We start from the raw sequence: 144,179 nt of genomic DNA, 5'->3' as shown, positions 1-144,179 counted from the left end.
TAGGAACTGTAATAAACGCTTGTTGAATATGTCTAACATTAACTGAGGCGCCGATGGACGTCATGATAATTACTTATCTATGCGTCTATGGTACTATTCCTGAAAGTGTTACGTTCAATCAATACAGTAATAAAAAAAAAATAATAAAAAGAGAGCCGAGATGGCCCAGTGGTTAGAACGCGTGCATCTTAACCGATGATTTCGGGGTCAAACCCAGGCAGGCACCACTGAATTTTCATGTGCTTAATTTGTGTTTATAATTCATCTCGTGCTCGGCTGTGAAGGAAAACATCGTGAGGAAACCTACATGTGTCTAATTTCAACGAAATTCTGCCACATGTGTATTCCACCAACCCGCATTGGAGCAGCGTGGTGGAATATGCTCCATACCTTCTCCTCAACGGGAGAGGAGGCCTTAGCCCAGCAGTGGGAAATTTACATGCTGATTATATTATGTTATGTAATACAGTAATAAAACAAAAATGATGACGATGTTCTCCTGACGATTCGGTCAAGATTATCTCTTCGGTCTGTAGTTCGATACTCCTAAACTCCCGAGCATTCTTGTCGAGATTTTTTTAATAACAGCCACCAGTCTAATAATTGTCCGTTTGACATGCCTCGGAATCACGATATAAGGTTGGTCCCGAGTCTTAAGCCTTCCTCGATTTGTCTTATCGTATGCCTGTTACCTTAAGATATTTTATAGTAAAATAAACAGACAATTAATTATTGAACGAATGAGAAACGTCACTTTAACCGTAAACGAATAACGTATACATGTATACCTATTTATTTCAGATATTACAAAAAAAAAATCGCGCCTTTAAGGGTTAAGGCTCTTGGTCACGTTAGATATGATCCTGAAAGAGTCGGTTACTCTTCTTTTTTTTTCACGCGTTTGTAGTATAATATGTCTTGCACGAGTGGTTTATTTCCTTGTGACCGAAATCCTGAGGTCCGATGTCCTATTGATCGGACATCGATTAAACAGCTTGTTTGCTCCAGCAGATTTAATGAGGTATTTTTTTTATTAGCTTGACACCAGTCCTGTGTTTTTAAAGCAATATATGGGCCCAAGATAAATTAATTGTTTTTTTTTATTTTCCTCTAAGATCAAGTCATTTTATTTTAAAGTAACGATCATGACACAAATAATCGTTTTTTACGAGACTTTTAAAATATATTTTCGTTTAGCCGATATGATATCACTATACTATACACACATATCAATATATATATATCACTATAATATAAAAATACTTCTTTAGCAATTGAACCAATATCTAGTTACACTCAACATAGGGAAAACATAGCGCAACATAGGGTTTTTTTTTCGGAATGTAAGTGTAGAAGCGAATGCTATACATAACTATATATTTCTATCGACTGTGAATATTTAGACAATTATAAAAAAAAATATCCTAAAACCTAAAATGTACTGCTGCCTGGTCATAAAAACATGCTGGTACACTAAAATAAAAAAAAAAAACAAATTAAAAGATAAGATACACCGATGGCACGAGAAACATGTTTGTGGAGCTAAAAATATAACATAAAAATGTCTTGCAGATACTATATTACTGGGTAGTCAGGATTAGGTTACTATTCGTTAACTAAAAAGCAATGACATATTTTCCAGAAATTAACTGTGAGTCAGCGTACTTACGGATACGCGTACATAACTCTGGTCCAACGGCTTTCGACATTCTCTAGTCCACAATATACCGCATCGCACCTGCTAGTGCGGATGTCAATAGGTGGTGGTACTCACTTCCTATCAGGTGATTCATATGCCGTATCAGCTATTTAATAAAAAAATCCCTCATTTATATTCCTATAATATTACATGGGATTTGGTAATCATTAGCAAGAAACTTTTTGTCTTCTCACTTTGACACTGGTATGGAATTGACATTTAAGAAGAACATCGTCATTTTAAAAGAATAAGCAAGAGCATTGTCACTTTAGGATATACTATGTTTAATGTAATTGTGAGTGTACATGTTACATAATTAGCAAGTACTAGCCGATCAACTATTAAAGAGTTATTCTTATTTTGGAATTTACAGTTGTATAGGGTGGGCAAGAAAAGCCGAATAAATTAATTTAATAAGTAAAGGTGATGGGCAGGTGGCCTCCCGTAAGACAGACAAATGCTTTTCGATCAAGACCAGAGCAAACGAATTATGATGATTGTAAAATTTTGAAATTGCCACAATATAATCTTATGTTTGTCACAATAAAATAAAATAAAACTATTGTTCGTACAAGATACCCACCTTTTGTATAGAATCTCAATAATAATTATGTTTGTATTGTTATATCGAAGATAGAAAAGAGTTGACTTAGGATTTATTGTTTTCTAGGCAGGTTATATATATAAAAAAATATATATTTTACTGATATACTCTGTACTTAAGATGGTGGAAGATAGTAACTACTGAATTTCTAGCCGGTTCTTCTTGGTACAATCTATTTACATGACTATTCAAAAGTGCTTTTATGAATTGAACAAAGAATATTTTGTTTTTAATTTGTTTTAATATGAGAACTATTGCCTAACGATACTATGACGATACAATTCAGTAGGCATACTTGATATCTCAGTAAAAATACAAATTCGTATGTAATATCAGATATTTAAATTGATATTCACGGCGCGTGACGCGATATGGTCGCGCCGACGCCGGACAGGTGGCGCCATTGTCAGTTTGATATCTATAAAAACATAATAACTTTAATTTCAATATGTCAAGGCTGAGACTATAAATAGCCTATCTAAAGAGCGTTCATATAATTCTATTAAGGTATATTGTAATGGTTCTTTTCCATTGAAATAATGGCAGTTATTGTTTTTGAAAATCTTCACAAATTCACCGAAGTTTTTTACCCAAGTTTAAATACTTTTTGAAGTTTATTGGAATAAACTTCAATTGTGTTGGCATAAAATGCCAGTTATGCTTTTGTAAAGGAGCTTTATAGTAAAGTAAAACCTTTACCGATTAAAAAAAAAAATTATATAGGATTTTCTTCATTGGATACGATTTCGTTTAGCATAAACATACTATTTAAAATGTTTTGTATATAATATGTTTTTATATAGACCGGCATACTGAAAGACAACAAAACTACGTATTTGGCGGTAGAATTTATAATGATTAGGTGATACTTACCCGTCGGTAAGTATGTCGTAAAGACATATTTATTCGGTACTAGCTGAAACTGCCGCGTTATACGTACGAAATTTTAATAAAATTTTATAAAACACAAAATGCCAACCCCCCCATTTTCCCCTTGAGGAGTGGAGTTAAATCTGTGGAGTAAAATCTGTTCATAGCAGATGTCTACACCCTATAAGGAACCTACCTGCCAATATATATATATATATATATATATAGATTTAATTGATAAAATCATTCATCATTGTGTTTTATTATATATTATTATTATATTTGTTTACCATTCGTGGACTGGTTCTTTGATACACAGTTGATATAAAAAAAATGTTTAGTTAGAAAAAAATAAAGTTTATGCCTAGGTAAGTGGTAAAAAAATAGTGTATTTTTTATACAAATAATTGTTGAATTGATAACTAAAACCTGAATTACGTTTTAATTAGTTTAAGATATGCAAAACGAAATAATCGTTTACAAACTTACGTACATTCACAATATACTCTGCGCACTATAATAGGATGGAACTTTGTCAAAGGAAATCTCAAGTGAAGGAGGTTTAATGCAAAAAGTTTCGAACAATCATTTATGCTACTAGCAACCTTTCCGAGAACAACTAAAGTCGAACATTTGTGTTCTCAAAACGTGAAAATATGTCATAATTTAAATTTCGAATAGTGACGTATAATTTTTAAATGGTTTTACTAAAACAATTAAAGGTAAGTGTATCACGATTTTTTATAGTCTGCGATGATAGAGCACAAGCACGCCGCTTCATGTTCGAGATGCGCAATATTAAACGTTTCATGGTTTTTTCTTATCAATAGGAATAGTGATGTTTTAATTAAGTATCTTGAAAAGATTCTGATTTTTATTTTCATTATAAATACTTTCGTTTGCTTTTATACAGGTCAAAGATTATGCTAACGTGTATTAAAAATTCCAATTCTCGTAAAGTAGCACAATTCACAAGTTTATTTCCTCGATGCGTTACAAATATCGTATTTTAAAAGACTACGAAGGAATTATTATTAAAAATAAAAGAATAAAATAAAATAATAAATTATATTTCTTTAAAAATAGTTTAAAACGTTAAAGCTCCAAATATTGGAAATGCGGCAGGTTTGCTTAGTCTATACCTAAACCTATTCAAGAGCCCGCTGGCCACCAGCACGGCGCCCGCGGCGCCCCCCCCGCCGCCCGCGCCGCCCGCGCGGCCCGCGCTGCGCCTCCCGCTCGACACGTCGATCGCTCGGCAGTTCTTTATTCGTATGTGTATCGTGTTTATTCTTCCATTAAATTTCGTGGGCTCGAACGGGGCCTCCCTGTGTATAGTTCCGCTTTTACGCTGCGGGATCAGTCGGACCCTGGGCCGTCTGATGGCTGGCCGTAGAGGTAAATAGGAAAATTCCTCATCCGATGATCTCTCGGTGGTGACTTTTTCTTTCGAGTCCGTTTCTGAAATGACAACTGTATTGAGGTTCGTACACACTTCCGTGGATTAACGAAGGGTATCTGTTGTTTTAATATGTTTCAAGCTAAGACAAAGTTGCACAACTTGCACAATACATTTTTTTAATGAATTACTATTGTTATGTAAATGATTTTAATTTTATTTATTTTCTGTCATTTGAATTTTTAATTTGATTATAAATAGCCTGACTGTATTCATATTATTGTTGTACATATTTAAGAATTATATATATAATCTAGCACATAAAACAAATGTGTACGTTCCGACAGTTTTTGTGTACTTATAAATAAATAAATTGGATAACTTCGCAGGGAAATTATGTTGTTATAATTAATATAATTAAAATTGTTATTCTGTAGTTTCTTAATTTTGACTAGTCAAGCATTGTAGTTAGTTATAAGTGGAGTTAGGAGTAGCTAGAAGAAAATAAGGATGGGCCTAATCATTTTTCATCTTAGAACTGAACTGTCATCTGTCAACCATCTTGTTTTATATTGAGAAGCTTTTAAGGTGCAAAGTTAGAATTTTCGTTAGATTTTTTGCCATTAAAATACTAGCTTACAAATCAATACTTATTAAAGACGAATATTTTTTTTAAAATGATTCATAATAAATGTGTGTCTTTTTAATATGTTGATAAAAAAACACAAGTATCTATAGAAACATACCTTTGACAGGAAATAAAGTTCTTCTCGGTAAAATTGAATCTCCTAACATTTCATATAAAGTGTAGTCAGTCATTACATAATCCTCTAAAAAATTTGTCGGTTCAGATCTAAGGAGACATGTTGAGACGTCCTGAAATAAAAATATAATTTATATTATTTAAATCCAGTTTCGAAAAAAGGCTTCATAACGTCACAGCTAAAGTATTTCTTACTTGTAGTTGGTATCTTAGTTTAGTATCATTTTTATTATTACATCTATAAAATATTAATTAAACAGTTTTAATGGTAATAATTATTATTGGGTCACTCATAAAATAATTAAGAGTTAATATTGGTAATATGAAAAAAAAATGATGACTGAATGCCACAATTGATTAAAAAATAGTCGTAGAGCTCAATCTTTGTATGGGCTGTATCGCTCAACGGCAATGATTCTACCCATCCATTCGTCAATTTTTGTAACTGTCTTCTAGAAGCTTGCACAAAAAAAACTCTATAGATTGTATATTTCATCCTATTAGAAATTTAGGCAATGGTTTTATAAGCTGCGGGGTACAGCTAGATTCTGGAGTACTCAGCGCTCGCTTCACTCGGGGCAAATACGTAAAAGCTTTTTCAAACGAAAACAAAAGAAAAGATCAAAAGACTTGCAGATAGCAAGAGCTGCAAGCATTATTAGGTGTACTAGGTCCAAAAAAAAGGGGAAACCCTGAAAGTTACAATATATCTATGACCAAAGTCTATTTCAATTGCAGGAGGATTAATTCAAATGACGTTGATAATCGAAATTTAAATAATCTTCGGTATTCGTGAGAAAAACCGGTGAAAAAAAAAGTAAAGCGGATATAACTCTTTAAGAGATATAAAGTTGTATTATTAATAAATACATATCAATTAAAAACTGTTGGTAGTGTGTAATATAGCAGATCTATAAGGAAATTTAATTGAATATGTAATTTACTTGGTGGTAGGGCTTTGTGCAAGCCCGTCTGGGTAGGTACCACCCACTCATCAGATATTCTACCGCCAAATAACAGTACTCTGTATTGTTGTGTTCCGGTTAGAAGGGTGAGTGAGCCAGTGTAATCACAGGCACAAGGGACATAACATCTTATTTCCCAAGGTTGGTGGCGCATAGGTGATGTAAGGAATGGTTAATATTTCTTACAGCGCCTTTGTCTATGGGCCGTGGTGACCACTTACCATCAGGTGGCCCATATGCTCGTCCGCCAATCAATGCCATAAAAAAAAAATATATTTAAGGTTGGCCTATCTTCACTCTTCCCGCCATTGGAATACACATCGCCGTATAAAACTCACGAGTATGGTCTCCCGGAGGTCTCTCTGCGTGTGCTTGTGTCGCTGTGCGTGCACGCGGTCGTCTATGTGTTCGAGGTGTTCGCCCAAACACTCCACCAGGGCCTGCCTCCCCAATGCCATCAAACATCGTATCATCGGTGCCGTCAGACGCTCCTTCGTGCCTTGCGATAAGTAATCGAATAATATGCCCTTTCCTAAAATCATAAATATATAATCATAACTATACGGTAGGGCTTTCATCACATATTCTACCGCCAAGCAGCAGTAATAAGTATTGTTGTGTTCCAGTTTGAAGGGTGAGTGAGCCAGTGTAACTACCACAAGGAACATAGCATCTTAGTTCCCAAGGTGGCAATATAAGAAATGGTTACAGTTTTTTACAGCGTCATCATCTATGGTGGTGACTACTCACCATCAGGTGGCTAAAAAAAAGTGTTATACAGATCGGACAATTAACGGTCCTATTTATAAGTGTTGAGTAGCCGGTGTTTGGTTAAACTCAGATTTATTTCTGGCGCTATATATTTTAAATTCGATAAATGAGGACAACATTGATTAAGATCACCTCCTAACAAACATTTTCAGGTAGAGCTATATAAATAAATAGAGTGGGTTTATGTTAGATCACTACACACACAAGATGGGTCACGTTGGAAACTAGGAACAATTTTGGAAGACGCTTGGATTTTTGCCATCGTTAATAGAAGATTAAGTTACACTCAACATCAAACGCGCCGCCACCGATTTAACACGTGGTAAAGGAAATTAAAGTGTCTACACAATATTTAAAGTCCATATTTGCACGGAACGCTCGCATGTGGTGCAATACGATTGCAGACTGTGTTGCCATATATATACAAGCTTGGTATATTATTTAATAATTTGTACATTACGTACCTATTGCAATAAACGAAGGCCACGTTCGCGTTATTTTAGTAAGTATTGCGACCATCTTCTCTGCTAGCGTTCCATTACCTAAAATATTTGAAACCATAACCGGAAACAGTCTTTGGAACTGAAAATAATAAATATTAAAGCAATATTAATAAATAAAGATATTATTTAGTTAATTTATAAAATATTTTTAATGATTTTATTGCAATATAATTTAAATAAACGAAGTGAAATAAAATTTGTCATGCTACAATATGATCAAAATCAAAATATACTTTATTCGAGTAGGCTTTTATAAACACTTGAATCGTCCTTGTAGATCATGTTCTATCGAGAAGAACCGGCAATAAACTTAGTAGTTACTCATTTTCAACATTTGAAATACAAAGCTATCAAAAGATCAATAAGTTTAATTAAGAACATTATTTTATACAGATCTCAAGGTCTTGGCCCTTGAATACTTGGTGGTAGGGCTTTCGGCAAGCCTGCTTAAGTACCATCATTAGATTGTCTACCGCCTAACAGCCAAACTTACTATGGTTGTGTTCCGGTGTGAAGGTAATAAGAGACATAACATCTTAACTTCCAAAGATAGTGGCACATTGGTGATATAAGTATTTCTAACATATCTATAAGTGGAGGTGATCACACCCATCAAGTAGGCCATTTGCAATCCACCAATATTAAAAAAAGAGTAGGGCTAATAAATATGTTTTTTTTTAATCTCTCATGGCTAAGGCCACAGGTGTCACAGATTACATACATATATTATCAATATTAACAGAAGCAGCACAGCAAGCAAATGTTTATTCTTAACCTATATACTAATTATATGTTATTTGAACATACCTGTTGCTGTATATTTGTATCCAAGCTGCAAGGATTCGAACAGAGTGCATCGACCATGTCCAGTACATTCGACTGTAAAGGTTTCTTCGCCGGTACATTCAGAGCATTCAAATTATCATCGTTTAGAACTAGCACGGCGAGATTAAAGAGATTTGGAAATATAGGACCGATACGGGTGTTCGTTGTGAGATCTTCTACTGCTAGCTGTTTCGGTTTCTTCCTTAGATTTAATATTGCTAAAATATCATTAATATAGTTAAGTAATTTATTACCCCTCCTTTTTGATGACGATTAGAACTTATTTAATCACACTTCCCCAACATGAGCACACACATGATAATTTTATTCCACAGCTGCCGGTTACCAGAAGCCATTTTATTTGACCGTCAAGCACAATATGAATAATAAATATAAATTAAGCAGACGGACTTAGTAGTGTTTGCCCCGGTTTGAAATGGTAATCTTTGATTAAGAATCACTCACAATTTTGGAATCATTATGGCTAAATTTAGAGTACAGTACTCACTGTACTCCTTGTCCACTTGGGCAAGGACTTATTTACAGTAATCTCTTCCTTCTTAATTATAACAATTAAAAATAAGACAATGACAATGAAAAAATATAATATATAATACCTTTTTAATAATTATCATTAAACTATTAAAAACTATGAGATTTTATAGCTTTACTTACCTCTTGCAATTTTTGTATAATAATTTTGTAGATTAATACTAATATTATTGCTATTATTTAAACTTTTATCATCTGTTATCCATTCCACGGATACAGTTGGTAAAGTAGAGAACACATATGTTTGTGTGGTCATTGAGTATTCTGGTATATTTATAAGAGTTTCCTAAAAATAAACAATAATCAATGTACATGATACAGTTAAGAAAATTTAATTTTAGAAATGAATGTCATTATACTTTAGAATTAATGTCACAGATAATATTTTTTTTAAATTGATCACAGCCTCTAATTTTTAGAAAGCAATATATTACTAATAAATAAAAGTATTAATATTCAATTTATGAAACATGTAACATTTTATATCGACACAGTTTTTTATTTATTTTACTACCATTCATAGACGGTATGTTTCAATTTTGAACATGGAACTGTAATTATGTTTTTATAAATATAAAAAAAAAACTATTCATCTTTTCAGTTATATAAAAACTCTTTTAAATCTGTGATTTTTTAAATTTATTTATACTATGGATGTACACATTACTATTGATTTAGTATTACAATTTTTTTTAAATATGGAACTGTAGTAAGCTCACCACTTCACAACACAGTTTTTCTTCTCCCACTGAAACATACTGTGGCACACTCGCACCTACAACAGGACTCGTATCGGAGAGAGTGAGTACTGTATTAATATCCCAGCTATCAATACATTTCTTCTTCATCATCTCACTGTGTAGTGCAATTGTCTGTAACGCAAAGCAATGGCTAAGTAGTATGCACTATTGAAATTAGTGTAGTGTGTGCAAGATTTTTTAAATAAATCTCTAATTATTTTATATAATACATATGGATTAAGGCATATAATGATTTTTTTTAAATGCATAAACAAAATTTTCTTCTTGATATGATCAAATCAAATTATATTTGAAAAGATTTCTTTATAAATACTTAAATTGTTTTTTTTTGTTATTATGAAAGTAAGAGTAAAATTTATTAACCATTTACAATTAAATGGTCATGATATAAGATTAATGTATAATTACTCACACTAATCGTCTGTCGGAGTTTGTAACTAACGTCTTCAGCGAGATTTGTTGCTGCTTCAGCATTAATTTCTGCACCAATTTGTTCCGCCATACATTGGATTGAGTCAGCGCCGACTCCGGCAAACTTGCCTTGCGATGTACCTCCATCCTTAAATAAATTTAAATTCAGTATTAAATTACTAGCAATCATTTAATAAGTAGAATTGGGTTTAACTTCCTTTTTAAATTACAAATAAATAAATAAATATATATTGGACAACAACACATACATTACTTTGATGTATGTAGCTAAAGCACTTGTGTTATGGAAAATCAGAAGTAACGACCGTACCACATACACCCAGACCCAAGACAACATAGAAAACCAATTAACTTTTTCTATATCAACTCAGCCGGGAATCGCACCCGGGGCCTCGGAGTGGCGTATCCATGAAAACCGGTGTACACACTACTCGACCATGGAGGTCATCAAATTACAGAAATACTTATATGTTATAAGATTATTTTATTTGACAGTTATCTCATAATATAAAGTATATAGTAATATATAGTTCCTGTAAATTTATGCCAATTTATTTTGCATACAAACAGCCCTTATATGGTAAGTATTTTTTGTCAATGTAATGGCACCTCAAGATATTTATATATGATAAATAATCTTAGATTACAGTTAATGTTAGGATTTGTATCCATTGTGAAAGAAATTAGAAAAATATAATGCCTACCTTTTCTATTAGTGGTGGAGTATCACACTGGCTGGAACCACCAGACTCGGAGGCAACGGATTTGTTTCTGTCACGATCACGACTGCTATTTTGCTTTTTGGTGTGATTTTTTGTATTTAAAGTTGATAAGTTGGACATTATACCGAAATGTTAAAACACAATGCTTAAATAGTAAGACAAAACAACTTTATCAAAGCACATAATTATTGTATATTTACGTAATTATAAAAAAAATAACATATAACTCTCTAATTAAATTTTTGTGTAAAAAATATAACGATATATTCAAGGAAATTATTTAAAACGCCAAAATTCTACAATCAAAAACACGACATGAATTGAAGATGAAAACAAATGTGAGAAGACATACAGACGATGACAATGACAGTTACGTCAAGCCCTGGACACAAACTGTTTAAGCTCTAACAGATAATGTTATACAATTTGTAAAAGAGAAAAATATATATTAATTGTTATGTGAAATAAAATATTTATTTCAATATAATGCACAACATATACCCTTAAAATATATCATAGGTAAGACAATAATTATATTAATTACTTTATGAAATTAGACTAATATAATTTTATATGTATAAACAGATTGTAATATATTGTATTTTCACTTTATAAATCATTTCGTCGATTAATTAACACTTTGATCCTTTATTTGAAACTACTTAAATTGATTTATTGTTGATTTAATTAAATTTTAGTAGTTTAAGGTGTGTTAGTTATTTTGTTGGTTTGAAGAGTCTAAGTTAATACTTCTACAGTACCAATGTGTACGGACAGTGGTGACCAATTACCATCAGGTGGCCCATTTGTCAGTCCGATGTGAAAAAAAATTGTCGTATTAAATGTTACCATACAAAAATATTTTTAAACAGTTTTTTTCAATATAAATATTTCAATAAAAATAAATAATTTAATTTCAGTCTAAGGTAAAATTAATAACTGTTGTTGTTAATGCATAAATTCACGACAGTTTTATTTGTTTTATGATTACCATATAAGCTAACCTCCCAGGCTACTCCTCAATCAGGCAATAAAACTCCTATCGATCCCAACCTCCTGTCACACTCACAAAATGAAGACTTATGGAATACAGGAACAAGCAAATGTTCTAGTCGAGCAGGCCTGTTCTTCAATAATAGAAGTAATCGTTTGCCATGTCCGTCCAGAACGTGCCAATCGAACTAGTAAAACGAGACCTGGTACATCTTATGACGCCGACCTCCAGTAATAATTTTCTAAAAGAGGACGAGCACAGTCTACTCTGCAAATCCGTTAAGCACAGAAGTTCTTTGTCGCGTCATTTGTTCGCCCTGGCCTGTAAGCACTTCGAAGTGTTCCATGCCCCATGAGCACCACAAAAAAGAACTTACTTACATCTTAGCTATAATAAATCCTTTCGAAAGGCTAAGACCAAGTAGGCATAATTACTTTTAATCGTGATACAAAAATGCTAGTTTTGACTAATATATAAGTAAAAAGTTGGTTGTTTGGTTAAATAGTGGTGATTTATTAAATTAAAAACGTTGAATTAGAGTTTAGGCTTCAATTTTTGAGTAAAAGATAGTCGATATGACGTATTTAAAATCCAAATTCTCTTAAAATTGTGGAATGAAGTTTGGCATTTCTAATATCGAAAACGAATGTCGAAACTTTTTACAAATTAAGATGTCTTTTTCGCAAGTCTTTCTTAATTTATAGTTTATATTTTATTTGTCTTTTTTATACTATAGTCCAGTCACTACAGTCTATTGACTGGACTCTGCTATATAATTACGTTTAAATATCCACAAAATAGCTACGAGCATGGATATGAAATACTTCCAAACTTGGAGTTGCTTTACCGAGGCTCTTGAAGTCTACTGTAAAGTAGACTACAAGCTAGCTATTTGATCATCGAGATTATCAATTTAATTCCATTCCCAAATTACAATCATTAAAAAATTAAAATTAATCGCTTAGTTAGCCCACGAGTAAACAATGAAATGTTCAGGTATTTAATCTATCAGAGTTTATTCTGTAAACACCATTAAGGTGATATTGCGTATTAAACCAACAACGGTGACCATTACGCTCCCGCTGAGTACATAAGGGTGATAAGGACAGTCACTTTGTGGCGGTTAAACATTAAGCACTTCTTGCCTCTTAGTTTTTAAAGTCCATAAAATATCGATAAAATGTTCAATTTAAAAAATATAACAAATGAATATGATATTGAAAATTGGACATTATTTTTAGAAAAAGTTATCGGTAACAACACTGGTTGGATACAAATCTTAACGGCTTCCGTGCTTATTATAATTTTCATCGTAGGCTTCATTGGCAACCTTCTTACCTGCACAGTAATTTATTGTGATAAGAATATGCATACAATTACAAATCACTACATCTTCAATATGGCCGCAACAGATTTACTGGTCTCGTTTGGCATATCCCTCGAAGTTTACTTGTGTCTCACTGATTCATATTTATTTGGAAGTATTGCGTGCAAGATCCACTGTTTCTTCGTAGTACTCCTCTGGAATAATAGCATTCTTGTGATGACGACACTTGCAATAGAAAGATACTTTGCCATTTGGTATCCTTTGTCGTCGAAGCTCGTTCCATCAATGAAAAGGGCGAGGAAAATTATTACCGTCATATGGATTATATCAATATGTGAGACGATACCTGAATTGTGGACCGTGGAATTAGTTAAAACAGAGAAAATATCTTATTGTTTCACAGTACCAAGTCCGTTGGCTAGAGTGATTAGTGGCGTTTTAGCTTTACTCACTTTTGTTATACCTCTTACAATAATGTTATTCGTATACATTATGATTGCACTTAAAGTGAATAATAGTGAGAAGTTGAATTCGAGAAGAACGATATTTAATCATAAAAATAACAGAAGGAAAGTTAACAAGCTCGTGGGTAATAATATTAAATAATTATTGTGTTTATTTGGCATAAATTGTAATTGTATCGTGATGTATTATATATTTTAATCGTTATTTATTGAGTTCGTTATCATATTCAATATTAGCAATTTACTTCCGAATAGATTTTTCTTTTGATCAAATTAGACTATTCGTCTTACTTATAAATATCACACTTAAATATTATAATTTCATCGACGCCTTAGAAAACAAGATAATGAAATTGATATCAAAGTTTCAATGGAAATGCGTATACTTAACATTATTTTTTAACTTTGAGTTAATTGTTCAGAACTATTAATATGTTATGATTTTTTTTTTTATCAAAAGCTTTTTTATTTGAAAAAGTATGATCTTTAGGCTTATTACATTGATTGGTGTGTAAATTATAATCGACAGGAATAAATTATTATATTAATATGTATTTTTTTTCAGTAGCTATAACGATTTCGTTCCTGATCTGTTGGCTGCCATTTTTTTGCAACCGTTTGCTTTTTTTCTTCTGTGACATGCAACAACTTATGCAATTAGGTCGAGTAAGTTTAAACATGAAATATTTCAATAACATGAGAAATATTCTGTGGGAATAAACTCGAACGTCACTAATGAACACGATCGTGAAATGTCATAATGTGATATGAGATTGATTGTAATAATTATAAATTTTACGAAAGAGATAAGAAGTGAATTCTTACAGAATAACACTGCAGATAATTTTGATATAGTTCAGCAATCTGCCACTTAAACAATAATTACAAAATTGTTATTTACAATTTCATATTAAGTACAAGTTGCACGCTATGTAGAAACATATCACACATAGACATATGAGAATATTTTGATTTTAAATAATATTTTTTATGCATTCTTATTTTCAGATCTGGGATATCAATTACAGGACTTTACTAATAAACAGTTGGTTCAGTATTATCTTGAACCCAATCATCTTCAGTCTAATGTCATCTAAATTCAGAAATGCTTTATTGGTATGTACTTATTATTACAAATTTATATTTTATTTATTAAGTTTTTGTTTGCTTCAGCCTCAGTCATTCAATATTTAAAAAAAACGCGTAGTTACTAGCTGTAGTTAGACGTTATATTAAACTAATATACTATTTACGCTGTACTGAACCTGTTTACAAAATTTTCGATTCATTATTTCTTCGTGCATATGAAGTGTTACCATTTATTTTTCAGAAATTATGGAGAACGAAATTCAAAAGACAACCTGAAACTATTTATTTATGAAGATTATGTTAAGTATAAATTTACCTCATAATAAGTGTAGATTATTATTATCAAAAAAAGTTAAGATAATTAATTCAGTCTGCATACTGAAAGAATGAAATATAATCATTTGACATATACTTGTAACACAGTGTTGACTTAAAAAATATTTTCTTATTTATTTAAAATTTAATTTGACATTTAATGTCAGTTATATAAAAATATATTTCATTTACATAACAATTATTAACATCAAGGTCTTTACTGTATACAGATTAGAATTGAAATGCAATTTCAGTAATATTGATGTATACTTTAATGACATTATTCGTTAGCAGGGCAAATAACCGATAATAATATTTTTATCGTAAATTCTTGGGCACTTCAAAGTTACATCAGCTATTTAACTAAACATACGTAGTTTTCTTGTTGTTATAGTTCTTGTTTATAAACTTAAATTACATTGTATACGTATTTTTGTAGCTAAACCACCTAGAAGAAAGACCTTTTTTGGAATTCTTTTAAATTTGTTGGGTCATGTTGCTGGGAATAATTTAGTATTTCAAAAGGCATAAGATCCATTAAATGCAGTTGTAAATTTATTTCAAAATTAAATATATTAAAAAAAAATCTTTACATCCAATTCTAGTGCCTTAACATGCATTAATATAATTTAATTACTAATTAATACATTATTTCCTTTGCTCCTCATTAGCGAGATTATTGACTTTTTAAAATAACAAAGACAATTTTATTTACAAAATTAAAGGTTTCGATTCGAAAAGGGAATTGGAGTTTCCAAATAATTTATGATGTACGTCTTCTATTATTTGTCGCTAATTCATTGATTGTTTCTGATTTAGATATCCACTATCTTTTTTTAGAAAATATTTAACAATTTATAATGAACTATAATTATAAAAAAACATCAAAACATACGTTAAATTTAATTAATTGATAAAGTAAACAATGTTTTTATCTGAATTAAGTTTAATCAATTAGATAATAACGTAAACAAGTGCCCATTACATTTAATTTAATTAAACTTAAGACAAACATTGATCGTTTAGATAACACGGAAGAGGTTCACGAGTAATGGCTGCCAACTTTATGTATAACCTATTAGTGTAATTGAAGTTAAAAAAAAAAGGTCAGAGTAGGAACAGGTTCGTAGGTTAGCTTAATTACGGGTGTTTAGTATAATTTAATATTAAATGGAAATTATTCTAGTAGATTGAAAGTTTTATTTGTAATATTTTTATATCTATCTAATTAAGGTCCTTATGTACATTATAAAAAGTATTACATTTTACATTACATTAACAGCCTGTAAATTTCCCACTGCTGGGCTAAGGCCTCCTCTCCCTTTGAGGAAAAGGTTTGGAGCATATTCCCCCACGCTGCGTGTTGGTGGAATACACATGTGACAGAATTTCGTTGAAATTAGACACATGCAGGTTTCCTCACGATGTTATCCTTCACCGCCAAGAAATTCGAAATTCTGCCACATGTGTATTCCACCAAGCCGCATTGGAGCAGCGTGGTGGAATATGCTCCAAAACTTCTCCTCAAAGGGAGAAGAGGCTTTAGCCCAGCAATGGGAAATTTACATGCTGCTAATGTAATGTAATGTAAATACGATATTTCTGTGTGTGAGGATATGTTGAATGTTAACGTAAATAATGCTTCTTATAGCGAAATAACTGCACGGTTCCTGTCGTGTATTTGTGCATTTACATCTTCAAATATATACTGCATTCTAACATAAAATACTAAGCAATGTTACTGGCACTGAAGAATACAGGAATAAGGAAATATTTTTATTTCTCTAATGTTATGTCAATTTTTTTTTTATACAATAATTCATAATTAAATTCAGATTTTTTATTAAATTATTTATTTTGATTATTTATTCGATATTAGATTTTTATTAATAAAATCGGCGTTAAAACTAAGTCAATACGTTAAAAGTTCTGGACATAATGTATCAATTAACATCGGTTAAAAAAATTAACATAGATCGATTCATTATTGGTTCGTAATAGAATGTCAGTTCTAAATTTAAGATCGCTGGGCTTAGTCACCGCCTCCAGACGATATTTCCGGAGCAAAGATGATACCAAAGTCTTCATCTCCAGCATAACGAATTTTTGACCTGAAAGTTAATTTCTATTTTTGTTAATAATATTTCATAAAAAAATATAAACATACTTTATTTAAGTAAGTAGGTTATTTTTTTTAAATTAAATTAATTCAGTGGCCTGGTGCTAAAAGGGCCGGCGTACAATTTGAGTAAAATTTATTAAATATTTAAAAAAATATTTTTGCCAAAACAACATAAGTTTACTTTAGCGTTACTAATCAACATATATTAAGTAAAAATGTATATTATGTTATATAAATAGCTAAGATGTGCTCATTGTTACTATTCGGATTACCAAAAGTAAGGGCTATGGGTATTGCACTAGGCCACAGAATTTGAAATTAGAATAAGACCTACTTCGATAGTATTAACATTCCGAGCTACCGTCAGTTCGGGATATGGATCCGACCGAGAACCGGCAAAGAACTCAGGAGTACTCTTTTTCGTCAGTCATATACATGTTAACTAACTTACCAATACAGTTTCTAGGTCCAGCGCTGAAAGGTATATACGCATACGGGTGTCGCTTAGCGCATGCTTCAGGGAGAAATCTTTCTGGAATAAAGCGCTCCGGCTCTGGGTACAGATCCGCACGACGATGCAAGTCGTATATAGAAATATGAATATGGGTATTTCGAGGTATAATGTAACCTCCTACAAAAAAAAAGTGTTTTAAAAATAGAACATAACAATTCAATGGATTCCGGTGCTCTTGGGATTTTCTTCCTCAGTGTTTTTTTTATAATTTTTTTTTTGTATAGTTAATAAAAGTATATTTCTGGATCTATAAGTGCGTGAGAAATAACAGCGAAAAGCGGTTGCTAATCATATCTGGGCATTGCATTTTTAAATACCTACATAATCAGCCTGTAAATTTCCCACTGCTGGGCTAAGGCCTCCTCTCCCGTTGAGGAGAAGGTATGGAGCATATTCCACCACGCTGCTCCAATGCGGGTTGGTGGAATACACATGTGCCAGAATTTCGTTGAAATTAGACACATGCAGGTTTCCTCACGATGTTTTCCTTCACCGCCGAGCACGAGATGAATTATAAACACAAATTAAGCACATGAAAATTCAGTGGTGCCTGCCTGGGTTTGAACCCGAAATCATCGGTTAAGATGCACGCGTTCTAACCACTGGGCCATCTCGGCTCTTAAATACCTAATATTATTTCATTCATATAAGTCCTCCTTGCAAAGAAAATAATTTAAACATTTTTTTTTAAAGAATAATTTTAAAAAATACGGCATTTGGTAAGCGGTACTTATAGGGTCGGTCTGTACAAACCTATAGTAATTTCTTCAGTTAAATATCTAAGTATAATGGGCACACTGGGATATAATCTTAAAGATTCCTTTATACAGCATTCTAGATACTTCATCTCGTTTAATTCATCTGTTGTTGGCGTATTTTGGTTGCCCTTAAATATATTTCGCAGTTCTTCATAAATCTTCTCCTAAAATCATATTTATGATAAATTTATATATCAATTTATCACTAAGCACTTAAAATTAATATCTGATGTGGGTACCATTCAAATTGATACGTCTTTAAAGGTGTGAACAACATTGACCTTCAAAAATATAAACCAAACTAACCTACATCAAATATAAAAACTATTTTTATAACTAAATTATATAATAATTATTTTAATCAACAACAAATTATTATCGAGATCTTTTGTATTTCTGTGGATGTATTATGTACGTAACTGGGTGTTATGTATCTAATAAGTAACTAATTCTATTTCCTCTCATCTCATGATTTACTTAGTGGTCTTACTACAAGTAGGACTGGATGCACTCGTAGCATATACTTAGTTTTGTTTTGTTCCGGTTTTACTAGTGTAATTACAGACACAAGAAATACAGCATCTTAGTTTTCAAAGTTGGTGGCGCACTGGTCATGCTAGCGATGGTTAAATTTTCTAACAATACAAATGTCTATGGTTGGTATTGACCAATACTCATCAGGTGGCCCATTTGCCAGTCTGCCTAGCTATATTAAAGAAAAAGTTGAATTTTAGCTCAAGGAACTTAAACTATATACAGAGTGATATGTTTTCAAATAAATTGATCTTACTTGTACTCTCGGTTCGTTGGCGATGGTCATTATTAAGAAAGTTAACGCCTGCGCTGTTGTATCATGACCCTAGAGAAAAAAAAGGACGAAATATTTATTAATCTTTATTTTTTTTTTGACAAAAATTGAGACTGAAGCCGTCGGTTGCAGCAGATGAGACGTGTGAAAAAGTACGAGCGTAACAAACTAACTCACTTTCGAATTTATATAATTAGTAAGGATATCTTATATATTAATAGCGTAAGTCGATTTTTGTCCCAGTGATTATGGGATGATGGCTGCATATAAAAAATCGGCTATAGTCTCATTTTGAAGAGCTAAGAAAATCGAAGAGTATTCTTGATTGTATAATGAAATTGTTACAATTTAACAAAGAATTATTTTTAGACAGCGGAAAAAAATACTGGCCGGTTAGAGAGCGGTGCTATGGCTGTTTAAAAAAAAGGAATTACGTTAACAAATACAAGTAAATTGTTTTCGACATAGTTCAATTCCAACAAAACTAATTTACTTATACCATCTGATATTAAAAAAAAATATTTAAAGGAGGTTTCATGATTTTGGCGCCAAATGTACATGAGTGACTTGCAGTTTACAATGAAACTCCTAAAAAAAATTTTGAATGTCCGCGAAATTTTGCGGGAAAAACGCTAATACGAGTAAATTTCATGGAATCAAGGCCATTTTTTGCCGATTTAGATTTGATATCGCTTAAGTAATAGTAACAATGAATACCTCAAACATAAATGTATCGACTTCTTCTCTGATACCGTCGACGTCAATATCTCCCACTTTTTCTTTCTCTAGAAGCAAATCCAACATGGCCAATCTTCCTTTTTTTCCGTTGCTTTCTTCGTCTTCGAATGTCTCTATACCATTCTCTTGTAAATATGTTCGTCTCTCATTGATGATACTCGTAGTAAACGTGTGCAAATCTTTAAGCGCAGCCTCTTGCGCTTTAAAAATATTCGACCATTTATAAATGTAATCTACATGTAGCCAAATTCTACACATCCTCTCAATAATGGCCTTTCCGACTTCTTCAATTGCTCTCGAGTATTTACTCGCCACAGATTCAATACTTTCATGCATTGAAGTACCCATTGCTGTCGCTAAAATATGAGCAAATGATATTAAAAAAAAAGCTTTCATCAAGGGTTGCATGGATGGATGCTTATTGAAATAATTAAAAAAAAAACCAAGGAAACTTATAAATAAATATCGAGTGAAATTAATTATTATTAATTATTTTTTCTTCTTATCATAATAATTTATAGCAATGTTATATATAGTAGAGATGAAATGAATATTGCGTTACTAACCGATATTTAACCAGATACCAAAATAAGGCCGGATAGGCCGGATACCTGATGGTTGCTGGATATCCGTCTCATCTGTCGTATATAGTATATACCATGTACATAGGTTAGTAGAGAGCAGTAGTGTAAAAGGGCAAGAAACATAAGAGAGCGTCATGTCCTTTCCCGTCACGGTATACGACGTGACGGGAAACGACGGTCAGTCGTACCCTTGAGGGTAGGCTTTTAAATGTTTTAAATCATTTTTTTTTATTCTTTGTATGACATAAATGTATGGGCCGAGACGGCCCAGTGGTTAGAACGCGTGCATCTTAACCGATGATTTCGGGTTCAAACCCAGGCAGGCACCACTGAATTTACATGTGCTTAATTTGTTTATAATTCATCTCGTGCTCGGCGGTGAAGGAAAACATCGTGAGGAAACCTGCATGTGTCTAATTTCAACGAAATTCTGCCACATGTGTATTCCACCAACCCGCATTGGAGCAGCGTGGTGGAATATGCTTCATACCTTCTCCTCAACGGGAGAGGAGGCCTTAGCCCAGCAGTGGGAAATTTACAGGCTGATTATGTTTATGATTATGTTATGACATAAATTTAATTATGATTGTTTTTTTTTTCATGGTATAGGCGGACGAGCAAATAGGCCACCTGTTCTTAAGTGGTTACCACCGCCCATAGACAATGGCGCTATAAGAAATGTTAACCATTTCTTACATTGACAATGCGCCACCAACATTGGGAACTAAGATGTTATGTCCCTCGTGCCTGTAGTCACTCTGGTTCACTCACCCTTTAAACCGGAACATAACAATACTGGGTACTGCTGTTTAGCGGTAGAATGTCTGATGAGTGTGTCACCTACCCAGACGGGCTAGCACGAAGCCCTACCACCAAATTTTAATAATATTGTATATAAAAATAAGATTGTATTGATAGTCAACTAAAATGTGTAAAGTTTCCGAAATGGTAATCGAGATATATAGAGTTAAATAAATGCGTATAGATAAATAACTAAAATTATAATTTAGTTTATAATACATTATAACTTGAAGTTAACAACAGAACGGCAATTAATCTCTCGTAAATAGTTATATTTACTGACCACACATGATACGAAGTGTCGTTGAAGTTATCAAAGGCACTATGTCAAGTTTTTTTTCATTGACCCTTTCTTGAACGTCGTACAATAACTTATCTGTCTGCTCAGCGAAAGTTATCGAATATTTCTTCAATATATTAAAATGAAACGCTTGAGTCAACAACTTTCGTCTTTGATGCCATTTTCGACCTGAGATTAAAGTTTAATTATAATTATGTATATAGTAGGAAATTATTGTTTAATGTGATGACTATAGTTTGTTTATTTTTTTTACAATTTGCATACCTTGGCTTGTGAGAAGTCCCTCGCCAAGCCACGGTCTCATAAAATTGTACGGTATATTTTTATCACTGAAACGAAGTGAGGATAAGATTGTCTGAAAAAAAAACAAAGTACCGATCTATAAGAGATTCAATTAATGGTTAATTTGTTTGAGCAAAATGAATTGGTAATTGAGAAATGTGTATATATATTTTGTTTTTATTTGTGACTTTTATTTATGCCGAGAGGGCACAGATTATTTCGCCATGTCAAGTTCGAAAAATGAACTTAACTCTCATAAAGAGGAAAATATATGTAATTCGACAAGATTAGACGGTATGTTGTGGCAAATCATGGGTTATCCTTATTTTGGGTCGATGGAAAAATTTACGAATTTTAAAATTATATTTAATTGTAAAATGGGCCATGTCATGTTAAATGGTGACAACTGCCAACTGTCATGGACAGTGTAAGAAATATTAAATATTCCTTACGAAGCCAATACGCCACAAACCCTGGGAAATAAGGAGTTATCTCTCTTGTGCTGGTAAATAAGCTGGTTCAGTTATACTTTAAACCGGAACACAACGATACTAAGTAATACTGTTTAACAATAGAAGTAATTCCACCAAGTGAACATTTGACGATAATCTTGGACGTATAACACATTGGCCAAGATGTTTTTTTTCTCTTTAAATCAGTTATTAAAATTAGTTTTGAATATATATAAGAAACATTTTACAACCTCAATGTTATCTGGATCAAGAAATCCTATAGTTCTCTCATTTATCGCGTGTATCTGTATGATATCTCCAAATTCACGGGGCAATTTTCGAAGATATAAAAATAATTTGTCTGAAACAAAGTCAACAATCTATATCAGAGCCATGTATTACTGACTGACTCATCACGAAAACCAAACGTCTGATTGACTTGAAATTTAACTACTACTAGTAAACCCATATAGTTTCTTTCCGTTATCAATAAAATAGTTACATTGTATTTATTATGATTACTGTGAATATACCGCATGATATATTTTATTATGTTTTTACTGAAATTGTAATATAGTCCGATATGACCTCATTACGTTCTAGAAGATTTTGTCTATGAATAGGCGGCTATTTGCTGCGTGTGGTGTTTAATTGGTAATTACTTCGTAATTGTTCACAAATGTATGAAGGCAATTATAATATTTTAATAAAACCTACAAGAAGCATTTTTGGTATGTAATATAAGAAATGTCTCTTGGTTATGTCTGTTACAAGGTTGAGAATTATGGAGTTTATATACCTACACGAATATATTTTCATATATATTTAAAAAAGTACTATTTGTTATTTCTAAAATTAGGTTACACTTTGCTGCTTACATATTTGAACTCTAATTCCCTAGTAAATATATTACCATGAATATTTACTAAAGACATCCAAATTTTTGGGCATAAAGTAAAACGATAATGTGTGAGATTCTTTTTTTTATGATATCGGTAGGCGGTCCAGCGAATGGGCCATCTGATGGTAAGAGGTCACCACCGCCCATAGACAATGGCGCTGTAAGAAATATTAAACATTCCTTACATTACCAATGCGCCACCAACCTTGGGAACTAAGACGTTACGTCCCTTGTGCCTGTAGTTACACTGGCTCACTCACCCTTCAAACCGGAACACAACAATACTGAGTACTGCTGTTAGCCTTACCAACAAGTATTGTATAGTAAGATGTATTTTTAAGGACATAAAGCTTATAGTTTTTATTCTCGGTTTGAGGAACTACAAATATATGCATTATCAGTTCATTTAATCTTCAGATTCGGCATTATTCAATTTGGGTCCCTTTTTTTGAATCGTACCGTTAATATGATACATTGCTGCTGCTAAAGTCATAAATGTAAGTTTTATTATACCCTGTACAAGATTGCTTGATCTTTTTGACAGATTTTTTCTGATCGACATCACTTTGCAATGACGAACGTATTTTCTTAATTTAATGATTTTAAAAATTGTAAAAATATTTAAAAAAAAATACATATAATACAAAAGTTCCTAAAGATTCAAGCGTTATCCGAAAATTTTAAGACTTTTTCTATTATATAGTATTGCTTCAAAGTAAAATTTAAATAGAAACATTGAAAATAATAAACGCTTGTACAATGTTACATCGGTCGGGCGGTAGGAAAGCGAATAATAGGCAGTAACTGCTACAAATATCTATTACAAAAATCTTTATTAAAGATCATTGTTAAGTTATTGTTATGAACGAACCTTTTGGTTGGGGTCTCTTTGGTTAGTAGTTGCGGTCTCTTTACCTGGTATAACTCTTTTTAGAAAAATAAGTTAAAAAAAAATTGAATTACGCATTCCATCGTTCCATCGACTGTTATATATGTTATATTTTCTGTTTCTCATCACTAGCCCGTCTATCAAAAAGATCAAGCTAACTTGAACATATTGGTACAATATTGGAACAAATGTTGGTTAAAATATGTCAAGAAAAAATAAAACAAAAATATTGAAAAGGCACCGTTGATCTTTTAATAGCTGTTTAATATACCGCATCAATTTATACTAATAGAGAATTTTGAAATTGTAATGTTAAACATTTTCAAATCCCACCAATATTTTTGAAATTTCTGAAATTTTATGTTTACATAGAAGTTTTTCATGTAACAAGCTATTTTAACATATAAATTTTAAACATTTATTTTAGTGTAATAAAAGAAAAATTATTGAAAATAATAAAAATACCAAATTATTATCCAATAAAAAAAGGGAGAGCACTTCGTTTTTAAAAAAAAGACAGATAACAGTGACTTGAACATCCTCGACTGCCTTGTCGAATTAAACAATTCATTCTTTAATATACATAAAAGTAGACTGATTTACAATTCGGAAATTCAAACACAATAAAGATTAATAAAAACAGATAAATGAAATAAAGATGGACTCACACTAATAATGATAGAAAGCTTAAAAAAAACGAAAATAAAAAAGTTTTATTTTTATTCTCTTGTATTAACGGATAAGACTAGATCATTGCAATAATTTTATTGACGAGTTATTAAAAAATGAATTACAAATAAAAAAAAAAAAATTATTAAATAAAAAGTTCATAAAGAAATTACTAATCATTAAAATTAAACTTACCAAGTGGTAACAGGAAATTTATCGTATTTCCAACGATGGGCCATCTCTTTGGACCTGGTATTTGGCGTATCAGCCTCCCCTCGCGATTATATTGATCATAAAGTAGAATTAGAACAAATCCAACGAATAGACAGACAGTAACGAGGGAAACGAACATGTTGTTAACAGGGAGACACGTGTCCGTGCAATGTACTGATAGATAAAATGCTATACACTAATATAACCGGACAAATCAATGTTATCGAGAATGCAAAGTTAATTATAAATTAACGACGAATATGTCTCTCTCTAATGGTTCTGTAGTACTAATTTTTTTTATTGTTTTCTGCTCAGGTCAAGTTAAATTAACAGCACATCCGGAATGAAGGTGGAAACGAAATGTCATTATTAATGTAGTAATTATTCGTAGGGGAAAAAAATAACATTTTAGTCTAGTCTTAGTATTTTAATTTTGATAATTGGTACTAAAAAATCTCGCATTTATCATTTTTTAGTGTTTCCGGTATGGTACATAAATATTACGAGCTTCATAAAATAAATATTTTGAATTGAATAAATTTAATTCAAAAAACAACAAGTACATTCAGATTAGGAAATTTGTAAGAAATAGGAATATTTGATCTAAGAAAGATAGTGTTACTTTTGTTTTTTATATTTCACACCCTCTTATTTCTAAAACATGGCTACATCCTGATACTGTCGCCTCGGTCTCCTGCAGGAATAGTTTCACTCATTTCAGTACATATAACATCTATATTAGTATTATAAATGCGAAAGTAACTCCGTCAGTTATCTTGTAACGTTTTTGTGGTAAAGGTAAAATTTTACAAATTTCGTACCGGCAAAACCGAAGGTTCAGCTAGTCGTGTGTATTTTCGTTTAAATCTGTAAGACATTTTACGTTTAACGGTTTTTGTTTTAATAGTTAGCGGATGCGCAAAAAAGGCTTCCTGATATTAAGTGGTCACCACTTTCCGTAGTCAGTGGGGCTGTAAAAATATTGTAACCTTTCAACTATTTTAGGAAGTGCGATGTTATATGCCCTCTGTCCGTTCATTGTCACTCTTCCTAATGACTATATATATCATTTAACCTTTTTTTAATTGAAATTATATTATAATAAGAATAAAAATCAATAATGATTTATTAAGCCAGTAAAGAATTTGAACTGCTATTAATTTATGTCTATGTATCAACATATGAATAGGGTTAATTCATGCATGATAATTACTTATTTTATATAATTCATATTTTATCGCTTGTGCTAGCCCGTCTGGGTAGGTACCACCCACTAACCAGAAATTCTATTGCTAAACAGCAGTACCCAGCATTGTTGTGTTCCGGTTTGAAGGGTGAGTGAGCCAGTATAACTACAGGCACAAGGGACATAACATCTTAGTTCCCAACGTTGGTGGCGCATTGGCAATGTAAGGAATGGGTAATATTTCTTATAGCGCCCCTGTCTATGGGCGATGGTGACTATTAACATCAGGTGGCCTATTTGCTCGCCCGTCTACCTATATCGTAAAAAAAACTGTATACTCATTTCAAAAAATGTTTGCTCTTCATAAGTGAATTTATGGCAAGAATCACTTTCTGTTCTAGTGGCTTGGCTTGGCGTTGATCTAGGGCCGATGAAAAGTAATTGTGGTAAAAATTTTCAGTAACAGTGAGGGAATAGAGAGTGAATCTGTGTTTGTACACACACTTGTGCACTATAAAATGTCTTGTGTAGTGGGCTAGTCTCAGGTTAGCTGCCGTGACCGATACCGGTCAGGACGACATTATTACTTAAAAAAATAGACATTAAATCAGGTTACCTACTACGTTTTAAGATTTATTACGAATTCCAATCATTGAAACAGTGAGTTATTATTAGAAAGGTTATTGACTGAAGCACAATATCTCTATCGTCTTTATTATAAAATTATCTTCCAATTATATTTCAAAGTGCATTGTCAGGCTGTCAGCACATTGCCTTTTATCAACATCTGAGTAAATGAATCATCAGATCAAAGTCCCTCATCTGACTCCTTACTGTTTAATAATAAATTATTAACACTAAATTGCTTATTACTTTAATTGCCTAGAAAGCATCATGTTCTTACCTTCAACTGTCGGGTCGAATAACAAAAAGTTATTAGATTTTTCTGTCGAGTAATGTGTGTGGTAGCTTAGCTGGTCTCCAAATCGGTCATGATTGTTACCTAAAATATAATGCAAGTCGTATTCTTATATAAAGAAGATAAATGGACCTAGAATTGATCCCCGTGTACCTAGTGTACATTCGATGAATTCAATTGCTTCGGAAAAATCAGAAGACAATGCGAGGATTCTCTACTAGCAAAGTAACGTAAGCTACGTTACTGACCAATGTTTCGTGTTGCACGCAATTATAGGCATAGTTAATATAATTATTTATTCAATAATTAAACCGAAAACAATGATTTTGTTAATTAGTGTTATGTGAAAAACTGTAGGTTAATACATATTATACAGACTATAATTAAAACGTAATATCATAATTTAAACTAATGAGATTCGTCTATTCATATTCATATACCCATTATCCGCTTATTTATTTTGAGCCTTTCGAATTTTTCACGGGGAATGTTCCGAGAAATTGTTTAGATTATCCCGGCTAATGAATTTCACCTCCGGATATCTCGTCAGTATATGTATAGAATAAATATTTGTCGATGGTGGCATATACAAATTATGTATATGCCACCATCGACGTTCCTACTCTTACTGAGCCTCGTGAAATTAGTCGTGATGATGGTAAGTGACCTGATGGACTGACATTGGTTCCCTGTTAAATTATTAGTTATTATTAGTGGAAGAGTACTTTTAACCTTTACGGCTCGTGCCAGAAGATATATATATATATATATATTGATTTGACAATAATTAATGTACATACATCAATAAATTAAAGGTCATTAAAATACGCGACAGAAGAAACGCAGTCGAATGGGTTACAAATAAGTTATAAGTAGTGTCATTTCTTCGGCTTTGATCGTTTATAAGGGAGATGTTTATGAGGAAAATCACAATAGTTCCTAAGTATTAAAATACATTAGTCTAGGTCTAGAATTGTTTTCCTAGTCGAAATAAACATTTTTTTTAACTAAAATAACGCCCTGTGGAATGCAGGTCAGCCTCCTTCTCGATATATGGGCTGAACATGATCGATAGGTACTCCTCAGATTGCTTGCTGTCCATGGTAAGCGACTGACGCAATAGTGGTGCTACACACTTGATTAGCAGAGTGAACGTGCAAGTACACCTCGTGGCACAGCCTTCCTTTGGTAGTAGAAAGTAAGTAAGCAGAGATAGGCTTCTACAGGTGGGGTTATTATTCTGGAAGAAGATGGAATTTTGGGGACTGCCGAGTTCTGGAGTCTCCTGTTTCCTCATCGTTGGAGTTGGTCCTCGATCTGATGTACATTAACGTTCGCTGCGTACGACAAAAAATACCAGGGCCATGGAAAGGTCAAACACGGCCCTGGAATCAAACCCTTGCGAATGTATGTCCAGTTCGGGTCGCCTAGATGGTTAAGGCCGGCCTAGTCTTTAATCACGTAACATTTTCAAAGACATAAACTGCTCATCGTCTTTACATTGTTTGAATTTAATTTTAAGACAATTTAATTTTGTGTTACAAAAATGTGTTTCCATTTCAAGTGTAGGCATAAAATCGTTATTAGTAATACTACGGAATATTTTGAATTAAGCATCATTACACTTCGTAATTTAGAACTATGGAAATGACTTGAAAAACAATCATAATGGTCTATTCGCCTGCAATAAATTAAACACATTATACTAACAAACGCAAACATGCAGTAGGCTGCAGGCCCCACTTGTTTACTTCTCATAACATCGTCATTAAAGCGTGTTATTAACAACACTGACCTGACTCAACGTCCATCCTATATACTCGTATTATTGTGTAATTTATAATAAAAAATAGTAAATTTCATTGAAATTTGAAAAAATTATCACAGACTTCCCAAATCTTAATTAGTTTTAACTTCACAAATAAATATTTTTGATGGTTATTAAACATAAATGTGTCTCAATCTATCAAATGAACGAAAGTCAAATCAACGATGTCAGAAGGAGATAAATATAAAGCGTGTCTATGTACAGAGTGGTCGTACTCTAGTGGATTGATGCTTCGCTTCCGATCCGAAAAAGATTTTATATTTTTAAAAAAAATAACAACCAATGCCTTTTATTTAAAAAATTATGTACAATTCAAATTAATATATTAACCTAATTATCGCTAAAACAGTGATATCTTACACACAACGAAATACGTTATAGAAACATTAATTTAGGTGTACACGCCAATTACGATGATATATTATAATAAAGCCTAAAATTAATTAAATAATTAAAATACTAATTAATATTAAAAATAAATTAGTGAATTAATGTTAAGCACTACATATATTTCCTCAAATACGCCTCATGTCATTTTTTTTTTAAATTTAAAATTGTCGGCTATACAGGCCAATTTGCCACTTCGTGTTAACTGATCATAATCTCCCAAAAACATTGGTACAGTAAAAAATATTAATAATGCTTTACATACTCAATGCTTGAGCCGCCAAGTATTCTTTTTGGCTGTAGTATGTGAGGTGAGTGGGTGTTACCTACCCAGACAGGTTCGCATAAAGCTCTGTCATCGTATTTGTGAATATCACAATAAATCTATTAACTTAACATTACAGGATTAAAGATTCCTTTTCCTGAATCTAGCGTAACCATTTATGCTATTTTTATTTTTGTTGTTCGAAGGATCAAGTTTGCAGAGAACACAAGCTCCTCAGGTTTAGCCACAGGCTCAATATAGTACCTTCTGATTATACCCGATATCAATGTTTTCATTTCAAGCATTGCAAATTTCTGACCTGAAAATATACACTAAATTAAATAACTTAATGTTTGTATAAAACAGAAAATCTATACATATAATCAAATTGGAGTATCTGTTTGTAATATTAAAATTTCTAATATAAAAACTGCTTTATATTAAATGCATATGTAATTAGGTATGTATACGGTACATATACAAAAATAACATCTTTTTCAATTTTTGTCTGTCTGTCTGTTTGTTCCGGCTAATCTCTGGAACGGCTGTGTCGATTTTGACGGGACTTTAACTAGCAGATAGCTGATGTAATAAGCTACAACAATAACATTAAATGGAAGATAGGCGTAAGGATGTCTTTTCAATTGATTAATTGGTAGAAATCTCTCTTGAATAAACTTTTTTGGTTCCGGATATTTGTCTTCTCTGTGATGTTAATCATATATCATTATATTGACTGGCGTGTTTGCTGGGATCCTATAGCCACCTGTGAGTTTAATGAGATCATTAATAAATATTAAATTTTGTTGTTGACTACACAATTGATTGACACGTTATGATGGAATAATAGAAATATAACAGATAATTAATAAACGCATCTTAAACGACAGGTTAACTGTAGACGAATACGTCGAAAAATATTGTGGCCAACTCTTGGCAACTAAATACACGCACACTAGTGAAGAAGTATGAAATATAGCGAGTGTCAAGCGTAGCTGTCACACATAAACATAATACATCACTCGCTGTATGAATGTGGCCTAGACGAAGGTTCCGCAACCCATGTCCTGTTCCTTTGTCCTAAACTTCTTCATCCCATTTACGACATTATCCCTTCTAAAGTCCCTCGTCCTATAAATGTTGAATGTTTGTTGTTTGTTTCTGTTTAGTCCGTTTTGTTCGTTTTTATGTAAATATATTAAATGTAATAAAATTAAGGCGTGAATAATCCAATTGAGTGTTATATTTTAGTATATATAGTTTAGAGTACTAACAATTATTTTTAATTTAACTTATTATTAACCCTTAATGTTTGTGTCGTTCTAAGTTAAGGATTAACAAGGAAATTGCTAAAACAATGCTTATCTTCAAAATTTAATTGAGTTTGTTTCCTCAACCGAACCAATCAATCTCTTTCGTGTCTTCTCCATCCTACGTGACATTGGCGAAATAATCTGTGCCCTGTCGGCACAACTAAAAGCCATTAAACTAAGCATTGAATTGAAACATACATTAGCAGCCTGTAAATTTCCTACTGCTGGGTTAAAGCCTCCTCTCCCTTTGAGGAGAAGGTTTGGAGCATATTCCACTACGCTGCTCGAATGCGGGTTGGTGGAATACACATGTGGTAGAATTTCGTTAAACTTTAAGAGACATGCAGGTTTCCTCACGATGTTTTCCTTCACCGCCGAGCACGAGATGAATTATAAACACAAATTAAGCACATGAAAATTCAGTAGTGTCTGCCTGGGTTGAACCCGAAATCATCGGTTAAAATGCAAGCGTTCTAATCACTGGGCCATCTCGGCTCAATTGAAACATAATACGAAGTTATAGTTGTCTTGTTTGTTTTAGTTCTTTCATAGTGCGACACTATCTATACAAATAAAAATCTAAGACCGAGACAGTTCTATTTCACGCAGTACATCTATTTCACGTTTAAAAAGTTGAGATTTTAAGAGTTGAATGTTGAATTAATATGTTAAATTATTATTAACTAATTAAGTACGACGGCAGCGTAGGACACGTGGGAATTAATCAAATTTACACACGATGTGTATAACACAAATTAATATTTTAAAAAATCCTTAGTGATTTACATAATATACTATAAATAGAAATCCAAAAATATATACATAGAAATCTTTACTTATAAGTATGTATGTATATGTACCAGAAGAAATAGCTTGTTTCATAGAAGATTTTATAAAACACCAAGCCACAAACCAAAAAAAAAAAAATATCTTAAGCCGAGTTTTGTCCCAATGATTATGGGACGATAAAAAATCGGTTATAGTCTAATTTTGAAGAGCTCCAGCCGTAGATGTACAGAAAAATAAAGAGGATTCTTGATTGCAATTTATTAAATTGTTATAATTTAACAAAGAATTAATTTAAGAGAGCGGAAAAATGTTACTGGCCACGTTGAGAGCGGCGGCAGTATAAAAAAAACAAAAGTAAATCGTGCGAACATACGTCGTCAGTTTACAATTAAATTAAATAAAAAAAACCCTGTCATAGGTTTCGAAATTTGTAAAAATCTGTTAAATAAACGAGAAGTTTCATGTGCGACCCACTAGTATATAATTACATTTGCCAATTACAGCGCTAGGCAATTTTAGCTTAATTTAAATATAGACTATTAACATGACATTGAATTTAATATTCGTGTCACCAATAAAACAAAAAATCTTGAAGTTTTTCCTGTTTTATACAGAATATATTATAATTTTGATTTGTCCGGTTGATATACATAAGTTATTACATTACGTATTAAATCAATCGTAAACGAAACAAAAATAGGTTTATACAATTATTTCAAACTAGTCGTCGAAATTTTTCTGATATATTTTTTTTAATGATAACTCTTAGTTTTTTTTTTTTGTTTATACTGGAGAGGCGAAAGTACTAAACTGTTTTGTTTTTGCCCATTTAAATATTGATATTTATTAAAGACAGTATAGATATGAGTAATAATGAAATAAACTTGAAGAAAATTGGGTATGTTTCGATTCAATAAAGACAAATATCAAGAACAAGATAGACAATAACTATCAATTTATATTTAATTAAAAAAGTTAATAATTTTAAATATTTACCTGGACCGTCGGTTCATTTGCAATCCTCATGATGAAAAACATTAAAGCAGTTGATATTATATCAAAGCCCTGAATTTCCTTTTTGTGATACAATCGTGAATGTTGAATAAAAATTTTAAAATTCGAACACTTCGTTTACTTCTGTTTTCTAGTTAGTGCGCATGGCTTCACCTTTACTGACTAGGGTATACCTAATTACTCATAGACTTGGTGTGTGCAAAATTTCATGATGATCGGCACAGTATATACGACATAAAAGCGACAAATATATAAACTAACTTTATTGTCTATATTACATATTATTAAAATGAAATTCAAAATATATTACCGCAAATAGAAAAGAGTCCACTTCTTCTCTAATTCTGCTTTCATCAATGTTATTATTTCTTTCATTTTCAAAAAGCAAGTCGATCATTGCAAGATGACGTTTATTTTCATCGATCCCAATACCGACATCGATTTTGTTTGTTGTATTTCGCGCCAGAAATTACCACCGAACACAACATTCAGTCAGACAAATTCAGTGGTGCTTACACCTGGGCTTGAACCTTAAATTTCCGATTAAGATGCTCTAGCCACTGGGCTAACTTTGTACTTATATAGTCATATAGTAAATTGTAATTACCAATACTACTGATAACAATTTAATAATTGCTAATTCTAATTTAACTAATAGGTTAATGCGGCATAACAAAAACCGCATTGTTATTAGTCAATATTATCTTTAAAACTCAGTAGATGTAATCTGAAACGAACTAACTCGAAACTTGTCGCAGAACAAGATCGTTAATGTCAGAGAGTGATATGCAACATTGAATACTAAAATTATTTTAGTAAGTAATTAATTATTTTGTAGTAGTCCTCGAGTCACATTTGTTAATTAATTGTTTGATAAATTTTCATCTTTATCAATTGATTAAGTTTATAAGGAAGTACTTAATTTACATGCTTATCAAAATTTTTTAAATATTTTTTCCGATACTGTTAAAATATTTTTATTACTTCAAGATTTTCAATTAGGTATATTTTTATTTGCCAAGTTAATATACTATTAACTAAGAAAATGAAAGGGTGTATGCATCTATATACATACAAAAAGGTTAAAATATAAGCAGCCTTTATGAGCAACCTTAAAAAGATTTACAATAACGGAAAATGAAACAAATGGACTAGCAGCACCACTTAAATAAAAAACCAGACCTCCCAAATCTAACTATAATAGAATACTTTGGACGATTACATCGAAGAATGTGTTATATATACCGTCGCAATGTCCTAATAAAGAACACGCAATGTGAACAAAACGAAATGTTATCTAACATAATTAATAAAATAATTCACAGGTGCAGATAAATTAAATGAAATCATAACTAATGTTATTAAATGAAATTATTGCACAACTAGCAGTTACTGTATCTGAAAGGAACGACATTATTTATATATTATTATTATTAATTCAACGCATTCACAAAGTCTAAGTTCAGATATCAAGATAACAATTGAAGGAAATACTGGATCATGTCGGATAAAGATTATTAATTGTAATTAATACGTCAACTCATTTTAGAGTGATTAATTATATTAAATTTGGATGTTATTTCAAATATTACACGTACTCGATTTTACGAACGAAATATCAATTTTATAACATTCAAACCAATTGTGGTTTCATTGGAATATACCTCGATTAAACGAATACAAAATCTTGTTCGTTTTCAGTCCTCTCAAAAATCTCCATGCGCTTGCGTGTCATCCGCATGACATAGAAAGCCTACTATAATCATCATAATGATTGTAAAATGATGATAAATACAATCTCAGAATCAACGTATCTCTTCAATATAATTTTAACACACCATAAGTATTTTATAAATTAAAATCAAAATATACTTTATTCAAGTAGTATTTAAAATACAAAGTTATGTTGGTTAGTTAAAATTATGTACATAGATAATATATTCTGCCTGGAAGTCAAAAAGTATTAGCTCCACGCTTTTTTAATATATCTAAACTTGTATTGAATACTATTAATTTTTGTTTATGTATTTTTTACAAATGATTTGAATTTATCTTGAGTCAAGCACCGATCTTTCTGCCTTAAATCAGCTTTTCCTACTTGCTTGCTTTAAATTTGTTACTAGGTTACGCACTTGGTGATGTTTTGTCATTATGGCACTCATGATGCACCAGGCAGACCTTACGGGATTCCGGATATTGATGAAAAAATAATATGTGAGTTTTATTTTTAGGTATTGGTTATAGAATTAAACGTTTTTTGTGCTGACGACGTACCGATAGAATTTTAGACAAGTCATCTGAAATAGCTAATACTAATGCGAATTGTGATAAGAATTGAACATTAGGAATCTGCAATTGTGTTAGCAATTGATACATGAAAGTAGGCTTGAGTTAAGACCAGTTTTGTCATGCATTCTAGACCTAAAATAGTGGTAACCCAGAAACAGAATAGAAGTAATAATTTAGTCTTTACGAATCTGTTCAGTTGTTTCAAATTAAAGATTGGTCTGAAAGAGTCGTCGTTAGTCGTCGTCGTACTTTTGGCAACAAAAAGGAGGTAGAAATTTTATATTATTTTACATTTTATATATTGACTGAAGTTTAAGTTCTATATCTTTCCATGAAATTGTAATTATGAATGATTATTGACTGTTTTAGAGTGAATGACACAACGGCTGAGACAACAATTATTACAGAACATCACTTCACTTCAGTCAGGCCTTAGGCCACTATATATTCTCCTAAGTTATAAACAGAAATTATATTTTATTTAGTTACAATTTAATTTGAGAACTGACCATTAAACTTGACACCCATTTAGATCCCACTTCTTTTGTTGTTGAAGTCAACAGCCAAGGCCAATCATAACATTGAACTTGGCTCTTATTTCACATTTATGTTTTGATGGAATTTGCTTTACTATAAGTGGATTCTTTCAAATAAAACTTGTATTCTGTCTATCAATGTTTTAGCAGTTAATGTAGCTTAGAAATCATTTGCCCAGTAGTATCTACTACTTATAGCTTGTAAAGCATCTTTAAATTCATCATTCATTCACCGCAAAACGACATTCTAACAAATAGGAATAATCGGCACCTTAAGTTCAACAAAACTGCTAAAAATTTATGAAGCGTACCAATCATCTCAATTGAATTGTATTATTATTTTTTAGGCAGATACCTATTTATGATAAGTTTTCGCATATATAGTATATTTGACAGTAGTATTCAGATCAGATACAATTAGTTGGTTACCTTTTTATGTCGCTTTCTTTTGGTTAGCGTTAACTTAGATCATTTCATCGCACTTATGGGTTAATTTTTCGTTAGTATATTTTATATTACTAATGCTATTCATGATAAGGTTTAGCAAATAAGGGACCTGTTGGGATAAAAATCCGAAATGTGCATCGCGCACGGTTACTGAATCCTTTCTCGATCTACGTCTTTTTTACGGGATGACATCACTGACAATAGATGTATCATTCTTATCGCTGTCTGAATTCGTTGTGGACCACAACCATTTTTTTGGTTTGTATAATCTTTGATGCTGACTATTAGTTCCAAATTTTCATTTTTCATTTTAACGGAGAGGTTCTTCATAGCCTAAATACTTAATTTAATGTAATAAAGTATACTATATATAAATTTTAAAGAGCTGACTTATGACGGCGTGAAAAAACGACACTATAAATGAGAAAACGTCACCCAGTGCGTAACCTAGTAACAAGTTTAAAGTAAGCAAGGGCTAGCCATTAAAGGAGAGGAAGGAGGAAGTAGGAAAAGCTGATTTAAGGCAGAAAGATCGGTGCTTGACTCAAGATGGATTCCGGATATTGATACAAAATAAATAATTGTATATTCCTACCAGACGAAAGTAGAAACTGAAAGGCGTTACCCAATATAGATAAACCTTTTGGACCAGGTATCTTCGCGAACAGTCTTCCATCCCTCGAGAACCTTAACGGAAGACACCATATTATAAAAATACCAATTAACCAAATGATCACAACGAACATTTTATTTAGAATGAATACTTAAATACGACGAATTATATTTATATAAAATGCTATTGCTGATATCTATAACAAATTAAATTAATTGATATATTTACCCTAATTATTTTGTAAAACAGAGTTCTGCAGTTGGATTAAAGATAAATAATTATTTTCTGGTTATGTTTTCCATACCCGTTGGTGAAGGGGTGCGTTTTGCTAGGATGCAGATAGTGAGTTCTTGATTTCAAGTTCCAGGTAGGATCTATTAAAAGCTGACTGAGGTAGTTTAGAGAGCCAGCGTAACTACCGGCACAAGGGCATAACACAGTAATTATCACGATTGGTGGCGCAATGACCTTACAAGGGACTGTTTATTATTTCTGACTTAAAAAAAACGAATCGAGCTGTATCAGTCAGGTAACAAATAAACTAACTTTCCTTACCGCGTATGCTGCTGATAGGAGTCTATTGATAAGAAAATATAGATTCTTCTGAATATTTGAATGTTAATTCCTAAATAGACTGTGGAATCATTTAATGAGGTATTTTGTGTCTAGTAATCGTTAAAAATTATTACACAATAGCTGTGCCCGCGACTTCGTGCGCGTTTGAATTTAATAAAATAGCGCGACTTTATTATTATTTTACATATAATTCTAAAATAAAAGTAGCCTAAGCTACTCCTCATTACATCAGCTATCTGCCAGTGAAAGACTCGTCAAAATCGGTCCAGCCGTTCCAGAGAGTAGCCTTAACAAGCAGACAGAGACAAAATTTGAAAAAAATGTTATTTTGGTGAATGTAACTTTTATTAGAAAACGGGTTTTTTTTTTTCACGGGTTCATATTTGAGAATACTCAGTGCAGAATCTCAGGTATAGATGACTGTGCGGCAGGTATAACGCATTATCACTGTAACTTTTCTACATCGACTCGGCCGGGAAACGAACCCGGGACCTCGGAGTGACTACTCGACCACGGAGGTCGTCAAATGATGGACACATGAATAAACAAACTGATGACAACAAATTAAGCTTATGAAAACTGATGCTTGCCCGAAATAGATTTGGGCTATATACATATTCTATCCAACGGGATCTCAAATTTAATTTTGTATAAAAATTAAAATTATACTAAAAATAAAACTACAAAAAAATCGTTTATACCTCGTTTATAATAAATAATAGAAAATATTTACTGATATGATGACTTTTTCAAAAACATTTAACATCTGTTGTCGTAACGTATTTCCGGTAATTCAGTTTTTGAAGCAATTTCCAAAATAAGTGGTGCGATGTAATTTTCTCCCCATTGACTAAATGAAATGTGATACGAGAAAAACTGAAAAAAAAAATTAAATTGTCGCCGTACAAAACATTTACTAGTTAAATATGAAAGTGTCTTTATTAAGAAATAATATAATATTTATATTTTTGTTATGAAGAAAATTTATTATTATTGATTAACTGTTGGGAAAAACTCTCCGAACGTTAAAAAATATAATATAATTTTTTTAGACAACTTGAGCGTGTGCTTAACAGTGCGTTAGTATGTAACACAAAGTTTGTAATGTAACGTGTTCTTGGGACCCAACTTGGAAGCTGAATGGTACACCTATTTAGGACACGTTAACTATCATTGTTTTTTTTTTTTTTGTGGATTAAGTAATCTTCTTTATTTATTTATTTTTTGTACTTTTTTATAAATGTGCCGTGTCCTAAATAAACATTTCTTTCTTTCTACAATGTAATAATTTTCTTTGTAATTTTTTATTTTTCAATAATATTTATTTTAAAATCAAAAGAAATACGATAAGATTTGATAGTTTGGTCCGTCCAGTATACTTCTATATACTTCTGTATAGGTACAACCCACTTACAACACATTCTACCGCAAAGCACCAATATGTATTATTATTGTGTTATAGTTAAAAAGTGGAGTGAGCCAGTGTAACAGGCACAAGGGACATGACAAAGTGCCCAAGTTTGGTAGCCCATTGACGAGATAAGGTATGAATAGTAGTTTTTATAGGGACAATGTCGATGGGCAGTGGAGTCCGCTTACCATCAGGTGGCCCATTTGCTAGTCTATCTTAAATAACTTTGTTAAAAATATATCTTACATATCTCGATAACAATTCTGATATGCTGTTTTGGGGCATGTACGTCATCTGTCGGACAGCAGGATTCGATGAAACGGCTGTCGTCGTAACACTTATTTCATTAGTTTGTAAGTTTTTAACGATCTGAAATTGAATCGGACTTTTATATGATAGCTTATATATGAAACAGTAGTTTGCTTTTTGATAAAAACGACGGAAGGTGTTTAGACACTCAATAGTTGTTAATCTTATTCATCAATCATATATATGTTATAATAGTCACACTACAATCCATCATACTAAATACCTATGCTTGGAAATGATAAAAAAGGACGCAACTTAAATTTAGGTTTCAATTAATTAAATAAATATTTAGAAGTTCCTCATTTTTTGTATCATCACGTATTCAGCAGAAATATAATTCTTAAAAATTCTATGTATTTCATTTTTGGTTGGTGACTTTGTCTGCATATACACCACCCTCCCACCATATAAGCTACCGTTAAGCAGTACCACTTGTTCCGGTTTGACGAGTCGGTGAGCAATTGTAACTATAGCAACAAGGAACTTAAAATCTTATTTCCAAAGGTTGGAGGCGCATGAAATTATATATTTTTTTTTATAACCATGTAAAAAATGGTTTAAAATTCATACAGCCCCAATGTCTATGATACTGCCTAGTGACAAAAAAAAGTGAAAATAAATTGTAAAAAATTTGTTAGTTGAGTGATCTCGTTACACAGTTTTAATTATGAAATAATTTTAAAATTATTAATAAATTATCACGAGTAGAAAAGCATAGGATATCCAGTACATATCCGTATCCCAGCTTACACGTTGCAGGGACGTAAGTGGCAAAATTTAAAATCTATATTATGCTATTTCTGTGTAGATCTATATTAATAATTGACTTAGTCTGTGTAAGCGAATATGCGTGGAGTTTAAAATAATAATAATATATTTTTTTAATAAAGATTATTCTTTATCTGTTGTCGTATCAAAAATAAAAAGTAAGTACGTATTAAATCAGAACCATGCTTGAATGAACCAAAAATTCAAACTTTGTATTTTACAACTCATAACTGACGCCACGATAGCTAAGAAAGAGAAAGAGCACAATATAAATCTTGAGACAGTAACATCTTATTTGTATTTGAACCCAAGACTTCGCGATCAACACCAGACCAGCGAGATAGTTTTAAAATTAATAACAACAAAACAATCTTATTTATTAATAGCGTAAGCCGATTTTTATCGGTTTGATTGCTATCGTCCCAGTGATTATGGGACGACAGCTGCACATAAAAAAAACAGTTATGGTCTCATTTTAAAGAGTTCCAGCCGTAGATGTGCAGAAAAATAAAGATTTCATGATTGCAATTTACTAACAAATAATTAATTTTAGGAAGCCGAAAAAAGTTACTGGCCTGTTAGAGAGCGGTACTACGTAATAAGAAAAAAATGAAAAAAACAAAGAAAATTAAAGTGACTTGTTTTCGACAAACTCCAATTCTAACTGAACTAATGTATATTATTTGATATAAATTTTTTTATTTAAAAGAGGTATCATTTTGGCGCCAAATGTAAATGGGCGACTTGCAGTTTACAATGAAATTATATCAAAACAAAACATGCCATAGGTTTCGAAATTTCTAAAAAATATTTTGAATAAACGCGTTTCGCGGGAGACACGCGGGACTAGTTATTGTTAGCTCATCTCTCAGTACTCATCCAACAGTAAAGCTTCTACTAGTAGAAAATTTTCAGAATTTATACCAACCGTGCACCGTAATGCAATAAAATTATACGAGAATACTCCCGTGAAGTATTGGGTATCAAAGCCCTCTATGTTGGCGACAACATCGTACCCAACGTAGACGTTCCTAAAATTAAGTAATCCGTTCACGGACACCAAGTTCTCCACAGAACCATTGACTGTTCTAGTGGAAAACATGCTCTGTATATTTGATACGTCAATACTTCGAAAATGTAGGAGGAATCCATTAGTATAGTTCCCTGTTCCTTGGGCATGCCACTTGAATAGACGTTCGCTGAAAAAAAAAAACACGTTACGTATATAATTTTTAAGCAATTTTGTGCACATTGATAGTGTATTTTTTGCAGAAACCTTACAAGAGATATATAACAGCTTTTAATATACTAAATTATAACAATCGCCACTGAGTTATAATTAAATATTTCGCTTTTTACCATTGTCCAAAGATACTGGGCAGTTGTCAGGGGCGTCTGCTTTTATATGTTAAATTAAAAAAAAAAAAATTCTTACTTAATTTCTTGGTTTACATCATTTAATTTAAGATTACACCATTTGATATTTTTTTCTAGTCTGCTGATGACATTTTGAATGATATTCAAAATGTAACCGTCGCGATTAACCAGGCAAGCCCTTGAACCTAAAATTAACAATTATCAGACAATATAAATGAATACTCATAAGGGTACATGTTATTTATTTATAATTGCCTCATAAACTTTTGTTGATTAATTAATTTGCATAAATTATACTATTAATCACAAATTTATACGAATATGTTGATCGATAATGTATGAGAATCGATAGTCCTTTTTGCTAGACTTCTTTATTTTGTTGTATAACACAACAACAATACAATTATACATCTACAAATAAAAAAGCATTAAACTACTTCGTTGGAACTTGCTTGATAAGAGATTACCGATATATATGCCACGGGGATACCTCACACTACCTCTGCCGTGTATTCTTCATTATGTATTCATTATGTATTCCGAGAAAAGTGTACCAGATTCATTCAGCGCAACGTCTCGTCTCTCTCAGACGGATTGTATCGCGATTTGCGTGTAACGAATACGTAAATAAATTGTAAAAACAAAATTAAAACATATTCTGCAAAATTAGGCCGAAGGTTCTCTTAGTATTGTAGTAGTTAAATAATTTTCCGATGTAAATAAAAAATATACTGAAAGATAGCTTGGGAAAAAAGCCAATAATAGCAAATTCAGAAAGTACTTTGCGCATTTATTTTTACTTCTATATAAATGTTTTTAGGGAGTGAGAGAGAAATTGTCTATATGATGTAGGTAGGAACGTATATATTTTTCAAGATGTACCAGTAACAATTACTGAGAAAAAAGAAATTAATGTAACTCAAATCAAGCCATTTTATGGATATTAACACCTTCAATCTTGAGTTTAAATACTAATACTATGAAGTAATTTTGTAGAGTTCAGTTTCTGCAAATGGGAGCATTTAACTCCCTCTATACTTCACCCTTGGTTTTGCTTGATAGGTTTCATAAAAAACATTAAAACCCAATAAGTGTTTATTGACCCTACCCCAGGTTTGTATCAAGCATTTTGGGATCTTTGTTTGGGATTTTTATAAGAATTCTATTTCAACTTTAATAAATATTGATTAATTAATCCGATAAGTATTTATTTGCGTATAAAAAAAGGCAAATGTATAAACGTCTTCAGAATGCCGAGTCAAATAACCTTCTTTATTTTTAAATGATAGATTTAAATAAAATTGTGTGTGTTTATGACACAGTTTTAATTGTTATCAAAATGAGAATGAATGCATTGCTCGCGAATATTTTTAATTCAGTCAAGTAGTTTCTGGTGCATTTAAAGAAACGTTCTTAAAACTTTTAAATAAATGTAACATACTACATAATTGACGCATGTCAATTATATAAAGGCAGTCCATATAAATGATGTTCATAAATGTACGCGTATTTTATTGAATTGACTGGAAAATGGACCACCTTATATATAAGTGTCACTTGTTGGCACTGTATAACTCATTTCTTACGTCGCCAAATAGTATAGCAATGATTTTATCGGATGCCCGAATATGTCCCACTATAGTACAATTATTTTTAAATTTTATATCTTTAATTTGGAATAAGAACTTTAACTTCGCATTTAAGAACAGTACCAATCTAAAATCATTTATCAGTACATATACAAAAAATCCTGTACGAGCTTAAGTTTATATAAAAGGACATTACACGTACTCACCCCAATTTTGACAATTGCCAGTTACTATACATAATAACAAAATCGGCAAATATTTCAGCATTTCTAACTAACAAGTAATTCGATACAAAATCGTTTTATATCATCGGCACTTAGAAATAAGTTGCAAATAAAATACAATCACAATAAAATGAGGTATGCATTGAAATTGTTTCGATAAAAACAATTAAGACTCATGACTTCACAGAAGCAATCACCAGGGCATTACACATATAAGTATATCAGGGGTAATTGATATGATATCAAATTGCGATCTGATATTCAAATTATTTAACACTTAAATCCTGTTCATTATAAATGTGAAAGTTTTATGTTTGATTATTTGTTACTCTTTTCGCCTTAACTACTCAACAAATCATAAAGAACTTTTAAGAAGAATCAGGTGTACAGATAAGGAAACACTGTATGTAATACCAGGTGAGCAAAGCTTAGAGCAAAAGCGAAATATTGGTCAAAATTGATTTTTAAGACATTTTCTGCCTCGCACAACCACTCTGTGGAACCAGTTTTCGCCGGCGGTTTTTCCGAACCGATACGACTTGGGAACCTTCAAGGAAAGAGCGTACTCATTCCTTAAAGGCCGGCAACGCACCTGCAAGCCCACCGTTGTTGCAGATGTCCTTGGGCGGTGGTAATCACTTTCCATCAGGTGAGCCTCCTGCTTATTTGCCCCCTATAACACAAATATATATATATACTTTATTCAAGGAAAAAATCATCGAATCGTTTTGTAGAGGATTATATTTAATGTATGTCTACCATAGGTCAGGAATGAAGATTCCACTAAAATGGACCAGCAAGAAACTTAGACTAATGAGGTCTTGCCTGTTTTCACGCCGCTCCTTTCTGATTTCAATTACAAAGTTATGTCAATCAAATACAATTAAATTGAAACTATATCCTGCCTGAGGGTCAACAATTTCTAGCCCACACATTTTCATCATCTAAATAATCTCATGTTGATAAATATGCATCATTTTTTTTTTTATATATATTTTTTACGCACAGAAATAGTGTTTATCTTTGTGTAGAATAACATGCTAGTATATCTTTCTGAGATTGATAATTTGTAATACCGTTTGACCGATTAAGTACCATAAAAGTGAGATTATTTTATTTAGCTATTATTTTATTTTGATTAGCATTTATTTTAATACAATTAATTTTGTGTCGAAATAGCGCTACATCAATTCAAAATCAAAATATACTTTATTCAAGTAGGCTTTTACAAGCACTTTTGAATCGTCATTTAACAAACTATTTTAAGTAAAGCTTTAATTGCTATATAAATACAGACAGGGCGACGTTGGGTGGGTATTGCTAGTGTAACATATAAAAATGTTTGTATGTATTAAAAAATATTTATTAAGCATTGCAATTGTAGCAAATTCTAGGAAATTCAATTTCATTTATTGCGAGGCCGAGAGTGATTGGGGCGAATATGTCAGTAGCCCAGCTTAAGACGCTGTCAGCTGTGCAGTTCCAGTCAAACTAAAAAATAATCATTTAAAAAAGTTAATCGAAACGAATAAAGATATTTAGGGTTTTGTTTTTTATAAAACAAATAAATATGTTATTTTATTTGAACTATAACATTATGTTCCATTTAACGAAAATTATACGGAATTATTAACCAGTTTTACATTACAAACATCGTCACGATAATGACGATTCCAAAAAATTATTTATTTATACTTAAATAAATAGATACATAAATATACTAAACTTTCAACGAAAGAAATTATCTAATACTTTCAATTGAATATACTTACTAAAACTGTTGCGATTTTGTTTATCTCGTCTTCTGGCGTAAACTGCATAAGATTTGATGTTCTCACCAAATTACTACGCACGCCTACTGTTATGTCATCCGTAAATAAGTTTTTAACTATCTGAAAAACGTGCGACTATATTTATGGATTTTTTTATTAGTAGTAAGTTGAGATGATCTATTAGATCTCCAGTTAAGGCAATGGAAACAATCAGCACACTATTATCAAACGAATGAATGTTGAATAATATTGAGATGTCTGCGAATCCATTAAACTGGAGCTGCGTAGTGGAATAACCTCTAAATCATCTCTCTTAAAAGACAGAACGCATTTTTCGACCAGTAAATAAACTGTTACTAATTACTCACTTAACCTTACAATTAAAATTAATTATTGTTCAACACATATAAATAAAATATACACGTTAGACGGATCAATAAGTACAGATAATTATATAGATTATAAAATATTTTACCACAAATGGAAACTGGATTTCTGGGTACCGAATCGTTCCTGTCGATCGGTAAATTCCGTTTTGCATTTTGACAGCAACGTCAAATCCAATAATAGCGTCAAGCATTCTCATCGTAGCACGCACTTCGACAGTTGTAGTGTTCGCTCTCAGTGGCAACCATACTTGTTGCACAGTGCTCCTCACTATATCTATGCTTCGAAGTGATACCAAGAAACCGTTGGTAAATTCAACGTCAGCTGACGTTGGCACGCCTAGTATATTTTCGCTGTAACATTCATAAGTATAACTTATTATTTGTAATTAAACACATCTTAGCTCAACTTTTACAGACTAACTGGTTCTCTTTTTGATCATATAAAGCACACTGTGACACTACAGTAATGACAAGTAGACGTGCTAAGCAGATACCATCAATGGTAAACGACAAAAATAATAAATATTATAGACAATTTTAGATTTTAAAATACAAAAACTTCGTATATAACGAGCCTCCATTTTAAAGCTAATTGATCTATTTTCTTTCAATAAATGTAGCACTTGATGGATATCATCCCCGACGGAAAGTAACGATGAGGTCTAGCTTAAGGCGTACTTAGTCAAAAATATATTTAGCTAATATAATTTGCGTTAACGTTCTCTATTTAACAGTTGTATTGTTAAACACCGATTTGTCTCTTTCTGACATAAGTGATTTGACATTTGCAAGAAGAAGATATGGCATAGTTTTAATAATCTAACCTTATATTAATAATCACATCTTCTACTTTTAGACTACACCAGTAACTTTTTTCAACTCTTCGCATCGTTTCTTGTATAATGGATATGGCATAGCTAGTGTGGTCGACTAAACGGACATTAGATACTAAAACATACATAGGAATATTTTATAATGAAGTTTTTTAAAACTCTCTCGTTTTTTAAAAAAGAGTTTCAACTCTCACATTATTTATTATGAAAGTATGAATAAAGAACTGATAATCTGAAGCCAAAGTAAGTTATATAGTAAATAAAAATGTAAATGTAAATTAAAAATATATAAATATATTTAAATGTTCGATCTCTTACCAGATGAAGCATTTGCAACAAATATTTGAATTAGAAATAAGACCAGTAAACACAATTCCTTCCTCATATTTATATGAAAATATTAAAAAGATTACTAATGGACTAAAAATATTAACAGATGTTTGATTGTTAAAATAACAATGTCAATATGTTTCACCTTTAAAATTTATAATTATCTTTATCAGTGCCTTTCATACATCACTATAATGCAGATATGACCAGTCGTCATCAATTAATTATCGCTGATATCTGAACAATTAAAAAACTTTCGTGAAAATGCCTTCAACGTGTAGGTATTAAAATAGATTTTCGTAGACATTTGACTTGACGTATATAATAATGTGTGTAATCATTACATGGTATAAAACAAAGTCGCTTACCGCCGTCTGTCCCTATGTATGCTTAGATCTTTATAAATTACACAACGGATTTTGATGCGATTTTTTTTAAATATATATATTGATCCAAGAGGAAGGTTTATATTTATAATACATGCACAATATAGTAGAGAAATACTAATAATTTTAGAGGTTTCTGAAGTGACAAACGCTGGCTGAACCCCACGAGATAGATCAAAATAATGTACTACAGTATTGTACACCTTAAAGAGCTCTTCAAAAAAGTCCCTGATAGTATATGTCTGTCTCTTAGGGATAATCCACAATAACTATTTTTTATCCTTTACTTTTTACGACAAACAATGGTTTACTTTCGAAGCGATTTTAAGCAATACAGCATTAATCCTTATCCAATTAAGTACCCTAAATACATTGTGCATTTAATAAAGATCAATATGTCTTTTTACAGCATGTAATTTTAATGAATATTGTCGAAGATATTACAGATTCAAAATGCAGGGACATAGCGGTTTGTATTGTCTAATGACCGAAAAACTGTGAACGTTGTAAGACATTCTGTAGTAAATTTAGTATAAGCATTGCACCCGTGCGAAGTCGGAGCGGGTCGCTAGTTTTCTATTTAATATTTGAATACATATTTGTTGTCTTTGTGAAAAAATAAATTGAATTTTATTTTAAATCATATTTTAGAAGATAATGTCTGTATCCGTGATATTCTTTATCGCTTTTACATTGTAACGACTTTAAAAAGTATTCATATATCAAAATATTATCATCTTAAAATATTACTCATACTGTTTATTTAAAAAAGCCAATCTTTAATATATTATGTCAAAAACAGACGAGGACCAAAAGTAGTTCCTCGTGGAACGCCAGTTCTAACTATTTTATGTGTAAAAACTTATTAAGCTATTTTACTTAGGTATGAATTAGAATAATGAGCATTCTTCTTAAAACCATTTTATTTACATAAGAATTATTTGCATTAAATCCTTAATAATAAATTAATATAAATTGAAAATGCAAACTGTACAAACCACGACCGTTTCGAATAGTAATAAGAATGCTAGCAGCATATTCCTGTTAAATCGCAATTCCGATCCCCTGGGATTAACCTATGAACCAGCCCTCCTCCACTAGTGAAGGCTATATACACTTACCTATATATTGTTTTATAAGGGCATGACATACTTATGCCAATAATTTATGATAATTTGACGACCTCCGTGGTCGAGTAGTATGTACACCACTCCGAGGTCCCGGGTTCGATTCCCGGCCTAGTCGATGCAGAAAATTTCATTGGTTTTCTTCGTGGTCTTGGGTCTGGGTGTATGTGGTGCCGTCGTTACTTCTGATTTTCCATATAACAGGTGCTTTAGCTACTTACATTGGGATCAGAATAATGTATGTGATGTTGTCCAATATTTATTTATTTATTACAATAACATTTTATCTTGGTGGCAGGGTCTGTGTGCCAGCTCGTCAGGTCAGATACCACATAATATAGGAATATCGCATCAAACTAAGTATTAGTGTAATGAGTATTGAGGTGTTCCGGTATAAGCGCTAGTAAGTAAAATTTCAATTTCAGGCGACAATTTATTACGCACACATTTGGTTCTAATAACAATAAAATCTGAAATACTAAATTTGATTTCTCCTTTGAAGAAACAATTTTTATACATAAAATTAACTTAACAACTTAAAAATATCTGTAGCGTATGTAGGTTTATGCGTACATTGAAACGGCAATATTTGTCTATGGAATGATTTGACGTATGACGTACTTCCTTTCTCTCTTCCCTTCTCGTGTGAGCCGCGGTAACGTGTGTTATGTGAGTGCGCCGCGCTTTTGAAATTAGCTTGTGTAACGGACTTATCCTTCTCCTGTAATATCACCCATCCCTTTGGCTGTATTCTTCGAGTGTATGAAGACCAAGGGAGCTCTCCCAAGAAGAACGTGTCTTCATAAGTCAGAGCCCAGTTTTGAGGTAACAACTTCCCTTTTTTCCTTAACTACAGTCCACTTTTCTCTCGCGCGTACAATATCACATAAAACAATTGTTTTTTTATTCTACACTGTACTCATATAAAATTAAATAAATAAGTGGTCGTAAACTTATGTACGCGAGAAGTTGAATTTGAAGAAGAAGTACATGTCAATAATTTATTACAATAAATAATAATTTACTTTTTAACAATAAAATAATTGAATATACAAATTATTTAACAATAAAATAATTTGATTCTCACATGACACTCAAACATTTATACATTAACAATTTACATCCGTAATAAAATAAACATGTAAAATAAGATTAGATTTGAAGTTGACTATTTCGAGTAATTTGTCATTTCATCGGCGGTTTAACTAGCAACTTCATTCTCATAATTTTTTCATAACGCATCTTTAGATGTATAACTTAAAAAAGTTTAAACATACCAGAAACATTTACATAACATAGAAAATACAGAAAAGTATAAGAATACTTCAACATGTTATAAAAGTAATGTCAATTACAAAGTAATATAAAAAGTGACAGTTTCAATGTACGAGGAGATACTGTGGCGTATTTTTTAAATTAAAAGTTAGACAGTTATACATATATTATAGTATATTTATATTTTTCCAGACTCAATCAGTTCCTTTATTTTATATTTCTGTATTTTACCTGATGCTGTTCTAGGAAACTCGTCGACAGTCTTTAAAAGTCTAGGAATTTTAAAACGAGCCAATTTTCCACTACAATGTTTCGCCATGTTATCTAGTGTGAATTTCGCTCCTTCTCTTGGTATTATAACCGCGCAAAGTTCTTCGCCCAGTCTTTCATCTGATACACCAATTACCTGTGTAATAAATAAATAAAAGTATATAAGCTTTCTTAGGCTAGGGTGGTGCGAAAAATATCATGTATATTATATAGCCAAAATATTTTAATATGAAGCCAAAAGAGTTACGGCAAAAAACATAGGTTTTCCAAAAAATCTAAAAGAATTCCTATATTAATTATGAGACATCTGTGGTTTACAGATAATAACAAACATGGGACTTAACCGAGTCACGAGTTCGTTCACCAGCACCAAATACCACTAACAACTCACTTCGTGTTCTGTGTCGTGTTGTATTTGTGGTAATGAAATCACTGCGAGGTAACCTGCATAAGTCGAATGTTATTCTGCAACATCCACCAACCTTAACTAGTACGGAAAGACGTGACGGAATAAATTGCAAATTTATTATCCTGTGCTGTCAGCACTTCGCCTTTTTAGTCGTACGTCATATTTGGCATGATGAATTTTTTTATTAGATTATTATTATAATGTATTAATCAGTCGGTACAGGGTACTCAAGTAATTGTGACGTGTTATCTTAAATTGAATATATTATTTCTTCGGAGTATTGGTTAACCTCATACCTGGATCTGTCTCTGAATAATATATTTCTCAGTATCTCAACATGTGGAACAAGTTGAATATGAGATTTGTGACAGTTAGATATGACAGTTTTTACATTGTACTATACCTGACAGTCTATTATGTCTGGATGTGTGATCAACTGGTCCTCGATCTCTTTCGGCGCAATGTTCTCACCGCCTCGTATGATTATGTCCTTAAATCTCCCAATGATTTTTCCATACCCTTCTGGAGATAATGTAAACTTATCTCTGAAATGCAATTTAAATTATTTAACCGATTAGTAAATAAAATACATTATTACGTTTATAAGGATTTGTTTCATCCCCTGTGCATTACACAGCACATACCAAAAAATATAATAAAATCAATTGATTAGTAGTATTACGTAACAAGTTTTTGTTATTGATTAAATCTCTTTGAAATTGATCCTTATTTAAATAAGCTTTTACCGTACTCTTTTTATAATATCTTACCCCGTATACAACCAACCATCTTCTCTTAGGGTCTTCTTTGTCTTTTCAGGTTCATCCCAGTAACAAATCATATTATTGTATCCTCTAACCATTAATTCTCCAGGAACTCCAAATGGCAATATTTCACCTTTTTCATCAATAACCTATAAATAAATTGGAACATCTTATCAATAGTAAATCAATTGTATAACAATATTTAAGTCACAGCTTCAGTCCTGATTATTAGTATAACGAAATAAATATTTATAAAAATCTACGTAACTATCCATCCATCACTTTATATTATTGTAATATAAAGTGAAGGATTAGAACTTGTATCTTTTTTTTTATTTGCTCATAAAATTGAATGCACACGTTTTTACTGCTTTTCGCTAATAGCGTGATGCTACATAGTTCCTTATCTTTATTAATAAATAGTTTGTCTTACGTAATAAGGATTTATTTGAATACTGTGACTTTCCTGTATAAACAAATAACCAACATAGTATCTAATAAGCTTTATAGTATCTGATCATTCACTAACATCCTCGTAGTCCATAGGTTAATAATTTTCTAGTAACGTAATTTCATTGCACACTATTGCATTGTTTAGCTTACCTTCACTTCAGTATGGTCAGTTAAATAACCGACAGATTCAGCGACGACATCGACACTCTCTCCAGGTAACGATTGGAACACGCAGGCTGTCGTTTCTGTCTGTCCATAAAGTGCCTGAAAATTCATAAACAGAACTCTATTAAAAATACAGAATAAAGATTTATTACATATTCACTTCACAGATTTTACTACTATCTAAAAATAGATCGCTTAGACACGAACGGATTTGGCGGAAATTAAATGCCAAGCTGGAAAGCACGGATGGAGTAGATTTCTACTGGACATAATCAGATGCATTTTAATTATGTCGATTAATACCTTATTTATATGCGTAGCAAAGGTTAACTAATTATTAATAATAGCCTGATTGATTTCCATCACGGCGGCCATTGTCACTGAGCCATTGTGAACGAGGTTTTACAGCGCACAAGCTTGTGCGAAAAAGAGTGTACTCTCTTTTCCTTTTCCCTCAAAGCTCGTTGGAACGGTATGCCGTAATATCTTAAAATATCTCAGGTTAAGGGCAAACAGGTTGACATTACCAACGGATTCCCATATCACTGTAAAAATACCAACTACCAAATTTTGGGCAATTTTTGAGAATTTATTTACTGAAAAATAAATATCAAACTTTGTATTGGCTCGACCTAGGTTTTGAATCCGTAGCCTTCTAAGGCTGAACTAACGAAGCGTAAATGAATTATACAATAATGTTACAATACACTTACGCTCACGAATTCAGTTTTCATTTGGTCATGCATTTTTCTGATTAACTGAGGGCTGCAGGGTGCGCCGGCTGCAAGAGCCAAACACAATTTGATGGGCAGTTTGCCCATGTTCTCTATTTGTGACAGTATATCGACGTACATTGTTGGTGTACCAGTAATTACTGTGCATCTGGAAAATAAAACTGCTTCTTAAGTACTTGTTTGCTTGCTTCTCCAAACAATTGACGCAGATATAAGGTACGGCGTATTGTACAACGAAGCGTTGATATTCGTAAAGCAACTCACATATGGCTATTATGGTGAGTTGCATTAAAAAATGTTTTTCTTGAAAATCTTTATCGAAAGTCTTTAAAAAACATGTATGTTAATTCACAATCTTTTTAGAGATTCCTCTTCGTTTAAAATCTCCTTAAAAAATACATAGTATCAACTTTCGTAGGAATCGGTCAAATATATATAGCCAATCTATACTAACAACGGATACATCAAAGTTCATTTATATAAGTGACATGAATACTTAGATCCCTAACCAATTTAAGCACTAATGTGCTTCTTATGATCAGAACTGTCACTTAGGGGCGTATTTGGTTCCATAATATTTATTATACATGAATGAATTATATAATATATAAATATCGTATTTCAGAAAGACAACAAGGAATAGTTCGAATTGGTTAATATTAGTATTTAGTTATATTAGACTAGCAGCAGATACAATGCTATAAAAGTATTTACTTTTCAGCGCAAAGCGCATTGATATTAGCAGCTACGTCATATACAGGGGCAGCGATGACGATCGTTGAACCATGTTGCAATGCAGAGATTAATGTTACTATTGAGCCCAGGGCATGGAACAGCGGTGCCTAAAATCAAATCAAAATTAAGGTTAAATATCTTATTTTAAATACATTGCCTATTTATGTTCAAGTTTGCATGACTATTTAATAAACATTATATATATATGTAAGCCTTTGTGTTACAATTAAAATTTAAAATGTATCTGTCTCGTTTCTCGCGATGCATTCTACAAGGATTAATTCTCGGCCCGTTTATCTATCTTATATTTGACTTACACTTTGATAAAGCTAACCCGGAGACATTATCATGTGTTGATGATACATCATCAGTTTTTAAAGCGAATTTTTTTTTAGCAACAATTTGACGATATACATAATGTTGTAAGTATGAGTATTGATCATTCTGAAATAACATGTAAAGAAAATGCAGGAGCGGTTGCAGGTAATGTCTTTGGGGGGGTCATATTTATTAGATACGATTAGATTATTAGATTATTAGGTCAGGTCAAAGGTCATATATTAGATAGGTTAGTAAATGGAACTCGTCTTCTTATTGGCCCGTTTAAAATTTATATATAATATGTGATTTGATTGCTTCCTCTGAACTAAGTTTTTTGGAAACTTAACAAATTGAAGAAATATTATTCAGAATGTAAGAAATATATAGAATGACTTTCAGAGCACACATCAGTCACGGACATCAGAATTATTTTTAGATATCTGACGACTGAGTACAACAAATAATTTGACCTACCTGTAAACATACTATTTGATGTTCTTCGTTTAATAGCAATCTTTTTCCAGAAAAATATGTATTATTGACTACTGCTAAATTAGAATCGATAGCAGCCTTTGGATCGCCTACAACAAATGAAGGAATTAATTTCCTGTCGTAGTTATGGAAAAAACTACGAACGGCGCTTTTATAATGACGGGCCAGTTTAAGTTAAATTATAAAAAAAAAACACAAACCCAATCTGTTCTAAAGGATTATAAAATATCGAAATTTTATGATTTTTATTCTAAATTTAATGCTGCGGTCGTCAGCTTAACAAGCTTAACAAGAATAAATTAAATTAGTTTCTGCAACTATAACTCCGAAAATGTATTAATATAATATTATTTAATTATTTTAATATGTTAGGTCCCATGTACATATATCTATACATTTATTTAACCTAGTCTTGTCTTTGGAACGTTGTTTGTATATATCTGTAATGTCAATAGACCGTCGACCCCGAGGTTGCCTGGAGGAAATCGCTCAGTAGCGATAAGAATTATATTTATTTGTTTTAGCTGTATATTTTTTTATCATGATATTTAAATATTATTATTATTTTCAGTTCTTACAAAATATATACATACAATAATACACTGATTGAAAACAGTCATCCATAAATTTCAGATATATAACTATTTTATTTGTTTTAAATGGTTGGCAAATGTTGCAACTGAGAGTTAATTGGTAGTACCACTTATACCACCACGACAGTACTAAGTATAAGGGTGAGCACACCCTTCAAACCGAAACACAACAATATTAAGTATTGTTGTTTAGCGATTCCTACCAAGAAGAGTTTGTAGTGTGTATTACCTATCCGGACTTGCAAAAAATATTGAAAAGTAAGTGCTAATATTATTCCTATTTTCCCCTTCAAATGCAAAACGAATCGTTATTTGTTAAAAGGATTAGAATACAATTTGCGACTTTTGTATGACTCAAGACTGAGAACATGAGACTTCAATATAAAGCTGCAATTTACAAATTTCAATAGTAAACCAGCTCACCCGTTGTACCAGATGTGAAGAGACAAATGCTGCCATCCTCTGGTTTTATTTCCTTTCCATATTTTGAAACTGCACAATTATTTTTATAACTATTTATCAGGGAGTCTATGGTAGAGACGCCACTGCAAAAAAAAAAAACGATTTATGTATAAAACAAAATATTAATATTATTAGAAAAAAAAACCATCCGAAAAGTAACATTCATAATATTTTCCAATATTCCATAATAGCTATTTAAGCTTTTCTTAAACTAATCAGAGTTATACTCAGTTCAAGGATACAGTTAACTACTCGTACTTAAGTGGAACACGTAAGGTGTGCACACCATTATAAAATAAAGTAAAAAAGTTTTAAAATATTCATTATATTGTTATATAAATGCCCATTGATTCTATATTATTTATATTTGCATTTAAGACTGTTTTTTTTTTAATATATATTTTATATATTTAAAAATATATATATATAATATTTATTCTTTTTCTAAAATTAAATTAGAGATAATCTAGGCTTTGTCTGTAACTTTGATAATAAATATAATCAACAGCGTTTCAAAATTAAGATCATAATAAAAAAAAAAAATCATTTGGTGTCGATATTCCATTTTTACATACAAATTCTCAAAATACTTACTAACTAGATCATTAATAAAATAAATATTACATTAATAAGACGTTAACGATTCTTTTCAAATTCATAGAAATAGCGAATATTATAATTTCATGGCATATGTTCGTCAGTCATTTGAGGCATCTATTGATAATACAACACTTCTTACCGTCTAAAACTCTCAGTGATGAAGTAATAATGAGAGCTTTAGTGCGTTTAATTTAAAAAAAAACGAAATAAAATTACTCACTTAATCGCATCTTTTTCTAAAGTCATAATAGACCTTAGATTTGGAAATATTGGTGATGAAAGTGATCCTTCCTTTGACGTTTGTAGTTCTGGTAATATTTTGTTTAATCGTCCAATATAATCTCTATTCTTAATCGTATCGCCGATCAACAATCCTTTCATTTGGGTTTTTTTTATACAAAAACTCACCTCATTCGTTTCATACGCGGGGTTGATAAAAACCTAAAAAAAAATATTCAGTAATCTAAATTCAGTGTAGTACTAGTATCGTATTTTACCTTAAAATTTTTCATTGGTTTTACTTGATACCTGTGGGTGGTACCTACCCAGATGAGCTTTGTGCAAGCTCATCTGGGTAGGTACCACCCACTCACCAGATATTCTACCGCCAAACAACAGGACTCAGTATTTTTGTATTCCGGTTTGAAGGGTGATTAACTAGTATAACTACAGGCACAAGGGACATAACATCTTAGTTCCCAAGGTTGGTAGTGCATTGGTGATAAAAGGAATAGTTAATATTTCTTACAGCGCCATTGTCTATGGGCGGTGGTGACCACTTACCATCAGGTGACCCATTTGCACGTCCGCCAATCTATACCCTAAAATAAAAAAAAAATGTACAGTAGTAAGTACGTTGCTTTGTCCAGACAAAGTTTTACCTCAAATTAACAATGATTTGTATTGCTTTGTTCCGGTTTTAAAGGGGAGAGAACCAGTGTATTTACAGACAGACAAAACTCTTATGGGTAGTCTCGTATTGACGGCGAATTAAATGATTAATATTTTTTACATTGGCAATGTATATGCTATAATTAATGTATTTCCATGCTCGTCCGCCAAACAACACTATAAAATATATATATTGGTCTAGTAGTAAGCTTAACGGTTGCTGTCACTGAGATCCTGTGACCAAGTCTTGAGTCAGATTAATCAAGAGGAACTGAGTTTTTCTGACAAAAAAAAAAGTAGTTCGAAATTTGGAAGTAGGCTTTGTTAATGGAAAGACCGTTAAGCCTTTGTCTCTCTTGTCTATTCTCTTTCTCCTGTCGTCAGATGTGCCGTCTAATTGGATTATGGGAGTAGGTAAAACAGATAGTACACCTGTGTTTGACTACCCATTGTACACTATAATAATATGTTCTGTGCAGTTGACTACTTCCCCATCAGTTGGAGACTTGATCAGGAAAACAAATTATCATCATGATCACAATTCTGGTCTTTTTGGTGCTGAGCATTAATTTATCTTGTAAAATTATTTCGTAGTGCTTCCAAGAGCATACTTCAATAAAGTATGTATTGATTTGGATTTTTTTATCTTCATATTTCAAAACCTGAACTCTTATTAAAATAACGTGAACTACGCTCAGGTATTATTATCGCTTCTGACCGCATGAGACATTTATCACAATATTATTAAATTACTTTAATTTTGAAAGTGTATATAGGCTACATTATGAAAACAAACATTATAAGACCCACCGATATGAGTCCAACTCTAGCGGCTGCCACGAGACCCACGACCCATCCGACACAATTGTGAGACCAGATTCCCAGTCTATCTCCTTTCTCGAAACCATTAGCTCTTAGTGCGCATCCTAAGGAATCAGCCTGAAATTATATTTATTATTGAGTAATATATATTACCATGCACATTATTATCTAATTATTATAATTTTAATGTAAATCATAATTAATTGTAATTTATGCGAAAAATAAAACGCTTTTTATTTTATTTTTATTATTTATTTATAATATATATTATCGGTGTGAAATAAAATTGATTATTTAGTGATATATGAAATTCACTTCGTGGTCGGGCTTCGTGCAGTCCGTCTGAGTTGGTACCACCCACTGATCACATACTTACTTTTGCATTTATTTAATTTTGTGTTGTTTCGGTTTATGGACTGTGTATGCCAGTGTTATCAAAAGCACGAGTGACATAGCCTTCGTTCGCAGGGTTGGTAGCATTGATAATGTTAAAATGTTCAATCGAAACAAGATCGGAATGGAATCGCGAATGTATCTCAAGTGTTATAAACTAGTAGAATTAGTACTTAGTTAAGATTCATCTGGGAATGAAGAGATTATACATGTAGTCTTCATTATTTATTTACTATTTAAAATTAATAGATACTCGCTCATTTCGTTTGACTGATACTACTTAGGTCAATTACATGATCCTTATATACATAATAATATTGCAAAAAGTAAATGTCGTTGTAATTATTTATTTTAACTCCCTTGGATTTTTTTATAATTTTTCATTATTGATTTTTACAAGTAATTAACAACGATAAATTTATAATGTTTAGAAAAAGTACTGTGTGAATGTGAACATATTTTTTACTTATGATAGAACATATGTTTTTTTCTTATCTACAGCAAAAAGAAAATGATTTTCGAGGCCTTTTTCTTATGGAGGCCCCGGAGCTAGAGTCTCTATTGCACTCTGCTAAATTGCTCTGTGCACATATAGTCAGTTAGCTTCACAATTGCTGTCAATATAATATTTTAAAAAAATTTAGTTATAATTGATGCATTTGAAGTACACCTAGCAGGCAATTACTCATTTATGTACATCAAATGTCACTTATTATTAAAATAATTCTACTTCCTAATTACCGCAAATTCATAGTTATTATTATTCACTAGTCATAGCCACCCGTCATAGCTTCGCACGGGTATTTCAGTCATATTTCAGGCAATTTACATTAAATGAATTTTACCTCATGTGAATTTTACCTCATGAACCATTTTGGTAAAACCGTATGAAAATTCGTCTATTATAATGTACCCGTTCAGTATATTTGAGTTTATCGCGTTCACACAGGCAGACAGACGCGACGAAGGATTTATAATATGTAGTCGTGTTAAGAGAAGCGTTTTTTTTTTGTGTGGCACTAAGTTCTTTTACAATAGAGTTAATTGGCAGAAATCGTCGCGTATGGAAGAGGCATTATTCCTCCTCCTGGCATCCTTTCTCTCTCTTTCTCTTTATCTCTGTCTCATTCTATTTTATATAAAAATGGTATTATATAAAATTATTTGAACTTATTTTTTATTATTATTGTTTCACTTCTCACGGGATTTTTTTTAATAACAATTTTGTCATACTCATTTAATTGTTCTCAAAAATGGTCAATTTATTTTATTGTTTCGGGTATGTGTGTTATTGTAAATTATATATTTTTTTATACATAATATGTATATACTGTCGACCTCCGTGGTCGAGTCGTGTGTACAACGGTTTTCATGGGTACGCCGCTCCGAGGTCCCGGGTTCGATTCCCGTCCGAGTCGATGTAGAAAAAGTTCATAGTTTTCTATGTTGTCTTGGGTCCGGGTGCACGTGGTACCGTCGTTACTTCTGATCTTCCATAACACAAGTGCTTTAGCTACTTAAATTGGAATCAGAGTAATGTATGTGATGTTGTCCAATATTTATTTATTTATTAAATTATATAAAAGCAAGTTCGTTCCGAACGGGAGTCCCACGACGACCTCTTTTGATTTTAAATAAAGCATGTTTTCTATTTGCAAGATAATTAATTATGAATAAGATTGTCTTCTTACTTGGCTCAACAATTCATCGTAAGTTATGGAGATGTCTTCACGTATGGACCGGATGGCAACACGGCCTGGATATCGATGCGCAGTCTCCGCTATCACGTCGCCCAAAGTGGCATGGATCAGGGGCTCGCTGCCAGGATTACGCAAATAGCCTTCATTTGACTGTAGCTGAAGATTACGGGCAACCCTGTAAATTGTTAATTGTAAATTATTACTTGCTATCTGCCCCAGCTTCGGCCGTGTCTTCTTTTCAGTCAGTAACGTTAGCGAAAGCATAATCATAAACTGTTGAATGGATAAGCAACGCATAGAGAACAAAATACAAACACTTAGTGGTAGGGCTTTGTGCAAAGCCTTCTGTGTAGGTACCACCAACTCATTATATATTCTGCCGCTACGCAGTAATACTTAGTATGCTTGTATTCAGATTTGAAGGGTGAGTGATCCAGTGTAACTACAGGCACAGGGGACATATAACATCTCAATTTCCAAGGTTGATGATAATGTAAGAAATTATTAAAATTTTAACGACGCCAATGTCTATGGCCAGTGACCACATACTTTTATTTGTCCGTCCGTCTAGCAAAGTCATAAAACAATACATTCATGTTCATTTAATAGAAGAAAATTTAAAATTGTTCATTATACAAATTCGTCTCTTGTTTTAATAACATGTATTTATTATTATTTATTGTCTTACGTACGATCCGCTTACAAGAATGATTACAATATTTAAATAAAACGGTATGTACTTTATTTTCGGAAAACTCTATTAATCTCTCTCGTCTCTCTATCAATTTCTCTTACAATAATATAATTTTATAATTATATTACATAGAACAAATAAAATAAACATATCGAGTTCTGCTGGCAACGTACGTGTGTTCGACGTACGTATGTTATTTGTTACATAAATCTAGAAATATTTGCATAACTAAAACAAACATCCAGATATTATTTATATATATATTTTAATATATGAAATGGGATGCCCTGGTGACCCACGACGAATAACGTTGTTTAAAACAACGATATATACTGATTATTATTATATCGACTACTTTAAAATGTCGTATCACTGCACTTGTTGCCTTGTTGTGGGAATGGTAAATATTTCTTAGAGTGCCAGTGTCTATAGGCAGTGGTAACTACTAACCATCAGGTGGCATATTTGTCCGTTTGCCTATTTATTAAATAAAAAAATATATATATCAAATACATATTTTTCGGCAAATACCTTCTACCGGATATTTCCTTACTACATTCGATTTTTTAGTACTTATAACTTATTAAATTAAAAAAACTAAAGTAAATGCAGCCTGTAAACGTCTTACTGCTTGTCAAAGACTTTCTTTGCTTTCGAGGAAAAGGTTTTGAGCTTATTACACGAAGCAGCTCCAATGCAGCTTCGTTCACTTGGCAGATTTTTATCACACACAGTTTTCATCATGACGTTTTGCCTTCCGAGTACGAGATTTTTTTTTTACTCTTATATTTATAAAATAAAATAATTTTCACAACTGACAATAAACAACGAACCAACTTAAAACGATTATAAGATCGTTGCATTAGTTCCCCGTTTTTATATTAAAAATAATATTTAACTTTGAAACGCACCTCAAACTAGCCGCACTTGTAAGTCTACTCGATAAAAAACGAGTACTTTTACTAAACATTATTAAACGTAGTCAGTATGTCCAAGTGTGACGGAAAACAATTAACGACTGCGATAAGAAATCTACTACATTAAACTCCTAAATTATAACCGATGCGTCATACTCGTTATCTAATGATATGCAGATTGTAATTGACTTAAAATTAACGTAAATAAATAATTATAAAACGTAGTACTATTTTATTCATCTATTGTTATTTTTAAATATTTTCAAATTAACCTATCTGATGGAATTAATCAAATAATAATAAATCACACGTAACAGCCTATTAAATATACTTGTATCATTTATATTCACCGTAACCTTGCAAAATGTACGTGTATAAATACATATTATGTAATTGATATGTATTATAAGTACCTAGCTTAATATTCAAATGTATGTACGGATTGTTGTCTGAGAGCGTTTTTTGATTTATACTTTTATTAATTTATTTGGTAAATAAAAATTGATAAAATGTAAAACTAAATACCGAGTTAAGTAAGTTGGTAAACTTACTTTAACTCGGTATTTAGTTTTACTCGGGCCTTGTGCAAGCCCATCTGGGTAAGTGCTAACCACTCATAATATATTTTACCGCTACTTATACTCAGTATTGCTGTGTGCCGGTTTGAAGGATTAGTGAGCCAGTGTAACTACAACAATATGGGACATAATATCTCACTTCCCGACGTTGGTGGCGCATTTACGATTTAAGGAATGTTTTATGGGCGGTGGTGACCACTTACCCATTTGCCCGCCTAACTATATAAAAAAACAACAACATATTTTAAATATATAATACGAATTTTTATACCCAAAAAAAAAACTTATATTACATAGCTAATATAATTGATAGTAGACTCGTCAAGAGTGCTCTTACTTTAATTACTATTCATTATTATCGACATATTGATAAAATTACGACTGGTTTGCGATTTTGTATTTGCTTTTGTTGCTTTTTTTTATTTAATTTATAATATCCGCGGGCTCACAGTTGCCCGTGCCTTTTTTACATTTTACTTTTATACATTTTGGCGTTTTTATATTTTATATTTTTACTGAACATCAGCAGATCTTCGCTGGACTTCGAGCTTGTCGTCTTCTTGAATTAAGGCCTGGCCCACACTGACGTTTTTCTTTGTTTTTCATTTTAAAATTTGTTGCTTCACTCTAATGCCTCGTATACTCCATCCACCTTTTGTTTTATACTAATTATCTGAGAGTTACAATTAAATACAAGCTTTTTATTAGAAGTTTTAATAACGAACTTTTTGTTAAAATATTATATTTAATCAAATTTGAACATGTTTTTATAAAGACAGCTAACAAGAGTCAAAGTATATTTTAACGTAATAAAATTATTCTCTTAGATAAATCTCTTAAAGAGGATTTGTGGGATTCTGTATAAAATCACATAATTCTGGCACAGAAATATTTATCATTATGACGTCACAACCATGACAGCCATTTGTGGTGTATTTATGTCACGTGATAGCTTATAAGATTTTATAAATTATTTATAATCGATACTATCATGCCTATATTGTAAAACTACATGAATATTTATGTAATACATATTAATGAATAATAGCGTATAGCGTAGTCGTGTTTGTAGTAGCTGACAGAAAATTATCTTAAAACTATAACTAAATATACAAGATGAAATGATTATTTCATGTCAAGATAAGTATTCATAAAAAGTATTTACATTTAAAATATTTAGAGTATAGTAACTAATCTCTAAGACTCGACTCTCCACAGAATAAAATGATACGACATTGACTTTAATAATTAAAATGTTTAAAATATATACGCATGTGTCAGATTAAGTAAGAAATTATTAAAAAAATAGATGATTACAAAAACGCTTACATTATTTATTGAATGTTTTAATAAATTCTGTAATAATAATAATTAAATTTAAGTTATTTTTGAATTGTGTTGATAACATTGATATTAAATAAGAGGGTACTTTGACTTTTCTGTTCATGTATTATGAGTCACGTGATTTGTAGTGAGGTCTGTATAAGTGATGGAAGCTCGGTACAGAACACTTTTACATTTTACTTTGATCCTGGACCAGCAAGGTGCTAACATTTAAGGTACGATATAATTTTGTGATATTGTATAATTGTTCTTGTTGTTAAATTATTATTGATGAATATATGAATTGTGTTTTTTGCAATTATCAATATACAAAGTTAGTATTAAGGTAATTGGTGTTAATGTAAATATTAATTGATACAATATTACGATTACTACAGCTATTATAATGGTTAAATAATTATTTGTGTTTCATACATAATCTTTCATTGTCTTATAACCTTAAAATATAATAAAGTAATAAATAAATAGAAATTATCTTAATATATCCTGACATAATGTATTAAGTCTCTATAAAAAATCTAACACATGCAAATAGCGAAACACATTCAACATTCACGACTGAGATACGGGAGTAAGTTCTTAAATAATAGCATTGCAGTTGCTACTGTCGCTTGCCATGGTCTATCTGAAATAGATCCTTGGTGGAAGGGCTTTTTCCAAGCCCGTCTGTGTAGGTACCACCTACTCATCAGATATTCTACTGCCAAATAATTATTCTGAGGATTGTTGTGTTGCGGCTTAAACAATGCAACTGCAGGCACAAGGGTCATAACATTTTAGCCCCCGAGGTTGGTGGCGCATTGTTGTTATGCAAGAAATGGTTAATAAATCTTACAGCACCAATGTCTTTGGACCGCGGTGACTACTTACCATCAGGTGACCTATTTGCCCGACATATAACATTAAAAAAATCGCCGTAACCATTTGCATACTTTGAATAGGTGTACATTTGCGTAGTTGCAATAAAATGGCCTATTACATGAAAATAATATCACTAAGCATTTATGTGATTAAAAATGAGAAATTAAATAATTGTATGCAACAAAGTAAAACGTAAATAAAATATATTTATAAATTAATTATTTTGTTGACCAACTGGATCTCACTAGTTGAGTTACTTTGCATAGAATATATGTCGCAAGTTCAATCCACTGAGTTTTCATGTGTATAATTTGCTTTTATAATTTAACTCATGATTGATGATGAAAGAAAACATCATAATTGAAAATGCATGTGTAAAATTTACATCTTACGCACGTTAACACTGCATTATAATGTTAATAAAACGAAAATGTCCACCAATTCGCACTGAAGCTGTAGCAGCCGCAGGTCTCTCTCGTAGATCTAAACTTTTTCATTAAAAATGGATATACGTATATATATACGCGCCTTCGTGTGTAAATTGGATTATACCTTCCTGTTAGTGTCCCAAAAGTGGACGAGTGCCTTCCTCATCATAAGTATGGATATTAGTGAATTGGCTTCATTCGAGTTACATTAGTTCCTCTTTTTACATTAATCGCTGCCAGAAAATTTTAAAAAGACTATTTTATAGCCCTTGTCATTGTAGGATTTCTTCTTCATTGCAAAAAAAGAATACGAACTATAAGTAACAGTAGACATAAATATGCAAATTTACGTCTGAATTTGTTATTGTAAGTTTTTTCCGGAGCTATCTATTAGAAGATTTTATTTATTTATTTAAAAGCGCTAATGAATGGGACTAATTATAGAACTTCAGGTGTCTAACTACAGTATTTAAAAATGCTTATTATTTTAATAACATTGCCCAATTACTTTCAATAATAATTAATAGGCGAAAAGGCTTTGTTGTAGTCACTCGTTAGTTATTTCTATAATTCAGATATATTCGGCGGTTTTCAGATGCAAGCACGTGTTCTGGAAAATTCCCCAACTTCAAAAAAATATTTTTTAAAAGACATTCTGGCGCATCTCAATGTTGTCCAAGACGACGATGACGACGAAAATGGGCCTAGCCATTCCTTCCACAGACTCTCACGGTGTCTCATTAAGCAAGTAGCCACATGGCATTTGTAAGTAATATTAAAATACAAATATTTTAAAAACAAAAGTAATTATCAATAGTCATATTGAGTAATACTTATGTATATTCAACTGGCTGATAATATGAGCCTGTTAGATTTTTTATAGAGACTCTATACATTATGTCAGGATATTTTCAGAATAATTTCTATATCTTTATTATTTTATTATACTTTAAGGTTATAAGACAATAAAAGATTATATATGAAACACAGATATTTATTTAGTCATTATAATAGCTGTAGTAAACGTAATATTGTATCAATTAATAATTACAAAAAAACCAATTACCCTAATCAAAATATACTTTATTCAAGTAGGCTTTTACAAGCACTTTTGAATCGTCATTTAACAAACTATTTAAAGTAAAGCTACCACCGGTTCGGAATGTAGATTCTACCGAGAAGAACCGGCAAGAAACTCAGTAGTTATTCTTTTTCAGTATCCAAAAATACAGTTATATTAGTTAAATACAATTATACTAACTTTGTATATATTGATAATTGCAAAAACACAATTCATATATTCACCAATAATTTAACAAACAATAACAATTATACTATATAACAAAATTATATCGTACCTTAAATGTTAGCAGCAACTTGCTGGTCCAGGATCAAAGTGAAAAGTAAAAGTCGTCTGTACCGAGCTTTTATCACTTATATATAAGCCTCTTTACAAATCACGTGACTCATAATAATGAACAGAAAAGTCAAAGTACCCTCTTATTTAATATCAATGTTATCAACACAATTCAAAAATAACTTAAATTAAATTATTATTATTACAGAATTGATTAAAACATACAATACATAGTGTAAGCCTTGTTTGTAATTGTCAAGTTATTTATTTATTTCTTACTTAATCTGACAAGCCCATGGTAAAATGTATTATGATAATCAACAAATGTATTGTTAACTAAAAATTTACTAGAATATTTGATAAAAACTTTTTATTTGTTTTTAGGGTTCCGTACCCAAAGGGTAAAACGGGACCACATTACTAAGATATTTAGAGATTATTTCTCTGTCCGTCCGTCTGTCACCAGGCTGTATCTCATGAACCGTCATAGTAAAATTAGAAATGTACCGAAATTACATTCCATAAACACATGCAACTAAGATGCAGACCGTATGGAGTAACATGGTGGAATAAACTCAAAATCCATGTCACGAGGAGAGGAGGCCTTAGCCCAGAAGGGGGACTTTTGGAGGCTGTACATATAGAACCATATTAAGGAAAAAAAAGTAATTAAAAATTAAAGAAAATTATTGATCGTTCGATGAATTACTCTCGACCGTCCATTCATTACGTTACAGCAAAAAAATTATACTTAGGTACTTAGCGCTTAGCAATTTCTCGGCTGAATCGAGGCCGAACCCGACCCAGTCCACCCTACGGAAGTCGAATGAGGCACGCGACGTGGGTAGCTTGTGACGAAACATGCAAATTTTTCTAGCCACCTCAGCTAGTGGTGCTTTAAGTGAACTGTCCCATTTTTTTTCGAAAACACGATCTTGTAATTTCTCTTGGCAGAAAAAATAATACGAATGACGCGACCGTCTTTTATTAGAATGAAGGAACAGCAGTATTGCAGTAAATCCGATAGTAGACTTTTTTTTTTAATAAAGCAAATTATATTTACATTAAGAAATATAAAGGTTTTTTCAAATTTATTCCAATTTGCTTTATTGATTAAGATATTCACAGCGAAACAACAATATATCGTCAATAGGAAATATCAAAATAAAATTATTTATTTTTAAAAATATTTCATACATTTTCAACCGTTGGTTTTGAAGTGTGATTTTAATACATCTCAAAGTAAAATGAAATTAAAATGTTTTAAGCAATGAGACCATAACTGAGGTAGTAATTTAAATTTAATTTTTGTGTAAAGATTAAATCAAATATTTTTTAAATCCCTACGTATTCTAAATTCTTTGTTTCCAGATTTATCGCCACAAATTTGGAAAATATCTATGTTTTCCCTCATAAAAAATAAAAATGGGTCAATGCATGAGACGTTTTGAGACATCGCTTTGGTAAGTTTGTTTGTAAATCAAGCTCGCGTTGCTGTCGCCTTTATTTACTCAAATCATGCAAGAAGTCGGCTGAGCTACGCAACTGCCGCAGTCATGCTCCGCCCGCCCAACGATCGACATCGCTAACCCGACCACCATGGTCAGTCGCGAACCAGTGCAGTGCCTTGTGATTTGGTAATGTGAGAATGTCTCAAGCCCCAGGCGGGAAAAAGGGCGGGAAGGGCCCTCCAAAGAAGGTTCCCGAGGAGGAAAAAGCCACTGTCAAAGTTGAAGAGAAAGATGAGACATCATCGAACAATGGGGATAAAAAAGAGATTAAAGAAGGGAACGGGATGGGTGATGTACCCAAGCCCCCTAGTGCGGGGGTCAACATGCGGGAAGCTGCGGCGAAAATCCTGGTACTGGCGCAGAAGGGGGAATGGTCCGCTGTGGAGCAAACCCTCAAGGTGCTGGAAAAGTTGGTGGCGGCCGGTGGAGAAGATGCCGTATCCGTCCCTATGGCAGGCATAATTGACCCGGTAAAAAATAATCTTAGAACTAATAATAAAATCTTTGTATAGGTCAGTTTATATTTAAGTCGTGGTCACGCATTCTCGCATTTATATTTCAAAATTATTATTATTTAATTGTTACACAGTATTAGAATATATATTCGCGCGTAAATTTGTTATAATAAAATACTAGATGGAGGTTAATTGTTAATATTTTGGTTATACATAAACCCACTTGAATATACTACAACTATTAATATTATGCATGCCGTGCTCCTTCATCGTTGATTACAACGAAACGTCTGGTACATGCTTATGGCTTAAAGATTGTACAAGGTTTTTTTCTCTATATTGACTCGCCAGTAATTATTTATATTTATATTATGTTTTATTTATTATAAATAATACTTTCAACAATTGTATCATTCATGAAATAGTAAACAATGCTAAAGCCTAAATTTGAAAACGAAAGCAAAACCACGCATCGCATGCCAGGGATTTCGAAAAAATATCCTGGAAATAGTTTTTGGGAATTATAATTAAATAGTTAGATAGATAATCATTATACTCGTAGATTCGGATTTTGAAAGCAAAAAAAAATGCATATATTTATCAAAGGACTCTCGGCCAAATTGTTTTTTTTTTATATGGGTTCAGAGCTTGGTGAAGCGTGTATTTATGAGTCAATCAATGAATGAATCAGGACTTTTTTATATTTAAAGATTATTACAATCAGTACAATATTATTTGATCTTAACTATTAGTAAAAATATAAATATATTTCCTCTTAACAGTAAAGTTAACCTATCAATGACGTGTTATAAATCGTCATCTCTTGGAAGCTTGCGAGCAATGTATTCATGAAATATTTTGGTCTATTAATCACCTAGTGCTTGTAGGTGAAGAAAAAAGCCATCAGGAAACCTGTATGTAAATTTGCCACATGTGTTTACCGCATTGGAGCAGCGTGGTGGAATATGCTTCAAACCTAAACTCTTCAAGAAGAGGCCTTAGGGACTTTTACTTTATTTTATCTCCATGAAAATAAATTTAAATAAACAGACAAAATCAATAAGAATTATAACTGTTATAATAAATAATCGAGTAAATAAATATTCATTCAACTATTTTTAAACTTAGTTTTTAAATTCGTAAGTAAGATGCATAACAATAGCTACAGAATTACGCCTCGTAGACAATTTTACCGTAAACACGAATCCAAAAAACCAATCGTTTCTTGTAAATAGTAACCGAGAATTAATCATTTTATTACATACATTCCAGTTATAATATTGCAATTATAGTAGATGTCAAGTAGGTCCATATAGTGACAACTTATCAGAGGTGGCTGACTATTTTATCCTAGAATAATTAGTCTGATTATGATAACCATAAAAGCTTTGATAACGTTCAGATCCTAGGCATATCGACAATGTAAATAATTTTACACGAGATATCAGGGCTTCTAGCTATATAGTTTTAAAAGACAATAAATTTAATGATACGAGTATATGGCAAAATCAAACATCGGATCTCTCTATTTTATATCAAAATTTTAATTAATATTAATATTATGTTAGTTAGTCTGTTTGCTTAAACACGCTAATATCAGGCTTTAGATAGCCAATTTATTCGGTATAGTCATAGATTATATAACTTTATGCTATGATCTATGGTAGCTATAAAATAACGTTTAACTCGTGTAAAACAGCGCGTCGCAGTTAGCATATTAATATATCACTTGTTTCGATGAAATTGGCTGTTCAATGCAATGTTAAACAGATAATTATTTATATCACACTCGGAATATTATACAATTATTTATAATCTCAATGATTTTTATTATCTTTAGTTGTTTATTGTTTTTATATGATTAGGAATTATTGATAGTTGTATCGTATTCAATATGCCTTCTCTAGACTATTTATAATGCTATGGCATTCGAAATTGTATAATACTTATAATACGATAGAATTTCGAGTACTTAATCGTGTAGGATATATTAAAGTGATTGACTGTGTGTGCAAGCGCAGGTGTAATCTATACTTCCACACTCTCATAATCCGATGGAACGGCGATCAGACACCACTGAACTCTCCGGTTCAGGCGCAATAGCTACGGCTTTACAATCTTTGATTGATCCAAGATATTGTAAGCACTTAACTTAACATCCAAATTTCCATTTACTACTAAGATCCTTTGACAGCAAACCATAAAAACACTTTAACAACAACCCTCAGCCCCGCCTTTACACCCAGAACCTCAGGTTCTACATTGCATGTACTATAACGTGGCTACTAAGCCTACAAGGCCGTTCTAAGTCAAATTAGTTTTAAAATATGTAGCTTTTTTAAAACCTATGACTGCCGCAAGTAAGCTATATAGGCATTAATCAAATTGCATACTATGAAGCCTTTCTAGAATATTATTTGAGAAATTGTTACTAGAATTGAAAATACCTTCTTAAAATGCGCAAATATTTTAGTTTCGTGAAAGTTACTTTTTGCGACTTAATATGACTAAGTTTACTTTTACATTAGGAGTTGCAGGCTTTTAAGCTATATGTAGTATATGATAAATATATTTATACCTTATTAAATGACCAAAGATAAAGGAGTCTCCGAAATTAAGATATTTTTGAAGAGGTGCTCATCACTTGGGATTTCATTTTTACATGAACACTAAACCCACATTTGTTATATACGATGCAAACACGAATGTAGCTTGGCGTGCAAAATATAATCCCCATACTTATAGCGAACTCTTTAACAAGTTATATTGTAATTTGCTGCTATCCATTATCGCCGTCTGACCTTCTAGGACCAATCTTGACCAATGCCGTAATTATATAAGTTCATTCCTTATCACAAGGTCGAAATAATTTTCTCTACCAAGTTATTAGACGATTCAAATCGAAGTATCTTTGTTGATCCTCGATCAGTATCAGTTAACTGTAACGTTGCTCTACTGGATAGCTTATACAGCAAATAAAATTGTCCCAGGTTCTAATCCCGTGTTTTTTTGTTCTTAATTTGAATTTATACTTGGTAATAAATTCTCAGTACTAGCAAGTATGTAGAAAGTCCCTAAAGTGCCACGGATAGCACGTTAACTCGACCATCCTAAGCTAGTTTCCCTCTGGTCTTGTTGGATCTTTGATTCCCTCGGACTATGATTGTAAGGAATGGTCCATGTGTGGTTGCACACATAGTCATGCATTTTAACATCTCTTACACAGTATTTTAATCTCGAAAGTAGTCCGAACAATATCGCCATTTTTTTGAAGAAACAAACTAGAAATTGAAACATACGGTTCTTCTGAGTACTGTATATTAATTGTATAAGAGCTATTAATAATTGTTCGTTGGTTGAAGCGTTAAACAAAAATAATTGACAATTAAGATTTTTCTTCAAATGCGTTTATTTACTATTATTTAAATAAGAACAATAATCGAACGAGAAATTTGAAAATGGAAGGCGAATGAATTCTATCGGGGATGAAAGTACATAAAAATATCAAAACAAATCATACATGACAATCGTTTTGATCGATCTGATTTAAGGGAGGCAAGCAGTAAAAAGTTGAAAAGATGTCTTGCGGAATGCTCGCACGCGATCCGTTGCCATGATATCGAACATACAGCCACCCCCCTCAGACGCGGTATAGCCGAATTTTTAAGAACCGACATCAAAAAATGGAAAATAAAAAATTTGTTTACGAGTTTTTAAGGGTGGGAGCTGGATAGTGTATTTGCATATTTTTTTCAATTTCGCTTTATTATTTATGAAAAAAAAGGGTTATATTTATATAACAAAAAAAAAAAATACGAACAAAACAACCCAGTAACTTGGACTCGGACTGACACCTTATTACCTTAAAACCGCTCGAAGAGTTTGCAAGTCGAAGTTGAATACTAAATTGATTAAATTTATTCGAGTATCATCAAACTTGGCATTCATAAGACACTTTAAAAAAAACAGTCTGGATTTTCGGGTTCTTTGATTCCCTTAATAAATGTGTCAGGTTGATTGAAAATGTTTTTTTTTTGGAATAATTAAATATAATGTACACAAATATCTCTGTTTTAAGCGTAAATTTCAATACCGTATCAATGATTTCATAACAATTATACAAAGGCAAAAAACTGAAGGTCATAAATATCTCGGGTAAATTATATATATTCGAATTAATATTCCATAAAATCATTTTTAGTGAAAACGTCAAGGTTAAGTCATATTCGAGTGAAATAAAAGTCTATGACTAACCCAGATGACTCAAGGTTGCGGCAACCCTTCAAAATTTAAACGTACAGTTCATATTAAGATAATCTTTTTAGGGTAACTACGAATGTATTCATCGTTCAGTAAAAATGGCGTTTAATAAATATTATATTAAGGTATTTTTTGTAACAAAAAACCAGTCATTTCTGTCTATGTTCATAATTTTAATACTAATACATCTAAATATTAAAAAATTTTAGATGATTAATTATTTTTAAATCTCCTTAAAAATGCCTCTAGATATCAACGCAGTACTGTCATCAATTCGACTAAATTACGTATTTATTACCAGATAAGTTACCTCTTTAACCTTTAAACCGTATCATAGAACGACTTAGCCTCGTTAGCTCATAAGCCAGCACGGCTTATAAGGCTACAAATCCCGAGGTACTGAGTTCAAACACCGGTTTATAAAAACAGGGATTTTCTGTTGAGTAAGCAGCAGTATTAGCTCAGTTACAGCATGAAGTTTGGATATTGTCATTGTTTGCGTGTCTTGGAAAGCATGTACTGGTAAATCCGTTGGTCTTGCGTCTGAACTCTCTTTAATTCTGTCAGATTGCCATCCCATCAGCTTATAAGAGAGGAAAATAACGGCGGGAATAGGGAATTCATCTGTATTTTTGTTCACATTTGAGTACTTTAATAATACTTTCAGCACAGTTGGTTTTTGCTCGATTAAAATGTATACCGTGACCGATATCGGTCAGGAGAACATTATCATCAAAAATTGTGCGTAACATATAAAATATCAAAATTCGTCATCGGTTCATCGGTAACGATAGACAGGTGTTCAAGCTGTAAAGATATTTAATTTATATAAAAATATCGACATATATATTTTTTATTGTAATTCTATATATGGACATAAAATTTCGCGTCTCTTTTTAGTTTGAGTTTTATATTGGGTGTTGTGTTATTTCACTCCGTTAGTTAAAAATACCATTTTAAGGAATTCAGGAACATTAATATACGATTAATTTAAAAATCATATAAAGCTACATATACCTTATACATGTATAGTGACTTACGTATTATGTAAGTGTATATCTTATCTATGCGTATTATATTAGTACACTACTTATCATTTCCTAATTCCTAATAGTCGTAATCTTGCTTTTACAACACAATCATCCAAAAATATTACACATTCGTTTGTTTCTAATTCTGGGTGACGTAACATTTACGACTTAGGGCGTGCTGGATAAGGCACTCGTATATTAAAAGGGCTCAATTAAAATCTAAATCTTTACCGGCCGGTGCCGTGTATTGATGGCGTGAGGAAAGTGTGTCAGACGCCGTCGACTACGTCAAACTGTAGTATATTTGTAGTTTCGATAACAAAATACAAGAATGCAATCATCAGAAAATCTAAAAAGTATTTATGGACATTTAAAAACAAATTCTATACAATAATATTTAAAAACATTTTTATAATTCGCATTATCTACTTCTGAATATTTTATAAAAACGCGGGCAATAAAATAACTGATACGATACCTAACTAACATAATATCATTATAAAAAAAAAAAAACAGACGCTCAACAATGAAATGAAGTAGGCCGAATGGTCAAGCGCAGATTAAAGTCCAACTATCTGCAATTTTCAATCTACTTGCTATTATTAATGAAAGATACGAAGCTATGACACTTACTGAGCCTACAGGGTAACCTAATCTTGGCACCTATCTAATCATTGGATCTGGACTATGTCATATATAGGAAAATAAATAAATGATCGTAATTATTTATTACTATCTACTTTTCGTTCGCTCAACAATATTGAATATATTAAGGAATAAATAACTACAAAACAACAAAAGTCAAACTTTCGTAGGTGATAATTAAAATCTGGTATTTTCTAAATACTCTACACTAATTGTCGCTAGCGGCTTCGCTCGCGTTTTAGGGGTTGATTGACATGTGCTGGGCAAAAAAAGTAGCCTTTGCCTTTCTTGGAGTCCAAGTTTGCTTCATACCCAATTTCATCAAATTCGATTTACTGGTGTGGTAGCGAAAGACGACAGACAGACAGACAGACAGACAAAGTTACTTTCACATTTATAATATTCGTATAGATTTTGTTCATTTAAAAGTTTTAATTATTAATGTTACAATATAATCGTTATGACAATCCTTTGATTTTAGCATGTTCGTAATAGAATGGAATTAAAATAAGTCAATATTCAGGGTTGCTAACATATGGTTGTGAAAATGCACTTTGTTCTAATATTTTAACAGAGATAAAAAGTGGTAACATCGTACTAAAAATTAGTAAAAATATGTATTTATTTCCTTAACAATAGATCGTACACTCGGAAACATGAAAGAAAGCGACATTTAACTAGTGATCTAGTTATCTTTATTATAAATATAAGTGTTTCAAGCTGCAAAAATTATTTGTTTTTTTTTTTTTTAACAGAGTCCTCTCTTTTAATTAATATATAAAAACTGGCGGTATATAAACGACGTTTATTTATATTATATGTTTTATAGAGTAGGATGAAACATATGATAAAAATATCAGTAAAATATTATCAATTTAGATTCACTGGTACGGAAATGCGTGCGGCTACGTTCGTTTTCCGTCCGCGTTATTGTTGTCAGTCTATTACGTAAAAATGTTTTTTTAAATAGACACAACTGCAGCAAGTTACTGCGGGATTCACTAATTCACAAACACCTAATTATACTTTGTTAAAAGAAAACTAGATATGGTTGCGGTTACGTAAGATTTATGTTATAGTTTTAACTGCCGACGTCAGTGTATGCAATTTTTTGCACTTTGAATTAATGCGGCTTGATGTTGTATATACATTTTATTATATCGCCTGAGTCTCTTTGAATATAACACTGTTGAGTATAATTAGAATTTAAGTTATGGTTCATATTATAACAGTTTCTACGTATTATCTTGCATTATACATCGTGTAGAGTAATGCTTTGGCCCGTGAGCCGTATCGTGATGTTAAATAGGCTATAATTTTCCTGAATGATTGGGCTATTGAACTCAAAAATAGACTAGTAGTTCTACAGAGCATATATTCAATCATATTATATAAAAATAATTGCACATACAATCAATAGATTATTCAAACTACTATAGAACCTAAGGCTACGTGACCAATGAACCAATTCCCTATCCAAACTTGTACAATAAATAAAATTAAATCGAAAAAATCAGTGCTCTCTCTTTGTTTTAATAGTTACAGGTAGAAGTCTCGTGAATTAATGAAACCGTTGATTTCCCTTCGAAAAAATGACTTCATATAAAACATACTAATAGATTAAATGATTTATTAGGCTAGATTTCGGTAAGACCTTTTTCCAGGCTAATTTAGGTTAGGTTAGATTGTGAGCGATAAACATTGATGTTTTATTTGAAAAGATAACATTCGTAATAGTTTGTTTTAATCTAATAGCTAAAAAGTAAAATGTAACAGCTTGCAAAAAAAATCCGCTGGGTATCTCTATTTTTGAGGAGGAGATGGTTTAGATCTCCCAGCTACTCCAATACGGGTCTATGGAGGTCCCTTGTTGCAGATTCTCATCCGATACATACATACCTAACAATGTTTTCTTTCACCTTCGAGCACTAAATGAATTGTAAAGACAAATTAAGAACAAAATTCAAAGATGCTTGCATTGGTTTGAACCTGCGATAGTCGGTTGAGATTATCGTGTCGATCGATTCACGTACACTAGAGTGATTTAGGTGTGTAAATAAAAATAAATTAAATTAATGATTAAAGTAAGAAAAACAATCTTATTAAAGTTAACAACTGTATTCAATCGAAATTATATACATTTAAAATTAAATTAAAGATATCATTTAAAATTTAAAGATGCTATTAGTGTAATTCGTGCAAATGATTAGTATTATTTTTTTAACTTTAATAGAAAAAGAAAAATATACACAGAAGAAAAAATATTAAAGTAAATACTCATTAAACATAAATTACGATTTTAATATAATTAATAGTTTAATTGGTCAATTGCTTAATTGTAATTGACGTTTACTATTTAACTGAACTCGTTTAATAACCTCGACAATTGATATATAATTAAATGAGCTTTCATTTTATTTATATTTTATATAAATAATAAGGTCAACCTTTGTTAGTGAGCAGCCTATAAAGAAAAAGCAGTTCCGAAAAAAATCTCAATTTTTTTTTGTTATAATTCAAGTAAAAAATCGTGGAGGATGTTTTACCCTCAAGTTTAATTGGATTATGCTATTGTTAATAAAATAAAATAATTTAAAAATGATTATGTGTATTTTGTCACAAATCAAAATTAAAAAGTAAAAAACAATTAAAATGTCAACGATAGATTACTTTATTATTTACTTTAAGAGAAGAACATTAAATTCAAGTTCGTCTCGTGTATATGCAAGCGCAGATATTTATATAATATATATAAATTATTTATATTTTGTAAATTGTCAGAAACGCATCTTCTAGTATAATTTTTATTTATTATTTAAGTAGTTTAAAAACAATAAAACGTCTCCTTATTCACTATAACGTATAGAAATATAAAGACTAAAAAATATATGAATATTACTCTGTGATCATACGGTTGTTACATTGCCACGCGTCGTGTGATCTGGTGATTAAGCTGTGTAGCAGCGGCGTGATTCAAGTGATGAAATGTTTTCAGTGAAATTTATACATATAATAAAAATAGAGTGTGTGTTTGTAATATTAAAATAACCGGTTTTTACTAAATACATATGTAAGTATACACGGTACATATATCAAAATAACAGTTTTTTAAATTGTTGTTTGTTTGTTCCGGCTAATCTCTGGAACGGCTGATGCCACCACTCCGCCGTCACGTCGGGCTTCTCCCACCGACGAATTAATATTACAAAAACTGCCTAATACATAATTTATAAGTTATAGTAAAATATGCGAATTGTTCAAATAACATTTTTGTTAAATTCAAACACACACAAAGTCGCGGGCACAGCTAGTTAAAAATAAAATTTATAACACAAAGTTTTGGTCATTCTGTGTGAATGACCAAAACTAATTAAGTAAAAATTGAATTTTAAATTGTCACTTTTGGTTCTCACATCGATCAATTGTCACATACATTTTAGAATTAATTTTAATAAAGTAATTTTGTTTTTTTTTCAATGATAAATATTTTTCTAGGTCTTTCCTTAATATGTAATTCTTTGAAAGACAATTTTAATAAAATATTTTAATATTATATTACTTTTAATGACTATACTGTATATAATGTTATTAACTCTGTCTGTCAGTTGCGCTTTGAAGGTAACTGAAGTTAATTTTCAATTGCATACAATTTTAAATGTATCTTTTTATACATCACAATTAGTATTTAATAAATCCCTAAAACGCGAGCGAAGCCTCGAAATAAAATTGATTTTTAAATAGACAAAATAATATAAGATAGATAAAGTTAATTGTAGGTAAACACCGCATGCAATAAGGATTTAGATTAAAATTAACAATTACAGACAAGAATATTAGAAAATAAGTCACAATACACGAAACCGAAACCTAGCTTAAATAATTATTAAAAAAAAATAATAATATGTATGTATATTAACATACGATGTTGTAAGCTTATTTATAATAATAAATTATCTCATACAATCTGACAAAAAATATTATTCATCATTTTAAATGATTTAAGTTGATTAATTCATGTCCATTACACATTATTATGATAATAAATTAATTATATGATTTAATATTAAACATTTATTATTAAATCATATAATTAATAGCTAAACAAATTTACTTAGTTTGTCAAACGATTTTCTTTTTTGTTTGATAGTTATTGAAGAGATTTTGTGTAATCAATAAACAAATTCGAAATAAAACCAGAAAAAATAAGGTTATTATAGCATTATAACATGAAAACTCGACCAACTTCGGTGCACTAGTTAAAATTAATTCGTCGCCTGTTTAAGTGGCTATATTTTTATGTTTATTATTGTATGTAATAAATAGATTTTGCTAGTTTGTAATATATTTATGTATAATATTTAATAAGTCAAAAAATTAAAAAGTTAAAGAGAGAAGAACAAAAATATATATATTTTAAAGTTGTTACGACCTCTTGCCGAATAGAGTAAATAAACGCCGAGGGTACGTACGCCGACGATTCAACCTGTGTCCCAGCGAGAGATACGTCTTAGGAGGATTAATGACGATGTATGCGTTTCTACACGTCTTTGATTGTCAGATAAGCCTTTTCGGAAAGATTTTTTTGAATGTTAATATCAATTAACACAATATACAACTTTTGATTTAACTAATATATATAATACAGCTTAATTCTTTGCCTTGAAAGTAGTAACAATTCGTGGGAATATCGACTAAATGTTAGGCCATCGGTATAGTATTTTATCGGCAAACAAAAATAGTAATAATATTTGTTCTGATTGTTCAAACATGCAAATAACTATTTTAACTTAAACACAGTGATATTGAAATCACAGACAAACAGTTCTGATTTATATATTTTTATAGATATTGTATGTTGAATACCATAAGAAGTAAGCAGCCGTAATGATATTATAACGACCGACTAGCAACCGACTTTTATAAAAACCTATACAGTGGGAGCACGCTACCACGAAGTCTCTTTACAACACCACTAACACGGCTACGCGTTTACTACTCAGCACCACTAGACACGATAGCGACGAGAACATTGAAGCAATTACTGAATCTGAAATTATAGAGACAATACAAAGGTTAAAATTAGAAATAATCAATCTCACTAAGACCATGACAATGACAAGCATTAGCATTAGCAGCCTGTAAATTTCCCACTGCTGGGCTAAAGGCCTCCTCTCCCTTTGAGGAGAAGGTTTGGAGCATATTCCACCACGCTGCTCCAATGCGGGTTGGCGGAATACACATGTGGCTGAATTTCGTTGATATTAGACACATGCAGGTTTCCTCACGATGTTTTCCTTCACCGCCGAGCACGAGATGAATTATAAACACAAATTAAGCTCATGAAAATTCAGTGGTGCCTGCCTGGGTTTGAACCCGAAATCATCGGTTAAGATGCACGCGTTCTAACCACTGGGCCATCTCGGCTTGACAATGACAAGTAGCTATAAAAAACTAATACAAGTTAATCGTAATCCACTAAAATATACAGACATATATACTTGGGAAAAACAATAAGTTTTCATAAAGAAAACAACGACAAAGGAAGAAGAGTTTAACAAAAATAGAATACATTTTGGAGTCTAATAGAAATTTTCAAAAGTAACATGCCGACGGGTTTGTAAACTAAGATCATGAACTCTAGCCTCCTACAGTGTTTGACAAACGCATGCCAGACGTGGAAATTCACGGTCAAAGCTCGACACAAAATCACCACCTGTCACCGAGGAATGGAGAGAAGCAAGCTCAAGGCAAAGACACTTGATAAGATACGTCATACAAAAATAAAATCCATTACAAAAGCTACTGATGCTGACTTATGCTCAAAAACTAAAATGGAAATGGGTAGACCACGTAGCGCGACCAAAGATGAACCGTGAAGGCAACCTTCTTGAAAGTCCCGCTAGGAAATGGGGGCAGAGGAAGACCACTAACACGATGGGAAGACGATATCAGAAGAATTGCTGGCCCAAACTGGGGCCAAATGGCACTCAACAGGGAACAATGGAAATCTTTGAAGGGGGCCTTTACCCTAATGGGGTTTCTTGCTTAATTTATAGTAACTGTAATTGATAAATGTAAATGTATTTAGGTTAACTAGTTATTAATTAGATAAGTAAATTAAATCAATTAGAATAGGGAAACTACTGTAATAAATAAAATTAAATTAAGAAACTTAAAGATAAACAGAAAACAGGAAACTAAAATTTGTATTTAAGTCAATAAATAAAAGGCCTTTTTACATACTAAATGTTGAATACCGGTATAATAGGAATTTTATTTTGCAATTTTAGTTATTTTACCCCCGGGCAAACCGGACGGAAACCAAAAAGTATCATTTGATGGTATTAAACCATCTCTGAAGGAGCCTTTGTCTTATTATAAATAGGCCAATATTTCAAAATGGAATATTAATGGTCCCAATGGTAGAAAAACGTCATATTTTGATAATTTATAATATGCATAAACTATTCCGCCATATTTGACATAAATAAATTAATCACTTCACTTAAGGTATACTAGTTTAGTTTAGTTCACCAGAACGAGTGTTTTACAGGTTATGCTTGCGTGATAGCTTCACTTTAATCACCGATCAAATGCGACACAGCTGTGTACTCGAAAACGTGTCTTGCTATTAGCGAGACTATAATTTAAAATTCGAATGAATGGATAATTGCATTAAAATATTGATAGTTTTAATAAAATAAAAAAGGCTTATTTGTGTAGGACACAGATAACGCACACACAAAAAACGAAATAAAAAAAGCAAAGCGACCTTCTATTCGTATATAAACATATAAAACAGAGGGAACATAGGTGATCGGAAATCGGAAAAACGTATAAAAATAATTATACAGAAAAATATTAAACTAAGAATAAAAATAAATAAATACTATAAGATCTAATCCAAAACTATTCTTAAGGAACTGTAGCTTTAAATTTAAGAGAAACCATCTTAGCATTTAATCGACTTATGATGAACGAGACAACAGCGGAGCAGTCGAAACATAATAATATTAAAATAATAAATCCGATGTATTAAAGATTCAACCTTTTATGATCAAGTATGTATATTACTCGTGATAAAATAATAATAATTAGAGTAACTATTAATGTCGAACTGTTAGGAAAAAGCCTTCAATCCTTTTCAAGGAGCTTAACGCACCACGTTGTTTTTAAAGAGATTATCACCTACTAGGTTATTTACCTACTAGATGATAATCGTGGCAGATTGTCATCCATCAGGTGTAGGTTTTCTCGCGATGTTTTTCTTTATTGAGCATGATATGAAGTATAAAAACAAATTAAGCAAATTCATTCAGCGGTGCTAGCACCGGATTTGAAGTCGTTGTTTAATATCCACGTCTTTTAACTGCTGGGTCGTCACGGCTCGCTAATAATAATTGAATAAGTAAAATTTTTATAACTACGAACAACGAACTGCTGACGTACATGAAGTGCGCAATGCTCTGAGGGAAATATTAATCGTTCCTTACATTCAACCACCTTTTGGCACCAACATATTATGTCCTTTTTGCCTGTTACACTGGCTCACTCGCCCTTCAAACCGGAACACAACAGGGCTATGTTCAATAATGAGTATTAGAAATAGTTAAATATTCTTTTTAATCTTTTGATTTATGGTTATACGATAACGATTGCCAGAAAAGTTGTTCGCGTTGCGAGACTTGCATTTTTTTATACTTATTTTTTTAGATGGGATTCTTTTTTCTGTTTTATCGTAGCTGTGTCATTTTTCGGCCAGATTTAGATTTATTAATTTTTTTTTTTTAATTGATTTAGTCATGTTATTCAGAAGTTACACGACCAACAGACTCGCGAACGATTACATATACAAAGGATCTTATATTAACATTAAACAATTAAAATCACAAAACATCTAATCTATCTATAAATCTATCTAATCATACTAACGTCAAAATATATTTTTGTAATATTGGCTACACTTATTATATTGAGAAATTGCTTCAATATCAAAGCCATAGATCAGTAGTTCCCAAACTTATTATTCTCGTGGACCACCTATTGGCATGTGTCCGTAACCACAGTTTGAGAGAAACACTAAAATATGAATTAAATTTAAATTTGTTTAATATTGGTGCTTTTAATTCTATCCTTAATAACCCTACGAGTATTTCAGCAATTAAAATCTATGAATTTGTTAGTGATTCTCTCAAACAGATGACGAAAAAAAAAAAAAAAAGTAGGTACCTTTGGCATCAAGTATCTATAGTGGTGATCAAGTTCATGTCTGAATAAGCATTGTCGGGCGGATAGCGCTTTGCAAGTCTGTACACGAAATTGTACGTAATATCGAATACGCAAGTTTGGACAAGTAACAGTCGCTTGCCTTATTAAAATATTATCTGCTTAGTTAGGTACTTAATACAATGTAGGGAGGCCCTTATAAAAACTATGCTTACATTTTTGCTCTTTACTATCAAAAGCAGATAAATTTTAGTGGACCCCCATTAACATCTTATGGACCCCAATTTTTTATTCACGCCTACGTAGACCCCCAGCAAATTTCCCGTGGACCCCAGGGGGTCCACCTGGACTACTTTGGGAATCACTGCCATAGGTAGTCAAGTGATGTGATTAACTGCCAGTTATCTGCAGTAAAATAATATACAAAAAAAAAAACACAGTATTATGTCATAAGTACTCTAAGTAAAATTAATCATTAATAATATGAATCGTTCCTTACATCACCAATACAACACCAACCTCGAGAACTAAGATATACTATCTTAGCTCCTTGTGCTTATAGTTACACTGGGTTGTTCATAACATCGTCAATAAGATTATTTTAAGTTGGTATCTACCGAGACGGATACAGTACATATCGACAAAGCCCTATCAATAAGTAATGCGTGTTAAATTGACATGTTCTTAATTACTTATCATTGATATTCAGCACCCTTTACCCTTTACAGTTTTTTTTTATATTATTATAAATATTAAAGATATATTTTTTAACACATGTACTTAACATCAATAATTATGTAAAATTGTTGATAACTCCTGCATATTATAAGTGTAATTAAAGATAATATTACTGTCAACCTATTTTTATGAGCTGTAGGTACTTATACAATTTTAGCTTTATATTTTAATTTCAAGATAACACCCCGTAGCCAAGCTCTGCCTTCCACCCAAGGCCCTTAAGAGCAATGTCCGTGAGGAAAACGAAACGCACCCTCCGTTTGGAAACATTATTTTCGCCTGGCCTACATAATTTTCGGTTGTTAATAGTCCACCTTAAAGTCCGTCAGTGTGTCAAGGGTAAGAGGCTAGATTTGCGTGCCAGCTCAGGGTAATCGATGGGAGATTTCCGACCTTGGCTCAAACGAATCCTTGTAAATCGCTGACCTGTCTAAATATACAAGGGCATTTACAAATTTGAGAGGATTTACGAGTTAGGTTATAGTACAAGCAAAATAAATTTAAAAATATGTACATTGTCTTCATTAGACGATTTAGAAATTAATGACAAATACAAATATAGTTCCGACCGCGTCTGTCTTTCTGAATGTGATAAATTTGAAAAATACCGATCGGATTTTGACACGATGTTTACCAATGAACGAAGAGATTTTGTGTAAACTTTCAAACCTCAGGCTACTAATAAGTATTTCTTTAGAGAAAACCTTTGTAGACCCGACTCGGAGTTTGTACCCAAGACTTCGAGTTCTACAACGTCATGAGCCACTAACCCATCAAGGCAGTCAAAAATATTCATGAATTCAAAATAATTACCCCTATTTTCTTCGGTTCATTTTCACATTTTGTTTTAAGTAGTTATTGCAAACCCTCCCTCGTAATACGTCCTAATTATTTATTATACTTTCTGTATAGAAGTTCATGAATAATTCATTTGTCTGCAGACGTACCCAAGTGGGTTACGGTATTTAATTACTGTCGCTGTTTGTACGAGAAAGTTTTTTGTAATTATACAAGAAAGCTTTACAAAATACCATAATTTTTATTAACTTATATACTAAACGACTTCCTATATAATTATAACGATATAATTTGCATGAAATTAATTTAATGACAATTGTTTTGCATTACTGCTACATATATTATTATACAAAATAAAGAAAAGTTACTTCTGGTAAATCAGCAAACTTTGTAAAAAAAAAATATACTGTTATAAAAAAAAATATAAAAAAATAAGACAGCCATAAACTAAATAAATTTACTTAAAACGAAATAACATTTTGCGGCAACATTGGCGTGATCTGAATCAGTATGGATCTGTTCACAATCTCCTGGCGCCAACTCCACGTCTCCACTTAAATAGTCGGCTTTGCCTAACAAATATACCTAATCTTATTTGTTTTTTTCCTTCTTTATCAGATCACATATATTGGTCATCTTACGCACACTAAGATGTCTATCCTATAAGCACGAGCGTCACTGCAATGCACTTTGATATTTTAACACGGAGGGACCTTCGTAAGTGAATCTACATACATAGTATAAAACAAAATCCCTTCCCGCCGTCTTTACGCTCAGATCTTTTAAACTACACAATTAATTTCAATGCGGTTTTCATCAATAAACAGAGTGATTCAAGAGGAAGGTTTTTATGTATAATACGTGCATATTATAATAGAAAAATGCCTTTATAATTTCAACTTTCCTGGCCGGATAAAAACTTTTTCTTTTTATGTTTGGTATTCTATCTAAAAGTTGTGTATAGATCCTTATGGTGCCCGTGTGAAACCGGGACGCGGAATTAGAAGATAGTTAAATAACCCACTCAAGATAGACACATCTATACATACATATCGTTTAGGTGGTATGCATGTATATTTCTTCTTTTTGTTAATGATTGTAAGTTCGTTTTGAATGTTTAAGTATCGAAAAAGTCAGCATGCTAAAATCATATTAATGCAAGTTATGGTGGTACGCTTTTTATATGCATGACGAATAATATTTTTCTATTTCCTTAATCTTAATAAATAAAAATAACGATAGTTCATTTTGGAGTAATATTTTATCACACAGTAACAGCCTATGAATTCCACGCTGCTCCAATGCAGCTTGGTGGATACACATGTGGCAGAATTTCTTTGAAATTAGACACATGCAAGTTTCCTCACGATGTTTTCCTTCACCGCCGAGCACGAGATGATTTATAAACACAAATTAAACACATGAAAATTCAGTGGTGCTTGCCTGGGTTTGAACCCGCAATCATCTGATTGTTGAACTAACCACTGGGCCATCGCGGCTCATATTTTATCAATATAATGTAATTATTGTTTGATTTATTTAATACATTCGATGAATTTTCTCTTGTTTTCATATCTATGAATATTTTTTCATTCTAAAATATAAGAATGTTTTGTAAACTACGTATCGTATAGTATTTGTATGTAGATGTATGTGAGCGAATGAATGTAATAATGAACGAGCATTCTGGTCATCGTCGTAATTTTCCTAAAAGCCTTTCCATAACGGATATTGCAATCTATAGGAAGTCTCATTGTAAGGCTTTGCGGTAACCCCAAAAAATAGGACAATCGGAAATTGGAATTTAACATACAATTTTATTTCAAAGAAAAAACATCAAAGGGTCAAAACGAGGTTCAAAAACTTATTCGATTAAATATATAACACTAGTCTTCGCTCACGGTATCGCCCGCGTGAAACGTGGAATACGTGTTAGGTAACCTATGTTCTGCACATGTAACATCTATCTATCTATACGCAAGATATCATGATGATCGCTTGAGTTGTTAAGACGTTAAAGCGTAACAAAATAAGATTCACTTTCGCATTTATAATATGAGTTAGGTTTGTAGTTATTGCCAATTGTGAAATAATGTTGGTGGTAGGGCTTTGTACAAGCCCGTCTGGGAAGGTACCACCCACTCATCATATATTCTAACGCCAAATAGCAGTACTCAGTATTGTTGTGTTCCGGTTTGAAGGACGAGTAAGCCAGTGTAACTACAGGCACAAAACATAACATCTTAGTTTCCAAAGTTGGTAGCGCATTAGCGATGTAAGGAATGGTTAATATTTCTTACGGCGCCATTGTTTATGGGCGGTGATGACCACTTACCATCAGATGACCCATTTGCACGTCCGCCAATCTATACCCTAAAATAAAAATAAAAAATGTACGGTAGTAAGTACTTTGCTTTGTCTGGGTATTTTACCTCAAATTAACAATGATTTGTATTGCTTTGTTCCGGTTTTAAAGGGGAGAGAACCAGTGTATTTACAGACAAACAAAACTCTTATGGGTAGTCTCGTATTGACGGTGAATTAAATGATTAATATTTTTTACATTGGCAATGTATATGCTATAATTAATGTATTTCCACATCTGTTTCGATACGAATTTCAAAATATAATGGTACATATAACTTGAATTCTTAAGTCGCTTTATATAACCGTCATCAGAAAGCATTTAAAAAAAAAAGTCACAACATACGTAATTATGTATATGATTTTTTCATTAACGCTAAATCTTGTAAATTAATATGCGTGATACTTTCATATATATTTATTTTTTTATCGAGATGTATGCTATGTTAAATAATGTTTATATTTTGAAATTTTTTCATGAATGAAAATGGACGGTCACCATATGAACGTATTTAAACGCCATTCTTCGTCTCGAAATTGTGCATTTCGACGAAGAAAAACTTTATCGTGTAGGCTATCTTGAGATCCTGAGGCGTATATTATTCAGAGACGGATCCAGGTATCAGGCTAGCCAATACTCAAAGACTAATAAATAATATACTTTATATAAGACACGTCACAATTACTTGAGTACCCGTACTGACTGGTTAATACATTATGATAATTTAATAAGATTTTTTTATGATTTCGTCATCATTTCAAATCCGAAGTATAGCTAAAAAGGCGATGTGTTGACGGTATAAAACAAACAAAACATACCTATTTATTATATTAGTAGGACTTAACTATAACACGCCCGCTTCTCAAAGCCTAAATTTTTTTATATGCATAATTATTTATGAAAAATATATCTTAAAATTTCATTATAGTCCGGTAAGACATTCGAACGCTTAATAAACATCTATATTAAAACTACGAATGCAAAAGTAAGTCTGCTTTTCTGTATATCTGTTACGATTTCAAAGCCAAATCCGGAACTGAATTCCATAAAAGGACAAAGGCTACTTTCTTATGTCTAATACCTGAAGCTGAAGAGGGGTAGACCCTTACAAGCGCGAGCGAAACTGTGGTGTTCCAATGCTTGCAAAACTCTCTTCTTAAGTCTCGTTTATGTTAGGGTTTAGTATTTTTTACGACGTCGCTGCAGTGCGAAATGAAATGCAGATTCCCTTAAGATGTTTTCGTTTTCTGTTCTGTTCTGTGGGCTATTATCGCGAAGTAGGCGTCAACGTCAATGTCAACTGACTTTGTATGTAAGTATAAAATAGTGAACTTTCCATACATTAACAGTCTGTAAATTTCCCACTGCTGTGCTATGGTCTCCTCTCCCTTCGAGAAGAAGGTATGGAGCATATTCCACCACGCTGCTCCAATGCGGGTTGGTGGAACACACATGTGGCAGAATTTCGTTGAAATTAAACACGTGATGTTTTCCTTCACCGCCGAGCACGATCTATACACACCTGAAAATATATAGTTTAAATAATAAAAATATAGTTAACTAGACTACTAGATACTATATATCATCTAAACAAAGTTTAAATCTTACAAATCTAGCTGTTTACGAGATATTGATGAACGTAAATATCTGATATAAATACGCGTTGAATATAGAAACTGTTATTCCTTAGGTTCCTTTATCTTTACTTATATTATTAATGCGTAAGTATTTTTATTACGCCTTTACGTCTTAAATACTCAACCGAAAACTAACTAAACTACTCACGAAATGTGTCCAACGAGAACTCAGATAAGGTCATAGGGTAACTAGCGACCCAAGGCCCTGCATCATACCATATGTGTGGGTAGGTGCAGGCTAAAAATAGTATTTAATATAATTGTATAAAAAAATACTGTAAAGGCGTGTTGTATGATGTGCGTGAACAAGATGTGATGAACTTGTAATTAACGCACCCCACACTGCACAGATCGATAGACAATTCGACAATAAAAAATTATTTCCTTGTTTTATTTGAATCTTAAAATTATCTAAAACGTAATTGTTATATTTTAAACTGTAAATTATAAAACCTTCAAATCTTTATAATTTTAAACTAAAAGTATATATTCCCTTTTCTGAATGAAAGAAATCTTCGTAAATTTATTTAATATACGTATCATGAATTATTACCTCATTTACATACAAGTAACTGACGTTGCAATGTCATAATTATACCGTCGGTCTCCTTTAAACAGTGTAGTTTGGTAAGTTAAAGTACTTGTAGGTAACAATATTACAAACTAATAAGGGTACAATTTAACTTTCCGTATTAATTTTGTGATGCAGTCTCGTTTTTAGAATAATTTTGTAGTTAATTGGTGGTAGGGCTTTTTGCTAGCTAGTCTAGGTACCACCTACCCATCATATATTCTACCGCCAAACAGCAATACTTATTATGGTTGTATTTCAATTTGAAGGGCGAATGAGCCCATGTTACTCCAGTTACAAGTTCCCAAGATTTGTGGCGCATTGGTGAAATGAGCAACATTTTATAATTCTTAAAAAACCTACCAAGAGATGGTCCATTTGCTGGTCCGTCTACCATTTAGAAATGAAAGAAAGTTTTTTTTTAATTTAAATTTTTGCCTATATGGATAACTCTATATTAGGTAGGTAGGAATGTTATAATTCAATTGTGAAATTATAAAATATTTTTCATTTTATATGCTAAAGCATATTACTGAACTAAATACTTTTTAAATAATAGCCGACCTTGGGAATGAAACGATCGACTCAACAGGCCAGTTCAAATTAAATTGTCACGTTATTAACGGTATTTTGAACAATAATAATTAATTAATAATTCTCTTAAAAGTAAATAATCCCACGGAGTTTCATTTGTCGGTGTTTTCAACAGATATTTCTGTCCGACGATGTTTAGATTATTCACAATTCGTTAAAAAATATTTCACACTTTATCTTCTCAACATATAGATAGAACATATTGGAAAATTGGAAACAAATATCAAAATTATGTTAAGTTTATACGTTTCATCGAGAGAATATAAATTAATCCACGGCATTTAAGATCGCATTTAATCGTATATGCAATGTAAGGAAGTAATTAAAAACAAATAAATAATGCTTTTTAAATGCTTATTATAATTATTTAAAATCACGCTCAACTTAACTTATAAATTGTCTTAAGTGGTCTGCTATTATAAAACCATTATAGTGTCACAGTACTCACGGCACGCGAATATCCCATTCCGCAAACTAATTAAATTACAAGAAACTCAATTGTGCATACCTAAAACGGTTACCGATAAACTTGGTAACAGTGTTTGCCGGAGATAAAAACATCGATGAATTGAGAGGGTCCTGTAGAATTTTAACCGAAGATTGCGGGTTCGAACCCCAGCAAACATCACTGCACTTTGATGTGTTTAATTTTTGTTAAACACATTATTCGTGTGCTTGCTTACCGTGCTTGGTTGTGAAGGAAAACACTGCGAAGGTATATGGGTATGTTGGAATCCACCACATTTAACCCGTATTGGAACTGCGTCGTGGAATAAGCACCTATACCCAGCTGTAGGTAAAGATAAAGCTGCAAGTAGATTTAAATTCTATATTCTTTTTATTATGCTTTACCGATCACAGGTTTTTTAATTTTCAAAAATAAATTAATACAATTCTTAGAATTTTTATAAACTCCTCCCGAAGCGTTGGTTTATTTTATGCAGTCAGATGTCATCATGTCAGTCTTGTATACCGAAACAAAAATAGATGATAGATTGATAGATAAATATTGTTTTTCGAATTATTTGATATTCAATCAATAAATAAAAAATAAAATTCAAAGTCAAAGTATTCGTTATTCAATTAGACTCTACTAAATTGAACGTAAAGCTTACCATTGGTTCGGAACGATTTTTAATTTATTTCGAAATCTAATATTATTAATTTGTTTCAGACAACTGGTATGACACCCCTCATGTATGCCGTGAAAGACAACCGCACCTCGTTTGTAGAGCGACTCATCGAACTCGGCTCAGACGTCGGAGCGAGGAATAACGTAAGTATGTTTCAGATTTGTAACGTAACAAGGTAAAAGAGTCTAAGGATTGGACAACATCACATACATTACTCTGATCCCAATGTAAGTAGCTAAAGCACTTGTGTTATGGTAAATCAGAAGTAAAGACGGTACCACATAAACCCAGACCCAAGCCAACATAGAAAACTAATGAACTTTTTTTCTACATCGACTCGGTCGGGAATCGAACCCGGGACCTCGGAGGGACGTACCCATGAAAACCGGTGTACATGTCAAAATTCTACTCAGATAATAACTATTGATTAAAATAGATGTTTATGTTACATAACAAATTTACTACATTTTATATTAATTAGTACTAGATGAAATCCCGGCTTCGTTCAAGTATAATAACTTACAAAAAACTTTATCATTCCCTTATCATGTAGCATCTAACTTTTTCATAAATGTTGTGATTATCAAACATCTAAAATTTTTTAGGTTGTGAAAACTAACAATAATCATTCTTTACAAAGACAAAAGAAATATAAATTTTCAGACACCAATTGTTAAACCTCGGATGACAGTTTCAAAAACAAAAAAAAATAAATATCCAATGCTATTTATTTGTGTTTACTCAAATCATTTATACATGACATAATTTCAAAATAGTAATTTTCACAATCACAGACTACTAAGATACTGCGTCGCGGTTTTTTTTTTTCTTAACGTAGTAGTTTTCGTAACATTCTTAACGTAGCATAGACAATAAATGTGTAATGGTTGCGTGATATTATTTCACGTAATATCAAACAATCCGAATTTTGCGGATATATGATATTGACTCGGAATTATTATTTTTTAACGATATATAATTTAGTGGATAAATTTCCATCGAGTCTACCGTACCCCTGCACGAAATTATTATATGGAAGTCACTTTCTGAACGCACCCGTAAACATCAAACATGGCCTCTTGAACTGTGTGTGAATTTCATGGATTTAATACGGAAATATTTCGTCGTCTAAAAAATCATTATTTTTTAAAGATCTATAATTGTGGATAGGTTTCAATCGGGTCTATCGTGAACGTGCACGAAAATATTGATATGGATAAAACTCTCTTAAGAAATGTCTAAAATGGAAAGAGAACTCATTTTCCTCTATACAATTCGATATATTTTCATTAATTAAATAAATACTTTATTTAACACTCTTATCTGACTAGTATATACTGATGTAAACGTTCATCATCATCATATCGGGTGAATAGTTAAACAACAGTTTTTCTCTTACTGTCATCCGCAAATTGACATTCGTAAGAGGGAGACCAAGCATATATGCACTTTACAATGTTTATCAGCAAAGAGGATATTATTTTAGAATATAATAAGTATAGAAAGAGTTAGTTGCAATCTTATACTTTATAATTGTTCTATTTGTACCTTTTATTTTATTCCCTGTAGTGTGTGTTTACCCCATTATTATAATTTTTATTTAATTATTTACGATACTGGAACTTATTGGTCTCCGTATAAATATTATGCAACATTCCGTATAAATATTAATATCGTTGTATAATTTGCTGTTTGGTAACCTTAAGAACTGTATATTATAATTTGGCAGCTGACACGCATTAGTTGCCTAGGGAGTTGGTTAACAAAACCTTACTATTATTTGATCAAACGACAGACCTTATATACTTATAATTAAATTTGAGCTACTTATAAATAGCTTTGTACTGAGTTATCAGTTGAAAGGTCTCTAAATTATCGTAAAAATGTACCTGCTAAGTGATTTGCTCATATGTGAGGTTGACGTTCAGAATACTTCTAAAACAGACGTAATCGAATAGACAGCTGGGGATCTGGCTTTATTAGATTTTTTTTTTGTGATTAATAAATTATATATGTTATGGCAATATCTGAATTATTCAAATCAATACAGTTTTAGACAAGATTTTGTTTTATTACAATTCTTAAAAAACTCGGCATTTAACTACATAATATTCAAAATAGTTAAAATATCTTTCAAAATGTGTTGACGTCATTACGTTATTACAACGAGTTATTTTTATACACCGCCTTCATAAAAATAAAGTTAATTAATAAAATCACAAAGTTCTTATATGGATTTAGGGCAACACATTAGCAAATGTAATACCTGCCCACAGTTAGATGCTTGATAAGAAACCTGGGCAATTTATAATCATAAGAGGTCACGCTTAATCACGACACACTCACACACTGATCTAGCGGCAACATTAGTATTCATGTTGAACGTTGGACGTTGGACATTGGACATTGGACATTGAACATTTTCGGTACAACCACTCATAATAAAATGTAAAAACGTCGCCGAATCGATCTTGACCCCTTGGGCTATTGTCGTCCCTACTCCTAACATAAGTGGTAAACTTAAAAGGAGGAGTAAAAAAAAATAAACAAGATTACATAGTTGTTTCACTTCTAAAAAAAAATTAAGCATGATATTTCGTTTCAATCGTAGACTTTATTATAGATAATATTGCCAAATAAATGTAAAGTTCTCACGTATGGGTCGACTCTAATCAACCGACGTAATATCACAAAGTTGAATTATTAAAATACTACGTTTCTTTTCATATACGTCGGATTTTCAATGATTCAACATAAAATGCATACATAATTGTTTACATGGTACTTAAATCCGTTCAGGTTTTTGTTTTCCTTCGATGGTAGAATGTGATAATATGTTTTTGAAGTTCTTGTTTGGCGGCGAAATCAAACAGCGTGAGAAAAACTGCACTTGTCGAAACTCTAAAATACATACAAGATAGTCGTAAGCCTGTGCGGTCACGGAATGAATGTCATATATGTATAACAAGAATATTTATTACATTTTGTCTAATTAACTTGACTAGTAGGCTATAGGTTTGTAGTGTATAGGCAGTTAGTTGTTTCTTATGATCCAATCATCATGTTCCTTCCAAACAAAAGCATCTTAAACTATGAGGACATAGTTATTTTTTTATTTGCACAATTATTATATATATTTGTGTGAATATATTGTATAATTACTATGTATAAATATAATTCGTGCTCTATTCAAAGGTCGTATATATGATTGACATTTAATAATTAGCTATTTAAGAGATAAGACCGTTTTTGTACATATTTCTGCAATTTTTATCTCTGGATTTTATTTTATTTTTTGGGTATGCAATAAGAGTGATCGTATATTTAATTGCTACGAATTATAAATCAGAGACCCCCGTGTATGTCTGTCTGACTTTAGCTCATATATAACGATATTTGTTGAAGACGTCGGATAAAAATATACCGACTGAGAACCGAACCGACCGAACGTTACTGGCGTGCATTGTGTAAATAAAATAAAATGTGTTATAAACATTTAATATGGACCCGTGCGAAGCCGAGACGAGTCTGAATATGAACCAGTTTTATGATATTGAACATCAGAGTGATACATGTTGGTAAGCCCTTCATTACTCGGTGGTAGGACTTTATGCTAGCCCATTTAGGTAGGTACTACCCACTCATCAGATAATTTAGTGCCAAACAGAAATACCCAACATTGCTGTGTTCCGGTTTGAAAGGTGATGAGAAACTAACCATAGGCACAAGGGACATATCATCTTAGTTCCAAAGATTAGTGGTGCATTGGAAATGTAAGGAATGGTTTATATTTCCTGCAGCGCCATTGTTTATGGGCGGTGGTGACCACTTACCATTAAGGTGGCATATTTGCTCGTCCGCCTATCTATATCATTAAAAAAAAGTAAAAAAGCATGTGAATTATTTTATAGTTTATCCAGCAGTTTTTAAATCGTCTACTTTTACCGAAAATAACTATTGAATAAAATCTGAGAGTAGTTACACGCGGTTATTGACATGGTGCATAATTCCCGTATGAATTTTGGTACTTGGTACCTACGGATACAATTGTCTTAACTTAAATAGTCCCGTGAATTGTTTCTGCTCCCTGCAAGTGAGTAACAATGATATATACTCATAGTTTGTCAATTCGGACTGGTACTAAGTTTTATAATATTAGAACAAATTTGGTAGAAGAAATGGTGAAAATATCGTTGTAGTTGTATAAGAGTAACAATTGACTTTTAACCAAAACAAACTCTAAACTCACCGCAGAAAACGATCGTAAAATGTTATACGCGACATTGACTACAGTTATTTTAACTTTATATATATATAAGAATTGAAAAGTCCAATATCATTTCCAACATTTCTCAAAACAATAGAGAGAGAGAGACAGAGAGAGAGAGAGAGAGAGAGAGAAACAACTACTACTATCAAAACTCACTTCGTTTCGTTCGTACAAAACGAAGTGAGTTTTGATAGTAGTAGTTGTTGTTAAAGTTTTGTTTTAGTCCTTTTGGGCTAAAACGATACTTTTTTATATTTTATGCTTAATAAAAGAGAATTATATTTTCGTTATAATATCTACCTAATATAATTATGGCACACATTAAAATTGCATCAGTACTCGCGCAAAGAGAAAATTATCTAATAATTAAATATTATATCTGCTAGTGTCAAGGCTTGTTCATTGAACGGCAAGAGAATCTGTTGATTTAATAGAAATTAGCATGAAAACTAGCATTCGTGACACGATTCCACGCGGTACTTGTATATTGAATCATTTAATGTATAATAAATATCTTTTTCAGTCTATGTAGTTATAATTAAGCTATTAACTAGCCGTTAGATCAGGCTACATGATTTATATATTTCTCTATTTAAATTAACTATAAATACACAAATACTATCTATCTATTCATAGTATAATTGTATATGAAAGTGATATTTGTCATAAGTAATAGCCCGATATTTGATAGTTTATTGCAATTAGTTTTTGCATCGAAATATTCTGAGCAATAGCCGTGTCGCCGGGACGTGAAGTCGAAATAATGCTAGCTTCGGGCTCGATACTCATGTAACATACCTATATATATAATATACTACATAAATAAGTTGATTTAATGTTTATAAAAGTACCGAGTTTCCATTCATAGCTTCGATTATTTTAATGAATTACGATGAAATCTACTTGAACGCAAAAACAACACCAAAATTACCATACAATCATTTCCATATAAAATTTCACAGAAACCATATAACGGAAACACCATTATTATTAGAAAACCTCGTAACCCCTATTCTAAGTATAATCAAGACCAAAACTTACAAGTTTATGAATCACATTTGAATCATAAAGCCGTGACATTACGAAAACCGTAACATCTAGTTCACGACTTGACCACTAGAGCACGCAACCTGCAAATTACAGACTTCAAAGTGCGCCTCAAACTATTACTCGATCTATCCGAGGTTTGATCATTTTCGCTCCAGCTATATTTGCTCCTTCCAATTATATCTAATGGAGATTGCTATCACGCGATGCACCCGTGTTTAATTCGAGTCAATCTTGTAACACGGGAATGGGGGGACTGGCGTGCGTCGAGAATATCTTGACACGAACGCGACCGTTATGTTGAGAAAATTGCGCTTCTTTGTTGAAAAAGTGAATTAACTAAACATTTATACTAATATTATATTAAATGCGAAAGTAACTCTGGCTGTTGCTCTTTCAAGGCCGAATACAGAGCGTTTAATGAAATTTGTTAAGCAAGCTTGAACTCAAAGGACGGCCAACGTCTTAAACGCGAGCGAAGCCGCGGTCGACAACGAGTATAACAATTAGTTACATAGTACAAAAAAGTAATAGAGTACAAAAATTAATACCATATTGAAAATATAGCGGTAACATTGTTTATTTAGAATACTATCCGTGAATAAATAACTAAGATTTCTTTTTTTTTTTTTAATAATATTCGGAGTTTATCCATTATAGCAACCTCGCTGCTGAAATGCGAAGATAAGAATAAAAATAAAGTTTATTTGAGATACCAATATTTAGATATTAAAAACATGTATTTACACACCGAGTACATATCACAAAGAGTAGAAATAATGTGTACTGTGTTTGTGTGTGTAATGTGTTTTACGTAAATAAATATATACGATAAATACCTACACGTATCGTGGGTTCAACGAACTAAAAGATTTTTTTTTTAATTTTAAATGAGTTTAAACAATCTATTGACTACATTTTGGTAAAATTAATACAGCGTTTATGTAAATACATAATTTAGGTTTTTCTTTCTGAGGAATTATCAATAAACAGAATTTCATTTTCAAAAATAAATGTTCCTTAACACAAAATGCATTGTATTGTGTTAAGGAGTGAAATAAACACGCTTACAACCTTTGGCGTATTTCGAGATCAATATATGATATCGACACGCAACTAAAATTTGTCCAAACCTTACTAATACGTATAGTGTCTGAGTAGGTATCATGATGATGAGTGGCCTCAATATTCTACCGCCAAACAACGATACTAAATATCGTTGTGTTCCGGTTTGAAGGGCGAGTGAGCCAGTGTAACTACAGACACGAGGGACATAACATCTTAGCTCCCAGCTTGGTGGTGCGTTGGTGTGATGGTTATTATTATTTACAGCATTACCATTACCATCAGATGGCCCATTAGCTCGTCCGCAGCGACGTCCGTTCGTCGACATAAATAAACATTATTTTCTTTATCAAATTCGGTCTCAAAAAATGTGGTATTGAAAATGTAAAGTTGGAAGGAATATATTCATGAAAGATAGTAAAACTGAGTTGATACTATACATATATAATATTTGACAATATTCCGGAAGGTTTTTCTAGAGAAGGTCATTGTCCCTGACAATATAATACTCAGTATGTGAAGTAAACAGTAACTAGTAACAGTAACAGACAAGATCAAGAACTCAAAATAGTGATATTTATATAATGGTAATGATGGCGTCCTGACGGGTTTCGGCAACGGTGACCTATATCAAGGGAGACCAGTCAACTACGCAGGACATATTATAGTGGACAAGTGTGTGCACAAACCGATACACTTTCTACTCCCTCACACTCATAATCCGATGGGACGGCAAATCCGACATGGCCGGAAAGAATTTAGCCGCAGGACCAGCGGATTTCCGTGCTTCCAATTTCCAGACTCCGGACTGTTACTGAGAATTTTTCAATAGAAGATCCTAATATTTTTTTATCAGCCCACCATGCCGCTTAAATCTATGACCTCGGGATCTGCGGCCTTATAGCCACTAGACCAGTCATTCCCAAAGTGGTCCAGGTGGACCCCCAGGGATCCACGGGAGATTTGCTGGGGGTCTATGTAGGCATAAAAAATGGGGATCCATAAGATGTTAATGAGGGTCCACGAAAATTTATCTGCTTTTGATAGTAAAGAGCAAAAATGTAAGCATAGTTTTTATAAGGGCCTACCTACATTGTTTTAAGTACCTAACTAAGGAGATAATATCTTAATAAGGCAAGCGACTATTACTTGTCCAAACTTGCGTATTCGATATTACGTACAATTTCGTGTACAGACTTGCAAAGCGCTATCCGCCCGACAATGCTTATTCAGACATGAATTTGATTATCACTATAAATACTTGATGCCAGAGGTAGGTTTTTTTTTTTTATTCATCTCTTTGAGAGAATCACTAACAAATTCAAATGCTGAAATACTCGTAGGGTTACTAAGGATAGAATTAAAAGCACCAATATTAAACAAAGTTAAATTTAATTCATATTTTAGTGTTTCTCTCAAACTGTGGTTACGGACACATGCCAACAGGTGGTCCACGAGAAAAATAAGTTTGGGAACTACTGCTCTAGACCAACGTTTTTACAACACTAGGTTGAAATAGCATTTTGATTAATTTTGATGTATTTGTTACGCAGGACAACTACAATGTGCTTCATATATCTGCGATGTATTCGAGGGAGGACATCGTCAAACTCTTGCTGTCAAAACGAGGTGTCGATCCTTTCGCTACAGGAGGGGTGAGTGAATTCATTTATTTATCGTTTATATGTAAACTATCTTCAAGTAAAGTATCAATTATTTTGCGTAAGAGAAGGATTTATATACCAACGTACGCATTACAAAATTGATTAGCAAATTTTAAATCACAACAACCAACAACAAATAATTTATAGTAAAATATTTGTTCTGCCTTATATATTAACGTACTCCTATATAATCGTACATGTACGATATGGCTTTGTGGATAAGACGCTTGATTATTAATTGAAGAACGTCGAAATAACGACACCATCGAATTTTCATGTATCTAATTAGTGTTTTAATTCATCTAGTAAATTCTCTTACTCAAAAAGAGAGCAGAGAGGTCGTTTGTCAAGCATTGGGATATTTACAAGTCATTTCTTATTTACATAGCTGTTTTTTTGTTGCAAGTAATTATAATTTAATTTAAAAAAATTAATTATTATTCAATGAAAAGCTGAAGATAAATAGTGAAAATTATATAACTGTAACTATTCGATGAAAATAAAACTTAATATAAAAGAAATTTTCACCGTAATGTTGAGTATTTGTAATAAATTAAAATTAGTATTAGAATTATATCATCTCGGTGACATTATATATTTCAAAGATCATAAATAACTTTTAAACAAAATCTTTATCAAAACCGTTGTTGAATTACTGATTTTTATTGCAATATATAGTAGTCTCATTCACGTGGAACTTGAATATGAGTAGGTATTTTACGGTTACTAGTTTCCGAACGATAATAGACAAAAAGGCTATCAAATCAAAACATTCTTTATTCAAATAAGCTCATAAAATCATTTTTGGATCATCATGTTACAGTATTGAGGTATATATGTATTCTTAAATGTAAAGCTACCACCGGTTTGGAAAGTAGATTCTATCGAGAAGAATTGGCAAGAAACTCAGTAGTTACTTTTTTCCATCATTTTAATAACAGGTTTAGGTTAAGTCAGAGAGATAGTAGTTGGTTATTGTGCTTTAAAAGTCAGGGGATAGTCCAGTCAATAAAGCCCAAAATCCCTAACAAATTCGTAACTCGGCGAAATTTTGTGGGTTTGTTTAGTAAGGGAAGGGAAAGGGTTGAAAAGGGGTGAAAAGCGTTTTTTGTTAATACCATTGTTAAAAAATTAGTAACACGCTGCAAATTTGCAATTATCATGTTTATAGCATTTTGTAACATCTATTAAATTTGCAGCGTTTTGCAACATACGGAACATTGTTTATTATTGAAAAACATTGATATTTGTAAATAACATTGAATATGATATAATATAATGATATAATAAATTGAATATGATTATTATACATATAAATTGAATATATCTCACTAGCTAGTGTAAGATGGGTAAGGTTACTAAAAATAGGCTTACAGTATCGTACAGGTCGTAAGAGCACTTGGTGATTACAAGTGATTGATGTTAATTGATTAATATGTAATATTACTAGCAACCCATCCCTTCATACTACAATAAAGGTTTTTATAAAACTCTTAGATTGAATTTAAAAAGAAAAAATATTGCTTTTTTTCTGACTAGAAAATTTGACATTCTCGGCTTTTCTCTTCTACAATATACATGTATTCTACATATAAACCTTTCTCTTAAGAGCGTAGTTTGTAAGCGTGGGAATTAATTTTAGAACACACACATAGGTACTTTTCAATAATACAGTTGCATTGTGCAGTGTATCGTACGCATCCCCGGAGATAATTAGTTGCTTGTTTTCGGTGCAACGAATAAATTAAATTTTCATTGCGCGTTCATAACGTAGGATTTATAAAAATACATTTAATTACGAGTAATGTATTAGCTATAAGGTTGTCACTCGCAAACGCAATTATAAATTATTTGTTAGCATAGGGTGCGGTCAGAGTGCATTAAGATGCCAAATATTCATTATGATTTTTATTGTTTAACTGTTTTCGTCTAACTAAATAATAATAATTATTTTCTTGATATTTTAAGGTTGGTAGATATACCGAATTAAATTAAAGTAAAGACACATTAAATAATCACTTCTTAAATTTTATAAATATAAATAACCAAGTTAAATATAATTTTTTTCAATACTCTATTTGTAAGTAAAATATTCGAAAAAAATATTTTAAATCAACTTCTCGTCCATTTCGGTACAAATACTATTTTTCATAGTGAGCAATTCGGTTTTACAAGAGGTCGCTCGACAACTGATGCGAGAATAGCACTTCTTAAACATATTTACGATGCTTGACAAAAATCACAGAATGCTATTAGAGTATTCTGTGATTTGTCTAAAGCATTTGATTGTGTAGAACACGAGACGCTTCTTTATAAGCTCAAATACTACGGTATTAAAGGTAAAGCTCTTGATCTCATTGCTTCATATTTAAGTCAAAGAGTCCAGCAAGTTTTCATTAATGGCATAAAGTTTTCTGGATCTACGTTATAAATGAGTGTTCCACAAGGATCAATTTTGGGTCCCTTTCTATTTCTAGTATATATAAATGATCTTCCTTTCTATGTTAAAGGTATTTGTGTTATAATGTTGTTTGCTGACGATACTTCACTGATTTTAAGGTAGACAGGAAAAAACTGACTATGACGATGTGAACGGTGCATTATCACAGATACACGATTGGTTTACAGTAAATAATTTAGTTTTGAATACTCAAAAAACGAAATGTGTAGTTTTTACCCTACCAAATTTTAGAAAGCAAAATTATAATATATCTTTAAATGATTGCCGTCTTGATGTAGCCAATATTACGGTTTTTTTGGGAATAGCATTGGATTCCAAACTTCAGTGGAGTCCTCATTTATCGTCCCTGACAGGAAGACTCAGCTCCGCAGCATAAAAATTAACAATTGTGTCCCACGACACTCGCGCCCCACCCTTATGCTAACTTGTCTATGTGTGCGTAGACGTTTTGCGAAATTATAAGAGTCGGCTCGAAATAAAAATTGACGTGCTCTCACCTTGGGCTCTGGGGAGGGACTGAAAATTTATTGACAGCGATGTCGAATAATAAGTCAAAACCGTCAAATGATTTTCTCCATACTAAAATGTATGGACGACGAATGCCAAAAAGTAAGCAATATTTAAATAAAAATTACTATAATATTGTGAGATATAATAGAAATTGAACACGGTGAACTTATTATTTACACTTTCGTGTCCCCATTTAACCAAAAATACATGTATAAACTAGCCGCTAAATAGCTTAAAAAATGTTAATAGAAAAGGTCGATTTCAGTGTTTGGAGTGATGTTGACGATTAATTTACCAGGTTATTGATACAAATTTTATAAATATCATGCGGTGAAACTTGAGATATATCTATTGAGATACTGAATGTATTTTTTTATCCATAATCAATGCTCCAGTTTTAAGATATTTTAAAAATAGTAAGCGCTATTTTGGCGTTCCGCAAGGGCTGTCCTCTTAAAGCTCTCTGTTTATTGATGAGAGCCGCATTAAAATTAGTTACGTATTTTATAAGGTCTACGCGTACAAACAGCAGGAAGCGATATTGTTTTATATTATATAGAGATTTTGCCCTTAAACGTTTTGATAACACATCGTACATCGTGTATAAAAGTTAAATTATAAAATTACACAATTTATAATGTAGCAATGAGCAATGATTGCACTTTTAAATAAATAAATTTATACTTTTTCATATAGAGTCGTCAACAAACAGCCGTGCATTTAGTAGCGAGCAGACAAACAGGAACAGCTACCAGCATTCTCAGAGCGTTACTCGCAGCCGCCGGCAAAGATATAAGGCTACGTCCAGATGGCGTAAGTTTTATCAGTTAATATTTATAATTAAAAAATTATATATTATGTATAAATGATAGAGTATTATATCAAATAATGTCTGTTTTCATTTGTTATCAAACGCACCAAAGTATCATAAACATATTTTTTTATATTTAAATTTAGTACGAAAAATCTTTATTCGATGGTTATTACGCAAGTGACTAAATAAGAATTATAATGTTTTCAGGTTTTATATATGCTGTGTGAGTTCCTTTATTCCGCCATAAGACCTCTAAAATCTTTGACAAGATGCTTTTTAATTTGGTATTGGTACAGTCATATTTTCTTAATTTGTAATACCATAATAATTAAGCTTATGTTACACGTAAATATTTAACGCTATTTATTATTGTTGTAACAGTTTATCATTATTATAATAAACGTTTGAAATATAACTCTTATGAATACGTGAAATGAATAATGCTCTTAAGCGGTAACGGAACGTACATATGTATGTAAAAAATAATATTTACTCCTACTTAATTTATGTGTTTTACAAAAAACGTCATTCCGAATCTATATCATAAATATTTATGTTCGCATAAAGCATTTTAATCTGTGCTCATCGCTCATAAATAAAGAAGACATTTCGTCATCAGTGAATCACACGGTAGACAATAAAGTACAAACTTTATGTTGACGACTTTAAAGTTTTGATTGGCTAGTAGTTTTTGGAGTGAATAGCTGATACAGCATTGGTCATGACGATCGCGTGCAGTCGCCTGTCGCCTGGCACTACCATCCTCGACGGCGAGTCCTCAAAAACAAGCTAGTAAACAAAACATGCTGCCTAAAACTCCTAAATTTTTTACCGTATTTCGTGTAGTAATGAAAAGATTGATCATACTAGCAGCATTCCTACCTGACGCATCACGCATGTGACGGTAAATAATTAAAACAACGTCAAAAAACGAGTACAAGGCTTTCATTTTAACGACATTTTGACACAATGAAAACGCACCACCCCCTTGAATAGAAACTAGTTAATTATCCACCGAGCTTTAGCCGTCGAGTAAACGTCATAACGCAAAATTTACATTGCAAATCAGTTGCGGAATATTAGTTATTACGTTGAAATTCAAAATTAGTAATTTTAATACAATAAGTCTCAGTCCGCCCTACGACACGACTAGAGCAAGGCAGTTTTACCATGTCGTCAAAAGCTGCTTTAGTAACTGGCGGAAAGTTCTGATGGAGGACCAAGTACGTATAGGTTGATCTAGGCGTCGCCAGTTAGGTTACCTATTGCATGCGAATAACGATTGCCGTTCGATATAATGTTATGTCGAACCGCCTACGAAGATTGCAATGCACATAAGTCGAAAGTATTGTTGGCATCGTGACGGTTCGGAAGCTCCGTGCTGTGGCATACCGCACTAGCGTGAGTAGTTCGTGCATAGACACTGCATCGTATGGATTTGAGTGCGGGTGAGAATAAGTATTCAAAGACAGCGCTCCTTCGCCATGTCTGATAATGGCAGGGACGTACCTACCAGCGCAAATTTAAGTTTTCGTTCGGGCGTACGCAGTCCACCCGCGAATCTTCAATCTAGGGACCTGCAGAAACTCGAGCTCAGTTTCATTGAATTGAATAAAGAGCGTGCGCGCCAAAAGGAATGGAAAAAGCTAATTCGCGACATGGTGTTCCAGAGGGGCAAGATCCCGTTGCTGTTGGCTGTAGAGGCCGGCAATCAGAGCATGGTTCGAGAGCTACTCAGTGCACAAACAGCGGAGCAGCTTAAGGTAAGTGTTGCGCCTACTTATTTTTTTTAGCAATCTATTATATGTACTGATAGCAAATATAATTTACTAGGAAACTAAAATTACTATACATTTTACTAGCCCATTATAATTAACGTTATTGGTAAAATAGGACATGAATTTGTCTGATCTAAAGCCCTTGTATCTAGGCCTCCACTCCAGCGGGGGACACGGCTTTACACTTGGCAGCACGGAGACGAGATGTGGACATGTCCCGTATCTTAATAGATTACGGCGCTGCGGTGGATGCTGTTAACGGTGCTGGTCAAACAGCGTTACATATAGCAGCGGCGGAAGGAGACGAACCGCTTGTGAAATATTTCTACGGTGTTCGTGCCAACGCTGCCATCGCTGATAATGAAGGTGAGTTCTACATTTTCGAAAATAGTAACATAATGTGTATATTATTATTTCGCATACGTATTTTGGAATACGAACCGAAGCTAACGTAAAAGTAATCAATTTAAATACCCGCCTTCAAATCAATTCAAGTAAAAATTTCAACGATAAAACTATATACAGTATTGTTGATTAAACTGCATTAGTACACTGAAAACAGACTATCAAGATTAATTTAAGCTAATTCTATTACATTAATTTAAGTTAAATCTACATATGTCTTAACTTATTTGAAACAAATTCTTATCTTTTTTTACACACGAAAATTTACTATAGTTATTAGTTTTCGAAATTCCTGACTACACTATTTCATCACTGATGTGCTTATGCTAATTGTGGTATTAGTAATATTTATATTTTTTTTAAATGTTTTGTACAATAATGTGTTAAACCAAATAAAACCGCACACTTGACTGTTGCACTACCAAATATAAAATACATCGAAGATTACTATAATTTTTCGTTTTAAATATATGTTTAATTGTAACAGAATTTATAAAAAGTAAATAAATATTTTTCGTAATAGATCGCACTCCGATGCATCTAGCGGCTGAAAATGGTCACGCGGCAATTATTGAACTTTTGGCTGACAAGTTTAAGGCGTCTATCTTCGAGAGAACAAAAGATGGAAGCACACTTATGCACATAGCCTCGTTAAACGGCCATGCTGACTGCGCTATGATGCTGTTCAAGAAGGGTGTATATCTTCACATGCCCAATAAGGTATTTTCTCATTCGATACTAGTTACAACATACAGTTCAAGTATAACACGCAAAAGAACAAAGGCCCATAAAATATGTTGTGGTAGCGGCGCAAAGTAGAATTATAGGTATACTTTAATTAAGGTAATATTTGTTGTTGTTACAAAAGGTTTATTACGTATATTTTAATTTTTTTTTTAATTGTGCGTTCACCCGGAAAAGCATCGGTGTTTTCATAAGTGAAATCTTAATCCAGCAGAGGCACATTTGCGGGTTGTAACTCGAATTGTTATCTATTTACAAATACATAAACGATTTGTATAAGTATAAATTCAACTGAAAATATGTAAACAGTTACATCAATATAAATATAATGTGTAAATATTGTACATAGAAACTTGGCGATAACTTTTCTAGAAACTAATTTACCTCACGGAACGTCCTTGGCAATAAAGGAAATTAAATCATAAGATCGTGAAAACATAAATTACATAGAATTGTGCCATAAAACCGCTTACATAATATAATATTATGGATTATTAAGGATATTTCGGAAGATTTTTATCAGTTCTTGTTAAATTGTAAAGCACAATAAAGTTTTATTTCATCAATAATACAAGTGTGTGCAAATCACGCATACACGCACACGCATCAAACATGTACGTGAATTGTTTTTTCCTTTGCGAACTCAATGCAGTCGTAATTGTTGTAGGTAATACAGTCATTTTTTTAACAAAAGCACCAGCGATCCACAAACAGAAAGTATAAATGAGCATTACACTCTTTTACATCAATCGGAACAGATGTCCGAGTCGACAGTTTTTCGGCCGAAACATGCAGGTTCCATAAAAATTCAGTCCCGAATTTGAACTCACAATCTTTATTTAACATGCGTTCCCGCGTTCTAGTCACTAAGTCATCTCTGCTATCTAATAATTAATAATTAAGCTTGGACAACATTTTACTTATCATTTATGTAGGTCATCTCTAAAGCAAACTATTTTTAAGTAGTCCATTAAGCCTACATTTTTATAAAACAACTAGTTGTCGCTCGCGACTTCGTTTGCGTTTTGGGAGTAGGTCATCAGGTATTCGGTATAAAAAGTATGTCTTTCGTTGGAGTTCAAAGTTCCTAAGCAAATTTCATCAAATCGTCGTCATCGTTCATCAGACAGACAGATAACACACTTCGTATTTTGCTTTTCCTATTAGCTCAAGATACTAATAATAATGGATACTGGATTAGAAAGTTGGGGGCAAATTGTAAATAATTTTGTTGCCGCTGCTTATGAATATGGAATATGGAAATTAGTTTATCTGATGTAATAGAAAACGTCATAATTTCCATCAGAAATACGAAATTACTTTTTTTTTTTTTTTTATAAATAAAACTAGCATAGAATTTTATTAAATTTTCTTTGAATGAAGTTTTTTAATGTCATTGTACTCCAGGCAGTTCGCGAATGAGAGCCAGGCCTCAATAAGTATATGACTTCGACTCACCCAATTATTTTTTTGTTGTATGTTTGTTTATCAAATAATACATCGATACGAGGACATCTTATTATTCCTTTCATTTTTTTATTTGATTATTCTCAAATAAACAAATGAAAATTAATTTGTAATAAATTTTATTTTGCATGCTATTTAATAAATGTATAGCAAAAGGTATTATTTTTTTAAGTATAAATATATAGAACATTAAGGTCTTAGGTAATTTTCATTTATATATAAATCGAAAAAGTTTTAACTCCTACGAACCTAAAATTTTCCGTATTACAGGACGGTGCTCGAAGTATTCATACAGCAGCAAGATACGGTCACGTGGGAATTATTAACACCTTGCTTCAGAAAGGGGAGAGCGTCGATGTCACCACCAATGTAAGTAGAACTACTGACCTATTAAAATTTCATTGAGCAAACTCTAATAACAGGTACGCGTAATCGGTAAGGCTTCACCTTATCTCATTACTTACTTCAGTTACTAGCGCCTGATCGTCCAAACAATCTAGCTCTTGGCTTATTCCCTGGTTGAACGGCAACGTTTAATAAAATGGCCAATTATGCTAGTTGCCTGCGACATATCACAATATATATGTGATATCTGCAATTGAAGTACACAACTACATACATGTAAAATATATAATGACTTAAAATACTCTCTGCAGTCATCTACTATCTTTTAATAAAAATCTCACTTAAGTTTTTAATAGATTTTTTATTTATTCAAATCCAATAAGTATCTAGTAGATTACTATCTACTACTAGTCGATAGTAATCTACAAAACAATCTAACAAAACTGCTAACAGTTTTGTTTGTAGTTTGAGTCTGACCTTCTCAACTTATAAGCTTACTAAATTGAATTGAAAATATTCCTATTGCCATTAAACGAGATTACTTTTTGGTACAAAAGACGATGAGGTAAAATACTCCAATTGTACATCGTAACGGATGTCCCTATTTTAAAATACAATCGAACCTACCGCTGTCTTTGTGTAACTGTCGCTCTAGGTGATAAATATTGTTTTAATTAGTTATTCTATTTCGACAACCAGTTCAATGACTCGAACATAATTCTATCGAGGTCTAATCGTTTTTAGTAGTGTTATTGTCTTTTTTTTCAATTTAATATTATTATACATTTGGCATATAACTTTAACATTAATCTGGATACACATGAAAATTCTCTCAATTTTAAAACGAGATACGTAATTTATATGTTTAATGTTTTCTACTTACTTTTTCTTTGTTTACTGATCACTTATCCAGGATGAAATTTAGGACGAAGGCACGAAGCCATAATGCCTTAAAGAAATTGATTAAAGAAAAACCAGTTATATACATCACACTTTTAGTTTCTAAAATAATAAATCAGTTATTTAATTACTCGTAAAATTTAATTCGAAGTCTTCGTAGACTTTGAATTAAATTTTAAATAAAACCACTCCAAAGTTATTTTTATTTCGTTCATAAAATTAAACTAGTTTCTATAATCGTTCAATGGAATCTTTTATCAATGTCTTAAGACGATTTAGAAATAATGGCTTTAAAAAATTCCGAAGCCGAAGTCTGAGTTTTATACTACACAAAGCAAATGATTTAATGAATGTTGAATTTTGTAAAAAATAATCTTAGAATAGTATGTAGCCACTATAAATTTAATCAGAACACTATATTAGGTTAGAGAAAACCTCATTAGGGTTAAATCTATGTTGACATTTGTACAACAAATTCTGCAGGATAACTACACAGCCCTCCACATAGCTGTGGAGTCGTGTAAGCCTGCTGTGGTGGAGACCTTACTAGGTTACGGTGCTGATGTGCACATACGAGGTGGCAAGCAAAGAGAAACTCCACTACACATAGCTGCTAGGATTCCTGATGGTATATACAACTTGGTTTCTATAATAATCCATCAATATCAACTTTATTTTGTTACGTATATTCGATAAATATATATGAAATTGAATTAAAAAGGTATATATAATCAGAAAAAATATATGGTATGATTGTAATATTTGATTTAATGATATAATATTTCAGGTGATAAATGTGCATTAATGTTGCTTAAGTCGGGCGCTGGACCAAACAAAGCTACTGAAGATGGTATGACGCCGGTTCATGTTGCGGCGAAATATGGAAATCTGACTACTTTAGTTCTTTTGTTGGAAGATGGAGGAGACCCTTTAAGAAAAACAAAGGTATTGATTTATGCATTAATAATAATAAAAAAAATTGTAAAATATACTATGAATATGCGTATTAAGTATATACAACTATAATTGTAAAAAAAAAAATCCTGTTTTTAGTCGGGTGAAACACCTCTCCATATGGCCTGTCGAAGTTGTAAGCCAGATGTTGTTCGACATTTAATAGAATTTGTCAAAACACATAAAAGTGAAAAAGTTGCAACTTCTTATATTGATACCGTTGATGAGGATGGAGCCAGCGCATTACACTTTTCCGCTCAAATAACGAAAGAAGAAGTCAAAATACCTACTGCTGATAAAGAAGTGGTCAAGTGTCTTATGCAAAACGGTGCAGATGTTTCTCTGCAAACAAAACATAATCACGAAACGGCTTTTCACTTTTGTGCTATCGCAGGTAACAATGACGTATTGACGGAAATGATTACCGATATGTCAACTGCTGATGTAAGTCGAGCTCTCAATAAACAGAATTCAATCGGATGGACCCCTTTACTGATCGCATGTAATCGGGGTCACATGGAACTTGTTAATACTTTACTAACTAATCATGCTAGAGTTGATGTATTTGATATTGAAGGAAGATCCGCTTTACACTTAGCCGCTGAACATGGATATCTGCAAGTATGTGACGCTTTACTAACCAATAAAGCTTTTATTAATTCTAAAGCGAGAAATGGACGTACCGCTCTCCACCTTGCAGCAATGAACGGTTTTGCACATTTGGTTAAATTCTTAATAAGAGACCATAATGCGATGATAGATGTCCTAACTTTAAAGAAACAAACTCCATTACATTTAGCAGCAGCGAGTGGACAAATTGAAGTATGTAAATTGTTGCTAGAACTTGGTGCCAATATAGATGCTACAGATGAACTTGGTCAGAAGCCTATACATGCTGCTGCGCAAAACAATTACTCCGAAGTTGTGCAGTTATTTTTACAACAACACCCGAATCTTGTGATGGCTACTACTAAAGACGGAAACACATGTGCGCACATAGCTGCTATACAAGGGTCTGTAAAAGTTATAGAAGAACTGATGAAGTTTGACAGAACTGGTGTGATATCAGCAAGAAATAAATTAAACGATTCGACGCCTTTACAATTAGCAGCAGAAGGAGGTCATGCAGACGTAGTTAGGGTTTTAGTAAGAGCTGGAGCTTCATGTTCGGAAGAAAACCGATCCGGATTAACAGCTGTTCACTTGGCAGCCGAACATGGTCACACCAATGTATTAGATGTAATGCGATCCACGAATACATTAAGGATTTCGAGTAAAAAGTTAGGTTTAACACCCTTACATATAGCAGCTTATTACGGTCAAGCAGGTACAACAAAATACACTCAAAATGAATACAATAACCTTTTATTTTACAAGAAACATGCTAATTATTTTTAATAATTTCAGAAACGGTTCGTGAACTTCTGTCTCACGTCCCAGGAACTGTCAAATCCGAGCCTCCTACAGGTGTATCCTTAGTGCCGATATTAGGTGCAGAATCCGGTCTCACTCCACTCCACCTAGCCGCTTACAATGGTAATGAAAATGTTGTGCGATTGTTACTTAATTCCGCTGGAGTACAAGTTGACGCTGCTACCAACGAAAATGTAAGTGTCTCAAACGATTACTACATTAGTAATATGCAAGCATTATATACATATATTATTAACAGTATATAAACTATTTGTTTTGTTTTTATTTTTTTAGGGATACAATCCTCTCCATTTAGCGTGTTTTGGTGGGCATATGTCTATAGTAGGACTACTTTTGAGTAGATCAGCTGAATTACTTCAAAGTACAGACAGACACGGAAAAACCGGTCTACATATAGCATCAACACATGGACATTATCAAATGGTTGAGGTGTTACTAGGGCAAGGAGCAGAAATTAACGCAACAGACAAAAATGGCTGGACACCATTACATTGTGCAGCGAAAACTGGTTATCTTAACGTAGTAAAATTATTATGCGAATCAGGGGCATCGCCAAAAAGTGAAACAAATTTGAATTGTGCGCCAATTTGGTTTGCCGCTTCGGAGAATCATAATGACGTCTTAGAGTACCTTTTACATAAGGAGCATGATACACAATCACTAATGGATGACAAAAGATTTATCTATAATTTAATGGTGTGTTCAAAAAATCACAACAATATACCAATTGAAGAGTTTGTGTTAGTTTCACCGGCACCTGTAGATACGGCAGCAAAACTGTCTAACTTATATATTAATTTATCAACTAAGGTAAGTAAAAAACAAATCGTTTTAAATTTTGAATATATAAATATTTATTATACGTGTAATATCATATAACAGGAGAAGGAGCGTGCCAAAGACCTCATTGCAGCTGGAAAACAATGCGAAGCCATGGCTACAGAACTGTTAGCGTTAGCAGCTGGTGCTGATTCTGCTGGTCATATTCTTACAGCTACAGATAATAGAAATATAGAATTCTTAGATGTTTTAATAGAAAACGAACAAAAAGAGGTCATCGCGCATACAGTCGTACAGAGATATCTTCAGGTAAAAAATAGGTAACTTCGTCTACTACAGCAATACTTCGATTAGGTTATATGCCAAATTATTAACATGTGTTCCTATTTCAGGAACTCTGGCGAGGGAGCCTCAAGTGGACGGGCATCAAAATAATGTTCCTTTTTTTTGCATTTATAATCTGTCCACCAGTGTGGCTAGTATTTTCCCTTCCATTAGGACATAAATATAATAAAGTTCCCATAATTAAGTTCATGTCATATCTTACGTCGCATATTTACCTTATGGTTCTATTATCATTAGTGGCAATTACGCCGATTTACAATTCTATATTTAGAGAAAGTTTAGTACCTAGGTGGTATGAATGGATGCTGTTAGTTTGTCTAAGTGGTCTTTTACTTTTTGAATTAACAAACCCTAGTGATAAATCTGGTTTAGGTTGGATAAAAATTGCAGTTTTATTATTAGGGATGATCGGTGTTGCCACCCACGTTGTTGGATGGATTTTTGTATTACCTAAGTATTGGCCAACTCTAATGTATTGTAGAAATCAATTTTTCGCATTATCATTTTTGCTAGCGTGTGTACAGATATTAGACTTTTTATCCTTCCACCATTTGTTCGGCCCTTGGGCGATTATTATTGGTGATCTCATGAAAGACTTGGGACGATTTCTTGCAGTCTTAGCGATATTCGTATTTGGATTCTCAATGCATATCGTGGCGCTGAATCAACCGTTTAGGAATATATACAAACCAGAAGACAACAAATACGCCAGAACAGCCAGAAGAAAACTTTTCTCAGACGGTAAGGAACTTGTTATATTATTGTAATAATTAAATTTTTCATTTAACTTTTTCATCAAGCATAAATAAATTAATCTATTTGAAATATATTGTTTCGTTTTTTTTTTTTAAATTGACTTCCGTGATTTGTATTTAATAATTAATGATGTAAACTAAAATTCTTATATAATAGATAATAATCTTCGGATAAAACGACAAGCTTATGATTCTCAATTCTGGATTTCTGGTGAATCATATCGAAGGAAACAGGGAATAACGGGTCGTAAGTTCATGTTAGCGATAGACGTAACAAAGTTCGACAAATGTACTTCAATATATCATTTAGTTATAAGAAATAGTCATTTACACGATGATTGCATTATATCGATGTGCTTACTTTATTTTATTTATATTCCATCTGCTTGCAAGCTTGAATGTTTGCCACCATGTCGAGAATGTTATCATCGTCCGTCCGATTTAGTTAATTTGTTTGAACAAAAAAAAAATTGCAAGAGACACAAAATAAGTGGTTACGGACCATAGTATATATACACATATTTCGCTAAATACATATATTTGTGGCATGTTTTCATACAGTGTGAACAGTGCCGATAAACGATGGCATAATATAAATGTTACGTTTAGATTAACGACAATGCATTGTACTTTGCATTTTCTGTTAAAGCAATGTATGTCACCTACCTGTAAAACCTGTTCATCAAAATGAGTAACAATTATTAATATTTTGCAGGTATTAAAACCATAACAGAAAATGCCTTGTGCATCACGTAACTAGTTTTAGTGGAATGAGTGGCCGACTTCACCGCATTCAATGGAGCAAGTTTGATTTGCGCATGCCGTGGCTGGCTTTTGTCCTGCGTTTGACACCGGTGTTTTGAGGTATCCTATGTTTCAACATGTTTGGCTGATTGTCGTCGATGTGGCGCATTGTTGCGTCCACGCCGTCATTTTTGACACCAGTAGGGGATGGGGGTAGATTGATGATTGCATTTACATAATTGGATCTTCTTTGATTGTCAAATTTATACCGGAACCAAAATTATTGAACACAAATAAAAGCCATAAAAAAGTTATTATTGTCATCTCCAAAAGAGGTATATACATCATTTGATACACTATACATGCACACACATATCAATCTACCCCTTTAGCGCACATTTAAAAATAATCTTAGCAACTTAGTTGTGGACTATAATAGTTGTGGTTCTTTGCGTTGTTACGTCCAGAGTTCTGTTCTGAACATAAAGCACCGCCTTAAATGTTTTAGATTAAACTCAATCAAATAATGTAACATAATTTATAAACATTTTGTCCAAAATGAAGGGGTAAATTGATGCTGATTAAATTTTCTTTACATTACACTACAAGTTACTAAACAGAATCAACAATTTAAATCTACACTTTTCTGTCTGCATTAACATACCCCTACATGACACAGAGAAAAAAACAAGGTCCATTTGAGTGTTGTCTTCTAGCGACGTTGACACCGATCGAAGCCTTGGAGAAATTGTTCTTCGCCCTTTTCGGCCAGATTACTTTGTCAGACCTTAACTACGTATCCAGTGTACGACCGTTATGGACGCAGAACCTGTTCAAGTTTGTCTTCGGCGCCTACTTGTTGATGTCCGTCGTGGTGCTCATAACGCTCCTTATTGCGATGATGTCGGACACTTATCAACGCATCCAGGTAACTTTGCTGTCAACTCCAAATCGATTGTTCACAGTGACCATGAATCCCTTTTACTCCTTCGAGCTGCTGTTCTTTGCGGTCTTCGGTCAGACGACGACGGAGCAGACGAGGGTGCACCGCAACGACAGCAACACGCAGCCGGCTTGGACGAATTATTTATTCAAAATCGTCTTCGGTATCTACATGTTGGTGTCGGTGGTTGTACTGATTAATCTACTCATTGCCATGATGTCAGACACGTATCAGAGGATACAGGTAATGTAAACGTGAATAAACTACCATTGGTGTGCAACTATACGCTGTATGCATTTATAAATAGCAAACGCTAATAAAAAATTAAAACGATCCTTAACTTATATGTATATTCTACGTTTATTTTGTGACTAAGAATAATTGATGTAAATAAAACTATGTTTAAATTTTATATTCATATAAAGCAATAAAGCATTCATTCAAACAGCTTAGCATGTGTATACGATGAATCGAGTAAAATTTGAAAATTTTATATATGCCAAAAAATGTCATGTATATTTTTTTCGATTTTTTTTTTTTATGATTTTTTTTACGTAAAGCTAAGTAAGTTTAAGTTAATTTATACATGTATACCAAAATTTTAAAAATACATAATTTATATTCCATCATTATGTTCCGTCTACCCAAGAAATTATTTTATTAAAACCTCAGCATTTAAAAATGCTCAGCCCAATATTTAGCAGTAATACTTGCCTATTGATATAATTTCTGCTTAGTGATTATGTAGATATTAAGACTTAAACTAAAAATAAATAGTAACATTTTTGTTATAAGAATATTAATATTTCAGGCACAATCAGACATAGAGTGGAAGTATGGTTTGTCGAAGTTAATTCGCAACATGCATCGGACGAACACAGCTCCGTCGCCTCTGAATCTCGTGACGACGTGGCTCATGTGGTTAATACATAAGTGTAAGGTAAGACTCCCAATCGCAAAAACATTATTTTTAAGCAAGTCAAGCCACAGATCCGTAGGATATACTGATTACCTTTGTGTATTATCAGCCTTATAATAGCTTAAAATCATATAATTTTAAATTCCGTCACTGGTGGCACATTGGCGGTTCGATGTGATCGCCTAACTTCCTATAATATGTAAAAAAAACCAGGCAGTAGCCAAATAAATTATCCTGGTCTGACCAAAACAATACTGTTTCCTTCTTTTATAACCTTTCATTAACCTAATAATAGTTAAACTAAAACAAATGTAAATAACTAAATTTTAATGAAGTATTCTTTATTTAGGAGCGTTTAAGTAAAAAGAAGCGACCTAGTCTAGTGCACATGATCGGGATGCAACGACAAGATCAGATGAGCGCAAGATCCAAGGCCGGCGCCAAGTGGCTGTCCAAGGTCAAGAGAGGACAAGTTGTGCCAAAAGGTTACTTAATAATTTCATTTTCAATATCAACAATTTTATTTTAATATATTATAAATTAAATAAGTACTTCATGTATAAATTTAAATTATATTTGACCATAAATAAAAGTTGGAACGGTACATACCTAACAAATATGTACGTTTCCAGATTCAACACGTCTTTCGGTTGTCCATCTCAGTCCTTTAGGTTCACAGCTAAGCTTCAGCAACATGACGAGGATAGAAAATGTTGTTGATTGGGAAATAATCGCTAAGAAGTATAGAGCTCTAACGAGGGACGAACCAGATGAACCTGTCAATAAGGACAGCGAAACTGAAGCAGTCGATGATGAATCAGATATAATTCCTAACAATGTCGCTGCAGCACCGCCTTGAACCAGCGATGTATCTGTTTTGAAAAGCAGACTACATGGTTTATAAGAAAATAAAGAGTCTATGAAGTATATATTCACATGGTCTCAACTGTAGAAACATATCCTAATACTTCAGTGACATTGGTGATAAGTCTCAAAGACTTACATCAACAGAGAGGGCGTGATTTTATCAGTATTATTTTCGAATGGTTTAAAAGTCATTGCAATCTTAAGACTTATTAATAAATAAACTAAAGACGAATATTTGAAATTATAATAACATTAATGTGATTTTTATTTCAACTATTGAATCATACAGTATTATCAAATGAAAATAACGGAAAGCAAATAATTCATTTAATATAAGTAAACATTTAATGAACACAAAGAACTATATTGTCTTTTTTCAACATTATTTAAACATCTTGAAATCAGCTAAGCCAATTGTATATTATACATTTTCTACGTGGATTGGTGTGTCCAAAAATTAATAATATTAATTTAAAATATAAAATATCAAGTTAATTTGTAAAAGTATTATCATTAAAATTATTTAATCTCGATTAAGATATTAAGCCTAGTCTAAAATGTAGTCATATAAATGATACTAGTTTAAATCTCAATTTAAAGAACGTTTATTTATTAAGGGATTTTTTTATTTTTATTTATAAATAGTCTAAGGTAGATTTACTTTTAGTCAGTACTTTGTAAGTGGAAAATTAACAGTAGTAAAATCGAATATTTTTCCATTTAATACGATAAAATCTTTGTAAATATTTCGTTTTAGCAATTATTAGATATGTGTAATGATATTTTTGTAAATAAACGTTGTGTATTTCCGTACTGACTTGTAACAAATAAAATTCGAGCATTTTGTATAACTTTTTTTTTTCCTAAAAAAAAAACAACATAACAATATGAAAACAAAAAACAATGAAATTTATATTTATTGATTGTAAAAAACTTAACGCAAAATTTTTAATCCCGCGTGAAGTGAAGACGAGTAGCAAGTCATTACAAAAAACATTGACTATTATTAGCTAATATTACAATTATTCATTCAGATCTAATAATATATTGTATGAAGATAAAAATTTATGGTCATACACAATTTGTAATAAAATTATGTAAAGCATAATTTTTGAAGAGGTAAATTATGACTTATGTCGAAAACAATTCTATCGAGATGTTCTTAAATACGAACGTAAAACAATTATTTTACCAAAACGAAAGTAATAGCTTGTTTGTAAGCTGGATATCACACGAAATAGCTATTATTCTTATCAACATTTGTGCATAATTATTTTAATGTTGGTGATGTTACAAACGGAACAAAGATATAATATATTCTTGAGAATTCTTTTGTAATAAGGAAAAAAGTACATCAGGTATTGAATTACGGTGATTTGCTAAACTTTAATTTTATGGGATATGAAAGGGGCAGATTTTTATTTAAAGAAATACGCTGTGATTTTTTTAACGCCCGTAAATATTATCTAATATCGCATTGCTGGGCTAATATCACCTTTCTTTGTAAGACGGTGGATAGGAGGTTACTGGTACAGATTCGACATTGTTGCAGCGCAGGTTGATACACATGGAGCCTTTGTAAAAAGCATCGTCGCGAAACCTTCATGTGTTGGATAAAATATATGTACATACAATTAACAATAGGAAGCAGATTGGTGGAATAAATTCTAAGCCTTTTTAATCACGCTTTAACTTGGTTTAATCACATAAAATGTATTCATCATGTCATGTCATGTATATGGAGCCAGATAGACTTTTATAAAATCTCTTCACGGTATAAAAACGTAAACAAATGTCTTTGCTTTGTATGAACAATGATACAGCCACAATTTTTTTTATCATCTATTTGTACAAATGGCAAATTTATTTATTTTTCTTATATTAATCATTAGAGTTCCGTGAATAAATAATAAGCTATTAAAGTATGTATATGATAATAGTTTTCATCGGCGAAAGGAAAGGTAATCGTATACGTTAGACTTCTTTACCTTCAGTCCAAACACGGCATATTGTCAAATTTCCTTACAAATATAATACTAATGGATCTACCAAAAAAAAAAAAAAATTGTTAAGTTCAATTCTACCTCGTTGGTCTTATAGCTAGATAAGGTCGCAAATCCCAATTTCCTGTGTTCAAACTCCAGGTCGGCCGAAAAAAGATATTGGTTTTATCTAACTAAAAATCCTCAGTAACAACCTGGAAAGTTAGGAGTGTGTCCACTCGTGTGCCTCGGAAAGCACTTTAAGCCGTTATTTCTACGCCTGAACTGTTTCCAGCCATGTCAGATTTGCCGTCCTATATTTGCGCACTATGGTGTCCAGCGTAGTCGACTGTTCCTTTGAGATTTCCCGCCATGACCGAAATCGATCAGGACAATATCCCAGGGTGTTGAACTCGATGATGATGAATTTCGAATGTCAAAACAATAACGACAGAAAGTCAGATTTTTTTATCCTAATAACGTTTATAATTTAAATGTAGGTAAGTATACACTTACAACGTTCACAGTTTTTCAGTTGTTAGACTGAAACAGCTACTTAATTGCTTAAGGATTAATGCTGTATTGCTTAAAATCGCTTCGAAAATAAGCCATTATTTCTCGTAAAAAGTAAAGGATAAAAAATGGTCATTGTGGGTTATCCCTAAGAGATAGATATATACCATAGCGGACTTTTTTGAAGACCCTTTGTGACCCTGAGTGAAAACTGTAGTACATTATTTTGATCTATCTCGTAGGGTTGAACCAGCATTTGCAATATAAGCGAAAAAAATGTGTTTATTTACGACATCACTTTGGAAACCTCTAAAATGATCAGTGTTTCTCTACTATATTGTGTATGTATTATACATATAAACCTTCCTCTTGAATCAATCTATCTATTAAAAAAACTGCATCAAAATCCGTTGTGTAATTTTAAAGATCTAAGCATACATAGGGACAGACAGCGGTAAGCGACAGTTTGTTTTATACTATGTTATAATATGTATTATTTTTAAGTTACGTTTATCTAATAATTTATTTTCGTATAACTAATTCATATTAATTAATTAGTAAAAACTTGTATGAATAAATTAATTACACTATCGATCGATGTATTTAATAATAAGTATTAACCCACGTAATCTATTAATAAATAAAATTATAAATGTGCTAAGCAATAATCATTAATTTGGAAAAAAAAATATATATTTATTAGGTTAGACAACTAAACAAAATATTTGTGAAGCACTGAAATCAAAATCTGACTTTTAACCGATAATTTTAATTCTTAAGGTATATTTTACTTGGTGGTACGGCTTTGTGCAAGCCCGTCTAGGTAGGTACCACCCACTCATCAGATATTCTACCGCCAAATAACAGTACTCTGTATTGTTGTGTTCCGGTTAGAAGGGTGAGTGAGCCAGTGTAATCACAGGCACAAGGGACATAACATCTTAGTTCCCAAGGTTGGTGGCGCAAAGGTGATGTAAGGAATGGTTAATATTTCTTACAGCGCCTTTGTCTATGGGCGGTGGTGACCACTTATCAGGTGGCCCATATGCTCGTCCGTCAACCGATGCCATAAAAAAAAATATATATTTATTGTTACAGCCAATCCGACCACCCGTTTCGCAGCGATCGATATTTTTGATTGTACGTAATTTGGAATCGGTGACATCTTCCTAAGCATTCATTCGTATGATAAAATTTAAAAGACAATATTAATGTATATGAGATGCTCAAGTCAACTAACATATATATCTAAATGAGGATTAAATATAATGTAAGAAAATCCTTTTATTATTTAACAATTTGTACTGTATAAAAATCTATGAAGTCTACTTTGTGAAGGTGTAATCAATACACACTTGATACTATCAAGGGTTTTGTACGAGCCCGTCTGGATAGGGTAACATCCACTCTTCATAATAATAGTCTACCATCATCAGCCTGTATTATTCCACTGCTGGACGTAGGCCAAGGTGCGCCACTGAGCCCGATTTTCGGCCCTTCTCATATAAATATAGTCTACCGTCAAATAATAATACTTAGTATTGTATTCCGTTTTGAGGGGTGAGTGAGTTAGCATTCAAACTAACTACAGGCAGCAGGGACATGAAATCTTAGCTTCCAGGTTTACGCGTTGGTGTAATGTTTATTTTTTTCAAAATTCAAATACAGTAATTTATACGTATATAGGTATATTCTTTCGTTTATTTTTGATGTCATTGATGTTCTGTTTTTAAATTTAACATAAAAAAGGACATAACATCTTAGTTTCCAAGGTCGGTGGCTCATTGACGATGTAAGGAATGCCTTTTTTACTTCATATTTTTATTTGTTGTGGCGGTTTACAATTTTCTTAATGACTAAAAAATAGCAGATCTTCGCTGGTAGCACCAGTGTCTATCGGTCGGTGATGATCGCATAAAATCAGGTGGCCCATTTGCCGAACCACCTACCGCGGCGACGGCAGAGGTGATTAAAGGCAGAACGGAATGGCGAAGACTTGAATCTGCCTTCTGGCCCAACTTAGGATCCGAAGAGTATTATTACTTCGGGTAGGATAAAAATACTTATCATGAGTCTATTTTACAAGACAGATAGATGCAAGTTACTATAGTGGAATTTTCTGTAGGCATTTTAGGACCTAAAAGTTTCTAGTATATTGTATGTATTTCTTAAGGTTCAGCCCGCGTTAGCTATGTAAGCGTACGAAAATAATTTATTGAAAAAAAAAAACACCGTCATAGTTCTGCCATTTTGTACAAAATATTTCATCATCATCATCATCATCATCAGCCTATACTTGTCCACTGCTGGACATAGGCCACTCCAATTGCACGCCACTGTGATCTGTCTTCGGCTACTCGCAGCTCCTGCCAGCCGTCTTGCGCTAATCGTCACTCCACCGTGCCTGAGGACAAAATATTTATAAATGACATAAAAATATTAATTTACAAACCTTCCTCGATTCCGTTCAAAATCCGTAGAGTAGTTCAGAAGCAGTTAGCGGAGCTATAGACAGAAGCTTATATAGTCTCTATTGTAAGGTTTTTAAAAATAAAATATCAAATCTAACACTCCTGAATTGTTAAATATTTATCCATTTTTAAACTCGTCGCTAGATACGTATATTATTTAACACGATATGTCTACGGAACAAAAATTTTTAATTTAATTCAAACTTGGCACAATGAAGAAATATATAAATGAGAAGTTAGTATAAAGAAAACGTTTAACGTTTGTGAATCGAACTAAAATATTTAATTAAAAATAAAATTGTAAATTTTAAGTGGTGAAAGCCGATTTAAAAATGGCGTTACTTGGAAAATCTTTTGTTATATACTTTTTTATTTTATTGGGTAAATATTACGATAAATTATATTATTTTTTTAAACTGGTATTACATTACGTACATTACATTAACAGCCTGTAAATTTTCCACTGCTGGGGTAAGGCCTCCTCTCCCTTTGAGGAGAAGGTTTGGACCTTCCATATTCCACCACGCTGCTCCAATGCGGGTTAGTGGAATACAAATGTGGCTGAATTTCGTTGAATTTAGACAAATGCTGTTTTGCTCACAATATTTTCCTTCACCACTGAGCACGAGATGAATTATAAACACAAATTAAGCACATGAAAATTCAGTGGTGCCTGCCTGGGTTTGAACCCGAAATCATCGGTTAAGATGTACGAGTTCTAACCACTGGGCCATCTCGGCTCTTGGTATTAATGCAACTTTAATTAGAGTGTACGTGATTTGGGGAATTAAAAAAGAGAATAACAAAAAAAGTATCAAACCTAATCAAGCCAATATTTTTTCTCCCTTGTCTCTGATGTGCACAATGAGTTAAATGGCAATTATTTACCTACAAAAAAAATATTTCTAGATGTGTACAGGCTGTAACTCATATCTTATCATTAAATATACATTTAAAAAATAAACGCACACATACATGCCCATATACATTTACACTTTAACTAATTCATACACAAACTCACGTCATTTTTGAAGATTAAGTTTCGAATGCTTGTTGTAAAAATTGTTACTGTTGCTATGAATGATACAAAAGTAAGCGCAACATAATTCGCACCTGGGGGGGGGGGGTCTGGCCATCCTTAACACAGGTTATTCTTATTATCTAGCTATGATGACCAGACTATAATCTAAAATTTCTTTAATAATTTCATAAATTATTTCTTGTAAAAAAGTAAAGTAAGTTTTGCCAGTTTGATGTTGTAAATTTTTAAAATTATTAATAAATAGTAATAAATTATATTTTTATTTTAAAATTAAAAGTAATACGTTAAATTTTCAGCATCGGAATTCCATTTAGGTACCAAAAAAAAAGACGAAGAGATATAATCTGTTATTTAAGAATTTGGTTATTATTTTTTTCATGTTATTTTCCTTAAATTATTATTTTAAAAGCCATTTATTTTGCAGGTTACATTGCGGGTGCAAGCTGCGCTGACTTACGCTGCTATCTGGGGTAAAATTTAACTAATATTTATCTGAAATCCATTTCACTTATAAAATAATTTGGTGTGACAGACAAATTGGCCTGATGGTGATTAGTCACCATGGCCACTGACACTGGCGCTGTAAGGAATATTAACCATTCTTAATATCCCAATGCCAACCTAGGGAACAAAGATTGTTCCTTGTGTCTGTATTTACACAGGCTTACCCACCCTTCAAACCGGAATACAACATTACTAAGTATTTCTTGTTGGCGATAGAATATGTAGTAGTTAATCTACCCAGACGAGTTTGTTCAAAGCCCTACCACCAAAAGATTATCGACCATTATCTTTGAACGTTACTGAGAATTGGTACAAAAAATAGGAAAAATCAAAAGTCCCCTGTTTTTGGTTAAATATATTAAATATTTTAGAGGGATACTTAACCAATGTTTCAGGTCATTCGAAGATTACCAACAATATTCACTGACCGACCCTAGCCCTCTTTTATTTTCATCCTGCTTCCAATCTCAAAGAGAAACAGTTATCTACACATTTGGGTTCAATGGTGTACCTACCGGTCCGTCCGTAGAGAGAATAATAAACGCGTACCTGAATAAAACTAATATTTTACTATTAAACTGGGAAGAAGAAGCAGCAATCGGTATACTTGGACCGATATCGTATGCCGTGACGGCTATCCCCAATGCGAAAAGGGTTTGTATTTGTGAATTTAGTCCTGCAAAATAATCGATATACATATTTTATTTTAAATATTATTATTTTTTTAGGTTGGTGTACAATTTGCCAATACATTGATAACACTATCCAATAATGGACTAGATCTGTCAAATGTTCATTTGGTAGGATTCTCGCTTGGAGCACAACTCTTTGGATACACCGGTGACGAAGTGAAGAAACAAGGAAAGATAATCAAAAGGTGAGTAGGGCAAATAATTTCATTCAATAGGATGAATCTAAACTATAGCCACAGATTATAAATAATATATATAAATGTCTGTAAAAACATACTCTGATACAAATAAAACAGGAAATATAAAACTCATTTATTTACTGTCAAAAATCCGCCACCGGTTCGGAAAGTGATATCCCAGAAGAACTGAATTCAGCATTCACCTACTCAAAAAAATATCTGATGATGATGTTATCCTGACCCATTTCGGCCTCGGTAGCCAATCTTATAGGAGACTAGTCAACTTCTCAGAACATATTATAGTGCGTAAATGAGTGAGCCAACACAGGTGCACTCTCTATTTGCTCATATTTGGATTTGCCATCATGACGTCATCCGATGGATTATGACGGCACATTCAAATCGACCGGAAAGAGTTCAGGCGCAGGACCGTACGTACTTTCCGAGAAACGGGAATTTACACACTTCGAATTTCCAAACTCCGGGCTGTTATTGAGAATTTTTCGATAGAAAAACCCAATAACTTTTTGTCGGCCTGACCTGGCGTTTGAACCCAGCTTTTGGGCATCTTCAGACTTATATTTTACCACTAGACCAACGAGATAGTCAAAAAATTAACTACAACAAAATAAGAAAGCATATATATATTAAAAGTAAAAAAACCCTTACGTAACTCATTAAACGTACTAATTGATATACTAACATAATTCATGATAGCATTTAACAATACAAGCAGCGAATTGATGATAAGCCAACTGTTCAAACACGCCTCAGGAACTTCTAAGTGAAGATAGAGTTTTTGTATAATAAATGATATTACAATAGCAAAAAATTGCGATGAAATATAAAAAAAATCGAACGTCAAAGCCAATAAATTCAATTTAGTTCCAAATATAGTCACTTAACACTGGTAAAATGACTCCAACAAAGTTATATTAAATAATGCTTGTTAATTATTATTAAATAATCAATAATGATTGATTGTAAGAATGGTACTATTCTAATTTTTAATATAAATTTGTGATGTCTAATATACTAGAACATTTTTAAGACTATATGAAAATTTAAGAATTTTTGTCAAAATTAATATTCGTAATGCGTTCAACTCGGTCGCTCGGGATCATTTTAAATAAAAATCAGAAATTACAGAAATATTCGATTATATATGGCAATTTTATAGTTCATTCTTAAAATTATTGTTTTGCAAATAATAAATGAATACTTCGAAAGGCTGCCAGCAAGGTTACCTACTTGGCCTCGCCATATTCAGCATCGAATAATTTCAGTTTTAATTTCAAAAGTAAATGTATGGTGTATCAATGATGGCTCTTTGGTAGATACCAAGGCGGTCATAGGGGATTTTAAAAAGTCTGAATCTGAATCTTAACCTCTTCTTTCCTCTCTTAAACCTTTTTTTTTTACATCTCCCGATCGCCACATTATGGACTTTTAATATACCTTACTCAGTTTGAAAAAAAACTAAAAACGAAAATATATTATACAGAATTCTTTATTATTTACATTGCCCAGCTTGATTCGCTGGGTAGCGAGAAGTACAGGTGATTATCGAACATGGCCGTTTAGGCATGTAAGTGCAGTACGAGGCCGTAGGCGTCGGCACTATGCGCTCCCTCTGTCCCGGCGAAAGCATTCCCGGGACTAGAGTACTACTCTGTAAACCCTCTTGGATTGGAGTACCGCATGGGTGGGCCAACCGTTAGGCCTTACCATAAAGTGCGTACGCGATCTCACTTCTAGAAGAGATGGAGTGGGTACCGCTGGCTTTTTAGTGGGTCTTCCGACGTACGCAGTGCCGTTATCAACCGCATATAGGTGTAAAAAAAGGTGTTTTATGCTAACAACAAACTTTCTAAAATCTGGATATCGTATTAATCCTTTAATTCGTATGTAGAATGTGTTTAATTAATAAAAAATATCTGTTGTTCTATCAATTCTAAATAAAAAAAACAAAGACGAAAAAATACTAAAAATATATATATTAACATTGCTATAGTTATTATATTGTGTAAATCTGTGATTCTAGATTTAGTTTTAAATTAACGTACTATAATGTCTCCACAGGATTACTTGTTTAGATGCATCAGGACCTTTGTACGATGGTATAATATCGCTCCCTGGAGTAGACGCTTCCGCTGCAGAATATGTATATTCAATTCACACTAACCCTGGTGGGCTGGGTACCACCGAAGCTGTAGCCACGGTCGATATTTGGGTAAACTGTGGGAATCGCGTGCAACCAGGCTGCGAGGCTTCTGGTATTGTATTGTTGACAAAACAAAGTAATTATATTTTTAAATGGTAAATAAATCAGCCACAGTGGTCAATACCATCTTAGTAGGATATTATAGTAGAAGTGCTTGCACAGGCTTCTGTGCAAATACAGGTGTATTCTATTCCACCACTCTCATAATCTGCTGGATGACCAAATCTAAGAGGACCTGCAAGATTTCACGGGACCTTATCATATATTTCTCAAACCTTTTAAAAATATATCGATCCTCTTTTAGAGGTTTCTAGTTTATCGAAAAACATGACGGTAAAAGTTAATATTTTTGCACTGTATATGTTTATACTTATATTACAGTGATTTATTCTTATAAAGTTTATCCTGATTTATAAAATATTATATAATATTTTAATTGTTCATTTTGCGTTCATATCATAATGAACTCAGATTAAAAACCAAAAGGCAAACGGAACGCGCTGAACGTAATTTAATCTCTGGGTTGTGCGAATATTTTCGTTAATACCTGAAAAGTGTTATCACGTTTTATTATTAGTTATTGACGTATTGATAAATTACTAACTACTACTCTCCATCGGGAATTTGCATTCGCTTTTTATTTCGTATTCACTTTTGTTGCTTCACTTAAATGTTCTGCACACTCCTGCCTTTCGTTTTATAAAATCTGAGAGTTTGTCATAAGATAAATATTTCTAGATTTGTGCAGTCACGATCTCTCATGGAAATATTTCGCGGAAGCTATAGACCGACCGGCCGCTTTTCAAGCGCGGTATGCAAGTGACTGCGACGAATGGATGCAGGGCAAAGGAACCAATCAAACAATACATTTGGGGGATCATATTGACACTGAGTTTGTATTTAATTCTATTTCTGTTTTTTTTTTAAATATTATATCTTATGTCCCGCTGTCACTTCAAAAACAAAAGTCCAAAAAAATTAATATTTTTTAATGAAAATATTAATCATTACCAAAATATATGAAGTCGGTACCAAGCGCAAAAAAAGCATTAACTTATATAGCAATATAAACTTCATTTAGTAATAAAGTATGTAAATATATTATGTTTACATATAATATAATATGTAATAACAAACTGGCGGTCTAACTTGGCATATACAGTTTTGAATCAAACAAATTAGTCGTTGGAACATAGAAACATAGCCAAAAACAGTTTATCTTTTTTGAAGTCAGTTTAAACGAGACAATAATAGTCCTATTAATTTAATAAGATACTTAATTGAAAATATTCACCTTAGCTAGCTACCTAGTGATTATTATTAAGAATTGTTGATTGCACTAAACTAATATTTTGTTTTTAGGGCGCGTGGCAACTATTATTTAAGGACCAACTCGTTATCGCTATATGGATTAGGCGAACAGGGTTCACAGCCTGAATTCGTGTGAAATAAAAATATAAATTGATAATTTATTTTAGAAGTATTTATAGAACGAAGCCTTAAGTTTGTATCAATCTCGGTTGGAATGTTGTTGTTAGAAAAACGGTGTTTCGTTAAAATCTAAGCGACCGATTGAAATTGTACCAATCCTTCCAACACGTCAAGTAGATGTTAATAATGCCACAATGAGTTATTTATTATACGATGTGTTACTATATATGTTTATTCATTTCAAAAACATTATTTTTATTTCGCTCGAAAAACACACACAAGAATCTTCACATGAAATTGGAGTGGAGGTGGAAGTATATGGGACTCGGCAACACTAAGTGCGTCGGAGTTCTAATTAAAAGACCAGAAGTACCCGATCCGTAACTTCGATTGACATGCTACCGTAACGCCCCGACTTAATTTCAACAACCTAACAGAGTTATAGGTCTAACAAATCATTTGGTAACATCCGATTTATTCTATATGGCGTCCGGTGAGTATCAAGCCTAATTGTCACGCACACCAAGATCAAAAAGTTGTCTCGTTCTTTTACTTATTTCGTAGTGCACGTCTTTGTGTATATACTCTATCTAAACATATATAAATAATCTAAGTTGTTTTAATTAATCTACTCCACAATTGCGCTTAACTTGTAAGCGAAATCCAAGGCAATAATTGATATTATATAAGTTCAACATCACATTATAAAACTGGAACGCGCGAAACATTATATTGAAGAAAGAACGAATACAAAATTAAAAGCGAATACGAATTCCCAGTGGTGCGAAAGGACTCGCTTTTTTGTTTACAATCTATATATATAATAAAATTGGAGTGTCTGTTTGTAATATTAAAATAACCGTTTTATACTAAATTCATTTGCATTTATACACGGTATATACTTATACCAAAATTACAATTTTTACAATTTTTGTCCGTCTGTCTGTTTGTTTCGGCTAATCTCTGGAATAGCTGGACCGATTATGACGGGACTTTCACTGGCAGATAGCTGATGTAATAAGGAGTAACTTAGGCTACAAAATTTTTTTAAGTTAAATTCGCACGAAGTCGCCAGCACAGCTAGTATTTAATAATGAAGGTGACAACACATTTAATCTCACAATGAATTAGGTTACATTAATTCATTACGGATGAACACACAATTAATTAATGTAACCTTATTCCGTACCTATGTATAATATGTACAATTCCCAAATCGTTCCAAAAGCATATTAAAATATTTAAATAGAGTGACTTGGGGCATGACCGACACTGAGGTACGATCTTACCGATCGAATTTCCGACTAATTCTTGCACATTTTTATTGATTTTGTTGTCCAGTCAATACAAGCTAATAAAACTGATTATATTTACTGGAAGACAATATATATATAAAAAGTGATCGAATCAACCGGTAATTCGATCAATACCATCTCATCCCATTGTCAATCTTGCCCCAACTCTCTCTATTATAAATGTGTCAAATTTTGAATTTTAATTTGACACATTACGGTTCATTGTATTTAAAATTGCTCATTCTTCTATTTCGTACAAATTTCTCGTGCATATGATTATTCATTAGATTTCTCTTGTAAAACGTTTTTTATTTATTCTAACGTAATCAAGAATTAACAAATAATATTTTCAATGCTTAAATGTAGTTATAATTCTTAATTTAAAAAAAATTAAAGTTGACGAAACAAAAGTAATGATGCAACCGTTACTGGCCACTATTATGAATTAACGAATTAACTTTAATGTATATAATCGTTTAAGTAATTTATAAAAAAAATAATATATATATTATAATACTTACTTTTAAATTTGGAATTGCGTCTTATTGTCATCCATTCAGTTAGATCATATATCATTTTGTAATAATAATTTAAATATATTTCTAATTTATCAACGAAGATTATTTATGAACATCGACCGTAATCCACGAACTATTACCTGATTCGATTTTTAAAATAACAAGATCATATATTTCCTATGATTAAAATATAAAAAATATCATTGAGTGTTACGTGAACTTTTATATACTAAAAATCTTAAGCTATAACTCATACAGCATGACATAACAATATAATTCGTCATGTATTTAATAAAAATATCTATCAACCTCAATAAAGGCGGACGTAACACAATCTTAATTCAGAACGCGAATTTGAATTCTGTTAAGAAAGTGTAATTCAAACGCGATGAAAAAATAAAACAAATAATTTTGAAATTCGAGCCAGTTCTCTTCAAAATGTTTTCATTGAAATTCCTGGCATGTGTTAAGGTTTTTTTCCGTATATAACATTGAAGACGGTTATGGGGTAAGATGGATCGTGACTGCTTTATCGTATAGTTTTCGAAGCGTAGTGCGGTTGTAAAGACGCTGGTATCAGCGGTCGCGCCATCCTCAATACAGATTGAAATTGTATTTATATACATAGCATCGTGTTTGCACGATTTTGTGAAAATGTATAATATTCAATCATATGTTTGGATAGTTGCTGTAATTATTGGTAAATATTTTCAAACATATTATTCTGATTAATATAATAAACAACAAAATGTTAACTTATTTTTATAATGAATCGAAATTCATAGTGTTTTTTTTTTTTTTACTATTTTCCAAATTCGAATTATGAAACTATGTTGAAGTGCCCTTAATATAAAAATATTTTTTTCAGCTTTTTTTCTAGACAATACGCAAACAGCCTGGCTAAGGTGTTATAGAAGGTAAGTTTTTCGAATTTTTTTTTTAAACTCAATGATTTTTTTTTACACAAAACAACGTCTAGTTCAGTAACACGCATATTTGTGTACACATTACAATACTACATTAATTATTCGTATTCATAATTTGAGCTGTGAAATTATTACAACTTCACAGGCAAATGGTTTATGAGACTGTCTTTGAATTTTGATTATAATTCTCTAGCGATCCGCCCCGGCTTCACACTAGGGAATTTTATGACTAAAGAATATTATATGATATAACTATAACTTATTAATATTATATTTAATTTTATAGCACTAAGCCATAATATAGTTTCTACGAGTGTTTTTTTTTTTTAAGAATTGGATCATTAGTTCCTGGATTGACCCCTACATACAAACAATCAAATTTTACCCTATAATATTAGTATAGATTTAACAAGAATAGATTTTGAGAAAATATAAACGATCAGCTAACATAAACACTGATATAGTGATGGTAATCTGTGTAGGAAAAATAAAATTTTTGCTTCTGTGGATTAAAGCAATTAATAATCACACTAAATCTTATACAACATTCACATAATCTCACTAAAGAGGCTTACAGTTTCAAGACAAACATGTATTATATGTCTTGGAGAATTTTCAAATATAAGGAGTATGAAAAAAAAATTGTCGAGTAGGACGCGGTTATGATTAAGAAAATTAAAATTATGGCATTTACTTTCCTATGTATTTAATTTATATACACATGATTTATATAATCCGAAAATGTCTATAATACAAACCCAGTTACCATTCATAAAATTTTAGTACCAACTATTTAATATCGAGTATTATTTACTTAGCAAAAAAATACGATCATTTGAAAATATTTCAGTTTAGAGTTTAAACAATACTCAAAAGAAATTTGGGCGTGTTATCGCATACAGCGTTTATTGTTATTATAATATTTGTTTAATACTATATTTCAATAGATATATCTAATGATAAAATACCATAGGGGTAAGGCACTATGACATATATACTAAATGATTGTTTAAGATTCTTAAACTCCCACCAAAAAACATATTGGTAAATGCCCCTTGAAATCGATTTTGTGGAACCATCTAAATAACTTAACGTTTATTATATAAATGTATTATATACTGTTTGAAACAGTATTGTCATATAATAAAACTTACTCTTATATATGTTTTGTCCACCAGAAGATCTTGAATTGAAAAAAAGCACCTCATTTTAGCAACTGGTATACTTTTATTATTTACCATTGTTAGTTCCCATAATTATATATCGTTGTGAAAATAATTTAATAGAGATCAATGCTGTACTTCTCAATGATTGGATTAAATGACCAAAAAAAACACGTGAAACGTAAAAAAAAAACATCACAATAGTTAAAAACTTTTTACTTCAATCAATCGTGAAACCTAAAGAGACTGTAGATAATAGATAGACCTTATGAGATGTTTTTCAGTAATTCAGTCAATTTTTCTTTTAATAAATTCGAAACCCATTTTGATTTTTCTCGTCGTCATTTAAATATAATTAATAATAAACAAAATAAAAGACGGGTAGTGTATATACATAACTATATAACACACGGCTCAATTATATATCTATATATTCTTTCGTTTATTTTTTAACATTATGAGTCGGATTTTGGATTTTATAGTTTTCATCATATATGTTCTGTTGTGAAAGATAAAAACAGAAATATATTTTTTACGATAAATTACTCTATAGCATTTCGATTTGTTTTTAACAAAGGAGGAAATGTACTTTAAATATATTTATATATATCAATTATATTTTTATTAATTTATATCTTTCACAAAAAAAGTAAGGGTAAATTTCATCAATACGTCCTTACTGCAAGGTATTCATTTGTACAATTAATTTCAGTTAATTTCTTATATTTGGGTATTAATGAATTAATATAATATACTATATTTAAAAATCTTTAATCATAATATAATTTTTATATATGACAAAAAGCGTGGATTTGGTATTCGTAATTTCGATACAGGACAATACACTGAATTTTATGAATTTTAATATGTCAGACTTGACGGGTTATACATATTCATCAAAAAGGTGACAACTATTCTCCGTAATCTATCACATTGTTCAAAATAGCAGGAAGACAAACATCGAATAGTCCTGGTAGGGCGAAATCCTGTGAAAACTGTCTGATCTGATCCTGTGAAGATAGATAGTGAGCTAAATCGAAAATGAATCAAAATCGTGAGATGGCGGCCCGATCGATTCCGAACCCGGCGTTCAAAGTAGACCGGCCACCTACGCAGCACATATTATAGTGCACAGTTGCACTCTACTCTCACTCTAATAACCTGATGGGATGGCATTGGCAATGTCAAATGCGACTCGATTAACTGCTTTACGTAATTTCCAAGGCACAGCAAAATACACACTTCCAAATCTAATCAAATCAAATTCCTTTATTCTATGTAGAAGCATCACACTTAGCTATTGACTGTCAAATGAAACACTACCACCGGTTCGGAAAATAAAATATCCTGACCTACGAAGAACCGGCGAAAGTAACTCAGCGAGTCTTTTTTTATGTAAATTTTTGATTATTATACAAATATTCAATATCAACAAAGAAATAGCTAGGAGGCGATCGTTTCATTCCCAAGGTAGCACCTTCCTCCATGAATTCACTACGAGTATAATCCAATATCCATAAATCCAATTTCCAGAATACGGGCTGTTGAGATTTTTTCTATAGAAAAACCCAATAACATTTTATCAGCCTGACTTGGGGTCAGAACCTCAAGATATGCAGCCTATCTTATATAGATACATATCTAGCTACTAGGAAAACAAGGCAGTCAAGTCATGATATCTGCCACGGTTCATTAGAAGAAGCTGTAGAAAAGATTAGAAGTTAAACCACCAATAGCTCAATATTATTCAGGCACTTATTTCGATCCTGAAGCCTTGGGCTATTCTTTAATCCGCATCTACCTATAAAGTTTCTTTGTATTTGATTTTAGTATTAGTAATTGCTTCAAAACCAGGGTTTAGCTAGTATCTTTTGTATCGAAATTTATTATCTCATTCTTGAATAATATTTGAGAAAAAAAGGATGGAAAGAACCGAAATCCAAATCGTGACCTACATCGTTGAACTTACGTGTGAGAAAAAAAGGCCTTGTGAGAAAGAAGGCCTCGTTTGAACAGTTTATAATTATTGTGTGCTACAACTGTTACGCAATTATTATTTATTAAGATAAAATAATTAAATCAATTCTCAACCGGCAAAAGAAAACTGAGAGTATTTTACTCTTATTCATAGAATATATCAAAATGTGTTGTGCGTGTGTGTGTTGTTGGTGTTATAAGTAATATATAAATAATAGTTATGTTAGTTAAATTGGGTTAAATTTATTAGTTATCTTTTATTAAAATGCTCGATTTTTTACATATATATTGAGCAATAAGTTTAAATTGAACACCGTTTTTTTTTTTTTGATGAGATTTTATTTTAATAATAGGACTGGTTAAAAAAACTGTGTAATCTTATTGAAGAAACACAATTAGGCACAAATGACCAGTCATGACTCTGACGTGTTGTATGATGTATGTATAATTATGTTGAATATAATATAATATAATATAATTACGTGGTGTATTAATTTTTTCATATATTTTTATCTCCACAGACATGTTGTCCGTGGTTTTATTCCATCTAATCTTTAATTTGTATTTGTTATTTTATTATACCTGCATGTTTTTATTACTAGACAAATTCAGTTTCATGAATTTTGTGGTTGTACATATGATATTCATATGCAATATAGGTTAGACAAAGCGGTTCCCATATAATGTTTAATTTGTAAATATTGAATACAAAATAGCTGAGTCATATAAACGTCTACAGGCTTACAATGCCTTCGGAGATCAAAACAATGTACTAGAAAATTTTGTCTCCAAAAGGTCTGGAGAAAAATCCGTAATAGCATGTCTCTATCGTCTAAGATACACTCATAATAACTATTTTTATTTGGTACAAATTAGTAAAAAAATATTGGTTAACATTTGCCTAGCCATATACGTCTCCAAATTATAAATAAAATAAATAATAAACAAACATTGGACAACATCACATACATTACTCTGATCCCAATGTAAGTAGCTAAAGCACTTGTGTTATGGAAATCAGAAGTAACGACGGTACCACAAACACCCAGACCCAAGACAACATAGAAAACTAATGAACTTTTTCTACATCGACTCGGCCGGGAATCGAACCCGGGACCTCGAAATGGCGTACCCATGAAAACCGGTGGACACACTACTCGACCACGGAGGTCGTCAAAAAATTAAAAAGTAAATTGGGCATTAATTACACATATATTCAAATTATCTTTTATACTACAATCTTTGAATTCGAAACTGTTCGAAAATATTGTGATCGTTTAATAATATGCTACGAAAAAGGGGTGGTCGGATAAATTGTCGATTTTTTTTCCAAATAAACTAATATATAAACGTTATATTAACAAACATACGTAATAAAAAATTTCCTTATTAATAAATTGGGCCCAGATGAAGCTGGGGCAGGACGCTAGTTTATTTATGTTTATATATTATTTATGTATATATATTATAAAAAAAAATTTTTAATGATTAAATTCGTAATTTTCCTACTTTCTATAGATATCATATTCTTATAAATATTTATCTCATTCATTTGCATATTATTTTATGTTTGTCATTAAAATCTGTCGAATCATTTTTTTATATAATTAAAATATATTGTTTTATGTTAATTAATAAATCTAAAAATGTAAACAGGCAAATGTTAACCACTTACGAAGGTTTAATTAAATGCCCAAGAATAAATACATGCAATTCTGTGATGTTTACAGGCCCCTGGTGTGTTCTAAGCACTGGTATATATTTAGATTTACAGAAAACACTAAACAGCCAATGTATTCTTTTTAATAATATAAGTAATATTTCTTTAAAAATCAGTTGAACAAGTGGTCATATATTAAAAAAAGAAACAGTTTAATATATATTTCTTATTACTATAGCTTATTAAAGTATTGAAAATAGACAATATATTATGTTCTCGTGGATTTTATTACCAATGTTTTGATGGTTGTGGTAGGTATATGAGGTGTGCCCTCTACTTTAACATCAATGCCCGATTTAGACATCTGGAGGCCCCTCGGCAACAGAGAAGTCCCTAATAATTTGAATAATTTATTTCAGTCGGTTTTTTCAATAATTTGATCCAGGATAAATTGCATTATTTCAACAAACATAACTAATTATGTAGATATATTACACTTAAACGTAGAATTATGCTTGTATATTATATTACAATTGTTAACACGTCAGAATTATGTTATTGGAAGTAAGTTTTTTTTTTTGAGCTGTTGAACTGGACGAATTTGTCACGTAAGGTAAAAACGTAATGCCCCCCTGGCCCCTCCAGGCGACTTTTCCCTCTTTTTCTCTTTCTCTATCTCTTTTATTACTATACTATATTATTTAAACTTAAATCACACGGAATTTTTAATAACAATTTTTTTTATAATGATTTAGTTCATTTCAAACGTTAATTTATGTTATAATATGACGAAAGCACAACCTCTCGTTTTTATTTGTTCTCAATTCAAGAGAAGGTGCCCAGTACCATATCCCCGGATGCTTAACCCTGGTGACCGTAATAATCTCTGATAATCGCAAGAAGAGTACACACATAAACATTCAATACAGCTTATATCCGTATATAAACTATAAAATAATATATTTATAAACAAACCTGGCTTCTTATAACAGCAGTACGAATAACTCTACGCATTTTCCCGCGAGTATATTTAATTTAAAATATTCTAATAGCTTATAACCATGTACTCGTATAGACGATTTCGCTACAGGTAAAGAATAAGGCCTTACTTTGGATTACCGCTAAAAACCTAATTAAATTTTTTACCGTAAGTTGTTGAAACTAATTTTTTTTTATTATAATACAAACTCATTATTGTGGTAATTGTGCCACTCATTAGACAGATTTATCAAATCGTATTCATATGAACCGAATCGTTCGATGGGAATCCGGTCGAATCCGGCCGGACTGAAAATTACGCCGGATTGCAATCCCTAGTTCTAACCACTGGGCCATCTCGGCTCTTACAGATACGTTTAGTAGAAAATATATATATTTGTGGCAAATTGTATGAAATTGACCTGTACATATCATATATGTATATCATTTAGGGTTGTATTGTTAAGTTATTTTATTATGTAATGCTATAAATAGCCTTTAAACTTCCGTAATAGATAGATATGATCAGATAGAGATCGTTCCTGAATTAGCGGTTTAAACGAAAATTTTACTATTTCTACATTCTATTTAAATTTTAACCTTGCTAGTGACGATCATTTCATATATGTAACGGAATTCCGAATTATTTTTATTCCGAACATATTCAATGACGAATATTTTAATTTTCCTCAAACACCAATGACCCAAGCAGTTAAATCGCGGAGTCACATCAGAACAGCCTTACGATTTCATCACCAAGGTCTTCTAAGTGGATTAATGATCCCATTCATATTATTTATTATAGAAACGTATTACGCAATATACTCATCAAAATACACATGACTGCTTTCTTTTCGATCTATTGACTCCTAATTATTTACGTGTCACGTAAGTTACCGGTTTTTCGTCTCCTCGCATAACCGACACGATGTTATCTATTCAATTTCACGTTCCTAACAGGGACAATGTGATAAGACCTTGATAAATTAATTTCCTCGATGGCTATAGTGGCAGTTCAGACCTGTTAATGTCTTTATGCAAGGTTTCTCATTAATTAGGGACAGTAAAATGTATTTGAACCATTTCGCCTTAATTACATACATCTAAAGATAAAATTGTTGATAATGATTAGTATAGTTTTTCTTTTTTAAATAAATAAATTCGAAATTAAAAACTATTTTTTCGGCTCTTTTCGGTAGAGTCGACAGTCCAAACCAGTCGTAACTATACATTTAATTTTACTTGTTAAACGACGATACAAAAATTACTCGAAATAGTATACATAAAATATATTTTGATTTAATTTATGTTTCTACTAGCTGAACTAGTGATTTCTTTCAAAATCGGTTCACTGGCTTAACAGACAGAGTTACTTTTGTATTTATAAACTAGTATGGATTATTTGACCGTATTTTCTTTTTAATATATTTGTGTACTTGTTTGCATATCCAGGTTTTTAATTTCAGTATACGATAAACCTTTGTTTAGGTTTTTGTTTATAAACATTGAATAGGATTATATATTATAAAATTATTTCGAAAACAATTATTTTAATACCTAATAATATATCTATACTAATATATAATGAGTATTCTGTATTCGAATATATATACAATTCTAAGTTTCTGTTCCTGCTTTTTTTTTGTGGTTTTATTTTTAAGTTCAATAAAAACTAGCAAAAGTGCTTGAATATAAATTTTAAACCAAGAAGTTAAAGACGCTTGCATTCAAACCGGCCTTGGATCAAGATTTGTATTTTAATGATTATTTATTTTTTTGTTTGTTGACAAACAAAATAATATCATAAGGTCAAATATGTATTAACTATAAATCTAATTAATAAAAAATAATACGTATTGAATTAGTTAATTTAGTTATTTTAATGAATAAAAGTACTCTTTTTTTTACAAACAATACGCTTTAATTGTATTCTGTGATATAATCGCATAGCTTTTTATTCTAGTCGAATCAAAAGAATATGCAAATATTTCCATACTGACAAACAAACCTATGCGTACATAAATCCAGAAACATTTCATTTTATAATTAAACTAGCTGCTGCATCCTAATTCACCCGTGAAAAACCTGCGTGTGTCATTGCTGTGCCCCGTCGGTTTTGGCCTGAAATTAAGCCATCTCAATAATGGACTATTTATAGGAAACAAATTTATTCGTAATCATCAGAGTAGATCTGGAGATTATCGACTCAAAAATCCCTTCATATATTTATTTACTTATATAATTTATATTAACATAGATATACATTTGAAATATAAAAAAATCAATCATTTTGAGTTGTATATTTAATGATATATACAGAAATAATTTATGAATACAATCTACAATTTCAAGCTCCAATAATAAAGGAAAATCGTCTTTTACGCAATTAATAGACACATTGCTGTTACTAACCATCCTATTGCGTATTGTTTCTTTGTATAAATATATTTGTTTCATTAATGCACACACATCACGTACATCATACACTAAAATCGAAACCACGTGAATCAAAGACAAGAATTATAATGAACGCATACAAATTTTTTACAAACTCTGGCAATATGACCATAAAGGATATACTTAACTTTTTACTAAATGTCATTTTGAATTAATACTTTTACTGGGACTATATTTCAATTTCTAATTTAAAATATAAATCGGTAATGACATTGCGGGCTATTAAATTATCTAAAACGACTCAAACGTCACCCAATAATTATACGTTCACGGCACTATGTCAGAAACCTTCACGCCCGCATCAACAATTGTATAAATTTTCAACTGATTTACGGTTAAACAATGCTTAATAGATTATAACGAGAAAACAAGCATTACGTATACTTCTATACTAATATTATAAATGCGAAAGTATCCCTGTCCGTCTGTCTGTTGCTTTTTCACGGTTAAAACACTGAAGCGAATTTAATGAAATTTGGTATGAAGTCCAAGGAACTCCAAGGAAGGTCATGAGCTACGTTTTAATACCTAGCACCTGACCAAATCCTATAACGCGATCGAAGTCGCGGGCGGCAACTAGTTCTTTTTATTTATGATTAACAACTCATTGCCTCAGCTACGTAAACGTTATGAATTTTTTTAATATTCGTATATTTTTATATAGTTTGATTTTTTGTTTGTACATATGAGATTATTCACCATTAATTTAATTTTTACAGAGTATTAAATACCTTCGTTAAAAGTTTTTTTATTTAATCCACATTATTGTTAGAAAAAAGTCAAATCAATAAAAAATAGTAAAACGCCAGAGAGCTGTGTCTCTTGCACATAATATCTCTCTATGTCAAATGACTATTTTATAATAAATATTATGTAGTGAAATAATGGTTAAGTAAACCAAGTTAGTAATTAGTGATAACAGTACAATTATATTATTAAAATTAAATATGCATAATTAATTAAATTGTAACAAAAACTTCCAGTTCTCTAAACGAATACACAGTGACGTCACTAAGTGACCCAACGCCATTGATGAGAGATCCATGCTTTGACCCAAACCTCCGAACTGTCATCTATACATTTGGGTATAAAGGGAAGACCGACGGTCCAGCCACAACGGCAGTACTTAATACTTACTTGGAAACCAAGAAACGAAATGTTTTACTTCTAGACTGGCAGGAGGAAGCTCAGAGCGGAGTTTTGGGTATACCCCTTGGATATGCGTTGTACGCTGTACCGAACGCTAAGCGAGTGAGTTCGTTTTCCATGTTACATAAATAAGCAGGTCAAGTACGACTTGCGTATAAGAATAAGTTGTAAATAATTCATTTAAATGTTCTTATGACCGTTCAAAACTGGCATGCGGTACTAAATAAAATATACAGTGACATTCGTTTTGGGCTGAAATATTTCAAAGATAGAATATACGGAACTTTACTAAAAATTATAAAAGTTGACACTTTTACTCTAAACAGGATTTTTTGTTTTTTATAAGGAGTTATTGAATGCTATTTCATTTAATAGCAGTGAAATAAAATATATATGTACATTCATATAGGTTAATAAAGATTTTCGCATATTTTTATTACACTTATTTCGTATCGTTAGCATTTTGTAATTCTGTGTTAAAATATAAATTTGCGTAATGAAAAAAGGCTTTTTTTCATCACAATAAATTTTTTGTTATATTTCATGACATCTGTTCTCTGTTGAAGTATTATTTTAATATTTCCAGGTCGGCCACGAGCTCGGCGACGCGTTAGTAACTCTATCGCAAGTCGGTCTAAACATGACTGAGGTGCATCTTATGGGACATTCCTTGGGGGCTCATATCATGGCATTTGCTGGCAGATGGACCAGAAAAAGGGGACAAGTTATAGCCAGGTACACAAAGCTAAAAAGTTAAAATAGTAATATCAAAATTAATAATTTTTGGTATCTAAGAACGTGAATGCGTTTGTATTTTCTTCCTTTATTTACTTAATTTTAGGACAATCAACAAAACATACACAAGAAAGATAAATTAAAGTATTATAAATTAAAAACTAAGTGCTGTCGTACTTGTTTTGCCACGACACAGGTACGATTAAAATCGTGTGGTACATATAATTAAATTTCTAAAAATATAGTATGTTTTTAGTTAACCAGCATAAAGTTAATAATAGTGAGACTGCAAAAAACATAAACGACGCGACCGTGAGACAAAATTAATGTTATCTTTTCGAAGAATTTATGACTATAAACATTGGGGATTTTAGAACAGTTTGCTATTAATATTATCATTTGATAATTTTGGTTCCAATTCCAATATTAGTCGGTATTACCTAAAGGACTTTTATAATTGTATACCTTTTTTGGTTTGAATGACAAAACTTATTATAAGTGCGTTCTGTTCTTTTACATTTATTTAAAAGCGGATCTTAAAATCTAAAAATAATATTTTCAGGATCACAGGTCTAGATCCGGCCCGTGCTCTATTTGAAGGTACATTCGCGATAAATTCCGGCTTGGACCGCACATGTGCTAAGTTTGTGGATATTATCCACACAGACCCTGGATCATACGGAACCAGTAAGTCTACTGGGACTGTGGACTTGTGGCCAAACTATTCACGAGAAGACGGTGTTCAACCCGGCTGTCCCAGCGGAAAATTCGATATGTTCACTCAGGAAGGTATTATACGGTTTTTATCAATAAATACTTGGGGTATCCGTTTCTATAATAAAATTGCGCAGATATTTTTAACTTTGCCGTTTCATAAATTCAAACCATTTGTAAAAATTGGTAAAGAAGGCATATTATTCAATACAAGATTATGTAGATGATAAAAAAGCGTTGAACTAATACGTGTTAACTTCCAGGTAGGATGTATTATCTACATGTGTAATTTTATTATAACTAACACGACTTTATATTTTTAAATGTTGAAAAAGAGCAACTACTGATTTTCTTGCCGGTTCTTTTCGGTTAAATCTGCGTTACGAACCAGTGGTAGCTTCATTTAATATAGTTTGTTAAATGATGATTTAAAAGAATAAAGTATATTTTTATTTAGATTTTTTGATAAATATAGTAAAATACTCGAAACATTGCTGATTATTAAAATATTGTCATGGAAAAATGTGTTTAGATCTCTGCAGCCACGATCGCGCGTGGCGTTTCCTCGTTGAGTCCATCCGATATGGGACAGCATTCCCAGCAGCAGCGGCTGAGAACTACAACACGTGGCTTGCGATGGAAACTCCCCCCGCCGTCACTAATTATATGGGAGATTTAACCAATACCAAGTGAGTAAATAAAGTAGGTGGCCTTGAGTAATTAATTCGAGGCGTCTGTATATCAGGGAACAGGAATCAAGTCAATGGAGTAAATTAAAAGCTAGAGCTAACTGCGAACCGTAACTACTTTTTCTGGTATAAAATTCAAGTATTAAAAAAAAGAACGTCCGATTGTTAGTTAATTTCCCACTGCTGGGCTAAGGCTTCCTCTGCCTTTATTCAGTGGTGCTTAGGCAAACACCACTGAATGGCCAACCTTTGGCCTCTATTTTACTTACATACTTTTTGTACAATAAGTTTATGCAAATCAAGCGAAAATAACTCGATATCTTCTCCACAAATCATGTCCGCGTGGAATAGTGGCAATGTTATATAACCTTCCTCATAAATCAGAATACAATAATATGTAAATAAACCCAATAAATCACAGAAACTTTCAAATGACGTACTAAAAAAATATTTTTTTAATAAGTATGTTAATCTGTACTAGCTGCTCTGCGCGGATACCGCGGGTCACGTAAAACGTTTCTGCTCCGCCCATAGGGGTCATAGAGACATTTTATTGACTCTATAACTATCTTAAACAATATTTTTCACAAAAAAAAGGCTATCTAACGCAAAAAGATTTAATATTTGATTTGTTTTTGTTCTAAAATAAGTGGCGTTCAAACCACGTTTAAAACAAAAAAATGTATTCAAAATGTACTCAAAAAAATGGTTTATATTTTATCTGTATACATAAGTTATTTTAAGTATATTTACAGTACTTTAATGTGTAATGCTATATTAAAATGTCTTCAGAGCCCGTGGAAACTATTTCCTCTCGACGAATGAACAAACTCCGTTCAGCAAAGGATCGTCGGGGATGATACCGGACCAATCGAGAAGACGACGCAACTCAGTGAACTCACCGCTCTCCATTATTATTAAATTCTTCAGATGATGATTAATACATTATTTTAAATTAAAAACAAAGCGAATAAGTCTTTTTTTTTTTATTGTTAGACTACTTACATTGTCAATAAAATTTTTACTCTCAAACATGCACACGTATGCAATTTTAACCATAAAATGATTATTGAATTATTGATATTGCTTTCATGGATTTAACTAGCTATATCTAAAAAGTGAAACAAAAAATTGTTTATATTACAAAAACATATTCAATACGAATGACATTTAAAAAAAAACACAATAGTAGAATATTTTCGATAGATTAGAAAAAAAACCATACATTGTAAATAAAGTCAGTTGGAGTTGTAATTAATGTGCTTTTAAAGCACTGTATCTTGCATTTATAAATTAGCATAGTATAATTTAGTTCTTTAAGCATAATATTGTATTAAAACAGTATAAAACTACTCACATTGTTAACATTAATTTGTTTATTTTAATGAGTTAACAATAGACGAAACTGTTGTCACTTGTCATTAGTTTTAAATCAGACAGATAATAAAATATATAAATTTGACTAATATCTTTTCATTTTCACTAAAAAAACACAACAAAAACACACTAAAAAAAAGCATTTTTAGCAGTCGCCGTATGAAATCGGAAAGAATTTATTTCGCTCCTCTAATATTTACAATGACAATAGCAATCCTGAAACTACTGTTATGCTGTGTAAGTAGATATTTTCCAATGAATTAAATACTTGAATTTTACATATATCGACATTATTATTTGATAATACCTTTAATTTCTTACAATAAAAGAAAACAATTTTATTGAATTAAATAATTAAAATATGTTTTTACTTTAAAATATCACGAATCAAATATGTATGTATGTTTGATATGATAAACGCTAAAATTTAAACTGATAATGATGAATTATCTTTATGTAAATATTTTAAACGTTTGACATTGGCATAAATTTAAAATTGGTAGCACCGGTGATTTTTTTATAAAGTACGTATGACTCCATGACTGTTCATATTTCTTAATACATATCATATATCCTTGAACAAAGATTATATTTTTGAATGTCAGTGGATCTGTACGGCGATTGTTGTTTTCTTTTTTTTATACTTTCTGGTTATTCATTGTTTGATTCAAAAATCAACTGTTCGTCCATCGTTAGTCTTTTTTCTTGAGGTCAATCGTTATATCAGTTGAAAAGCTAGGAAAAGTACTAAGCTAGGAATAGGCTATAGATTGTACAATAAAACAAAATGGCTCACTTTCATTGACTAGAACCAACTAGAACGATCAAGTTAGAAATAAAGATAAACAAACCTTAGATTTATCTATTTTATGGGATTTGGTAATAACTCAGCTATATTGTACACTAAAGAGTTTATGATTAATATATATTTATATATAATACAAAACTATTACACTTAACTACTTATATCCACTTTAATTTTACTTCCAAAATTACGATAACCGTTTCGTGGACGTTCAAATGCAATTTTTTCGTAAATCTACATAATATATTGAATATCATAGATTAATCAAGCTCTCGACCAATGATATCGTGTATTTTCTGTCAAATGTTGTTTATTTGGCTTTTCTCCTCATATGGTTGGAATAGAGTACCACTTTAGGCAAGGGAATATATAATTTTTTTTTTAAATATCCACTATGTCTTCTAAATGTTTACACACCGAAATTCTTCAATATTTTCAGTTTTATTTATGGGAAAGTCCCTGAACACCTTTTTTATCTCTACAGCGGAACACAAAATCGAAGAGGAAATGTAGGTATGTCAGGTCAGGTCTGGATTTGTTCTATCGAATATAACTTCAATCTCAAGTGATTCCGTGGAAAATAATGAAATAAATTAATTATACAGAATTATTTAAATATGCATGCGACTGTAAAGTAACAACACCCTGTAAATGCCCCACTAGTAAGCTCACTCTTTTTTTAAGAAAGTAGCGGCTGATAAGAACGTATGCCACCTAAAAATCTTCATATCCATTTTAAACTCCATATCTGTCATCATTTCAACTAGAGCTGCACAGGAGCAGTTTTAGTGGAATATGTTGATCTAAGGTTGATCTTTACTCTTTCGGTTGGGACAGGATATATATTATTCGAGAACACGTCAATTAAACGCAAGATGTTTTTTTGTCTCTACTCCTCTTATTGTGGTAATTGTAATATCCATGGAACAGGCTTTACTCTACAGCCTAGCCTAGAAAAATAATTATTTAGATCTTAGGTTTAATTGAGATTTCTTCGAATAATAGACAGAGTATAGTAAATATATTTATTTATTTACAAATTAATTATTTACAAATACATATTTATTATTATATATTTATATAAAAAAAAAAACATAATTATTCTTGCTGTTATGCAATTAATACTGCTACTAAATCACAATAAATCTCTTCAAAATAATATACAGTAAAATTACTATAGTTATATTTAAGATATTCATTAATTTGTCTGGTTTTAACCACGATCGTATTTTCTTTTGGCCATCATATTTATAGTTATAGGCTCATAGTCCATAGACAAAGTTCAATTCAAAATTATTCAATTGATATTAGAGTGGAATTGATTAATACATTTTATTTACATGTCAGTGATTTGTTACTCTTTTGTTACCATAGATACTGAGCGCACAGAGTATAAAGATAATTTTGAATACATAAAAAATCAGTCGTTTGTCAATTTTACATTCTCGTTTATTTTAGTTAATTCAACTGAAACTTCAATAAGATATAAAACAACAAATATATAAAATGTTAATATTATAATTCTATACTAATATTATACAGCTGGAGAGTGATAGCCGGGTACTCAAGAAAGAACGCGAACATCGAACATGAATATTAGGTACTTAACGGACGTAAAGTCCATTCCAAATCATTCCAGTTCGATAATAAGTAAGTCGAAATCCATTCAAGTTATGTACGAATATTTTTGTTACATAACGTATAAAATAGTCCGCCACGAAAATGATTGACGGCTACATTGTTTGAAGTTCACTAGTGATACGCACATGCAACTTTGTTCAGACGTGCGTACACGTTTAAGGTAAGCGTTAAATTATTATATCCTTTTCTTCAGGGATATAAAGTCACCCTCTACTAAATGATATCACTTCACAAAGCTTCACTGAATATACCTGTGCTAGGTGGGTGACGTTGTGTAGAACCGCTTCATGGTTGAGTCTATATCGACTATTGCATTTCGTACGTCGTGTGTCGCCGCACTTATGGTCTCGAACGTGTTTGCTAGGCGTTCTATCGCACGAGCCTGAAAATGTACAATCGTAATAAAAAAAACCATACATATACTTTATAATTTATATTGCTAAGTTTCTTCAATTCCTAGTCTGTATTAAATAATAAGAGTGAATATGGGGATGAAACTTTGAACTTCTGAGTAATAACTAGGGCACAGACAAACGGAGGGAGATGATTTTAGCGGATTATATTTATACACGTATATGTGTTAGACTGAAACAAAATTCCACCACTCTCTCCGCTCATTTTTAATATCATCAATAAAATAAATATATATATAAATATAATCAATAAAATAAATCATAAATACTATCATGAATTGCTTCATTTTTTTAGTTTTTATTGAATAGGTAAGTTTTACCGCTTTTTTACCGCCGCATAGACATTGGCGCTGTAAAATATAATGTGGCGCCACCAATCTTGTGACATGCAATGTGCCTTAAGCCTGTAGTTATACTGGCTCACTCACCCTTCAAATCGGAACATAA

The 144,179-nt window shown here is 32.0% G+C and overlaps 8 protein-coding genes across 11 annotated transcripts in view; 3 read left to right on the top strand and 5 right to left on the bottom strand.

Annotated features, from left to right (window-relative positions):
• Nucleotides 1–4,227: 4,227 nt before the first annotated feature.
• Nucleotides 4,228–11,216, bottom strand: LOC113391519 (uncharacterized). Its single transcript, XM_026627509.2, has 9 exons — nt 10,849–11,216; nt 10,125–10,271; nt 9,671–9,823; nt 9,075–9,237; nt 8,382–8,617; nt 7,536–7,653; nt 6,639–6,832; nt 5,319–5,448; nt 4,228–4,634 (listed from the first exon to the last, which is right to left on the bottom strand). Exons 1-9 carry the CDS (start codon nt 10,984–10,986, stop codon nt 4,261–4,263), a joined length of 1,653 nt encoding a protein of 550 aa, XP_026483294.2. The 5' UTR covers nt 10,987–11,216; the 3' UTR covers nt 4,228–4,260.
• Nucleotides 11,217–16,665: 5,449 nt separating this feature from the next.
• On the bottom strand, nt 16,666–20,377 carry LOC113397266 (cytochrome P450 4C1-like). Its single transcript, XM_026635578.2, has 5 exons — nt 19,975–20,377; nt 19,240–19,308; nt 18,445–18,613; nt 17,629–17,808; nt 16,666–17,166 (listed from the first exon to the last, which is right to left on the bottom strand). The coding sequence occupies exons 1-5, from the start codon at nt 20,341–20,343 to the stop codon at nt 17,003–17,005; spliced, it is 951 nt and encodes a 316-aa protein (XP_026491363.2). The 5' UTR covers nt 20,344–20,377; the 3' UTR covers nt 16,666–17,002.
• Nucleotides 20,378–37,997: 17,620 nt separating this feature from the next.
• On the bottom strand, nt 37,998–46,310 carry LOC113397352 (uncharacterized). Its single transcript, XM_064216011.1, has 10 exons — nt 46,240–46,310; nt 45,913–46,036; nt 45,175–45,439; nt 44,700–44,819; nt 44,299–44,418; nt 43,567–43,600; nt 41,173–41,299; nt 40,666–40,936; nt 38,907–39,029; nt 37,998–38,125 (listed from the first exon to the last, which is right to left on the bottom strand). Exons 1-10 carry the CDS (start codon nt 46,304–46,306, stop codon nt 38,009–38,011), a joined length of 1,368 nt encoding a protein of 455 aa, XP_064072081.1. The 5' UTR covers nt 46,307–46,310; the 3' UTR covers nt 37,998–38,008.
• Nucleotides 46,311–48,838: 2,528 nt separating this feature from the next.
• Nucleotides 48,839–60,570, bottom strand: LOC113391433 (medium-chain acyl-CoA ligase ACSF2, mitochondrial). The gene is made up of 12 exons (XM_026627399.2): nt 60,449–60,570; nt 58,835–59,018; nt 56,739–56,867; nt 55,258–55,478; nt 54,399–54,520; nt 53,365–53,471; nt 52,549–52,676; nt 51,814–51,982; nt 51,086–51,199; nt 50,489–50,631; nt 50,122–50,263; nt 48,839–49,445 (listed from the first exon to the last, which is right to left on the bottom strand). Exons 1-12 carry the CDS (start codon nt 60,505–60,507, stop codon nt 49,218–49,220), a joined length of 1,746 nt encoding a protein of 581 aa, XP_026483184.2. The 5' UTR covers nt 60,508–60,570; the 3' UTR covers nt 48,839–49,217.
• A 6,016-nt stretch (nt 60,571–66,586) lies between these two features.
• On the top strand, nt 66,587–114,463 carry LOC113392358 (serine/threonine-protein phosphatase 6 regulatory ankyrin repeat subunit B). 2 transcript variants are annotated; one of them, XM_026628747.2, is made up of 19 exons: nt 66,587–67,003; nt 89,028–89,129; nt 96,922–97,023; nt 100,700–100,816; nt 102,488–102,580; nt 102,748–102,961; nt 103,524–103,720; nt 105,482–105,580; nt 106,940–107,084; nt 107,244–107,401; nt 107,510–108,737; nt 108,818–109,017; nt 109,118–109,654; nt 109,727–109,933; nt 110,017–110,710; nt 112,434–112,654; nt 113,223–113,351; nt 113,680–113,815; nt 113,963–114,463. In XM_026628747.2, exons 1-19 carry the CDS (start codon nt 66,671–66,673, stop codon nt 114,187–114,189), a joined length of 5,139 nt encoding a protein of 1,712 aa, XP_026484532.1. In that variant the 5' UTR covers nt 66,587–66,670; the 3' UTR covers nt 114,190–114,463. The 2 variants fall into 2 exon arrangements, with proteins under 2 accessions (XP_026484532.1, XP_026484548.1); XM_026628763.2 differs by lacking the exon at nt 112,434–112,654 and adding an exon at nt 112,185–112,396.
• A 4,956-nt stretch (nt 114,464–119,419) lies between these two features.
• LOC135193466 (probable phospholipase A1 magnifin) lies at nt 119,420–125,368 on the top strand. Of its 2 annotated transcripts, none has more exons than XM_064216031.1 (7): nt 119,420–119,544; nt 120,630–120,675; nt 121,105–121,363; nt 121,438–121,586; nt 123,663–123,856; nt 124,543–124,696; nt 125,167–125,368. In XM_064216031.1, exons 1-7 carry the CDS (start codon nt 119,496–119,498, stop codon nt 125,249–125,251), a joined length of 936 nt encoding a protein of 311 aa, XP_064072101.1. In that variant the 5' UTR covers nt 119,420–119,495; the 3' UTR covers nt 125,252–125,368. The 2 variants fall into 2 exon arrangements, with proteins under 2 accessions (XP_064072101.1, XP_064072100.1); XM_064216030.1 differs by having other exon boundaries at nt 123,663–123,880.
• Nucleotides 125,369–127,591: 2,223 nt separating this feature from the next.
• LOC113392394 (phospholipase A1 VesT1.02-like) lies at nt 127,592–140,431 on the top strand. Of its 2 annotated transcripts, none has more exons than XM_026628815.2 (7): nt 127,592–127,748; nt 127,917–127,965; nt 137,193–137,460; nt 137,945–138,093; nt 138,656–138,882; nt 139,340–139,496; nt 140,289–140,431. In XM_026628815.2, the coding sequence occupies exons 1-7, from the start codon at nt 127,703–127,705 to the stop codon at nt 140,428–140,430; spliced, it is 1,038 nt and encodes a 345-aa protein (XP_026484600.2). In that variant the 5' UTR covers nt 127,592–127,702; the 3' UTR covers nt 140,431. The 2 variants fall into 2 exon arrangements, with proteins under 2 accessions (XP_026484600.2, XP_026484615.2); XM_026628830.2 differs by having other exon boundaries at nt 127,644–127,748; nt 127,929–127,965.
• Nucleotides 140,432–143,027: 2,596 nt separating this feature from the next.
• LOC113392412 (uncharacterized) overlaps nt 143,028–144,179 on the bottom strand; it is a 4,214-nt gene continuing 3,062 nt past the window's right edge. The window contains exon 6 of the mRNA XM_026628842.2: nt 143,028–143,701. Coding sequence (XP_026484627.2) covers nt 143,576–143,701 — 126 coding nt within the window. The 3' untranslated portion in view covers nt 143,028–143,575. The remainder of the gene's footprint in view (nt 143,702–144,179) is intronic.

The sequence above is a fragment of the Vanessa tameamea genome, chromosome 10 (assembly GCF_037043105.1).
Source record: "Vanessa tameamea isolate UH-Manoa-2023 chromosome 10, ilVanTame1 primary haplotype, whole genome shotgun sequence".
Taxonomy (NCBI): Eukaryota; Metazoa; Arthropoda; class Insecta; order Lepidoptera; family Nymphalidae; genus Vanessa; species Vanessa tameamea.
This window is presented reverse-complemented; position numbering and strand designations above follow the sequence as displayed.

What these genes read in the sequence shown, in the direction of transcription:
- LOC113391519 (XM_026627509.2), bottom strand. Translation starts at nt 10,986, where the DNA reads ATGTCCAACTTATCAACTTTAAATACAAAAAATCACACCAAAAAGCAA. An exon ending in GCCTTCGTTTATTGCAATAG is followed by an intron (nt 6,833 to 7,535) that starts GTACGTAATGTA and finishes TTATGATTTTAG; the next exon opens with GAAAGGGCATATTATTCGAT. An exon ending in ACCTCCGGGAGACCATACTC is followed by an intron (nt 5,449 to 6,638) that starts GTGAGTTTTATA and finishes TTTTTATTTCAG; the next exon opens with GACGTCTCAACATGTCTCCT.
- LOC113397266 (XM_026635578.2), bottom strand. Translation starts at nt 20,343, where the DNA reads ATGGGTACTTCAATGCATGAAAGTATTGAATCTGTGGCGAGTAAATAC. An exon ending in CCAACGAACCGAGAGTACAA is followed by an intron (nt 18,614 to 19,239) that starts GTAAGATCAATT and finishes ATATGATTTTAG; the next exon opens with GAGAAGATTTATGAAGAACT. An exon ending in AACTGAAGAAATTACTATAG is followed by an intron (nt 17,809 to 18,444) that starts GTTTGTACAGAC and finishes TTTTTTTTGTAG; the next exon opens with GAGGTTACATTATACCTCGA.
- LOC113397352 (XM_064216011.1), bottom strand. Translation starts at nt 46,306, where the DNA reads ATGAGGAAGGAATTGTGTTTACTGGTCTTATTTCTAATTCAAATATTT. An exon ending in GGAGGCTCACCTGATGGAAA is followed by an intron (nt 41,300 to 43,566) that starts GTGATTACCACC and finishes TGTTAATTTTAG; the next exon opens with GTTCAAGGGCTTGCCTGGTT. An exon ending in CAGAATTGTTATCGAGATAT is followed by an intron (nt 38,126 to 38,906) that starts GTAAGATATATT and finishes TTTTTTTTTCAG; the next exon opens with TTTTTCTCGTATCACATTTC.
- LOC113391433 (XM_026627399.2), bottom strand. Translation starts at nt 60,507, where the DNA reads ATGTTTAGTAAAAGTACTCGTTTTTTATCGAGTAGACTTACAAGTGCG. An exon ending in ACGATGAATTGTTGAGCCAA is followed by an intron (nt 56,868 to 58,834) that starts GTAAGAAGACAA and finishes ATATAATTTCAG; the next exon opens with GCTGATTCCTTAGGATGCGC. An exon ending in CTAGAGTTGGACTCATATCG is followed by an intron (nt 55,479 to 56,738) that starts GTGGGTCTTATA and finishes ATTTTTTTTTAG; the next exon opens with GTTTTTATCAACCCCGCGTA.
- LOC113392358 (XM_026628747.2), top strand. Translation starts at nt 66,671, where the DNA reads ATGTCTCAAGCCCCAGGCGGGAAAAAGGGCGGGAAGGGCCCTCCAAAG. An exon ending in ACGTCGGAGCGAGGAATAAC is followed by an intron (nt 89,130 to 96,921) that starts GTAAGTATGTTT and finishes TTTGTTACGCAG; the next exon opens with GACAACTACAATGTGCTTCA. An exon ending in AGCTGCTAGGATTCCTGATG is followed by an intron (nt 107,085 to 107,243) that starts GTATATACAACT and finishes ATAATATTTCAG; the next exon opens with GTGATAAATGTGCATTAATG.
- LOC135193466 (XM_064216030.1), top strand. Translation starts at nt 119,496, where the DNA reads ATGGCGTTACTTGGAAAATCTTTTGTTATATACTTTTTTATTTTATTG. An exon ending in ATACTTTTTTATTTTATTGG is followed by an intron (nt 119,545 to 120,629) that starts GTAAATATTACG and finishes TTTATTTTGCAG; the next exon opens with GTTACATTGCGGGTGCAAGC. An exon ending in GACTTACGCTGCTATCTGGG is followed by an intron (nt 120,676 to 121,104) that starts GTAAAATTTAAC and finishes CCAATGTTTCAG; the next exon opens with GTCATTCGAAGATTACCAAC.
- LOC113392394 (XM_026628815.2), top strand. Translation starts at nt 127,703, where the DNA reads ATGTATAATATTCAATCATATGTTTGGATAGTTGCTGTAATTATTG. An exon ending in TGGCTAAGGTGTTATAGAAG is followed by an intron (nt 127,966 to 137,192) that starts GTAAGTTTTTCG and finishes AAAAACTTCCAG; the next exon opens with TTCTCTAAACGAATACACAG. An exon ending in CTGTACCGAACGCTAAGCGA is followed by an intron (nt 137,461 to 137,944) that starts GTGAGTTCGTTT and finishes TAATATTTCCAG; the next exon opens with GTCGGCCACGAGCTCGGCGA.